This window comes from Macrosteles quadrilineatus, unplaced genomic scaffold (genome assembly GCF_028750875.1).
Source record: "Macrosteles quadrilineatus isolate MER2022 unplaced genomic scaffold, UCM_ALF_1.0 Scaffold_1__1_contigs__length_201487025, whole genome shotgun sequence".
In the NCBI taxonomy this organism is placed as follows: domain Eukaryota; kingdom Metazoa; phylum Arthropoda; class Insecta; order Hemiptera; family Cicadellidae; genus Macrosteles; species Macrosteles quadrilineatus.
Window position 1 is genome coordinate 148,870,012 of NW_026542594.1, and position 132,467 is coordinate 149,002,478.

The 132,467-nt window shown below is 32.7% G+C and overlaps 2 protein-coding genes and 13 long non-coding RNA genes across 15 annotated transcripts; 8 read left to right on the forward strand and 7 right to left on the reverse strand.

Moving 5' to 3' along the window:
* Window positions 1-11,124: 11,124 nt before the first annotated feature.
* LOC128987172 (uncharacterized) lies at window positions 11,125-12,624 on the reverse strand. Its single transcript, XR_008490200.1, has 2 exons — window positions 12,523-12,624; window positions 11,125-11,216 (listed from the first exon to the last, which is right to left on the reverse strand). It is a non-coding gene; the product is annotated as an uncharacterized LOC128987172 (long non-coding RNA).
* A 3,220-nt stretch (window positions 12,625-15,844) lies between these two features.
* LOC128987184 (uncharacterized) lies at window positions 15,845-17,582 on the reverse strand. Its single transcript, XR_008490205.1, has 2 exons — window positions 17,440-17,582; window positions 15,845-15,994 (listed from the first exon to the last, which is right to left on the reverse strand). It is a non-coding gene; the product is annotated as an uncharacterized LOC128987184 (long non-coding RNA).
* Window positions 17,583-19,051: 1,469 nt separating this feature from the next.
* LOC128987150 (uncharacterized) lies at window positions 19,052-22,092 on the forward strand. Its single transcript, XM_054407888.1, has 2 exons — window positions 19,052-19,140; window positions 21,625-22,092. The coding sequence occupies exons 1-2, from the start codon at window positions 19,090-19,092 to the stop codon at window positions 21,892-21,894; spliced, it is 321 nt and encodes a 106-aa protein (XP_054263863.1). The 5' UTR covers window positions 19,052-19,089; the 3' UTR covers window positions 21,895-22,092.
* Window positions 22,093-26,869: 4,777 nt separating this feature from the next.
* On the reverse strand, window positions 26,870-28,498 carry LOC128987189 (uncharacterized). Its single transcript, XR_008490206.1, has 2 exons — window positions 28,386-28,498; window positions 26,870-26,961 (listed from the first exon to the last, which is right to left on the reverse strand). It is a non-coding gene; the product is annotated as an uncharacterized LOC128987189 (long non-coding RNA).
* A 3,695-nt stretch (window positions 28,499-32,193) lies between these two features.
* Window positions 32,194-34,166, reverse strand: LOC128987166 (uncharacterized). Its single transcript, XR_008490199.1, has 2 exons — window positions 34,030-34,166; window positions 32,194-32,349 (listed from the first exon to the last, which is right to left on the reverse strand). It is a non-coding gene; the product is annotated as an uncharacterized LOC128987166 (long non-coding RNA).
* A 4,910-nt stretch (window positions 34,167-39,076) lies between these two features.
* LOC128987159 (uncharacterized) lies at window positions 39,077-40,280 on the forward strand. Its single transcript, XR_008490197.1, has 2 exons — window positions 39,077-39,218; window positions 40,188-40,280. It is a non-coding gene; the product is annotated as an uncharacterized LOC128987159 (long non-coding RNA).
* A 4,892-nt stretch (window positions 40,281-45,172) lies between these two features.
* LOC128983261 (uncharacterized) lies at window positions 45,173-47,038 on the reverse strand. Its single transcript, XR_008489826.1, has 2 exons — window positions 46,951-47,038; window positions 45,173-45,329 (listed from the first exon to the last, which is right to left on the reverse strand). It is a non-coding gene; the product is annotated as an uncharacterized LOC128983261 (long non-coding RNA).
* Window positions 47,039-53,884: 6,846 nt separating this feature from the next.
* Window positions 53,885-55,887, forward strand: LOC128982986 (uncharacterized). Its single transcript, XR_008489767.1, has 2 exons — window positions 53,885-54,020; window positions 55,796-55,887. It is a non-coding gene; the product is annotated as an uncharacterized LOC128982986 (long non-coding RNA).
* Window positions 55,888-58,089: 2,202 nt separating this feature from the next.
* On the reverse strand, window positions 58,090-61,134 carry LOC129001490 (ETS homologous factor-like). Its single transcript, XM_054428805.1, has 5 exons — window positions 60,897-61,134; window positions 60,680-60,790; window positions 60,124-60,329; window positions 59,557-59,665; window positions 58,090-58,598 (listed from the first exon to the last, which is right to left on the reverse strand). Exons 1-5 carry the CDS (start codon window positions 61,132-61,134, stop codon window positions 58,090-58,092), a joined length of 1,173 nt encoding a protein of 390 aa, XP_054284780.1.
* Window positions 61,135-64,929: 3,795 nt separating this feature from the next.
* On the forward strand, window positions 64,930-66,316 carry LOC128982988 (uncharacterized). Its single transcript, XR_008489768.1, has 2 exons — window positions 64,930-65,027; window positions 66,158-66,316. It is a non-coding gene; the product is annotated as an uncharacterized LOC128982988 (long non-coding RNA).
* Window positions 66,317-74,404: 8,088 nt separating this feature from the next.
* On the forward strand, window positions 74,405-76,208 carry LOC128982985 (uncharacterized). The gene is made up of 2 exons (XR_008489766.1): window positions 74,405-74,528; window positions 76,053-76,208. It is a non-coding gene; the product is annotated as an uncharacterized LOC128982985 (long non-coding RNA).
* Window positions 76,209-94,727: 18,519 nt separating this feature from the next.
* Window positions 94,728-96,358, forward strand: LOC128982990 (uncharacterized). The gene is made up of 2 exons (XR_008489770.1): window positions 94,728-94,852; window positions 96,200-96,358. It is a non-coding gene; the product is annotated as an uncharacterized LOC128982990 (long non-coding RNA).
* A 13,745-nt stretch (window positions 96,359-110,103) lies between these two features.
* On the forward strand, window positions 110,104-112,607 carry LOC128982989 (uncharacterized). Its single transcript, XR_008489769.1, has 2 exons — window positions 110,104-110,242; window positions 112,447-112,607. It is a non-coding gene; the product is annotated as an uncharacterized LOC128982989 (long non-coding RNA).
* Window positions 112,608-118,372: 5,765 nt separating this feature from the next.
* LOC128983654 (uncharacterized) lies at window positions 118,373-119,839 on the reverse strand. Its single transcript, XR_008489884.1, has 2 exons — window positions 119,752-119,839; window positions 118,373-118,532 (listed from the first exon to the last, which is right to left on the reverse strand). It is a non-coding gene; the product is annotated as an uncharacterized LOC128983654 (long non-coding RNA).
* Window positions 119,840-128,400: 8,561 nt separating this feature from the next.
* LOC128984875 (uncharacterized) lies at window positions 128,401-129,604 on the forward strand. The gene is made up of 2 exons (XR_008490003.1): window positions 128,401-128,492; window positions 129,447-129,604. It is a non-coding gene; the product is annotated as an uncharacterized LOC128984875 (long non-coding RNA).
* The last annotated feature ends 2,863 nt before the right edge of the window (window positions 129,605-132,467 follow it).

The following is a 132,467-nucleotide window of genomic DNA, read 5'->3' on the forward strand; positions in this document are numbered from 1 at the left end:
AAGAGTAAAAGAGTGCGGAATAGTTAATTTAGACAGTTCATCTGGCACACATTGGACAGCATATCGTAAAAATAAAGATATTGTAATTTATTTTGACCCATTTGGAATCCAACCTCCAAAAGAAGTAATTAAATATTTTGAGGGATATAAAATATTCTATACAACTGATCAAATACAAGATTTAAATAGTTCTATTTGTGGAATTTTATGTTTATCATTCATAAAAAATATTTCTTTATAAAAATGGATTCATTTACCATAACATTTTCGGGTACAGAGCCAGAGCTAAAGTCAGTGTTCTTTCCTCCCATAGAATTAAATGATGATTATGTAATTGGATTGGTAGATTTTCAAAGTTATAATTCAATATTTAATGTTAAAAAACCACTAAATATTTTAACATATTACAAAGTAGAGAAAATAACATTACCAAAAGGAGATATCTCAGTTGATGATTTAAACCAGTTATTAAATGGCAAACTTAAAGTTATAATAGATAAAAATGGAGAAGCATTAATTAATACTAAATCCAAACTTTTATTCAAAGGGCTTATTCCAAAATTAAATCAACTTAAAGGCAACAAATTAACCATTGGAGAAGGTGATGATGTTTTCTTTTATGATCACAATGCTCCAGTTACGATAGAAATTTCTGAAGGAACATATGAGGTGGTTGAGCTTGCAAAGGAAATTCAAAAGCAAGTCCCAGACTTTTTCCTTACAGCTAATAATAAAACTATGAAAGCTACACTACTTTCTAGCCATGTGTTTGATTTTACAAAACCATGTTTAGGGTCTGTTTTATTGGGATTTAAAGGCGTTTCTACTCCTGGTATACAGTTTGAATCTACAAATAAAATAAACATTAATAATGTAAATGTGATTAGAGTAAAATGTAATATTGCAAATGGGTCCTATTTAAACGGCAACAAATCACACACCATACATAGCTTTTATCCAGAAGCTCCTCCTGGCTACAAAATTATTGAAGTTCCAAGAAATATTATATATTTTCCTGTAAATAAGAGAAGTTTAGATGTTGTCAGTATTACATTTGCCGATCAGCACGACAAGGCAATTGACTTCAATGGAGAAGAAACTACAATTACTTGTCATATAAAAAAGATATGAGAATTTATAAGAATTTATCTATAAGTGTACAAAATGCTAGGTTCCTAAAGTCAATAGGACTAAAGTTAAAATTTTCTATTAATAAAAATGGAAGATTTTCTAGACGTTACAGGGAAATCCCAATTCGACGATAGTGTGGTTAAAATTACAAATCACTCCTATGTTCCCCACAACACTTTAGCAATAAATAATTCTGATGAAATTCGAATATGTATTAATAATCAAGATTTGCTAACTCTCCCATGTAGAAGTTATCTGTATATTAAGGGAGAAATTGAAAATCATGAAAAAGGTCATTTTATAAATAATGCATTTGCGTTCTTATTTGATGAAATTAGATACGAAGTCGCAGGTAAAGAAATAGACATTGTAAGAAACCCAGGAATTTCTAGTCTTATGAAAATATTAAGCTCTTACAATAAAACAACTAAATTGTCAAATGTAGCATTTGATTCTGACACGAATTTAAAAGAGTTCCATAAAGGTGGCAAGTTTAGTACATGTTTGCCATTAGAGCTGTTAATGGGTGTATTCGAGGATTTTAATAAGGTATTAGTAAATGTCAAACAAGAATTGGTGTTGAAAAGATCGAAAAATGATTTGAATTGTATATTAACAACTGCTAGTGCTCCAGCCAGTGGCACTGCTGATACGATTCCTAAAATTACACTTAACTCAATTCAATGGGTGATGCCACATGTGATACCATCAGATGGAGAGAAGTTACAATTACAAAAGATGTTATTACAAAATAAAAATTTGCAAATTGCATTTAGAAGTTTAGAGCTGCACGAACTTCCTTCATATCCCAATACTACAAGACATACATGGTCAGTAAAGACATCTTCAAGTTTAGAGAAGCCTAGGTATATTATATTTGGTTTCCAAACAGCTAGGGATAATAGTGCACGAAAAAGAACTGATGAATTTGATCACTGTAAATTAAAAAATCTCAAAGTATTTCTAAACTCTGAATATTATCCTTATAGTGATTTAAATCTCGACTTTGAAAATGGAGATGTCTCTAAAGCTTATGAGATGTTTATGAGGTTTAGAGAGACTTACTATAATACTATCCCAGATCCTATGATTAGTAGGGCTGAGTTTATGAAGAAATATCCACTAATTGTAATAGACTGTTCTAGACAGAACGAAACAGTGAAGGAAGGAATTGTTGATATTAAATTAGAGATTGAAACTGCAGAAAATGTACCAGCAAATACATCTGCATATTGTTTGATAATACATGATAAAGTGTTTGAGTACAATCCTTTGTCAAATGAGATAAATAAAATGTAAATAAAAGATGAAAAACATTCAACAAGAATTGGTTGACTCTGCAAATCAAATACGAGAGAAATATAGAGCTTTAAAACGTGGCAAGTTTCTAGAGGCTGAAGAGAGGTTCCAAACATTCCAACCTTTACTAGAGCCATTACAAGAGTTAAAAAAAATCACATCAGAGAGGCCTCGAATGGAGATTCTTCCAATGACTCCATCTAGAATACCAATAATACCAAGATATCAACAACAACAACCATTACAACCATTACAGCAATCCACCCCACAGAAATTAGATTTTGGTCTTTTAGCATCAGACTATTTAGGAAATTACCTCAGTAAAAGTAGTATGACAGACACTACATATGGTATTAGACGAGAAGCAAATAAATTTTTTATTGGAAATAAGGAAGTTGATATTGCCAATGATGATGTTACAGTTGCAAATAAAACCTACAAGGGGACAAAAGGTTTATGGGAATTGTTAACGTTAAAAGAACCTGAGAACTATACTCAGACTGATTTGCAAAATTATAAAGAGATTTTGGAAGCTACAAATGGGCATTTAAAGAGTTACAAAGATGGTGCACCAATTTCAAGTAATAGACATACTAAATATCTTAATATAATTAAACCTCTTTTTAAATCTGTTGGTGAAGGTTTGAGACAAGTGACTGGTAATAAAATAGACTATATTTATTGGGATGATCCTAATGAGCTTGTAGATAGGTTAAGACTTCTTTGGCTAAGTCGCCAAGCTGGTAACTCAGGAGTGGATAATGAAATAGATTCCATTATTGAGGAATTGAGAGAAAGTGGAATTATTTATTAAATAAAAATATGTTTATAGATAAATTTTATCGTTTATATAATCCATATAATAAGCCTGCAGAACCCAGGGCGGCAACCATGAGTAGTGAACCTACTTTAAATTTACAAGACGATAGTTGGAATTGTTTAAACCATAAAATTGGTAATGTTAAAGATGGGGAGTTTGTAGATGATGTATCAACTTTGGGACAGACATTAACTAGAAAAGGTGATGTCTTTTTACAAGGTAAAACTAAATATGAGTTTTTAGAATCTAAGAATAAAAATTGGAATGCTAAAAAACAGAAAATTACTAATGTGAAAAAGGGTGAAAGTTTAGATGATGTGCCCACTTTACAACAGACTTTAATACGAACAGATGGTGGTACATTTGTACAAGACAATAATAATTATGAATTTTTAGAATCAGAGAATGGTGTTTGGAATGCTAAGAAACGGAAAATTACTAATGTAGAAAAGGGTGAGAGTTTAGATGATGTGCCCACTTTACAACAGACTTTAATACGAAAAGAAGATGGTAAATTTATACAAGATGATAATAATTATGAATTTTTAGAATCAGAGAATGGTGTTTGGAATGCTAAGAAACAGAAACTTAGCAATTTGATGGAAGGTACAGATAGTAAAGATGCTGTGAATGTTTCACAAGTTCCAAAAATGGAAGCAGGCTATTGGAGTTTTTATAATAAAAGGTTAGTACGTGTTAAACCTGCCATTGATGAAACTGACTGTGTTATAAAAGAACAGACTATAACTTTTGATAAAAAAGAAAAATGTTGGGATGCCAAAAAACAATTTATAAGGAATCTACCAGAGGGAGAACATTCGGATGATATTTGTCTAATGTCACAAGCTATGCATTACGATGGATCAAAATTTGTATATGGAGAAAAAATTTTTAATTTGATGGAATATAATCCTGATTTATTAGTTGCTGACCCCACATCTTTGAGTGGATTTAAGTATATAGATAATAGACCATATATACCAGAAAACTATGTATTTAAAAGAATGGAAGATAATCTATTGATTGGGGCTAATGGTGATGTATTTAGAGTTACAGGAAAGGATGATGTTATAAAAAATGAATGAAATTGCATACGAACTTCATAAGCCTGCAAGAAAGAATTTCATTAGAAGGTCTTTTAAAGTATTGGGTATAAACGAAACCATACAAATAGATTTAATTGATATGCAAAACTATGCTAGAGAGAATTCTGGCAATAAATATATTTTAACTTTAATAGATACATTTTCTAAAAAAGCTTATGCTGCTCCACTAAAGAATAAGACAGGGTTGGTGGTTACAGAAGCCATTAAAACCATTCTACCAAAGGGGGTTAAAAACATTCAATCCGACAATGGAAAAGAATTTTTTAATCAATATTTTAGCAAACTAATGAAAAAATTAAATATTAATCACTATCACACATTTTCTACAACTAAGGCTGCAATTGTGGAGAGGTTTCAGAGAACTTTAAAGAATTGGTTATATAGAGAATTTAGTGCTCAGGGGAGTTATAAATGGTTGGATTTACTTCCAAAGTTAATTCGAAAATATAATAATAAAGTGCATAGATCTATAGGTATGAAGCCTAACCAAGTGAATATTAAGAACAGTAAATATGTGCATGAGAGGTTGACTTCTAAAGTAGTGCAAGTTAAAAAGCCAAGATATAAGGTAGGTGATAGCGTGAGAATTTCCAAATATAAACATGTGTTTAGTAAAGGATATACCCCAAATTGGACAGGGGAACTATTTACAATAGTAGAAGTTAAGAATACAAAGCCTGTGACTTATATCTTGAAAGATGAAAATGGTAATATAATCAGAGGAGGCTTCTATACAGAGGAGTTGTTAAAGACCAAATATAAAGACATGTATTTAGTAGAAAAGGTAATTAGGAGAAAAGGTGATTTATTGTATGTCAAATGGCTTGGGTTCCCAAGTAGCCAGAATTCATGGATTTCCACTAAGGATACCATTTCACAGCCCCACCACTAGAGGCAAGAAGCAGGAGCCCGGAGCGTGCCCACGCCATGAGCCGAGTTCGTGTGCAAACCACGCACATACATGATTTTGAAATAGAAATATAATATATCAACTGGAAAGGGGAATGATAGATGTACTAGCAATTGTGCATGGGGCAGAGGGGAGTGGTGAGGGGGTGAGGGGTGAGGGGGGGGGGAGTTGGCCCAAAAACCTCGCACCTCAAAAAACGGCGGCGACAACCTATACTACTATACATATACACATACATGGGTCAATAAATGATTTTTTTTTTATTTTTGCTTAATATCGAATATATTTATGGGGAATAACTAAGAAATAAGGTTTGACAATTTTTATAGGGATTTGCAGGCAAAGATCAGGATTTTAGATTTGGTGGCCAAAAATAATCCCCATAAGAATAACATGGGAAAAACATGTCTAAAGTGGGGTAAAACCGGTAGTTCTCCACTACTGGAGGTTATTGTTTGTAGGACCATGTTTGCGCCTAAACAGCCGGCGGGTGGAACCCTCTTAAAGGTTTTATCATAGGTTGTATTATACATTAGATTGACACAGGGGTCTTAAGCCTTGGTATTAGTGATATTCTATTTTAAAACTACATTATAATTTAAATTTATAAAACTCAAAATATAAATAGATGAATTTTAATTTAATTTAAATTTGTTCCAATAACCAACAGAGGCGTTAAACTGATTGTTTACATCTAATCATAAGGCTGTTGCAATTTTCATATTTTAGTATAGGCCTTTTGGTCATAACCACGTTAAGCTTAATATAAGATGAGTACTTAACTGATTAGTTTCAGTAACGCCAGAAAAAAATATATGGTTAAAATCACACTGAATTATATAGCTTTCTTATTTGGGGAATAGAAACAGTGTCTTGTGTTCTTAGTGGTCTTCCCGTTTCGAAAAACTGTGGTTAACAGCTAGTCATATTTAATTCTCATTTCATGGCAGAAATATATATCATAGTTAACTACTTAAATGGATGTTTGGCCGTTGGTTGAGATTCTACGTATAGTTAAGTTAGAAGTTAAACTTATCATTAAGTTTTTTTAGTTATATAGCCATAATTCATTGTTATTTAAATTTTAGAGCAAAATATTACACGAGTGTTAACCATCGATTTATATATGTCTGTGAAACTATCTATATATATAATTCTGTAAGACCAAATTTTTACCAGAAAATTGTGGACGTCTGGTAAGTCGCAGAAAGGTGGGAGGGGTCTTAAATTAAAGGTCTTGACCCCAGGGACTCGGGAAAAATAACAGAATTCCCATAAAGTTACCAGAAAACGAGATATAACGTAAAATATCCACCATAAGAAATGCATGGGGACTAAAAAACGTCTGCATTCTATCATCTGTTACTTATTTATTTGCAATGTTTACATTTATTCTGAAAGTCAATGTTGGTAAATAATGTTTCAAAATGAATTGTGTTTAATTTTTTGGTTTTTCCGTTTTTATAATGAGTGAAGTAACTAGACAGGGTAGGGGAAGACCTGCAAGACGTGGAAGAGTGTCCAGGAATTCAACAGACTTAAGAAATGCAAAAGAGAACGTCATGTAGGGCCTAACTGTGAAAGAAATCCAGAAACTGTTTTACAACCTATCTTTAGAAGAACGCTGGAAAATGGGTTGAGTGTTGTTTCTCACAATCTAGGTCCTCTTAAAGCACTTGCATGCATTGTGGCGCATTTCACTTCGCAGAGGAGGCCACAAATGGAAATTTCAACGCATGGGCAATGCCACAACCACAAGTAAAAAATGACGAACTAAAAAAACTGTTTTTACATGATTCAAACTTCATAAAAAACATTATAAGGCAATACAACAGTGCAATGGTTTTTGCGTCGCTTTCCACTACACAAAAAGAGAGTTCCGGGAAATGGGTCTTACCGTCTTAAAATTCAGGGACAAATTCGGGGAGTTGCCCTCATAATAATTAATAATAATTTTAACCTTTACATTTGGTTCTCAAAATTGAAACTATAACAGAATTCGTAAGATTACAAAACAAATCTTAAATTTTTTTTAAACTAGAAAAGATGTGCAATGTTTGGCTGTATGATTCCAGCTCTGATTCGTCGTTCTCCGGGCTAAGGCCAAACCGTGTGCACGTTTCCATTTGTTAATATGTTGTGTTATTGATTTAATCATTATTTTACAATTGTATTTCATTGACACATCAGAAGTAACTAATATACGACTCCAAAACGGAAGGAAAACCAAGATATAAAACAAGAAACACTGTTAATTTTAAGTAACATAAAATTGATAATTAATTTAAAAAACATATTTAGAATATTTGTCTTTTTATATATGGTTTTTTATTGTAGTATAAATTAGGGGCTATGGCCCCTACAGGCCACTAGTACCATAATAAGTACGGAAATATATTATGTTACACAGTATTTAATGAACTTTACAGTAAAGAAAAAAATATAACCTGTTAAGTGTTAAGAAATAAATTAACATTTGACACATTAACATTTGTTTGATTTAACATTAACAATTGACATCATTGACGCCTTCGCCTGAAGATGACTTTGTAGAAAGTCGAAACAAGTTGCGACACTAGCAACAATAGGATTACCACGAAGCAGGTATTTACACCAATTTAATATATTCAACGTAATCCGGAGCTTAGCTTCTAAAATGCAATAAATTAGATGTGCTGAATACTGTCGTATGATCTCAAATAAGCCAGAATAAGTGTACATTGCCCGCTGAAAATCTCTAATTATTTTCTCTGTGTTTGTGGGATTGTAGTTAGATTTAAATTGCCCCAATGACTTCAACCGTTTACCGTTCAAATTGTTTTTGTTATTATATTATTATTTTATTTAAAAATATATATCGTAGAACATTTGCCGTTTTGACTTTATAAATGTGATAGCCACTCAATTTATCTGTGTTTGAGGAAAGGGGCTGCTGTAATCGTTTCAATAGATTGCTACTGATACAAGTACCTTATAGAAATAACTAAATGCTTATTAATAATCTCCAACAATTAATTGGTTTTACCATAGATAAAAACTCCTTTTATCTATGGTTTTACCCTGCAGCCTGATTGATAACTTAAACACTACAAATGTGTATACGTGTTGTCTACTCAAAACTGAAGGAACTAGACAATTCCTAACAACGCTCCGGCACAGCAATTAATTAGTTTGTAGGAAACACAGCTAGCTGGCAGAGTGACTCACTTGAGTAAGTGGATGAATGGTCTAGGATTATCCTGTAAGCTGGTCATTAGTGTATTGCGGGGTTAAAGTTAATACTTTTGTCCAATCATGGAAGAACTGCAGCATACTTTACACTTTCAGCACTCTTGACATTTCTAAATGATTTGTGCGTTGTTTTGTGTTTGTACCTAGACCTGAATCTGCATCTGAATGCTGCTACGAATTTACCATTGGTTTTGTTTTATCAAATACATCGGAGGAGTAATTTTCATAAAACTGTTTGCTCACCCTGAACAAAGTGACCTTGTCGGTGGACGCGGCCAAACAAGTAAAATGGGATTTTTACATCCAGTGATACAAATTTCATCATATGTTGGTTATAGTGATTGGAATTCAACATAAGTTTCCAAGTGGTATTCGTTTTAGCTGGTGGCTATCAATGTGTCATCGCAACTTGTTAGAGTAGCCTTACTCGCCTGTAAAACGCTAGGCCTTTGTAAATTATTTTTCTAGATATTCTTGTGGGGCTATCCATATAAATCTAAGACTAACTTATATCATTGACTTTGGACTGAACCAGATAGACCATTCCCATGATAAAGTTACAGACATATAAGTTTTATAATTATATACACTTGAGTCGCCATTAGAGTGTGCAAATTCTGTTAAATACGAAAATCATTTACCGAGACATGCCGAAATGATAATTAATTTAAAACTGTATAATATTTTATGCCACGTAAACTATAACAGGAACAAAAACTTAGGAAGAACATAGAATACAGTATTAGACTGTAGCCAACTCTGTGAGTGGCATATTAAACCATGTTCTTTTTTAATAAAAAAAAAATGCTGCATCTAGTCCATATAGATGGGATTTCTACTTCAGTATCAAATATTCCCACCGCAGCAAACCTGCAGAATAAGCGAATTTCCATATGTCTTATTTGATTTTCAATTAAATCTATCTCAATAACATAAGGTTTAACGAGTACCTAGGTTTGCTGCTACAGAGGGGGTAACAAACTGTGTTTCTTTAGTAAAATATTAATAGCTTAGCGTAAAATAAATACATTTGCCAAGTTTGATTAAAATATATCCATAAAAGAGCAAACTACAACAGTTAACTTATTCTCCATAAATTCTCAAAAAATAAAATGGGAATTTCTCCGTGGACTTTCTCCACAACCAATAACTGTACAAAAACACTTCAATATACAAAATTATTTGTTTATTAAGCCCTTCAAAATATTTTGGAAATAAATTGGTAAATTTTATGTTTTGAGGGTCAAAAGTGAGAAAACCGAATTTTTTCCCATAAATCCCCATGGTTCGATCACGCTGGTTCTCGACCTCGTTTGAATAAATTTAGGTTTACACGTTTCTACCAATTTTCATAAAAATCTGATGACTTTCGCTCGTGTTATGACTTTCGCTCGATATATATGAATTTGAACGGATGGTGTTTTGGCCTCTGGGGACATCAAAACGAAAAAGAAAAACGGTCCCAAGTCCAGGCCTTACCATGAGACCTACGATAATGATAATAGCTTATTAATATGAGACATTCGCTAAAGGTCAATAGTCATATCTTAAAATTCCTTAGACGTTTTTAGGATTTCATCAAACAAATATTTTTATTGCTATCAAGTTGACGTATACCTAATGCCAATAACAAGAAATAACATATTAACCTGAAAAATTGTCTTAAAAAATTGTATATCCATATTTTGATATAGTGTTTTGAACGCTGGATAAAAGTTTTAATTACAATACACTCAGATTACTAAGTTTCTTCCTGTAGAGTGTGACCTTCGTTGAAACCTTTTTGTTGGTCGTGTATATTATAAAATTGAATAAACAAATATATATAGGCCTGGATAAAAATTAAATAGCTGAGTATAAGGACCACAAACATTTATTAGTATTTTGATCACTTGGAATGTCCAGGTTTAATATATTAACTGTTGGCATAATACGGATCATACCGGAATTTAAATGGTCATGAGGTATTATTTTAGCCTTTGAAGGAGTTTAAAGAATATATAAAGATATTTTTAAAATCCTAATTTATTAAACATTTACTATGTGGGGTGTTAATGTTCCTTTTTATATAGACCTATCAAAGCACCATATAATTACACATTGACAAAAAGTATAAACAACAAAAGATATTCTCCTTTTAAACGAAAGGAAAAAAATTACCTAAGATCTTTTTTGTACTATCCTTTTTCTACCTTCCACACTACCTTTTTAATTAATTTTTTTGAATCGAAAAGGTTCTTTGTGCCAAAACCTTTTTTTGACCATCCTTCACTGATAGTAATAATTTAACAGATGCTTTGATTTGGCTTGGTTAAATTTTTTAAATTCAACTTCTTTAATGCACTCAGTAAGAAGGTCTGAAGTAAAAAAAGTACTCCCTAATAGCAAACCGTAACACCGAATAATAAAGCTGTGTATTAAATGTTGATAAGATTATAAGTAATTCATTAGTAAAGCATACACAGTTCCGCATTTAAAATACCACATTTATTGGGAATTAATTTTGGCTATCTTGCTTGGTTTCTAAGTAATAAAAATGAGACTGGGTTTTGTATTGATTAATAACTTAAATGTATGACAGAAAACTTTATTTATTGATAAAAAAATTAATTAGTAGGGTAGTACGGGGGTTATTCTCGTAGCATCGTGTTGTCCGTGTCCAAGTCGTGTCCGTGTACAGAAGCCGAGACGTGTCCGTGTTGTACTAGCCCTCCATCATCTGGAACAAAAAAGGACCGTTTTAAGAACGCTAGCAACAACTACGCTAGCAGCTATGCTAGCTATAACATTTTTAGTTATATAATACGATCTATAAAAAAAAATACGAACATTCAATATGAATGAAATAAAATATTTGATTAACTCCGACGAAAGAATTTCTTAAATTAAACTTTTAAAATTTAAGAATTACAACTGACAACTTGTTGTTATGATTACAATTTTGGAATTAAGACTGAAATGTCTTAAATTTTACATGGGGAAATTTTCACCATGAGAGCAAATATTTTTTCACCTTCAAGCTTTAACTTTTTGTAGCACATAAACTCTTGTTAGATGTCCATAGTTCAAAACAATTGCTTTCTAATATCTTAGGCTAAGAATAATGAAGATTGAGTGATTTCGTTAACACACCTTTATACTAAGCAATATTTTCAATTATAGGATCGTGTGTTCCTAAATCACCTCAATAAAATAGTAAATTTAAAATCATCAACTGCCTTTAGTTGTAGTATTAGTATAAATTAATTTTAAACATTGTAATATCTAAACTTTTTTCTACATTTTAAAAATAAATAGAAAATTAAGCTTAAAAATAACACGCTAGACAAAATCTAACTATTACATGTCGGTTATTAGCCTAGTAGTATACCGTATATTCCATGGCTCAAAATGATTCTATTGTGTGTATTTTGTGTACTAAAAAAGTTTTAAAAATATAAGAAATAAATAAATGAGAATAAATAAATAAATAAGAAATAAATAAATAAATATAAGAAAACTCTTGTACAGTAGAATGGTTACGAATGTGTTAAAACAACTTAACTAACACTACGTGTACATTGCAACATGAATATGTCTTCAACGTGAAAAGAAAATATGGAGATTGTTTTAAAAGTAAACTATGCTTAGAGTTTGTTGCTCTTATTTAAAGATGGATCAAGATGATTTAATTGACGTTTTACGACTTCTTTGATTTTAGGACTAATAAATGAAACTAAGTAGAATAAAAATAAATAGTAAGGCATAATTACATTAGTTCTTAATACTGTATGTTTATTAATGTGAATCGCTACAAAACCCTCAAACTATATCAAACGTTCGTTACATATTTACAATACTTTCAAAATTAACTTTTAATATTTTAAAATACTGTTTACATTTAACCATGCATAACTAATTTCAAATAGTTAAATTTTTCATGTTTATAACATTGATTAACTTTGTAAGATACTATTGCATTATTATTATTACAAGTATTTTTATACAAGTATGTGTATAACATAACTTTACTATGAAACGTTTACCTGATGTGAGAGTCTAGTAGTAGCCGACGACGGCCATGTTGACGTTGGTCCTCTCCTTGCCCATGATAATAGTAGTCTGATGTTTCGTTGAAGGAAATATCTAATACAGACGACAGTCAGCTGAGCCTTATATACACATTGGTGTATCCACTGACCAATCAGAGCGTTGCGTATGTATCAGCTGATATCTTTGTCCAACTGGTCTGTGTTAGACGCATTATGTAATCTATCGCAGAAACCTTTAGTTCAACAAAGCATATTTTAGTTACGATTTTATAGATTAATGGATTTAGGGAATATGGTTTACATAATAAAAAAAATATTAAAGCATACATTAAAACAACACTAAATCATGGCTTATATTAAAACTAACGTAAACTAATTTTCACTGTTAATGGAACGACTTAGCCTTAAATAGTATTAATTAAAGTAATAACAAATCTGCTGGCTACTCAACTCAAACTATAGTACTATAAACTAAAATATGTAGTATAATAAAAAAAACATATACGCAATAGAAAAAATTATGTACCTCGACACACATATAAACAAATTGGGGAAGGCTGGATGTTTTAACACATTTCTTACTTAGGCTTTAAACCTACGTTTATTCGAACGAGTACGCGAATCAACATCATGGGAACGGACCTAATATGGGAACGGAGATTTATAGGTCAATAATTGCCTTGCTATATTTGACTCACAAAACATATAATTTCATAATCTCTCCCAAAAAAATAAGCCTAGGAAAATAAATAGTTTTGCATATTAAAGCGTTGGTTTATATTAAAGAGTTACGAAGAACATAAAAACATGTAATTTAAGTCCTATGTAAGCCTTACGGAGAGTACCGGTACGTAAGCCGTTGTTCTTCGCTTGTTTATTTAATATACAAGGGAGGTGGCGTGCGAATTTTGCACATTTTAAAATGGTTCTCATTGCATATCACATTTTGTTGTTGCTGCTGAGTTAAAATTAGCTGTTTTCATAAATGCAAAAACATAGTGCTACACCCTGCTGGTAAATCTTATAACTTTTAATGCTTTTGCATATCATAGAACCAAATTTGTTAGTTGAAACAGCTGACTAAATTCTTTAATTCCCTTTAAATATGAGCGAGCTGTTGGCCCGTCCTAAGTGCGGGAATCGAGTAGTCAATTAAAACTGAATATGATTCAGAACAGCTAGTTTATACCTTGGTGGCCGATTCACACACACACCCTGGCCCACTGCATACTATCACTTACCATACCTTATTTTACCTTGGCCACTGAAAACACTAAAATGATCCTGGCCTCCCGTTCTCTTCTATCCCCTGCCATTTCTAAGGAAGATACCAGTCTGAGGATGTCTTTCATTACTTGGTCTTCCAAGTGGTCGTCTACCTTGTAGTACTCCTAGGAATACACTTTTAAAAGTTGAAGTATCTTCTCTCCGCCATGCAAAGCCTGCCCAGACCATCTGAGATCCGAGCCTTTTGGTCTACTTTTGGAATATACCCCTTTATAAAGTTTCTGAATCATACAGTACTACTGTACTGGGATAGTTATGATATGGTATGAATCGATTTTGGTTTCCACTGACACCCTGCAGCTTACTGGTCAGTTTTCTGGAGACCTACTGCACCGGTTGACATTTTCATTACGAATAACATTTCAATGACAGTTAGAAACCAGCTGTTAGTTAAACCACCATTAAAACGACTAAAACTCGCCCGTCGTCTGCTAGACTTTTTGAAAATTTAAACTTAATTTCTAAAAAACTAAAACCCTAAACTAAAATTATGGCTTCGACATTCCTTAGTTCTCAAAATGATCTTTCGTTCAACACAAAAATCATGAAAATCCGTCAAGTGGTTGATTCAGAATCGTGAAATAAAAAAACCCTGTCACGTTTTAATATATAGGATACTCATAAGGTTAACATGGGGAACAACAGAGCCACTGGGGCAGAGCCCGAAAGGATTTTTAAGAAAAGAATATGCCTATATGTTAATCGGGAATGTGAGCTATCATCATGCCAAATTTCAGCCCAATCCGCCCAGTAGTTTATGCGTGATTGAACTTCAAACAAATAAACAAACAAACAAACACACAAACTTTCACATTTATAATATTAGTAAGATTTCCAAAAGACTTTAGATTTCATTAAAACAATAATGTTATAAAATACTGCCTGAAATAGATAATAAAACTAATTAAAAAAAAAAAAAACACATGATCATACTAAAGTATTTGCGAAATTTTTTAACAATATTATTCAAGGTTTTCTGATCTTAATTCATTTAAAACCATTGTAAATAAAACTCATATTATTTTCACAGAAAAAAATATGACAATAAAAATATCAGCTTTTGAAAAAGCACACCAATAGAAATAGTTTGCAAAATTTCTGACTCAAATTATTCTATCAATCAGTGTGTATCTACGTCGACGGCGTTAAAATTAAAAGCTATGTCAATATAGGGAAAATCGTTGATGCGATTATTTTTTTAATTGTGCGAGCAAACGTAGCTCATATGCAATTAAGGATGATATATTGTATAGGATAATTCGTCTGCTATAGTAAACAAAATATTTTCTTCGTAAAGATTACATTGTCACTTTAAAAAGCTGTTGGGAAAAGTCCGAAGACTACAGAGATTGGTGTAAGAGGGTTTTATGACACTATTACTACATTAAGTATCCCTGCCGACTGCCGTAGCAAACCTGCAGACTAATTTTCATTTGCCTGATTGTATTTTCACTAAAACATTGCCTTCAAAGGCCATATTTATTCTCTATTTAAATAAAGTAGGTCTAACTATTTCTTAGGTTTTCTGCCACAGGATGGGTAATAATGATTGTTTTTTCCTATCTAACGACTTAAGTTCAAAAGATCAAATAATAATACTGAAAGCTGAAAAATCACGATTTTTAGCTGTACATGCCAGGCAAAATTAAGATCACCCTTACACCTTGGTCACAGTTTGCTTACCCTTAAGAAGAAGTAAAAATCTTAATTTTTCAGCTTTTTTTCTAGTAATTTGCATTTTAGGACTATAAAAATAATTTTAGATGATTCATATAATCAAATTTTAAAACAGCCTTTAGCTATGTTGAGAAATAAATGTTTGTGTGTGATTAATAAAATGGATTAAATTTACTAATGTAGGAAATTTGTAGCTAGTCTTTAAGTAGACATGAAACCACAAAATATATTTTATGTACTCTCTTAAAATAAAAATACATATTGATTTAACTGTCGAAAAAAGAATGGTGTTCCTCAAGCATGATCTAAACTTATAGATAAGGGCAAATGGTATTCATATTAATTAAAAATGTTGTATATCAGAACAATTTAGTTTATTGAAAAAGCCAATCCGTTGCAGGGTAGTCCGGGGTTTATTCTCGTAGCATCGTGTTGTCCGTGTACAAGTCGTGTCCGTGTACAGAAGCCGAGACGTGTCCGTGTTGTACTAGCTCTCCATCATCTGGAACAGTTCAAGTTATTGTTTAATATACGTATGTAAAAGAAAATTCCCTCTGATGTAGCGATTTAAATTTGTTCATTAAATTTAACACAGCTTAGATTCTATAAAAACATTTATTGGAGGCTCCGGGGACGGCATAGTACGAGTACATTGATGTATTGAATGCATATGCATATAATAGATCGCCTGCAGTATTTCAAACTGTCAAAGTTCAAATGAGATATAGTCAATCTTGAACTCAAAGTTACAAGAGTTTTAAGGCTTTTATAGGTATTAATAGTTTAATCACAATTATAAACTTTTCACTTTTTACAAATAGAACTATAGAAGATGAGAAGGAAACCCCAATAATATACTATAATGTGTAAAACTTAAACTGTCTGCATACACTATACACGTTGTTGGCTTTAAATTGTTAATGAGTTACCAAAATAGTTGACAAGATCGTTTACCTAGCGTATACTAAAGTGCAAGAAGGATTCTATTTGAAGTTCATTAGCAAGAAAATGTGTTTTTTTACTATTAAAATTCCTTTATTATTATTATTATTATTATTATTATCTATACTATTGTTAAAAATGCCAAGTACGAATCTTAACACCAATAGTGATCAACAATTACTAAAAATTCAGTTTTAAATATTGGTATCATATTACATATACTACGCATTTCAGTCTGAAACTAAAACCTAAATAGCTACAATCTATTCTATTTTTAGAGTGAGCCGTTATGTCTTTCAACCACGCAAAGCCAACTAAACAATTTAACCTAATAATGTCTACTGCTGTACTAAGGAATGTTATAGGTATAGTATAGTTATTGTATTTTGTCTTTGAACAAAGCCCTCGACTAGACTTATATTTCTTGGCTTTAACTGCAATTATAAGAAACCCCACAATGTTTTTGACGATTTTTATAGTGTCTTTTTTAAGTTGCTACATGTTGAATGGAACCCATTAAAAATAAAGTTTAATTTTGTAAATACGTTTAGGTTTGGTTGGTGGTGCTATTAAATGATGAAATCACGTTGATAATTAAAGTCAAATATGCTGTCTCTTTGGTACAGTATATTTAAAAGAGCCTTTATTTATTCTGGATTCATGCCCCTTAGAACTTCACTGGCCAATCAGATCATCATCTATTCCAATTAACAACTATTTTAATAGTTTTTGATTGTGTAACAGAACTAATATTGTACTTGGAATAAATATTGTGTTTCAATTTTAAACGGTAGTCTTAGGCTGTAACTATGTTGTTTAAGTTTTTTTTTTAATTTCAATAGACGATTATAACGTTAATATTTGCATCTGACTGCAAAGTTGTTTAAATATGTTACAGAAAATATTCTCAACTGCGTAATAGTAATTTATTTTGCATATATATGATACATCTAGATGAACATTTATTTTATGCATTTACATTACAGTTGAAGAGTAAATTCTTACCTGATGTGAGAGTCTAGTAGTAGCCGACGACGGTCATGTTGACGTTGGTCCTCTCCTTGCCCATGATAATAGTAGTCTGATGTTTCGTTGAAGGAAATATCTGATACAGTGACAGTCAGCTGAGCCTTATATACCCACACTGGCGTCTCTACTGACCAATCAGAGCGCTGCGTTGATATGAGCTGATATCTTAAAACTTTGTCCACTATGGCTTAGCGTGTGCTCGACTCGATAAATATTTGAAAAAATTTGGTAAAAATAAAACACATACATTATTTATTAATGTAGACGTGACCGGTTTTAATAAATTGTAAGAGGTTAATGTACTTAGGTTTATGAATTAACGTAGCAGAAGATAATACAAATTATAATCAGCATTGTTTACGTATTTTTGCTGTAAGATTAATTTAGGTTGATTTTTAATGCATTACAAATCAATATTATTTGTTTATTATATTCGTATTTTAGATGATTAATATATATCTGCGTACCAATACACACTTTATGTTTTTTCCTAAGCCTTTTTAAAACTCGCGTTTAAGCTCGAGATTTTAGTTTTTCTCTATGATTGAGTGTAGGCTTGACCATTAGCTTGAGTTTTAAGCTTAGTTATTAGATTTAGGACGAGATTTTTTGCGAGGGTGGTGTTCCTTATCACCTATGCTATCTTTTTGAAGAATTTAAAATCTGCTGACAATCCATATGTTTTTGCGTAAAATATAGTGAAATGTCATATTTCATTGGAATATATAAATGTTTAAGTGCTTTAATGCTTAGATACATTTTAAATTTATAACTTTTTTTGTCATGTTTCACAGCTAAGAAAAAACGTTTGATAAGAAATAATTTTGGTTTTCATTGACAGCTTTGTTTAATTAATTTAAACTTTGATTTCTACAAGAGGTTTGTTGGATTAGAAACAACATACATGCACAGAACATGTATATATCGTTACATTTCAATACGGATACAAATTAATACTTTATATTTTGTAAGTTAAAAAAAGGTTTCAACAAATCATAAACTTATTTTTTATCCATTACCATTGACTATTGGATACTGAAGTAGACTTTCTATCTATATGGACAAGCTCTAGCCAATTTTTTATAAAAAACGAACGTAGTTGTGGGGGTCAGTCACAGAATGCGCTAGTGTCTTAAATTCTATTTTATTCCTTATTTTTTGTTGCTGTCCAGGTTGGTGGATCAAAAGCAGTTGCTATAACTCATCATGATTCATTCCCTAAGTTTGACTTGGTAAAAAGCAACCAAACTTATTTAGTTATTTTAGGTTTTATGTTTTAGTTTATTTAGCTATTTTAGTGTGTTATTATAATCTGTTTCTGTTTGTGTATTTGACAGAATTTTGTAATTTAGATCTGTACAATCTGTATGTGGCTCACATCGACCGCGACGATTTTGACAAAAAATCTGGCTACAAATTTAACATGGGGATGGAATGTCTAGTTGTATTTATAGTCTAAGCTACCTGCTAAAACTGAAGCTTTAGAATCAAATATTGCATGATGTCATGATCTATGTTACCTCGCACAATAGAGTGGCATTTCCTCGTCAGCTGATAAGATGTTTCAACGTTCTAACTGATAAGGGAAGTCAGCCATTCGAGAAGGTGTAACGATGTTAATATACCATGTTATTGTTAGCGAATTTATTAACTTTATGCTTTATACTTCCCATTCTGGTAAGTAAAGATGATTCTATTGTTGCTTTGAAACATATTAATAGTGCTTGAACTTTTTTCTTTCTGAACATTGTCCTAATTGTATACATGTTGATTTGTTGTTTAAGGCTACATGGAGTTCTGTTTACCACATATATCGGCTACGTGGATGGTCCGGTTAATGGCCTTCGGAAGACCTTACGTTTTTAGTGAACACCACTACACAATATTTCCCTTTGACGAAATCAGCATAAATATATAACATTTGGGGAATGTCAGTTTACTCTCTGTGCATTTCGATTGTATTTGAGAAACATAATCTTACCCACCTAGCATTTCAAACAGTGTACTCATTTACATCAACCAGTGACAATTAAGTCCAAGTATACTTACATAGGGTTTAACTTTTTTAACCCGTACAGTGTATAGTTTTATTCTATGGACACTTAGTCATTCTGTTATATTATTTTAGTCAACTCAGACCATTCACCAAAAATAAAAGAGATATAATTTTGTTTTAAAGCCAACCAAGGTATTAACAAATTTGGCTGCAATTGTATAAACAAGTTACAATACACTTTTGGAGCAAGTCAAGCCCAAAATTATATATTTTCTAGTCATAGCTATTTTATGATAATTATATTTAAAGTATCTTTCCGTTGGTCCTTATGCGTTTAGTTTTGTTACGTTGGCATTTTTTAAACGATAATCATCTTTACTTCTTAACAGTGTTATCTAAACATATACAATTCAAAGTAATCACTTACTCACTCACTGGTTCATTCATCACTAATCCTACTTCCCGACTAACTTGAAGGCCTAAGTGTCCAGGCAACAAGTAATCAAAAAAGGAATAGAGAGAAATTTTAGAACACAATTTCTAGCTTCATAACACTTGGTGTAGTTAAGAGGTGACCACATCAAAGTCCCCACCTGTAGCCTTTTAGCATTGACTATATACCTCTACATTGTAGAATGTAGAGGTGTATAGTCAATGCTTTTAGTCTTGGGGGAAGGGGGCTTTAAGGTAACTTTTTTCGTTTTCCTTTGCTTGAAAATCGAAAGCTATGCGTCCTAACAAAATGACTGTCCTATACCAATAGCAAGTTTATCACATTTTTGTTCTTTAACATTTTTGATGTCGTGTATGGTTTTGCATTATTCACTATAAAAAAATTGTATATTTAAGAAGCACTGATACGTTAAAAATGCAACGATAAGAGTAATTTATATTTAATGGTTCCTATTGCGATGATGGTCCCCAAATATTTAAGCTATATTTCGTTTATGATGAAATTATGAAAAGAAAATACCCTAGAGAATAATGAGCAAAACAGCTAGTAGACTACTATATGGATACTTTAATGTACATTCGATTATAAATAAATATATAAGTTGTTATTGTTAACACCGAATACCCTGCAAACATCATATCGAAGAAGTCAGCTTATTGTTTAAGATGGTGGCGCACACAAAACAAACACATGTGCATGCTGGCAATTGTTAGAATGAATAAGTAAACATGATAAAGTGGTGCTACGTCATAAAGTAGTTATCGTATGTTGGCTGTAGACTACACTAAACATCCAATGTAATTTCTAGACAACAAATTAACCTTTTTCTTCTGTGTATCTTATTTTAAAAAGAGTAATCATTCGATTCTCTATTTTCTAACTACTTTCTCATTATCATAGTCTACGGTTTACAGATTTCACCTGCACTGTTTTACATAAACCTAATCAAACATAACTGTAAACGTTCCATTATTTTAATCCTGTTCATTAGATGCGCAACAAACTGCAGCACGAGTCTAGATGTACGTGATTCAACCAAGGATGTGTTAAGCAATCTTGAATGAACTGTATAATATTATCATTAGAAATAGTAGGGTTGCTGACAATGTACAAGCTTAGGGTATTACCTATATGTAATTGTTTGTTTGAAATAGAATTATGAGTTTAGCACACACTCTAAGCTGAGTTCAATTTGGTAAATCTGTTATCAATAATCAATAGGGTGTGATCATCACTTAATATGGTGATGTTTACGTGGAGAGCCTAGTGTCTTTGACTATTAATACAACAACTATAGTTCGGCCGCTTAGAAAACGACCAGCGCGCTAATGCTAAACCAATGCTAGAGGAGGTCGCTTTCTAAGCGGCCGAACTAGACATTCCATCCCCATGTTAAAGTTGTAGCCAGGTTTTTAATAAAATTTGTCTTAGTTGATGTGAGCCACCTACAGATTGCGCTGATCTGAATTACTGATTTCTGCCGATTACATGATGGTTTTTAACAAGTCAAACTGATGGAATGACTTATTATGAGCTATAGCAACTGTTGTGACCCAGCAACTATGTCAGTAACAAAAAATAAGGCTTTAGACACTAGCGCAATCTGTGACTGGCTCACACAAGTCCAGTGTAGAGCTGCTGCTGAAAATCATTATCAGGATTAGCTTGAGTCTGAGTTACAAAGAATATTTAGCTTGATCTGTTTTTGCAGGTTCCCGGTGCCGAAGCTGACGAGGTCGGCGGTGGCTTTGGGGACGACTACGTGGAGGGGTTAGTGCCTAGTGTAGAACTGCTACTGGAAGGCATAGTAACATCCCTGCTAGGCACTCCTCTGTCTCTTCTCACATCCCTGGTCAGCGGTGATGGCAACGTACCTTCACTCTTAGACCTCGTAAAAAGTATAATTTCGGGCATCATCGAGTCTCTGTCCAACAGTCTTTATGGTATCACTGACACTTTGTCCGAACCTCTAGAACTCTAGGGGGATACTAAAATGCAACTCCTATTGATCAAACTGGGGGGATTACTAATAAATGTGTGAAGTTATTGTAAATACTCTTAGTCTTAGTTATATTTGTTGGATTGTATATAACTGCTTATCAGGTAACGTAGTGGTTAGTGATAATATATTTTGGAAAATCCGGACTTTATAGAATAAAAAGATATTACTCAAGAAAAATTGGATCAAATCTTTTTTAAGCTCCTTTACTAACAAGAATGTAAATAATAAGTTTTCTTATGATAATCAAATGCACGGCATTCGTCCAATGAATACATTATTTGAAGAATATCCTTTCTACAAAACGTATTGGCAAGAAAATTACTAATGATGAAAATTCTACTCAGTTTAAGTACTTATTAAGACAAGTTTAGAGATCTGTCCGACGACAGGAGGACAAGAGGTATGGTATTTATTTAAAGAACCAAGACTACTTACCCCTTGAGTGAGGAAAGCTTTCAAACGTCTGAAAAAAAATTTAGTTATGATATAATAATATTAATATCGTGTATAAAATATCAACAATTAATTATTACCAGAGGTCGTCCCGTGGTCGAAAACTCGACCAAAAATATGTTATTTACAGTCTTCTTTATTTTCACGCCACACTGAAAATAAAACATGTGATTGGAATTTCTTACATTTGTTTTGATATTCTGTTTATGATTCGTTGTTATTTCGTCACCAGCATGGCAACCCATAAAACCCATGTTAAATTTTTAAAATTTCAAATTCATTTTTTGTGCTTATTTTTTAGCCTATTTGAATTTTAAAAGGGATTCTGCACACCAACAGGAAAATATCTCTCTAACAGTATTAGTAGATTTTGCATGCGATGCACACGAGCTGAGAAAAAAGGTTTTAAAGAAACATGCTTGCCTATTAATATATAGATGATAATTGTATATAATAACAACTATCATGGAACAATTATTTTTTTTATTCACACCAAATTGTGTACGACCTTCCTAATTTTAGTTCAAATATATGTTACAATGTATACCAATCTCTTCGTACAATTTCTTGCCATTATTTCTTACAATTTCTTTACTTACAAATAAAATGTTAAAGGTTTACGTTTCCAAATTACGAAGTCACTAAACCTAATTTAATTCTTTCAGGAGGTTTTAAAAGTTATTAGAACTATCGGGTTGATATGCACGAATTTCTATCAACGAAATTTGGTGTAATAATGTTCTTCATTAGATAAAGGCCCAATAGGCAGGACTTGTGTACACTATAACTATAACTATAACTATGACAACTCGAATCAATGTAAAAGCCCTAAAAGTAGCACAACCGAGGCATATCTTTGAATAAGACAGTAGACGTTAGATAAAGATCTATCTCTACTCGTGCTTCAAGCTATTTGAAATTTTAACTGATTTTATGGAAATAATTATTTCCATAGATTTTTATGGGCAACATCGACAAAAACCAAACTCGAACTCTAAAAATAATACCCATTTAAATATATTTTTAGAATTTTTCAAAGGGAAAATCAGTGGTCAATATTTATACTATTTTGTGTCCTACATAGTTTATTTTACAGTAGTAACTGTGATTTTAAGTTGAGTAGCGTCAGTTCCTAATACTTATTTAATAAGAAGGGTTGGTTTTGTTTATATAGAGTGGTTGTTAGAATGAATACAAAAATAGTTTAATTTTTTGTTGTAATGTTTCCGGACTACAATTGATTTGGATAAATAAACAGGTTAAAATACCTGATTGTTGCCTTGTGGTAGTTAGAGTTCTTATACCAGAAATGCGCATAATCAAGTAGGACAAACCTTGGACTATAAGGCGAGAATCATGTATTTTAACCTTTTTATTTATTGATTAAGATTGTGTAAGGAATTGTTACCTGTGACTGTTATAGTCAACTAGAAATATTTACAAGATGTATGTTTTATTTATAAAAACAATACAATTTGCTAGGATATTTATGGGATTTATCTAGTGATAAGAGTCAGACGATGTTCCAAAGTAGCGTTGGTTAAAGGTCGAAGGCTATCTACTAATTGTAGTGTTAATGATTTTGTAGCTTGTTTAAAATAAGTCAAATCTATAAATAATTCTGTCCAACCAAAATAGTTTTTTTTTCTACCGTAGAGTAATACTTATGTAATGCTTACTTACTTTTATTGTCGACAAGTGAATTTTTCTAAGTAAACTGTAATATGATCAAGCCGAATTACGGTTTACTTCGACGTTCTTTAAAACAAACCTGTATTATTACTACAAAACTTTCATATCAATTACTGTAAAATTCAGAAGAGAAGAATAATGACTTTAACTAAGTTAAAATAAGTATAAAAGAGCTTAAATAAATAATATGTTATGTTATAGCATTATAATATAATTGAATTAAATAAAAACTAGGTGAAACCTGTTGAAATCGACGGTTACTTTCAAGGCTTACTTAATTCATCCAACTGCGACAAATAGAGTGAAATTGTCAAATTTAACATTTAGCTTTGTTTACTGAGAAATAAATAAGCGTACAAATAATAATGACTATTACGCAAGATACAAAATATGGTTTCATTATTAAATGAATAAAATATTTCCACTACGTCATCGGAGTTATTATTACTACTGTATGTTAACTGGTTTCATCTCCTTGTTGAAGAACATGTAGATAGTATTAAAATCATGTCGATGGATATTTTGTGGTAAACACTTCCGCGATTTCATCAGTGCAAGGCCGATTAAATCTACGTTTTTATTTAAGAACAGAATTTCAAGGCTTTTAAATTTTAGTTTTTGATTTTTTCAATATAGATTTGCCATCTCTCAATGCATTATAGTTTATAAAAATCCTTATATCATTAAACGAATCACTGAAACAAACTTAATTTATATTAAATATAAATTAATAATACTCATATTTAATATGACAAAAATTAGGTTTGATGTTTCTGTTTTGTTTCAAGATGTATTTTAAATATAATAAAAAGATTCCAAATGTATATAATCAAGCTACATTACCAGTAAAGGCACTTTTGCTCTATACTATAATAGTATAAGTGCTATTTTAAAATCACAAACTGGTAGTTAATAGAAGATTCAATGAATTTATTTTTATTGGTGTTTGTTAGCCAACAGATCAGGCTAGTACATCAGTATATAAGGTGGTAGTGTGATCTATTATAGTTAATTGAAAAAAAAAACTCTTTAAAAGTAAAAATATACATTTTTTTGTATAGTTTAAATATTACTAACCAGATACAAGATATAACCTCAGTATTCATATTATACCTAGGATTATATTGTCTACGCACCTATTGCTTGAACAAATTAATTAACGCGTAAATAGGATTAAAATTAAATGTTATGTAGTAATAATTTGTAACGAAATTAGCTATGTATAATTTACATAATGCAATTAATATAGAATTTATAAATTAAATCCTATATTAACTCCCGCCAAAGCAAACCAGCAGACTAAGCGAATTTCCATTTGCCTGATTGGATTTACACTAAAATGTCTTGTTAAATATATAACATTTATTCCCTATTTAAATAGAAATAGATTAAAGAGTTCTTAGGTTTGCTACAACAGGAAGGGTAAAAGTATCTTTTTAATGTTAATAGTTTAGTTAGAAACAAATGCATTTTCCAAATTTTTATCAAATATGTTCATAAACGAGCAGACTACAACGGTAAACGTATTCTCCATTAGAATAGCATGGGTGTTTTAAATTTCCAACTTTTTGGAATTTTCTCCGTAACAATTAGGCGCATAATACGCTTCAATATAGTAAATTATTTGTTTCTTTAAGTTTTAAGTGGTTTGGAAAGAAAATGCGAAATCTTATGTTTTTTTGGTCTAAAATGGGAAAAGTATTTTTACCCCATAACACCCCCCTTCCCATAGTCCGATTATGCTGATTCGCGAACTCGTTCGAATAAATGTAGATTCACAAGTTTGTACCAAATTTCATCAAAATTGTATCACTTTTGTTAGGGTTATCGTGCTATCGGACACACACAAACATATATGAATTTGAACGGATGGTGTTTGAGGCCTCTAGGGACCTCAAAATGAAAAAGCAAATCGGTCCCGGGTCCAGGTCTTACCATGAGTACTGCAGTAATAGCTTATTCCCTAAATGGGAAATTCGCTAAAAGGAATAGGTATATTTTTAGTATGTTTCGGTCGATGAAAATTACAAAATCTGCAAAAATCTCAAATTTTGAAATAACTATGATCGGAAATCCTCATACAAAATAAATCGCGTGCTATTTACTCTGACAAACAGTCTTACTTACTTTATTAAATCATTTAGATCATAATAATATTATTGTTACCCCTCTACTGAGTAAAATACGCTGTTAACAAGCAAAGAGCCAAAAATTGGTATTATTATATCTAAAGGATTTGTTTTACCATAGACAAAATGAATAAAAATATAGACTGTCAGCCGTGCTGCGGTTACTATGGTTACCATAGGTTCTGGCGCGCACTGCTGGGAGTGCCGTGTAGTTCCGTAGCGCATACGTCGTAACTACATGGCACTCCCAGCGGTGTAAGCCAAAACCTATAGTAACCACAGCACAGCTGACGGTCTGTATTTAATTCTTTTTGTCTATGGTTTTTCTGATGGAGAAAACCTGAGTAAGTGTTGGATGCCTTGAGGTTCCTATAATTTGCTTAGCACCATGAAAAACATTTATATATTTAAGAACTACTAGGCTCATTAAAGTGGTTCAGTCCATTTTAGAGTAAAATTAATTGTTATTTGTATTTTATATAAAACGTCTGTGTTTTGCATGCATTTGTACATGGTCATACATACGTTGGTCTTTTTAGTCAGTTGTTTTTATGGAAATGATCAGCAATGAATAGGAAATATGTGACAAGAAAAAAATATATATTATGTTGACAACAAATTGTATTTATTTACTTATAATTATTTATATAAAAACGCCAATCAGGTGTAGGGTAGTCCGGGGGTTATTCTCGTAGCATTGTGTTGTCCGTGTCCAAGTCGTGTCCGTGTACAGAAGCCGAGACGTGTCCGTGTTGCACTAGCCCTCCATCATCTGAAAAGGTTTGTACGAAAAAAATATTTCAATCTCGAAAGTAAATCAGTTTATAATGCCTAAAAGATAAGAAAATGCTGGCCACTTAGTTAGAATAACTAGTCAGTAACAAAGCTACACAGGTCATCACATACCATTATACACTAATCCTTCACTCAGATTTGGGTTAAAATACGCACCTAGGTGGCGTCCCCATCTCAATGATTGATAATTAATAATTGAAGTTTCACACAGATAAATATTTACACATTGAAATAAAATGTATACTTTTTATTCTAAACAAAACGCCAATTGGCCCAATTTATCAATTTTGGTGGTAACAAATTAAAATAGTCTTGAGTCTCATGATTATTTAAAATAAATATATTGCATTTTTCAAGTTTTACTAACTAATAGCCCCATAGTTCAAATTATTGTATTTTATTTTGCTCGTAAAATTGGTGCGTTACAAAATATTTACAAATAAAAATGCGTTATACAAAGAATAAACATTTATCTTGTCATCAAATAATAAGTTAACTGTTTGTAGTAAATTACTAATCTATTACAGAGTTTAGTAAATGAAACCAATACCTACTAACTCTATTATAAAAAAATAAACCAGTTTGACTCAAATTGTTTTGACAAATATCAATACATACATAGAAGTTCGTGGTTTACAAATCTGGCAGCACCTCATTTATCATGTTGTGGAAAAATATTATGTCATAGTTTTTAACTTATAAAAGTGAAAAGAATGTCATCTTAGAAGTATTGACAGAAAACTATTTTTCTTAAATACGTAAAACATATTTTTACAGAAGAACTAAAACGGACTTTCTCGTGTGATTTATTTACAAATATTAGCTATTATTTCATCAGCTGAATTATTACGATATTTGCAGGGCCTAATTTTGTAATAACTTTCATCCAGAAGTTTAAATAATAACAAACTCTTTCTGTTGGAAGAGATTTTTCCCAAATGTTGTAAGATATTTGATCTTTTATATGAACTGTTTTTTTTTTTTTTTTTTTTTTTTTTTTTTAGTGATCCACTGCCATTAGGGTTTCACAAATTTTTCAAATGTTAAAAGTAAATATAACTCTCATTCAGGTTGATGTCCAGTTATTTTAAGCTCCAATGACTGAAAAGTGTTTATTAAACCAAAAATAAAATAATCAATATTATTTATCTTTTAAAAAATTATTACCAAGTTTTTTATCAGGAGTTTTACTCATTTAATATTTGAGTTTCCTGTAAAATGAAAAGATGTTTAATTGCTTCAATTAAGTTAGTGTTTGCTTTTACATACACTTGAAGTTGTAACCTCGATGTTACAGTTGCGGATTTACTATGATAGTTTTATAAATAAAACTAATAGTATCGTTGAAGAGAGAGAACTTAGAAATATTTAGACTATTCAATATATATTTTGGAAGTTTACCTGATGAGAGAGTCTAGTAGTAGCCGACGACGGCCATGTTGACGTTGGTCCTCTCCTTGCCCATGATAATAGTAGTCTGATGTTTCGTTGAAGGAAATATCTGATACATTGACAGTCAGCTGGGCCTTATATACCCACACTGACGTCATAACATTCTTATCCTCGCGAAACTTGACCCTTGTCGTACGATCAATCGGAATCGGTTATCTCTCGTGGGGTCAAATTATTCAATCTACTCATAGCAAGTTCTTGGGCAGAGTGATTGAGGAATAATAGCCTTATTTTTTTAAGGTGTTTCACTGTGTGTCCAAAGTGTTATGCTATACTTGCAGATTAAATTCACTGATTTAACTGGCTAGGCCTACATAACCAACGAATAAACTGCATTAGAATAAAATACTATTTATTATTCTGATTAAATGAAGAAAAAGTATGTTGATGTGCGGTGCAGGATTTTTTTATGATTTTCATTTGTTTATTGTGCTATTATTTTACCAATTTCATGCCTATTTAAAAAAAATGGTCGATTTAGATGAAATTCGGCTTGAAGGAGCAAGGTGGGATAAACTTAAATGAGTTCGCGAACCAACATGATCGACCATGGGAACGGGGTTTTACGGTGTCTTAGGGGGGTAAAAATAGATTTTCTCATTTTTGACCCTCAAAACACAAGTCTCGCTTGACATTTTAAAGAGCAAACTAACAATTTAGTAGTTTTGTGCTCTTATTGGTAACTGAAAAAAAAATTAAACTCCCGTGTTATTCTTATGAACATGATTGTAAAATGTTGTAGTTTTCTTGTTTATGGGTTTTAATTAAACTTAGAAAATGTATTTATTTTATATTAAGCTATTGAAATTTTACCAAATAACACACTTTATTAGTTTCCCTGTAGCAGCAAACCTAAGTACTCGTTAAACCTATTGTTATTTAAATATAGATTTAATTGAAAATCAATTCAGGCAGATGGAAATTCGCTTAGTCGGTAGGTTTGCTGCTTTGGGGGTATTGTACTCTGCCATCAGAATACCTTCATGTGTCTGTTATAACTAAGGACCGACATTCCGAGTGAAAACTAAAATGTACTTGACATGTCTTTGTCTTATTACGAACATAAATTGGGTTTTAACAATACAATAGAACTTTTAAAAATGTGTTCCTAATGGGCTACCGTTTTGGTTAAGAAATAGCTACAAAATGTTTAACAAAATAATCATAGCATATGTACGTTTAAATTACAGTATGAAAATTAAGTATGGAGACAAATCTTTATTTTTTAAACCAATATAGACAGAAATAGTGTTCGTGGGATTGATTGTTAACAAAGGTTCCACTATCTTTTACATTAAAAATATAGTTTAACCACCCTTACATTGTAGGTGGTAGGGGGTGACTTATTTTTTTTTTATAGCAATCCTTTTTGATTAACCCCTCATTTTAAGGGGTTTAAAAAGAAATACAATTATGCAAATCCGAGGTAGATATCTCACCCCTAGCCAAAATGGCAGGTAATCCAAAATTTGATTTATTTGAAAAAGCACCAATTTCACAAATAAGAAAACATGTCTGTTTTTTTTTTACCGAAAGAGATAGAAATATTCGGTTTCCTGCATTGATTGTTAACTAAGGTTCCAGGAATTTTACATGAAACATATTTGTCAACCCCCCTAACTGGGTTGGGGATGGTAGGGGGGGACTTATTTTTCAAATAGCAACCCCTATTGGTTGAGTGACATCTCATTTTAAAAGTTTTAAAAAGAAATGCAATGATGCAAATCCGAGGTAGATATCTCGCCCCTATCAAAAATGTCAGGTATATTGAATGGGTGCTTTTTCACATAAATCAAATATTGGAATACCTGTAATTTTGGCTAGGGGTGAGGTATCTACCTCGAGTTTGCGTCATTGTATTTTTCTTGAAAAACCCCATCAAAATGAGAGGTCACTCAGTAGGGGTTGTTAGTGGAAAAATAGGACACCCCTACCATCACCACCCTATCCTGTTAGGGGGATTAAACAAATTTAGAAACATAATTTGATGTAAAAGATGCGGAACCCTTTTAAACAATTAATGCCATAAACCGAATGTTTCTACCTATTTCGGTTTTTTAAATACAGATTCGTTTCCATACTCAATTTATACAGGTATGTAAGCTATTATACTAGCACCTTTAAAATACAGTACAAAAGAAAATATGCATTTTGGATGTTTACCATAACAAATACTTCGTTGAGGTAAAGACTACAAAAAAGGTATATTACTGAGCATTGGATAAATACCACTTGTCAAATACGTAAGGTATAATATTGATTTTCGCCAGGATAAATTTTGAGTGCCAATAGATGTTCTCTTTATTGATATTTGCTTTAGTGAAACTAATATATGAAAATGTAACACTATCCTTTTGAAAAACAAACAGTTGCAATCAGCTATTTTAAGTTAACCGTCGCCTTTTCAAATCAATGATAATCCCAAGATATCATTATTAAAAGGGTTTATAGACTTGAAAGTTTATACAAGTACTAAAATAAAGATATTTACTATGTAAATAGTACTTTTCACAAAATCACACTGTAACTATTTTCTTCCAACCTTCTCACTAACTGATTTGTAGCACGCTGCGCATCACTCTTTAAGTATCGGTATAACTCACCATTGCATGTAACTGAAGCTTGACACACTTAATTTGATGTCGCATACAAGATAAAATACAAGGTAATTGGTTGATGTGCCAGTAAAGAGACCATCATTTTGTCAAATCGTATTTCTAGAATCTCCTGGAAACTCCAAACGAATGTGGGATAAAGAATGTAAGGATCGTGAAAACTGTTTAAAAAGACATTTGCTAGATTCTTTAACAAATCAACTACATACTATTTTCTAAGAATATTTAGCCAACTGTCTAAATGACTATGCCTTGTCACAAAATACTTAATACTATTAATACTGTTAAGATGGTACTAAAGTGTTTTTTATGTCTAATTAGATACGATGAACAGGGATTTTTATTGTAAGATTCAAAATTCATAAAACGTAAAATAAGAATATGAAAAAATGAAAATAATTCATTTAGAGAGGTAGCTAGGCCCTTTCTTCCATGTAATCTGTGAGACAGTAGTAAACATACACATGTTAACAACACATAATCAATTTACAAGATAAAAGGTGACGATAATGTGTGATAGTTATTCGGGTAAGTTTAGCATAAGACGTCATTGTAAGTTTTGTTCTGATGACAAAATGAACTGTTTGGCCCGAGCTGAAGACACAGAGGATAATAACGTAGTCCACAAAATCACTTTATTTTATAACAGTCTCATTATATTAGTGTTACGTAAATAAATTTGTCTTGAAGTTAATTTATATCATGATATTGGTAAATTAATATCATGATTTTTCAATATATCAAAATTTATGAAAAAGCAAACGGTATGAACATTACTTCTCTTGAATTGGCAAAAATATAAAATTAACCATCTCTTTGTAAAAAAAACCTTTTATAATTTTTAAGGGGTGTGCCCTATATGAAACACATGTTAAGTATATTAAAATTGTTTAGACCAATAATTAATGAACCATCAAAAAACTGTATAAGAACATGAATTGACTTGACATGGGAATAAAAAACATGTAATCTTAGCCAAAAGCAAGACGAAGACAAAAATTACAATTGTCTGCACGTCAACTAATTAAATGATTTGTATGTTTTACAAAATAACGTATTAATTTGCTAATTAACATATAGATTTAGTTATCAAATGAGCCTACATCAAATGAGAAGTACCTGGAATGGAAAGAAACCAATAATTTTCGAAAAATGTATTTATTTATTTGTGATAATAAAAAGCCAATCAGGTGTAGGGTAGTCCGGGGGTTCTTCTCGTAGCATCGTGTTGTCCGTGTCCAAGTCGTGTCCGTGTACAGAAGCCGAGACGTGTCCGTGTTGTACTAGCCCTCCATCATCTGGATTGAATAACACATAAATAATAGAATCTTGAAAGCAAATGAGTTCATAATGCAAGGATGGTAAGAAGCATGTAAGCTACGTATCCTTACTTTCAGATTATACAAAAGCCCACGAAGTCCAAGTTACATTGTTAAAAATATAACTGAATAAATCATACATAGATAACATAATATCAAAAATAGCAAAAGATAAACCTTTTTGTGTAATTAAATTCTGTTTACAAATGTGATGCTTGTTTTGTTAGTTTTACAGCGTGGTTAAATTTGCCCGATTTGGTTACATATAACAACACATTTTCAGGTGCCAAATGTAGTTGAACCAACAGGTAAAAAACTCCAAATCATAAATTTCTTTGATTAAATCCACATTAATTTACATAGAGTACCATTGTTCATAACAGTTCTAAGTAGGTTACAGCACTTAAGGACTTCTGAGATAAGTTTACCAACCATGCATTTACAACAAAATTCATACCTTACGAGTATCCTCTTTTCACTACAAAATATTAATAATAAATACCTTTTGACGTCATAAATCCTAGTCGTTTTTCGAACAATAGTTTCGAGTCATGCTGAACCATTGTCAAACCTTCTGTCTTTATTAAACTGTTAAAACACTAGTCATTGAAGTTCCATTGTTTAAACATTCTAATGAAAAACAAATTTTGACAATGGGACAGCATACATCAAAGCTATAGTCGTCCCGAAAGACGATTAGAATTGATGACGTGGAAAGGTATTTAACCTATTTAAATTAATAATTTATATAAATCAAGGTGGCAAAAATATGGATTGATCAAATATTAATTTTACTTCCATTTAAGTTATACTTTATTACGATTAAATTTGACATCTTAACATAAGAGTTTACAGCTTAACCTTATTACACACAAAACCTAAATATAATGGTTAATTAATTTAATATAACTTTTTATTTTTGTTTTGTTTTTAATCTTCTGCAAAAATGTCATAATTCAATCATGTTCCTTCATTTCTTTTGATAATAACAAGCTACTTTCACAAATTACGTTTATTGAATTAAAATTTTATGTTATCTTGTAAATGATTTTGTAACCATTATAATTTTAAAAATTACTCAAATTACCTTTAAAATTATTATGAATTTCGGGACCAATAAAACAATACTAATCATTTGTTTGTTTATAGGTTTTGACCTCCTACTATTAAACTTTGATTAATAACATATCAACCTTAATAATAGTATGTTATACTTGTTACTTGCAAAGTTATTCTTTAATGTTTTAGAATGTTAAACAAACATTTTTGAGACAAAGTCTAAATAGTTTTATAAACAAAACTATTTAGACTTTGTCGAGAAAAACTCCGGAATGACTGTTGGCATGCATTTGTAACTGTTAGGTTAAATATAATGGAGAATTTAATTTGCATATCACATGTAATACATTAGCATGCACCTGGAAGTGTTAAAGCTAAAAAACCTGTCTTGGTATAAAGTATATTTTCTCAATTTCTTATAATATACATTTGACCACAACGTAATATGTCGTTTTTAACAACTCTACAAACATACATTTTTACATGATCACTCCGGAGATTTTTTAAACAAGATTTTGTCAAAAATCTAAATTTCTAAATTCAATAACCGATACAGAATGTAAGGGAATTTTAGTATTTAACTGGAAATTGATTAATTACCTGATCTGAGAGTCTAGTAGTAGCCGACGACGGTCATGTTGACGTTGGTCCTCTCCTTGCCCATGATAATAGTAGTCTGATGTTTCGTTGAAGGAAATATCTGATACAGTGACAGTCAGCTGAGCCTTATATACCCACACTGGCGTCTCTACTGACCAATCAAAACAGCCATATCAGTGCAAAGCTTGACCCTTGTCTTTCGATAGAATGAAACGTGCCATCTCAAAGGGGTCAAATAATTCAAACTCGTCATACTATAGAGTGTGAAATACCTACCCTTTTATCTTAAAGACATTACCATTCAATTGGAAAAATTAACATTCAGAAAAACATTATCATATAAAAGTAACATGTATGATAAATACAGTTAATAGATAAATAAAATCGTAAATTTACGATGTTTAGAGTATATCCATCATAGATCCATACCATAAAGAGTGTTTTAGCGGAATAAATCAGGTTTCAATGATCAATAAAAGAAGCATATTTAAAATAAATGTGTATCAACCATTTCTACTCTTGTTTACAATCTAATCATACTTCATACTATCTATATATATAAAAGGCAAAGCCCTCACTGACTGACTGACTGACTCACTCACTCACTCACTCATCACTAATTCTCCCACTTCCCACTTACCTAGGAGACTGAAATTCGGTACACTGATTCTTTAGGCATTAAATAGGAAAACTAAGTTGTTTTTATTCTGATCAGACTTTCACAGGCTCCGCCCCAGTGGCTCTGGAGTTTCCCATGTTAACCTTATGAGTACTCATATTTAAATGGAATTAATGGATCTTAACAGCTGTTTCAATTAAACAAGTTGGTTATGTTCTATCATATTCAATAGCATTAAAGTTACAAGGATTACCAACAGAGTGCAGCACTATTATTTTTTTTTAATATTTGACAACAGCTAATTTGAAACCAAAAGGTGAGTGAGCGTAGCGAACTAACTTCAACCCGGAGGCGAGGTAGCGTAGCGAACAAGCTAACCTGAAGGCAAGTGAGCACAGCGAACGAGCTCCAACCGTAAAGGTGAGTGAGCGTAGCGAACGAACTTCAACCAGGACGTGTGAGCGCAGCGAACGAGCTTCAACCTTAAGGTGAGTGAGCGTAGCGAACGAACTTCAACCAGGACGTGATTGAGCCATGCAAACGAGCTCACATATGAAGATAAACGGGACGGGTACAGCTAGTAATATTATAAATGTTAAAGTTTGTGTGTTTGTTTGAAGTTCAATCACGCAATGGTCGGATTGCGTTGAAATTTGGCATAATGATAGCTCACATTCCTGATTAACATATAGACATATTGTTACATCAAAAATCCTTTCGGGCTCCGCCCCAGCGGCTCTAGAGTTTCCCATGTTAACCTTATGAGTATTCATATTTAAAAAGGAATTAAATAATTTTACCAGCTGTTTCAACTACACAATTTTTTTCTATGATATTCAATAGCATTAAAAGGTTATACGGTTTACCAACAGGGTGCAGCACCATTAGTTCTTTAAACATTAACAGCTAATTTGAAGTAAGCAGCAACAAAAAAGCTGTTACATTTTTCTATTGGTTAGGTGCAGTGGTATAGCTTGGCTATTTTAAATGTGATATATTATAGTATACAGTAGTAAATCATAGTAAACCAAATTTTCTTAAAACGTGTCCTCTTCCATTGAAAACGCAAAGCACGAGTATTTAACTACAATAAGCATTGTATACCAACCCCGTACGAAGGACAGGTACTCAGATAGTAATCAATCTGGTTGAAATTCAACTGAATGTAATCCGATATAAAATTTCATTTCTTACAATGGTTTAAAGGCCTGGTGGCGAACGGGCGAAGCCCTAAAAGAAACTTCATTTTTGCTTAGCCTCCGCGCTAGATCATGAGCTGTAAAACTAACACCTGAACTATAAATATCGATTAAGTATGATGTCTTAAAAAGGTATGTTACCGGGGGAAAATATATAGTTTTTGAATACTGTATATAATCAAGTTGGTTCTATAAGGCTATTAAATAATAAGAAACTGTACCAACACACATCAATACATGTATGTACATAAGTATTGTTTTATATATTTCTTATCGCCAAGGTTTTGTCCTAGTTTTAATGTTTTTGTTATATGGGGCACACTGATTAGTGCTTAAATTTAAAGCAAATTTCATTACAAATCTGGCCGTTTCCAAATATTATGTAAACAACAACAAATATTATGAAACGCAATCACATGGTTAAGAATTCATTAGAAACGTAACAGAAGTGGGTTTTTAATGTCTATTTTTAAAACATTAAAATGGTATTATCTAATGCATCAGAATACTCAACATAGTCCTAACTTGCAGCATATTATAGACTTGTATATTTTTTACTATCAGGCCTGCATACGATGATAGAAGCATCTAAAGCTAAGGTAAATAAAAACCCACATGAAAAACAAACTAACTATTGGGTACTATATTTTCACAACAAGTTATCGTTTGCAACTATGGTTTGCAGTATGTTAAGATAGAAAGGTCTGTTTTGCATTCTTTTAAAACTATTTCAACGAAGAGAACTATTTCAAGACTATGGGATTATAGTTCTAATTTTTACTATTTCCGTATGGTTTCTTCAGAGATTGGCATTTACATACTACTTCTCTTGTAACTAATAAATTCGACATTCTCACTACAGTGTTTTCCTTAATAATGGCTTATATCACAATATATGTAGATTGTTTCATTGAAAGTATTTAATTTGAGCATTTGTGTCATGTGTCAGGGACGAGTGTTATAGACCAACATAAATAATTCTACTTAACTAAAAAAATTATAACTGGGAACCAGATAACATGAAATAGCAGTACATATATCGTTAATAAATTTAGTTTAATATTTTGTGACAATACTGATACAACAGATCAACATGTGTATTTTCTTACGAGTGAAAACGAAATGATCTTTACACTGATTGACACATGATTTGCCAAAAATATATTTTTGATATCCCTATAAATTTTCTTTACTAATCTCAAGAGTATTGATATACGGGGTGTCCATAAAAAACGTTCAAGGGCTTTGGAATATAAATAAAAATAAAAAAAAGTTTATGTGAAGTTACATCCGAAATGCATATTTACCCAGATACCCGACATTTAGTTTTTTATACATACACTGTTTTTCTTTAAAGTTTTTCAACCAACGATTATGAAACTTGGAATGCATAATAAAGTAAAAGTGCCAAAACAATTGGTCCAATTAGAAATTTCAAAATTGTGGCACATTTAATTTTCATAACCTAAATCACTCAAAAGTAGCTAAATCTATGAAAATGGACAATTCAACATTTATTTAGCATTTAAAATTTCCTATAAAACGACACCAAGATCAAAAAGTTCGGACGGAAAATAACTAAAATAAAACTTTTTAGTGGATTTATTTTTCAACGTTTATATTCCTACATTGGTTTGAATTTTTGAATGTAACCATTCAATTTGTTACTCTTTGTCATTCAAACTTTTCAATTTTCTTAAATCTATAACCTTGCAAAGAAACTTTTAGAACTTTTAAAAGTTCTTAATTCATTATTTTATCCATATTCAGTATGATTTTTTTATATTTAGGTTGGGTTCTTAACAGTTTAAATTAGAAGTTTCAAATTGTTCGCCTCTTCCAGCTTGAATAATTCTAGCTGGAAGCTAGGTGTAGAATTAATAATATAATTATTAGGAGTAAAATTATGATTTAGTAATTATTACGAAAAAAATAGTTATATCCACAGTATTTTATGTTAAAATACCTCTCGTAAATCGTCTCTGCCTAGTAACGTTTGTATATTTAGGAGTCTTTGAAATGAAATACGGTTTCTACGCCACAAATTATTTGATGACCTACTTTTATGGTAAAGAAATTAGTGGATAATAACTTGAAACTATTGTGTGACACATAATTTGGCGACAACACTCGATTCCATCATTCAAGTCCGGCAGCTGATATAGATTGTGAATCTAGCCATTACTTCCAGTTTTCTAAATTACTTATTCATTCCATGAGCTCCATCAACCACTGACATTAACACTGAGGATTTTTTTGCTTAACGTGATGGGTGATCCTTAACTCAGTATCGATGACTTAGATCCCCTTACTCTTACTAGTTATTACCATCGTTAATGTATGACCTATGTATATCTAAGATGCTTTCTTCAATTATCATAAGTAATACTAAGCCACGACAACGCAATAAACACACATGAAGTAACAATACGGAAAGATAATTGAGATAAGAACATTTTTTTCATAATAAAAACAACACTGTGATTATTAGACAACACGTTTATATTTTAAATTTGTATTTTTTCAGAAATATTTCGCCATCCGTACAGTAATGCAGTCTGAAACAGGCCACTTCAAGTTTTATTTATGGAGATAGGTACCTAAGACTGTAAATTTAATAACATGACGTTTAAACTCTTCTTTTCATGTTTCTGTTAAAATGATTGTGTTACATTTATATACAAATACAAAATAAATTATTTTTGAATACGATGAAATCAGTTATTTGTAAAGATTTTGTAGTAATAACTTAATTCTACAAAGAGTAAAGATATAAAAATAAATATTCTAATGAGTATTTATTTTAAGGTCGTAATCTCTCCCTGGTTAAAGAAACTCGTACAAAAGGTGTATAGTGTTTACCTAAATGGGTGTTGTTTATTTTTATTTAACACAATATCTTTATTATTTTAGTCTTTTAACCGACATTTGAAAGTATTAGGAAATTTATAATTGTCAATCCAGTATGATGCAGAGATGTGTGTGTATATTTCAGGAAGATATCCATATAGCACCAACCAATTCAATTCAAACAACCATCGTGCACAGTTCTAGAAAGCTCCCTTAAAGGCTATGCATGTAGTAATTTCAATTATTCAATTACTTAAGAAACGTGTATAACAGTTCATATCACTACGTTCAACAAGTTACACGTTATGTATCTGCAGAGGAGGAGTATGACCAGATCAGCTGTTGCAGACGCAGCGCTCTGATTGGTCAGTGGAGACGCCAGTGTGTGTATATAAGGCTCAGCTGACTGTCACTGTATCAGATATTTCCTTCAACGAAACATCAGACTACTATTATCATGGGCAAGGAGAGGACCAACGTCAACATGGCCGTCGTCGGCTACTACTAGACTCTCTCATCAGGTAAATTATATCCAATCGATTAACTAATGAAACTAATAAGCATAGTCTAACAACTAATGACTAGGCCTACCTGGTCTCCATGGATTTTTTTAAGTAATGGTGGTAGTAATAGTTATTAGTATGTTTTTAAACCTAAGCCTTTTAATATAATAATGTTATTGAACTTAACTACAAGAGCAATTGATTTTAAAATAGTCAATAATGTACAATAATCCACCAACATAGCTGCTACTATCTTTAGTGAAGCAGTAGTTAAAATTTCCTGAGGCCACATTACCCGTGAGTTTTATAAATAGCTTGCAATGCATTCTTTGTTTAAAACTAAGGCTTTGCCTTTACCAGAGTAAGAATTGTTTCTCAAGAAACAATAGGTTTTTTAGCTTTCATTTTTAAGTGTGAAGATTAGGTGTACAACTTTCATATTTTTTAACAAAGAAGAAAAGACCATAATCTATAAGTCATCAACAACTGTAGGATATGGCTTATTTCAATGTGGTATATCTAATATAATTTGAAATGTAATATGTAAAAATATAAAATTTATATGTTTTACTTATTTTATGAATCTTTGTATGAATTTGTATTGTATTAGGCACGTGAATCAATGGTACAGTTATTGATAATAACCAAATTTAATTTAGCCTAATTTCCGGCTAACTTGTAACCGTTGTAAGCTTGGTTTTCCTATTGGCTCAAACGACATATCTTGTGACAAAAAATAAATAACATTGTTAAACCTTTGCTGAGAGCTTACAATACATGTATCTACAATTCATTCAATAAGTTACTAATGTTTGGGATATTTTTACATAATGTGCTGAATTTAAGCATAAAGGACATTTAAACGCTGTGAATTGTAATCCCTCACTAATTATTCAATCTCAATAAAATATTTTGTAATATTTGAATTTATTAATTTTGAAGCAAGATATTTGATTATAAACTAATGTTTTATGGTTTTTATTCCAGATGATGGAGGGCTAGTACAACACGGACACGTCTCGGCTTCTGTACACGGACACGACTTGGACACGGACAACACGATGCTACGAGAATAACCCCCGGACTACCCTACAACGGATTGGCTTTTTGATAACATATTTAATAAATTCCAAATTTTACAGTATGGATTGCTTTTAATATCATCCTCCCTGAAACATAACTTATTGCATATATATTTAAATTGCTTTTGCTGTTTTTACTACGTTAGACATCATGCAAAATGATATCAATCTTAAATTCAGAAACCACCTGAGTGATGAATCAAACTTAGTAATAAACTAAATTGTACAGTTATTTACACTTTATTTACGCTGCGTATCTATTTAACTACAGTAATTTATTGAAACACAGAACCTAATTTATGTGGGTAAAATCACAATGCTTAATTTATTTAAATATATTATTAAAATATCTAAGGATAACAGACAAAGAGCATTGGATTTTATATGTTTGTGATTTTAATGATATTTATTCAACGAAAGTGAATAATTTTTTAACCAGTCATTTTAAGTTCTTATAACACAATTTGGAGGATCTAATACTGGATCCTAATTAGTTATTCCAAAACCATCAAATTATGAATTCTATAAAAGATTAGTTGGAGACTTTGGTTGAATTACACAATTTACTTAGAATGTTACATAGTGATGGTAAATAGTACAAACTGTTTTATGACCTATCCATGTGATTAATACTTTATTGACAGGGGAAATCTTACCGTTCCTCCATTCTTTAAAAATTATTCAAATACTGATTGTGAATAAACCAATAACACCACACATAGTTAAGTATTAGTTAAATATAATAATGAGGAAAAACATTGTAACATAACATACACTACTTTAGAGCATATAATTAAATAAAGTAAGTACTGTAAGTATTATTATGAGTAAATCTTTATCCATAACCTACTTGACATCGCTTTTTTACAAAATTACTTATTTTTTAACCCTTATATAATAACATTTATTACGTGGCTAATCTATTACGTGACGGGAAATTATTTTACCCAGTCGTAAATGATTGTGTAGGTGGTAACTGTCGAAACACAAAAGAATAATTGAATAATGAGTAATAATTATTATTATAACTCATTATCTTTTAATTGAAATTAGCAAAATTAGTTTTGCACATCAAGCTATTGCCATACAAACTTATTTGTATGAAAAAAAAGTTGTTAATAACAAGACTAATAATAAATACCCCCGTAACAGCAAACCTGCAGACTAAGCGTATTTCCATTTACCAGTATTGGATTTTCATTTAAATCTATTCTAATAACATCAGGTTTAACAAGTACCTAGGTTTGCTGCTACAGGAAGGTTAATAAAGTGTGTGTGTTTTTTTTTTTATATGAATAGCTTAGTATTAAATACATATTTTTACCAAGTTTGATCAAGATATAATCATAAACAAGCAACCTACAACAATTTAGCTATTCCCCGTAAGGATAACATGAGAATTTTAAATTTACAATTTATTAAATTTTATCCGTAACTAATAACCACACACAAACACTCCAATATACTGTACTAAATTATTTATTTTTAAGTTCTTTGAAATGGTGTAAAGAGAAATTGGGAAATTTTATGTTTTGAGGGTCAAAAATGAGAAACCCCTTTTTTAGCGAATTTCCCATATTAATAAGCTATTACCGTAGTACTCATGGTAAGACCTGGACCCGAGACCGATCTAATTTTTCATTTTGAGGTCCCTAGAGGCCAAAACACCATCCGTTCAAATTCATATATATATATATATATATATATTTATTTATATATATATATATATGTCCGTTAGCGCGATAACTCGAGCAAAAATGATCCGATTTTGATGAAATTTGGTACAAACGTGTAAACCTACGTTTATTCGAACGAGTTCGCGATCCAGCATAATCGGACCATGGGAACGGGGGATTATGGGGGGTTTTATGGGGTAAAAATGGGTTTTTCCCATTTTTGAACCTAAAAACAAAAAATTTTGTGATTTCTTTCTATAACGTTTTGTAGAGCTTAAAAAATAAATAATTTAGTATATTGAAGCGCTGTTGTATGCCTAACGGTCACGGAGAAAATTCAAAAATAGTGTAATTAAAAATTCCCATGTTATTCTTATGGAGAAAATGAAAATTGTTGTAGTTTACTTGTTTATGGGTATATATTGATACAATTTGGCAAATTTATTTATTTCATCCTATACTATTGATGTATGGTCAAAAAACACTTTTTACCTTCCCCGTAGCAGCAAACCTAAGCACTTGTTAAATCTAATGTTATTTAAATAGGGAATACTATGTCTTATTTATGGAAATATTTTAGTATAAATGTAATCAGACAAGTTGAAATTCGCTTAGTCTGCAGGTTTGCTGCGGTGGGGGTATTTATCCCATAAAACCAATTATGCTGGTTTGCGAACTCATTCAAGTTCACGCAATTAATATATATGAATTTGAATGGATGGTGTTTTTCGCCTCTAGGGACATCAAAATGAAAAAAGTATATCGGTCCCGGGCCTAGGTCTTACCGTGCCACCTACGGTTATAGCTACCTCCGTATAGGGAAATTAGCTAAAACTAGGCTTTGCTCAAGAATTTTGTAACCCATAGTTTACAAAAACCTTATAATATCCTTATATTACCTCTCTTATATCCCAAAACATTTTTTAGGCTCTAGCTTTAAATCGCTTTCAATTCAAATTACTTCAGGATAGACCAAGAGGGGATCACCGAGAGCAGCATTATGTAAGTTGGTTCTGAATTGTCCTCTGTTCTGTAAACACCGGGTTTCTGTTTGTTGAGATTATAATGAATCCAAGCTAGTACTTAAGACACAATTTTGTATTTGTAGTCATTCGCTTTTTTAAACGTTTTAAAGCATAAAGTAATGGGATGGATAGCTTAGGATAAAATGAATTAATCCACCTTCTGGAAGAAAATACAGAAAAAACTGTTAGTATGTACTCCTTTTGTTAAGGGTCAACAAAATGAGTGTAAGGTTAAGGCATCCCATTGACCAAACTTAACCCTAGATTTTTTTCTGATCAACATAAAAAACTACAAATAGTATAATTTTATGTTTTCTATCAAAATAGGCGTAATCATCGACTGATTCCTAACTCTTTTGCGACTGGTTAGGGTTCAATTGCCCAGTTATTGAAACCAATGACGAAATTACTTTTCATCAACATTGAAATGCAAACCAATTGAATTTTTTGTTTGTTTAGGAAAAATAGACACGGAAACTACCTCTAGGTTTTACTGTTGCATGTGGATGCTCCCTTAATTATTATATACTACCATGAATTCTGGGCTATATTATTTTAACCTTTTTTGCTTAGAGCAACAGACAGTACCTGTTAAAAAAAACTCCAAACAATATTGTTTTTTACTCATTGGAGTTGTCATAGTACTTACCTGATTTCCTGTACGAACCTATCCCATCTTTATTCACAGGTTATTTTCTAAGAGTAGACATTGAGGTTTTTCCACTTCATACAAAATGTTGTTTAAATACTACAAATAAATCTCAAATTTAAAATGTTAGTAAATTTACAAATTAAGTGTAGAATAAATCTTGAACATTATGTTTTGCACTAAGACAAAGCAGAAGATTTCAATTTAATCTTGAATCGTTAATGTTAAACGTTAAAAATACACAAATTTGAAAAGTTTCACAGTAAAATAATTTGTTTCGACATTCTTTAACGTAACTAAAAAGTCTTAATTATTAATAGGTAACGCTAACCCTGGTTTTATATAGTATACAGTACATTGCAGAATTGACTGGCAACTCAGCAATCCAAATGTAATATATCTTACTGGCTTAATAATAAATCACTATCAGCTGTATTGAAGTAAACAAAAATCAGCAGTAAATGGCTGCTAATGCTATTCTTATGGAGAACATTTTATGTTATATAATGGTTATATCTATTTTTGTGTAAACATTTGGGGAATTTCACTATTTTTCCCGCCGTCACGCAAGGCCACACTAAAAAAACGGGATCGATGCCTTTAATTTGAGCCCTCTCCTGTCGTTCTACGACTTCCCAGTCGCCCACAATTTTGACACAATTATAGGCTATAGATAGATAGATAGTTCACCCACAAAAATATGTTATCTTTAGGCCAGCCAACTCTTCTAACTTTAGTAGGACGTTGCAAACCTTGCTTTGGGAAACAATCTAAGGCTAAATAAAACTGATACTTCAAGGACATTTATTATGTGTTTCCATAAAGGTCAAGCTGGTTTAAAAGAATAAGACGACCCTCAAGAAAACTTTTATTAAACTTCATTAAAGGAGTCAATTATTCACAGTTCAGGGAAACAAAAACCACTTAAGCGACACCAGGTGCTCCAACTCGACGTTTTATCAGGTAAATATATTTTATTACAGAACCAACCAAATGATTGTGGATTGAAGCAGGAAATTGGGTAGTACTTCAGTAATATGAACAATTTTAATAACTAAACATTGTTAACATACTGGCGAGAAAGATGTTGCCATATTGAATAAATTATAGATGACGAAGATACATATGAACAACTTTATGCCACTATGGGCATGTCGGGAAATATTTGTGAAAAAAACTAATAGAACAAGGTAAGCTTCTTAAAAACGAATTATTCAATATAATCTTGGTTAGCCTACATCGAACGTTTTATGAACAAGGTGATTATTTCCATTGCTCATGAGTTATAAACTCAGTGAAAATTATGACTGTTAGTAGTTTTGAAATAACTCCTGTAATACTTGACAATTGCTCGATTTTAAGGAACAGGTGCACTAGTTTATTCAAATAGAAGTGTCTAAAAATATTCAGTTTGTATTCATGTATGTATAAGGTAGACAATATAATTTCATTACTTTACCAAAAACCAAGTTAAAGATTGTGTGAATTAGTTCTAAAGGAATGTCTGTTTCAGGGGGTTGGTGGAATTAAAAGCAAGCCATACTGTACAATTTTGAATTTATTAAATACGTATTTCAAAATCCAATCAGTTGTAGGGTATCCCTGGGGTTATTCTCGTAGCATCTTGTTGTCCGTGTCCAAGTCGTGTCCGTGTACAGAAGCCGAGACGTGTCCGTGTTGTACTAGCCCTCCATCATCTGGAACAAGCAATTCCCAGAATAAAATAAAGTATTTTAAATCAATGAAAATCATTTAGATTTACAAAATTGAGGTTATAAGTTATAAACTACAGTTGTTTAGTTACTTTTTAACGTTCGTGCTTTAAAAAAGTAAGACATTAGTCCAACATACATTTAGTCCAGAGAAATGGCAATTATTATCGCCCCAAAATATTAAATATTGAATTTTATGTTTTTACAAGTTAAGACATACAGTAACTGTGGTTTATTTAGAATTAAGTATTCAACATGATTCACGTATTCATGTTTGTTTCTTACATATAATAATTTGTTCTATCAGTGTTAAATACGTAAAAAAATATTTTTTTTATAACTACTGACAATTTTTATATTGTAAATTAAAATATTGTATGTTACTCATAAACAGATCAAAATAGCTCACCTTGCCCAAAGCCTATTTGTGGATGAGTCAATTTGTCTAATCATAATTGAGGTTAATGCGCAGTGTAATGGTTTTTTTTTCTAAGGCCAGATTGTTTAAAACATATAATACTTAATGTATCACAATTTGGTTAATTTTGTATCATAAATGTTTACACAAAACATCTTATTTAACAATACTTAATTACCTTGTGTCTTTGACAGGTTCGTTAAAATATTACATGATTTAATTTTTAACGAGCCGGTGGCCCGTCCTATGTATGGGAATTGAGTAAACAACTAAAACTGAAGTTATGTCAATATTTCCATTTCTAATCCAAGCAAAGTTTAAACGGTTAAACATGTATTGTAAACAAAAAGCTGTCAAGATGCATTAAAATATGTAAACATTGTTATTTTCCTGTTCTGTCCATAAAAAGTCGAACAGAAAAATAATTTGCATAACCTTTCCTTTGAAGACTCGGGGGCAGAGCCTCAATTTGTATATATGATTGGTTATAGAATCTCACTTATTTTCTATAATCAATGGCAAAATAACAGAATAATAAACTAACCTGATAGTTCTGTAGGATATTTTTATATTCAACAAGCTGAATTATATTGCACTAAAACAAACTTAAAAATTTAAAGACTGCTATAAAAAATAAATAAGAACATCTAACATTTTACCACGTATATTTACATATACAGACAGATGCTATCTGTCATCCTCTTACCGAACAAATGAACGTAACAATGAGTATAGCATTACACATAGTATAAATAAGTCAACCCTATGCATGTCATTATTATCCAAATGCTGAATTTCTGTCACCTACGCTGAATGTTTACAGCGGTTACGTTAAGCAAATGATATCATACCAAAAGCTAGTGTAGAATGTTAGCGTCGGCTGCTAGACTTTTTAAAATTATAGACTTATTTTCTAAAAAACTGAAACCCTAAACTAAAATTATGGCTTCGACATTCCCTAGTTCTCAAAATTATCTTTATTTCAACACAAAACTCATGAAAATCCGTCAAGTGGTTGATTCAGAATCGTGAAATAAAAAATCCCTGTCACGATTTAATATATTTGATGATGCCGGAATTGAATTTATCTTTGATTGTTTGGAGGCTAATGCTTGTCCGAAAACAACCGTAGGTGTTCAAATCAGTGAATAACTTTGGTAGTTTTGGTATTTTTGCTGGGCTTCTTACCTGACGTGAGAGTCTAGTAGTAGCCGACGACGGCCATGTTGACGTTGTTCCTCTCCTTGCCCATGATAATAGTAGTCTGATGTTTCGTTGAAGGAAATATCTGATACAGTGACAGTCAGCTGAGCCTTATATACCCACACTGAGGTCATAACATTCTTATCAATGCGAAACTTGACCCTTGTCGTACGATCAAACGGAATAGGTCATCTTCAGTCTGTTCAAATAATACAACGTTATTAATATACATTTTTGAACATTATGATTTTAGTCCCAAAATTCAATTTTACGGCTAAGTTGTTTTACGTCTATGTTAGGAAAATGGTGGAAACTTATTCGCCAACTTAGTACGAAATAGCTAATAGACGTTTGAATAAACTTTGACGTCACGACTAAAAGACGTGATTTACCATCTAAAATAATAGACTGACTTAAAGTGAATCAATTCGGAAGAATGGCCGATAATTGAAGTAATTCGGTAAGGAATTATCTTACAATAGGCTACAGAAAAATAACACAAAACCTTCACTACCTTACACTAATAAAACATATTGTTAACCAATTCATCAATGTAAATCAAACATCAACCAACATCATAATATTTGTTATGGAACATGTGAGGTTTACACTGCACTTTTCACTTTTGACTTTTTGATGCTGAAGTAGATACCCTATCCAAATGGACCATAGTGGGTTTATTTACTAATTTAGTTATGTTTTAAGTACTTTGTCACCTGAGGGCAGGATCTTATTTTAGATCCTGTAACGTCATAAAAATTGGGTTTTACAAATGGTGATCAAAAATGTCCGCAATAATCTCTCTAACACCATGGCCCAGCATCTTGAAAAATGTACTGCAAAGAATATATATGGACCAGCTATACCATATTTTGTATTTAAAAAGATGAGCATACAAGCCACTCACAGATTGTCTATATTATATTTCCTCAATTAGTTTTTTTTTGTTACAATAATTCGTTCTTATCAATTTAGTTTGGTTAAAAGGTAGGCATATTGGTTAGGGAATTTATTTTATTTTTATTCTTTTATACGTTCTTATAAAACAATGTTGCGAAGTCAACTATGTCTAGAAGACTTAGTTAGGTAAATAACCATGACGTCACTACTGGGGCTTAACGATGGAATCGTCAGTCTACGTAATGCAACAGGTTAGTAAAGCCGCAGCTTTTCCTTGTATGTTTCTGATCTACTATAATGGCGACGAGGCCAATTTAACCGAACATGAGTTGATTCTATCTGAAGTGCGCGTACATTTAAAAGTTTCTTTAATTTATTGGTGAGGAGTTACCGGTAAGAAGTTTCTTTTCGTTTTCAGAGTATAGATATTTTATTTTCCGTGTTCACTGGAGAATATTGCACAATTTTGGTTGAACTTAAGAGAGGACTGGATATACTAGAATATGATTATGGAAGATGTTGTGGAAACATTTGTGATATAAATATTTGTAAAATATTGAAGATGTACCTACATTGGCAGATTAGGTACATTGTCATCCTAGGCCTATGCTGGCCTACCGTGGGCGTCTACTAGATTTAGAAACCGTAAGTTGTATATGGTGAGTAGTATATATGGAGAGTATGGTAAGTTTTAGAAGTTCTTATTGAGTGGCTTACTGTCAACGATGGCTGCATGATATCACAGATTACCCCCAAAATTTAACCAAACCCGAAAGAATAAAATTTATTTCCTGGGTGACTCACTGAGTAATAATAAACCTAACTGAGATGTTTCATTATCCCACAGTTTAACCATTCTAAGCCACTATCGTTTGTCTCTATCGGTATTTTTTTAAGTCGTTGAAAGGATTACTCCTCTCCTTGCTTGAAACCTAACTTCATTTTATGTACAGTTCTTCTGTCAATGGTAGGATGTCCGTTCATATATTACGCTATTTTATGTTTATGAGTAAGAACTTTTTGACATGACAAAAAATACAAAAAAAATATTTGACTTACTACATTGCATGGATATTGGATCATATAGGTTACTTAAATGCCACTATAGGAAACCAATGCTTGGACAATGTTATACATTTTGTTTGTTTAAGATTGACATCGTAAAATAGTGAATCCAGCCTTGACTTTTTGAAATTTCAAAATTTTGAAATATCCAAGATGATCGATCCCAGTGGATAGCGACGCAGGAATTTCGGTTTTCTGGCTGATGTGAATGAACATTTCAATGTTGATTCAGCATTTGGCACATACACACTTCTTCCTTGTCTTGTAGCAGCATCTAGGGTTTCCTTATTATAAAAAAATTTTGTTATTGTATTATAGTATGTAACATGGCTTTTTGTATAGCTTATATTCATTGATTAGAATTTGATTTTTTAATTGAATCTGGTTGTGGAATGTTAAGAAATAAAAGTTGTTTCTAGCCGTGTATATATTTTCCAGAGTTCAGGCCAAATCTTTTGAATCGACTTGGCTGAAATTATACACTAAGAAGGATCATGAAGCCGGCTAAGAAATTTGTGTTGCCATGGTCCTAAACTCCTCTTGGGTCTAGTTCTGTGAATTTTTAAAAAAACCGTCTAGACCTACATGCTTAATTTTAGACGAACAAATATTCAATTGGTTAGTGCATTTAGATAGTTAATTTTAACATCATTCATCCAACATACAAAAGAAGACGACAGAAAGAAGAGAAAAACAAAAAAGGCTGATCATTTTCGTTCCTAATGTTTAATTTGAATATTATTTTGAAAGTGAATAAAAATGTTCGATATAAATATAGTTTGATATTATTTTTATTTTATTTACGTTCATTGATTGCATATTCTTCGTTACGAGTATGGTAGTTTCATTGTTTAAATAAAATAATCGCCCGTAATTAACTCAGCCTGTAAACTCATGAATGGAAGGGATAAATCGCTTAGTGATGCAACAAGCTGGTAAGCTTTTAATGTCAAAGTATTACTTTTATTCCACAAAAACAAAATAAATTAATATAAGCAAAACAGTGTGTGTTTGACTTATCCATGCTTATATTTAACTGTATCTATCGTATAGTATATGTAGTACGTATTGCGCCTAATTATTAGGCCCAACATGGTCTAATTAATATAAAACAGCTAGCCACTTAAGTTAAAATCGGTGTCGGTTTTAAGATATGAAAAGATTTCAACATAAAATAAAAGCAACATAGTTATAAATAGAATTAGTTATTACTCAAAAATTGCTAAAATCTTACATGGGCAATTAAATTAAATGCAACTAGAACGTTTCATAAAATCTGATATTACATTAAATGTGAGTGTAGTTTGAATATCAAAAAAAATGATTTTTGAAGTACATAGATAATATTTTTGTAGTTGTAGATAATATTGTTTTAAACTAGACTAGCATAAACCCTTTTAATAAATACGAGTATTATAAACAAACAAATAAATAACCATCTAAATGTGATTCAAATTAACAACTCGATGTGATAGCGTTTGACCTCTAACTTTGAAACATCTCCTGACTATATAATCTTTCCGTAACGTTTTGCAAAACGATAAAACAATAATGCATTATATAATCTAGATATCTAATATGCCTGTGTGATTACTCTTTCAGAGTTACTTTTTTGTTAACTATCCTAAATTTTGTAACGTTTCTGATTTGCAGAATTTTACAAACTCCCAAAATTGGCCGGATTGGATTTTTACTGAAATGTATTCTTAAACATGAGAGATTTATATAGAATCTCCAATTAAATCAAATTATGTTTAACGAGTACTTAGGTTTGCCACTACATAAAAAGAAAAGCTGCAAAAATGCTGCTACGTGACGGATTTAATTCAAATTGCAGATGCCTACGTTTTAAGGGTAACAAATTTAAAAGTGAAATTTTTACAAATGTCAAAACCCCATAACACCCAGGTCTTCATGACCCCATTCTGAACTCATTCAATTTGATGCCAACTTTACGTGTATGCCAAATTTCATCATAATCGAACCAACCCGAATCGTCAAGTTGACGGACATGAAAAGACTGGGCCCAATCTGCCTTCTTTTCTGTATGCATTGGGGATGAGAGTCGCCCTATCTATATATAAACATACCCAAGGTTGACCTCTTAAGTTGTCCCTATTGGTTAAAAAAAAGTTGGTCCTACAATGATGAAATTAAACAATTTCTTAATCAACTCTAATAAATAACGTAAATCTATTTTAACTATTTTTTATGTGAAAAATATTTTACTATTTGTAATAGCCTGTATTTTTTTAAACACAGATATCTGAGTTCCGATTTTAATTTCACATTCCCTGTGAGATAAGATTTATTCAAAACATAAACAAATAAAAAAACATATATGCGTATACATGCGATTGCTCATTATGGAAGTTTACAACCGATTTACAACAGACGACTTTTACTCCCTAGGGACTAAAAAGGCTCTTAACTAGTTCAGTATTAAAATATCTACTTTAGACCCATAACGCATGTTTAATAAAGATTTTTGATGCAGTATAACGGAAAATAATGTTTAAATTATTGAAAATAATAATCAACACATATTATTTATGCTTATTAACGCCGTAACCGTTTCCTGCCTACATTTTTTATTAAAACCCTTACATCACTATCAACTTTGACTAATATCCCAATAACAAATGAAAAGTGGGTATCAAAATCTCTTTTCGGGATCTGACGTTAACTCAGATTTGATGGCGAACCAATTTTTAATGGAATGTGCTGCAGTGATGATTTCTTCATGGATGGTTCAAAATTAGAAGATTAACTGTAATACATTTATTTGACAAAAGCTTAGGCCAAATAAAAACAGCTAAAATAGTTTTGTTTGTTCGACCTTTTAGTTGCAATATTTAATAAATGATTGTTTGAAATACCAAACATTATTATCTACATTATTTCACTAACAATGATATGATAGTGGTCATTAATTTTACACGTTTTTTACAAATTAATTAGTTTTTACAACTTTTTAAATTAATCACTTAAGCATTATTAGAGCTATTTTCGGTATGGTTTATTAAAATGTTGTATATGTAATGTTTATATTTAGCCACAATACAGTTACAAATTTACAATAATAGATTCATAAGATTTGTTGTTTGTCCTTTGGACAATTTCTTAACACATTTTTTTCTTTGGCAGTCATATGGTGCTGTATAATCAAACCTTATTATTCTCGAAACTGTCTAAGTAGCCCCAACAACACTCCTAAATTATGGGATTTGGCCAACATTAAAAAGCTGGTTGATGTATAGGTTGATAATTCAAGTTACAGAGATCACAATAAACTTCGTAATATTACAAGGCCATTGGTTCAACTAATATTATAACTAGAATTTATCTTTTCCATTTTTGAATTTTAACATCACTAAGTAATAGTATATTTTACTACTACATGCAATTTTGTATACAATCGAAATTTACCACTGAGTTGACAACAGCTAATTTTTACTCCATAAGGGTCTTTTACTCTCTAGAGAGTAAAAATTCTACTTTAGACCTGCAACGGCTGTTTTTTGCTGCAGTATGACGATTAGTCGTGTAAACGGCTAGAAACATTATGATGTTTCTAGCCGATGATTATACTAATTCATACCTTGGGTCGAAAATGAGGTTTTGCTGTCTCGAGATAGTTTTTAAGTTCCAGACGAAGTCAAGAACTTAAAACGATCGAGAACTGCAAAACAATTTTGGCCCGTGGTACAAACGCTATTTTTCACCACACTATGTCCTATTACCACACTAACAGTCAACACAACACAACTTTAAGGTTATGTGGAGAAATCATTTGAGGAATGAGCAAAAACAATAATAAATAGCTCCTAGGCAGCGGTGACAGTAAAACAAGTCTATTGCAATGCTATGGAGTCTGATCGTGTATTTAATTAACAGAGTACCCTTCCTTCGTACGGGGTTGGCGTATAAGTATAAAATTCTTATTGCTGTTTATACTCGTGCTTTGCGTTTGCCATGGGAGAGGACACGGTTTAAGAAAATAAGGTTTTTTTTAATTTACGGTTGTAGTAAAAAATAAGGTTTTTTACTCAATAAGGTTTTAAATCACAACTGTCACAGCTATTATTTTCTACCACTGCACCTAATCAATAGAAAAAGTAAATTTCTCTTTGTGTATCACAGCTTTTTGTTGCTGCTTGGTTCAAATTAGCTGTTGTCATAAATGCTAAAAAAATAATAGTGCTGCACCCTGTTGGTAATCCTTATAACTTTTTAATGCTATTAGATATCTTAGAACCAACTTGTTTAGTTAAACCAGCTGAAAAAATACTTTAATTTCTTTTAAATATACTCATCAGGTTAACATGGAAAACTCCAGGGCCTCTGGGATGGAGCCCTAAAGTATTTAGAGATAAGAAATAAGTCTATATGTTAATCGGGAATGTAAGCTAACATCATACCAAATTTCAACCCAATCCGACCAGTAGTGAGTGATTGAACTTTAAACAAAGAAACACACACACACACACACACACACACACACACACACACACAAACCTTCACGTTAAGAAAGTAAGTGAACAGCTGATATTCGACCATAGGGATGTAAAAACCTGCTCGGTCCCCAAATGTCGATGACAGCTACCATAGACAGCAATACAATGACAGTACGTAGCATTCGGCCTCTAAAAAACGTTTGTAAAACGGCTAAAAACATCGTATTGTGGTGAAAACATTATTTTGGACCTTCCTCGGAATTTATTACCACCATTATTTATTTTACAAGGAATCAAAGTAAATTAAATATATTCCTGAGATATATAAACTAAAAAACTAAATGTGTAGTGGTAATAGACATTGCAAACTGTTCATTGATAAAAAAGTACAGATGTATCTACAGCATTCATGAATGAAGCAAACAATGGAGTAAAGGTTTTACTGAATCAGCCCATATTGACGCAACGCTCTGATTGGTCAGTGGAGACGCCAGTGTGTGTATATAAGGCTCAGCTGACTGTCACTGTATCAGATATTTCCTTCAACGAAACATCAGACTACTATTATCATGGGCAAGGAGAGGACCAACGTCAACATGACCGTCGTCGGCTACTACTAGACTCTCACATCAGGTACCTAAAAATTGAGTTACATACTTTGGTTATCAACATGTTTCATTTTAATTGGTTTCATAATCATGTGTTTTAGCATTACTTATGGTTTTACTATGTTTGAAATAACGGGTACTGTGCAACTTAAATTTTATTGAAGTAATCCAAGTACATTTTTAATGAACTTTCAAAAAATTACCCAATAAAGATTTTTTGTTGTAGTTTTGTCCACTCTACTACCATGTAGTTTTGCAGAATGTACCACTTTTTCATAAATGACTTTATTTCATAAATTAAAATGAGAAACTCACATTGCAGAAGTTATAAAAAAGATAAATAAAGCATAATTCGCAATTCTTATTCCATCCACATTAGTCGATGTTTTCACTTTTATAACGGTACTAAGGATCTGTTTATCCTATTCGTAACTACGAAAGTTTATTTGGAGTAAATCTGTCAAAAGCTATGAAGTATTTAAATTGAAAAACTAATTATTTGGATTATTTATTCCTCCTAATTTAGAGATTCATGTGAAAATATATTAAAAATTAATAACATGCTTACCCTTCTTAGCCTGTGTACTTAAATACAAACATTTTATAATACTTATGAAACAAAATATTTATAAATATTTTTTAGTTCAAACAACATTATGACAAAGTTAGTTGCAAAACTGTCTTAAACCCCAAACAAAAATCGTCTTATTTCATTTTTTTGCCCGACTACACTGTGGTAGTTTTAATGTTTGGCTCATTCTATTGAATCTGCATCTTCTCTCAAATAATTTAAAATAGTAACAATATTTTAGTTTTTTATGAAACAAACTTTGTTAGGCTAATAATATTTCCGCTGATTATTGCACAGTTACTATAAGTAGTTGTGTGTGTTATACTTAGTATTATTTACACTATTTATGTATATTCAGGGAGTACACAATGAATAAAGGATGCTTTGATTTGATTTTTTTTTTTATTTTAAGTGTTCTTATCGAAACAGTTTAGTATTTATTTAAAGTTAGTTCTTTCAGTTAAATCTTATTCACGTGATTGTTTTGCCCGAAATTTTAGGAAAATTGATAAAGAGTTAAATTATAACTTTTTTGGATTTTTTACTGGGATACATATAATGTCAACGTTTTAACTTTTAACCGCATGTTTAATGTCCTGTCAATTTTCATTTTTTAATCACCGGGGTAAAAATATTGCTCAACAACATTATATAATACTGATAAAACCATTACTCTAAACATTTAAGCCATTACTGATTGAACCTCCTTTTTAAAAGAATGAGTGTTGTTACAGAGAACTATTAAAATTTGTGTTTATCTTCAAAAACGTTCTGTCAAAAACAAGATGTTTACTGCATTGATATAATATTAAAACATTATTAAAAATATAAATTATAACATAACTAAATTGAAAAGCCAACCTAACTATTTACATAAAAATATGTAGTGAAAGCCAAACTATACTTTTTGAGTGGGAGGAGGGTACTTCTATGAAATACAGTTTTGTAGTCTTTGATACCTGTAATCTCTGATTGGCCTAAAGCTTAAGGTTGGCTCCAATTCACGGGGCTACGACATTAGTATGTATCAAATAACCTTGTTGAATGGTAGAATTCGAACTCGGAGATGTGCTACGATCTAATTACTTGACTACTGTAATTAGGTTGTCATTCCACAGTTTAGATGAGATCAACCAATTGACCCTTACAAGCTGTCAGTAATAAGTCTAGGTAGGTAACAATACACAGCAAAATGTGTCCTCTTCAACTAACTTTTAAACGTGTTCCAGATGATGGAGGGCTAGTACAACACGGATACGTCTCGGCTTTTGTACACGGACACGACTTGGACACGGACAACACGATGCTACGAGAATAACCCCTGGACTACCCTACAACAGATTGGCTTTTTTATTACATATTTAATAAATTCAAAATTTTAAAGTATGGATTGCTTTTAATATCATAAATCCACACCTTCCTCCTTGAAACCTATATTAATGCATATATTATATTTAAATTACTTTTGCTGTTTTTACTATGTTAGACACCATGTAAAATATCAATCTCAAATTCAGCAACCTCTGAATGATGAATACATGAATAGTTAGCACTCGCCTAGTTATTATGGTTGGAAAGTGTATTTTACATCCATTCGTGCAATATCGATTTATGTGTACTATAAGTTTGGATTAACAATAGGATGCATTTTTTATCTTGAGCATCACACAGTATGTTTATATACAAAGGCATACTAATTTTAAAACTCAACACCAAATAAAGTCCGAATGTTTCCTTTTTCATGTTTATAAATTTGAAGAACAATAGTAAGCCTACTCTTATTTAAAATTTCGTTTTGTGACTATCATCATTTAAGGCACTTGTAAAATAAAATAATAAGACCCTGCTCTATTAACTATTTTAAATTATAATTACTAAAAACATTTAATTACTAACATTTCAAGCAAAAGCTCAATGATATCAGTAATACATGGATCCAAATACTAGGATTCATGATAAGGCATTTGTATCTTAACAGACAAGGTGATACTGGCATATTTAAGTGTAACGTAAAATGATTCAATCTACTAAGTAGAACAAGCACGTATCCACACGTATTATCAATACTGACTCAAATGAAGAAAGGTAAGTCTTAACCGTGTTTTTCAAAGGGAGCCAAGTACGTCAATAATTTAAAATAAACGGTATCAGCATTCTGACACATACTTTCTCCCATTAGCTTGTCAACAACCTTTATGATGAGTAAGCGATGTCAGTAACTAACTATGATATTTAACACGTAAAATCACAAAAGTTGCATTAACTTTTGAACCTTAATTTGTTACAGAGTTGCACTATTTTGTTTAGAATTGTCAGGACAATAACAGAACATTTTCAATCAGAGTAGGTTTTTTTTTCAAAAAAAATTTCCGTTTTTTCATGGGTTTTTATGGGAAAATGACATTATTTACAATTACTTTGAACCGTAATTTTTTACAGGAATAATTGGAGTTCTACCATTTTATTCATAATTTAAAGGGCTACAACCGCTACAAACATGCTAAATGTTTATCAAAATCTTTCGGGTCATTTTCGAGAAAATCTGAGTTTTCTGTTATTTTTGGGTTTTTTATAGGAAAATCACCGTTAAAATCAAGCACATACACATAGACATCACTTCGAAAACCACTTTTTTGGAACGGATATATCCACTCAAAACTCAAACTTAAAAATTTTTACGAAAACAATACTTCCTCCATATACAATGTATAGGGGGAGAAAGTAAAAGGTTACTTACAAGAAAGTAAAAAGACAACTTTATCAAACACGGTGCATAACAAACAAGTTAACCTCCACAATGTTTTGGTAAGGTTTTATTGTAGTGATTAACACTTCAAAGCTGTTGTTACGGATTCACTGATTTTAAAATAAAAACTGTTTCGGTTCTTTACTAACAGAATAAAAAATGTTTCACGCCGGAGTTTAGTAGGGTGAACAACATAATCCCAACGACTAACTAATCTAGCTTATGCTACATGTACTCAATTTTAAAATAAGTCCTCAATTGTATCGTTAATTGAATCTTTAACTCCTACTTTGACTCTAGTGATAGGTAATCGTTTCAAACCTTAAAAAAATATTTAGGATCTCAAAAATGTACATAAAACATGTGTTTATCAATAGAAATTAGCACTGAGTTAGTCTTATCTAGAAATTTGTTTATTAAAAAACTTGATAGACCATTTGGATAACAAGAAATTTTTTCATGGGACTCCAAGATTTGGAAACTCATCCCATATGTTACGTTTAACATTTCCTAAAACATAACACGATCGAATACACCATAGAAAATTCGATAAAACATACTTTTGTTGGATAGTATAATAAAACCCATTAGTTTTACGAGAAAAACCAGACCATCTAAGCGCACAAAACAATGAAAGAACTAAATAAAACTGATACTTTAGGCAATCGAGTTGTTCAATAAAGCAAGAATAACGAATAAAAGAATTTTAATTTAGTTACACTTTACAAGGATAAAATATAAACATGTATTACGATGAATGTACAAGACAGACGGGATTCAACAAACACAACTGCCGACGCTGAGACATTGGTAGGTGGAGGAGTTATCGAGAAGGGAGGTCTCTGAGGGTCTGGGTCTGGAGGACTCTTGTATCAAGGTTTTGTTCCTGTACACCGCGCCTCCCCTGTCCTCGGACGGTGACTGGAGGTTCCTGTACCCAGTCCCGCCCCTGTCGTCTGTCGGAGACTGCAGGGTCCTCCTGTGCTGGGTGTCGAGGGTGTCGGTGGTGAAGCTCTGTAGCATCTGCAGGTGGCTGGTGCCGGAGCCTTGGTCAGGGTACTGCTGGTGGCTCAGGCGTCTTCCTCCCTGGCCATTCTCCGTTGTCCCCAGGTACTGCTGCAGGTGGGCGTAGCCCCCAGATGCTCCGTAGAGAGTGAACATGTCGGTATAGGTCCTCTCCTGTCCCGAGTCTGCCCCCTTGGACCGGTTGGATTGTGAGTATTCCCCGTAAGCCATGTTGAACAGCGCCTCCGGATCACACACAAACTTGTACACGTATCGTTCCCCTGGAACAAACTGTAAGGTTAGATGCACTGTATGTACGGAACATCGTTTTACGACAAACAAATACCGTAATTGAGACAATTCAGTTATTTTAAAAGTTATAATGCTTACTCAAACTACTTGAAAATAAATTATTTTCATACGTTTTAGTATTCACTCTGTGCACGACAGACATAAAATTTAATATTATGTGTTTACAATATTATTGTTACAACTGTCCCTACTATTGTATTGTTTTCTGATTTAAACTAGACTATTGTGTAACACCGAGTTTTAAAACTTTAACTACAACGAATGATGGTACTTATCACACTCACTATTTGCATTTAATCTACATTACAAAATATATATAATGTGGTATAATTCATCAAAACTCTTATTACTTGTGGTGATCTCACGTTTTCATGGCGTGACACTCTGATTAGGTTGGTACTAATAATTGTCATCAGAATAGTGTTATAATAGACCTACTTCCCAAATAACCAACTAGCTTTTAGCATTTAAGCGTTTGTTTGCGAAAATTCCTATTTCTTATCGAAGAGTTTATATATTGCACTAGGGAACCCAAAAACATAACGTTGAAGTAAACTTTGTGCTTAAATTAGAGCATCTGTAGTAACATTCTTATAGTTATTATACAACTTGTTAAAAATTGATTTTTAATACCTCTAATTGCGAAGTGAAGGTTTACATACAGTTCTGCTCTCATTTTTTTTAAACTGATTACTTCTTATAAATGCTAAACGCTTCAATTCCAGTGAATATATCTAAAATATGTTGCATCAAAGTTTTGCAACATGGAGAACTGAAGAAATTGTTGCCTCACTGATAATCTCTGTGAAGTAAATCCAAGTTGGGTCATTTTATTATGCCTCTTTAAGATTTATGACTTATTTAGTTTTTCACATTAATCGTAATGAGATGATATAGTTTTATGTCACTAATAAAACTTCAACTCACCTGCTACCTTCTGCATGATGCCCTTCTCGTAGTAGTACCTCAACGACCTGCTCAATTTATCGTAGTTCATTGCTGGCCGGTTCTTTTGAACACCCCATCTTCTGGCAACCTGTGAAAGATAATTTGGTAAGATTACGTTCTCTAACCATACATATTAACCTTAAAATAGATTCAAAAGAGCTATAAAATACAATGAGGGTATGTTTAAAATTTAAAAAAAATTAGCTTCAGAAAGCAATTGTCAAATATATACTTTAATTTGATAAAACATAGGGAGGATTTAAGTTATGAAATCAAAAAATAGAGTGGGAGAAACCTATTTCTCGATACTATTTAGGGAATATTATATTGGTCCTTATTATAATTTTTAACACGGGAAAAGACAATACAATATTACAATATAATCTTGGGCGTCAGGGAAGTAAACTCTTTGACCACAAACAATCCTTCATGTTTGAAACCTCTATACTACTAAGCAAATACAAAATCATCATTCACGTGCTATTAGTATTAACCCCACTTAAGCATTATGTTTAATATTCTAAAAATAACCACTAAATGCAATACCTCTTCAGGTTCTACTAATTTAAACTCCATGCCTCGGCCGGTCCAGACAATACAGGAGGCGTTGTTGGGGTCGTCTAGTAGCGCCACCAGGAACTGCCAAAGCTGTAGAGAACCTCGCTGTTGTCTATGACTGATGATAGGGTCAGACCATCCACTACAGTCCCGCTTGTACTCTGGCAATATACACACACATGACTTGTGAACAACTATGTTCAATACAGCAGTTACATGTGTGGTCATCTAGTAGCGCCACCAGGAACTACCAAAGCTGTAGAGAACCTCGCTGTTGTCTATGACTGATGATAGGGTCAGACCATCCACTACAGTCCCGCTTGTACTCTGGCAACATACACATGACTTGTGAACAACTATGTTCAATGCAGCAGTTACATGTGTGGTCGTCTAGTAGCACCACCAGGAACTACCAAAGCTGTAGAGAACCTCGCTGTTGTCTATGACTGATGATAGGGTCAGACCATCCACTACAGTCCCGCTTGTACTCTGGCAATATACACACACATGACTTGTGAACAACTATGTTCAATACAGCAGTTACATGTATGGTCTTCTAGTAGCGCCACCAGGAACTGCCAAAGCTGTAGAGAACCTCGCTGTTGTCTATGACTGATGATAGGGTCAGACCATCCACTACAGTCCCGCTTGTACTCTGGCAATATACACACACATGACTTGTGAACAACTATGTTCAATACAGCAGTTACATGTATGGTCGTCTAGTAGCACCACCAGGAACTACCAAAGCTGTAGAGAACCTCGCTGTTGTCTATGACTGATGATAGGGTCAGACCATCCACTACAGTCCCGCTTGTACTCTGGCAACATACACATGACTTGTGAACAACTATGTTCAATACAGCAGTTACATGTGTGGTCATCTAGTAGCGCCACCAAGAACTGCCAAAGCTGTAGAGAACCTCGCTGTTGTCTATGACTGATGATAGGGTCAGACCATCCACTACAGTCCCGCTTGTACTCTGGCAACATACACATGACTTGTGAACAACTATGTTCAATTCAGCAGTTACATGTGTGGTCATCTAGTAGCGCCACCAGGAACTGCCAAAGCTGTAGTGAACCTCGCTGTTGTCTATGACTGATGATAGGGTCAGACCATCCACTACAGTCCCGCTTGTACTCTGGCAACATACACATGACTTGTGAACATCTATGTTCAATACAGCAGTTACATGTATGGTCGTCTAGTAGCGCCACCAGGAACTGCCAAAGCTGTAGAGAACCTCGCTGTTGTCTATGACTGATGATAGGGTCAGACCATCCACTACAGTCCCGCTTGTACTCTGGCAACATACACATGACTTGTGAACATCTATGTTCAATACAGCAGTTACATGTGTGGTCATCTAGTAGCGCCACCCGGAACTGCTAAAGCTGTAGAGAACCTCGCTGTTGTCTATGACTGATGATAGGGTCAGACCATCCACTACAGTCCCGCTTGTACTCTGGCAACATACTCATGACTTGTGAACAACTATGTTCAATACAGCAGTTACATGTGTGGTCATCTAGTAGCGCCACCCGGAACTGCTAAAGCTGTAGAGAACCTCGCTTGATAGGGTCAGACCATCCACTACAGTCCCGCTTGTACTCTGGCAACATACACATTTTGTAATTCTGTAGTATTTCCTACAATTAAAACATCTGTAAAGATCCATGCTTTAGTTAGACTGATAAAAGAATCAGTTTGCATTAGATTTCTTGTAAAATTAGTACAAACAAATATTGCTTCGTAATTGAAACCACTTATTGTATGGTAAACGCAGTATCAAAGAATGAGCGCAATTCGCACTATTCTATAGCGTTTGTAATATATAAGATTTAAGATCCTAGAATTTCCTAAGAGGTTACTTTACACTTTTCTTTTCATGAAAAAGGCTGTTTAAGTTTTTTTTAGTGTGCAATAACGAAAACATTTACCTTCAAATCCCGGTTTCTCTCTTGGCGGTTGTGCACAGAGACTGGAAGTTGAATGTTGGTAACCTAAACATACGATCGATCAGTTAATATTAGTACCCAGTAAATCAATAATTTTATAGTCATTTAAGAAGTGAGTGAAAAGATGTATATGTGTATTGTTGTCCTTTGAGGAAACACGTCTTTTGAACACTTGCAACGTTTAACGTTTCAACCATCTTAATGGCTATTTTAATTGAAATAAAATAAACTTCTATATTAGTCATAAACAATTAAAGCTTGGTTTCAAAACCACCATTAATGGTCCGTAGCAATTACTGTAGAGAAATGCCAGACGGTTTGTATTTTCGTGAGCCCTTTTATTCCAAGAGAAAAAAATAAATTTTATTTCTAACAAATCATTTTTATAGCTATTATCAGTATCGGAATGTAATCGTTGTTTAAAGAATATCTCATAAATATAAACATAATTTTCTTCAGTTACCCATTTTTAGCTTTTTTCAGTTAAAACAATGTTTATAAATTTAAGCATGAAAGAGTGCTCGAACTGAGAGCGTAAAAAATGGACAAGATTTTTGACCAAAATGGCAGGTAGGGATCGATGGAAAAAGGGGAAAGAAGAACTCTAATTCAGACAAACCCGCAAATAAAAAATTAAAGCTTCATACGAGATAAAAATCCAAACGTGAGAGAGGGAATGGAGCAAAAAAATGCACTTTTACTAAATGTGGACTTTCTGCTTTTCCCTGGGGAAACATACAAAATACAGGGTCCTCTGAAAAACAGTGGCCAGATTACGAATATCGTGCACTTAGACCGGCGGGCGTCCTCATCAAACATGCAAGCCTACCCTTCCCCATCGCCAGACCGAGGCAACTCTGCAAGGTTTATTTAAATAATTTCTTTGTCTGCTGGTAAATTCACAAATTATTATTTCATTATAAATGTGACTCATCTTCCTTGGAGCTCTGCGAACATCTCACTGGTAAAATTATTTAATGTTTCCCATTAGATACACAGTATACAACAGTATTTAATCCAGAATAAACTGACCGAGTGTCAAGTTGAGTAACCAGTATGGAAACAAAATAAATAACAAATACACTAGTATAGACTGTACTCTAACCATTGCAATAGTGAGATAGCATCTGCCAAGTATTTACTAAGCTATATACTACATACAATAACGAAACTGACAAGAATATTAATGTTAAAACGTGTGCTAATTAATACACCTTATTATGAATTTTATTAAGAGGCCACAGAACAATGTAGCTCCAGTTAGCTGTTGATTGTGTGATCAATAAAAAGTTTTTCTAATCACATTAATGATTCCTCCGTTGGAGGAACACCTGAATTTGTTAAATTAAAAATTTATACAAACAATCAACTTTGATATATCTCATTTTTTTAGATCTTTATCGGACTAATAAATTACCAATTTTACTGAAATACTGAAAAGAAATATACGTTTTCCTACAGTTACCTAACAATGTACATGTTCTCTCACTGATTTGAGAAAGCAAAGTGGCCAATTCGCTCATCAGTGAGACAATGTTAACATTGTCTCACTCTAATTACTTTGTCTCACTCCAGATTTGCAACGTGAAGGCACGAAATAGTGAGCGCGTAACATACAGTCAACGTCGTATGCGCGCGAAATACGTTGGCAGCACTGGCTGTAAATCAGCTGGTCAGCTGTTGTACTGTTGTATTTGTCACTTCACATTAAATTTGATATTAAAAGTTCACTTCTGTGCAAAAATAGGTTATGTTTCTTCACAAATTATGGTAACAAATTATGGTTTTATGGTAACTGTAGGAAAAGTATGTATCGAGTTAAAAGTACAATCGCCTCACTCGAGAAACAATTCCTCACTCGCCTACGGCTCGTGAGTAAGGATTTCTCTCGAGTGAGTCAATTGCTCACTTTTCTCACTAGTTGCACAAATAACTATTGCAGGCTATCTGGTATTTAATATTTTACCTTAAACACAAAATACACTTCTACAGACTACTGTTTTACAGGGAATAGTATGTTCCCTCCTGTTTAAGGAAATGTGTTGTCCATAACATAACATAACATTTATATATTGTTGGAATAATAACCTTTATGAACATTCAAGATATTTTACACTTATTAAACTACCTTATATGAAATTTGGGCTGAGATTGTAATAATAATACTAGTGGCAACAAAGAATATGGAATAATACAAATTTGTTGATATACGTTTGTTTATGCATAAATATATTTGATGGGGACGGTTTTTTTTTACTTAAAATGGTGAATTATATCATTACGCATATTAAACATAAATGGCATATGAAATATTAATTATACTTCTTGTTTCAGAGCAAATGATGAATATACTATTTGCAAATAGCCTACATGGTTAAAACAATGATAAACTAAACTATTAAGATCAAGACCTTTATGGACAATAATGTATCAATTCGTTTACTACAATATATAACCTATTTCGATCAATCAGAACAAGAAGATTTAAATATGACATTACATCATATAGACAATAAACTCATACTTTATAATTGAAGAATTTTATAGAAGAGACAACAATGTGAGTAACATTTAAACACAATTTTATTCATAGAATCGAGCACCTCCTCTTGAAAACTAGTCAATTCCCAGCTAAAAGCCTTTCATGGACAACTTAAAGTTCCAAAAGTTGTTGGAGTGTGTTTTATCTGTGGTTAAACTCTAAGTTAAACCACAGATAAAACCTCAAAGTATCAAGTACTGTATCAGCTGATGCAGACGCTGCTATCTCATTGGTCAGTAGATACGTCAGTGTGGGTATATAAGGCTCAGCTGACTGTCACTGTATCAGATATTTCCTTCAACGAAACATCAGACTACTATTATCATGGGCAAGGAGAGGACTAACGTCAACATGACCGTCGTCGGCTACTACTAGACTCTCACATCAGGTAATTATTTTACATTAACTTTTAAAAACGTATGATTTTTTCGTGAATATTTTTTATTTCATTGCCTTTCGTTACAGTTTATTTTAATTTGACTACGACTTTCAAAGGTTTAAATCAAGAGTCTGTGCCATTAATATTAGTTAACTTTTTTATTTCATGTTTTAATTCAAAGCAGATTTGAAGGTCGGCACTATAGCCACTTGGCTACCCAGACAATTTGTTTTAAACGATTTTTCATGCTGCAGTAACAAGCTTTACTCGATTTCTTTAGTTTTACTCTATCTCTATTTTCACATTAACTAAGGTTGTAAAGTCAGTCATATTTCCAGGATTTTGTGTCTTATAATTATTGGGACATAAGAACAAATATATTTCGTACGTACAGCTGTTCTAGCTTTAATTTCGCTAAAATTCCTATTTTCAAGAGTGGCGGTAAAATATTAGTACTGTCTAAAGTAAAAAATAAACTTCATCCATTCCTAGGACATTTTATTTAATACATTTAATTAGTATACGATATTTAGTTTTTGAACCAATTTTTTCTGGTGAACTATAAATTTAATAATAAAGTCTAAAACAAAATTATTATTGCTAAGTTTTATTAGTAAATACAGTAGGCTATAATTATTGTAGTGTGGGTGAATATGTTATGCAATATTCATTCATATTACATGTGAACTATCATGGTTTTCAAAAAGAATAATTAATTTCCAGAATTTTTGGTTTTAAAACACTTTTACGTCGTCAAGATATTATTTTAGTTCAGCCTGTAAATATTAATCCAACAGTTTTATACGAGAAAGTAAGTAATTCCATGCACTAATTTTAATCGACAAAATATGAAAGTATGAGTGACTCAATAGGTAACCACAAATTTGAAGGAAGTAAACTGAAAACAAAATTTTATGTAAATTTTTATTTTTTACTAAGACAATTATTTAACTGTGTCTAATGTATTACCAGCACATGCTAATTTGAAGGACTAGAAAAACTATAAATGTGAAATATCTACAAATGCTAATATTACAGTCTAGTTAAATTTAAAAAAAATTAACAGTAACCACAGAGAAGTAAGTTAACTTTATTAAGATGAATTTAAACAAGCTGGTTAAATTTCAAATGTGTTCCAGATGATGGAGAGCTAGTACAACACGGACACGTCTCGGCTTCTGTACACGGACACGACTTGGACACGGACAACACGATGCTACGAGAATAACCCCAGGATTACCCTACAACTGATTGGCTTTCCACCTTAAAACAAAATAAAATAACTATTTTTCCTTAAACTTTATGTTTTCTTGATTCTTCCCACTATTTATTATGCTTAGAAATTAATTCCATAGCGTCAACCCTACCATTGACTTTAAAATTATATATTAGTAAATTATTTGCCAAAGTCCTTTGCTGGCAAAAGTATGGTTAATTGGTCGACTTTTAAGATCAATTTGTTAATTACTAATGAGGAACTCTTACGACGTATAAGACTAATACTTTAATACTTTTAATATTTTTCAATGAAATGGCGACCATACAAAGTAGGTATTTTAAGCCATGTGAGTGTAGGATGAGTGGCGCGATCTTGTAGTCTTGTTAGTGACTAAGGTCGACTTATTCCTTAGACACAGCTTTAAATTTATAGTCCATACAGCTAATGGCAACTAAGGGACCTACAGTTTATAGTGGAATCCGAACCACATTTTTGCCTTGGTATATACGAATTGGTCTAATTTTCTAATTTTCTGGTTTAATTTTTTTGGATAGTACTGCAGATAATCGTAGTACTCACTCGTGCGGACGTTAATCCGCACCAGGGAGTATCGCATCCACAGTGCATGCCTAAAAATATCTACAATTCGTAACCTCCTAGTAGCTGGATTACAGGACGACGCCACCCGTCCCAGTTAGAAAGTTAAAGGTTAATGTTAGAAAGTGTCTTAAAATTATTTCTTAAAATTATTATTTCTCGCGACAGTTTATCTAGTTGGACACTCACTTGTATAAATATTGCAACTATATGCAGTGTTACTCTGAGTTGTAAGCTGATTTATTATACTTATGTATTAGTTGAAACAAGTTTAACAACACGACAGAATTGTAACAGATGTTTATAAACATGTAGCCTACATTCATCGAGATCGATGCCTACATTATAGTGGGATTAAAAAATGCATTTAACACATATGATTTCATAATTGGTTTTTATTTATCATGTTGGCAGGCCAGACTAACTTGGTAAATTTGGACAATATTTGCCTAAAACATATTATTACCATTGTTATTTTCAAACGAACCTTGCTTCTCCAATATTGGATGTTGCGGTATCTCATTACAGTTTATCAAAACGTTTATAAATGTTATATGCCAAATATAAGCTAATAATTGATCAGTTAAAACAGTTTTCACTCGCAGCTTTGGTCATTTGTACACTAACAATTATTTGTACACTTGACCCTTGGGTTCAACATAATGAATTAAATATACCTAATATTAAAATTATTGAATAGTTGATCACAAACCACAATTTTTACATCAACTATCAGAATCTAGTTCCAACTTTTGCTAATGTATGTTGTGTACTCGGTTCAAGTTTAACAGTATAATTAATTGCAAAAGCATACACATTTTTTACTTTCTCCCCTTATGCAGAAAGTATTTTTTTCGTCACAGTTTTTGACATCACGTCCTATGGTCCAATTTTGATTAAATTTGGTATGTGGATGTAAACCCATGGTATATTTAGGAGCTTTTTGAAATTTAAATTTTTGATTTTTGATACTGATTTCTCTTACCCATAAAATTTTGGAAAGATTTGATTTTTATAAAACACCTCGAATGATTTTGAAAAAAATTTGGATGATAAATTGTAGAACCCCAAATATGTAAAAATTACGCCTCGAAAGTGTATGTAGGGGCTTTTCTTTATCTACCCATAAAACTTTATAGTTTCTCCCAATATTTACCCATTGTAAGGGGCTGTTGACAATCTAGGAAGAAATTATGTTTCAGTTGACTGATAACATTTATTTAATTTAAATTTACTGTTTAGATGTCCTCAAAAATTACTGTTTGATTTTAAAGTCAGCGTAATAACATTTTTTCAACTTTAGCATTTTAAAATACGTTTAACTCTGTCGATTAAAGCGTAAAATGCGAGCAGAGTGTGGTTAACATAATTCAGTCTCAGGTGAACCACTTAATGAATAATAATAGCTGACAACAAACAGTAATTAATCTCAATCTCTGCCTCTGTTTTGCTTTCGTCTCTAAAAGCCGATGTTATTGTATTTTTAATTAACGCACGTTGCTAATCCTAATTGACAAGAGAAGGAGGGTGCGCTAGGGGATGGCGGGGGGGGGGAGGTAAGGCCTTCGGTAAATAATGCAGCGAAAGCTTTTAACTGAGCTCCTGTTTTTGTACATACCTCTACCTCTCCACCTGGCAGATTCTGCTGATACATAATGCACTTCTGCTTTTACTTGACTCTAACATGTTGTCCCGTTGTAAAGCATGGGAAATAAATAAATAAGAGGTGTGCATTATCAAGGAACAGATTTGACCAATTCACTCTATTTTAAATTATAAATATTAAAAAATATCTTAGATTATAATTTTTCTAGCAATCCATCTTATGGCTCTAGTCACAAATGTAAATCTTGGAATTACTTTTTTGAATAATCCGTGCCTTTTGGCCATTTTTCTACCTTTAGTTAATTTTTAAATTGTTACTACTATGATAGTTTTATTCATCTCCTGGTCTGATTAGAGCGCAGAACGGTTATTCACCTTTCCGCTATCGTTTCAGTCACCCGACTTCGATCAATGTTTTTTTATATACATACTTTAAAGTAATTTCTCAGATTGTATAATTATATTTAAGCCACGTAGATTCAAATATAGACACAATATAAAATCAAACCTACGAAAAATTTTTCTTAAATGTTAGGGGAGGGGTATTTTTAATATGACAAAACGGTCAAATATAGGCATAGAAGAGATTCGGCAATGGTGGTCACATTGGAAAAATGTATCAATATCACAGTGAATAATCTTTAAGTATTGTGATTCATTAAAGTTGACCAATTACGTCCAAACAAAATGAAAGAGTTATAACAACGAAAGAACAGCTAAATAATGTCAAAAACGTGTTGTAAATAAAGGTTTGACTGTTGGCAGAAGGAGATGGTATTGGACATATTCAAAATATACTGATTGCACAGTGAATCTTCAGTTAATTTTAATCGTGTATTTATTTCAACTGGTCGTCTAAACACAAAACACGAGAAATAACTGCAATTTAACCACAAAACAGTTTCTAAAAATGTGTAGTAAATAAAAGTTTGACTGTTGGCAGAAGGGGAGGGTGTGGCTGTTAATTAGTGTAAGTGTGGTGAGTTTCTTTGACGTCAAACAGAACTCCCCTACAACAAACAAACAAACAATAACAATAGTGTCACCCACGACGACAATGGCTTTGTCTAGAACACCTTACGATCGCTGATCGCTCCCCCACAAGTGAGGTTAGGTGACCACTGACTCACTAACTGCACTTCTGTGGTGATAGCATGCTGCTAAGTACAGGTAAGCTACTCGTTAGTTTTAAGTTAGGATTATTTTGTAAATTGAAACGACGAATCCGCTTCGCCATCCATTTTCTCTCCAAAGAGTTGGAAAACTAACAACGTCAAAATGTGCTCTGCAGAAAATTCGGTTCAAAATATCAAACAGCCTTATTTTAGGAGAATGAGATTATGATTTTGTAAGAAAGCGAATAAATTACTTACAAAGCATTATGAGTTTTTAATTTAAGAATGCGTATAAATAGTATGTGTAGTAAAGTGCTACCTAAAAAGCCTACCTGTTTTGTATACTAATCGAAACTTCAATACATATAGCCTACTGTGAAGCAACTCCTGTCATAATGTGAAAGAAAGCGTATACAATTCCAATACACATTTTATACGTGATTAGTGTTAACTATTCAATGTGTGGAAAAGGTGGCGTACTGAATTTTAACTTCTCATCTCCTGCTGAAAATAATCCTAGCAAGAAAGTCAATTTTAAATCTCAAGCAAAGCAAGGATTAAATTAAGAAGGCTGGCAGAGAGGGGAATGCCAATGTGGCAACATTCAATATCGCCCCGTTCTTATTGAAAATTAAGAAAATATTTGTAAACCTATGCGGGGGTGGGGGAGGTGCCGCGGGGCTGCATATACATGGGCGGCACGTCGCGGCGCGAGGAAGCAGGGTAATGTGATCAGCCGGTGATCGGCATATCTTGTCTGGCTCAACGTTCAGCGCTCAGCGTTCAACTAAATCTAGTATAAAGCTATGAACAAACTAAAGAAACTAACTGGGGTTCATTTAAATTTTCGTGGAAATAATTTCCAGAATCTAAACTCGCTATTTGTAATTAGGAGATGACCTTTTTGCATTTAAGTGTAATGATAACAAGAGGTCATCGCGCAAACCAATCAATTATAGGCCTATTTCCACACTTAGAAAAAGCTATACTCTAAGTTTCTTTGTTACTTCTATTTTGCTAGACGAAAATAAAACAAAGAGTTTGTAAGTTAGTTTCAGGGAGCTCACGCGTAATGTGAGGCCTTACGTAACAAAAGTTACGTGTACTTTAGGTCACCAAAAAGACGTAGTTAATAAATTCGGAAGGTACAGAATCCCATTATGGATTAAATTACACCAATCGTATGCAAAATGTTATAGTCTATGGTGGATGTTTACATACCCTTTCAAACAGCCTACTCCTCCATTATTATTCTATATCCATTTTCTAAGTAATTTAATGAACAAATGATTGTCAGATTTTATAATACACCTCAAGGTTAATTACTTCTATTTTTATGCTGTAAATAATAACACAAAATATATAAGTTTTATATCGTTTGGTGGACTAAACGCTTGACGTATTTAATAGACTTAATTCTACTCACAACTAGTAGTTTTGACAGTTAAAATTTATTACCTTAAATTTACAGAAATGTATCACGGTATTAATTTGTCACAATGTATTATATTTCTGAATCCCTCCTCTAACCTTCTGCAACTCTTATAACTTGTAATAACGTCATGTATTTTGTATTTATTTAAATTTGTCTGAAACTGAAATTTGGTAAGTATTGCGGTAATATCAAGTTGGTACCGCACAAACAAAATAAATCGCGACTCGATGTGGCTACACACACAAAAACTTGAGTGTATAAAACACATACGTTTATACAGGGTGTTTTTTTAAAAACTTGCATCTTTATTTATGTAAAAACCGCAATAGATAGAAATATGCAGTTTTCGGGAATCATCTATTGACGTAGGGGGACCAATTGTTTTGAATTCAACGTTACATTCACATTCCCCCCCTTCCCCCCAGCCCCCAACTTAATTTTTTTTAAATAGCAAGGTACCCCTTGTGACATATCAAATAAAAGAGCATGAAAAAAGAAAATGTTTGATGAAAAAAAAATTAAAAATCGGTTCATAAATTTGTGAGATATTCCCCCCTCACCCCCCCGGAACTTAATTTTTTTTTATAGCAAAGTACCCCTTGTGACATATCAAATGAAAGAGCATGAAAAAAGAAAAATTTTGGTGAAATTTGTTTTTCATTTGATATGTCACAAGGGCGGGTACCTTGCTATTAAAAAACAAGTTATGGGTAGGGGAAAAGGGGGGTGATTATCTCACGAATTCATGAGCCGATTTTAAATTTTTTTTCACCAAAAATTTTTTTTTTCATGCTCTTTCATTTGATATGTCTCAAGGGGTACTTTGCTATTAAAAAAAAATTAAGTTCCGGGGGGGTGAGGGGGGAATATCTCACAAATTTATGAACCGATTTTCAATTTTTTTTCATCAAACATTTTCTTTTTTTATGCTCTTTTATTTAATATGTCACAAGGGGTACCTTGCTATTTAAAAAAAATAAGTTGGGGGCAGGGGGGGAAAGGGGGGGAATGTGAATGTAACGTTGAATTCAAAACAATTGGTCCCCCTACGTCAATAGATGATTCCCGCAAACTTCATATTTCTATCTATTGCGGTTTTTACATAAATAAAGATGCAAGTTTTTAAAAAAACACCCTGTATACACATACATGGACTCTGCAAGTTAACATTTTAATACCGTCAAACTGTTTGACTATTATCGGTTGTAAAGCGGTGTAGTTGCGGGGCGACGGGTCAAAGCAATTCTCAATCGTTGATTACCCACTAAATAATTGATAGTGGCCAGCTAAAAACCAATCACTAGGAAAAAGCTGTGAATAAATAAAACGGTCAAATTAAAATATGATTGAAGCTGTGAACGGCCAAATGAGATGTAGGCGGCGCGCATGCGCTTTGAATAATGTAGCCGCAATAATAATGTGGCGCGGGCTGGAAGCGCGGATCAGCGCGTTTTCATTACAATTTCAATGTTTTCGTCGGTGCCCATCCCCGGCTAATCCCCCCTCGGCTTCCACTCGTTCTACATAATCACATTTCGGCTTCAATCAATTATACGCCTTAATTATCAACTTCTACACGATTTAATACCATGTTATTATTACAACAGTCATTTACATTAATGATAAGCTGTTTATGGCACGATGGCTTGATGTACATTGGCATTGCCGTAATTTTTTATGAATGATTAATTGTTTGTTTACTTAGTTACAGATGAATCTGTACAACTAATTGCTAAACCTCCCTTTTTATGTTATTAATTTTCAGTAACATAAAAATACTTCTTTAGTATGAGAGATCTACGTAAACGTTAACTGAGATTTAAAAATATATCAATTCAATTACATAAATTAATGAAAATCTAAAAACAAAATTGATATCAATCATCTAATTATTTTGGTTTTGACAAATCACTGTAAATTATTATCAGTATTATACCATAATATTGACAACGTTGTACAATTTAGGGTACTCCAGTTTAATTTTAGCAATTGATTTACAAAAATGTATATTTTATCAGCTAATTTGTGATCATTGTGTGTATATTTACAACTTCGATAAATACACTAACATGCCTACTATAATTCAAGTTTTCTATTCGGTAACACTCACCAAGAATTACTATATATTTTTTCCGTAGAGGAAATAAGAGAGGAGTATTCCCTTATTTTATGTTCACAAAGAAATACAATCAATTGAGGTACAGTATTTTTGAGTCTAGATCTTTTTATTTAAACTAAAAACCTCTTTTTTGAACTTCAGCAGGTTTGTTATTCAACTCATGCAATAAAAACTAAATGTACAGATTTTAATGATACATACAACTTAGCCAATAAGCTACTAAAAACGGATATAATGGTTCATAAAAACTACACAAAAGACCTCAAAAAATATGTTTAATTCATTAAAGGTAGTGACAGTAATATAAAAATGAATGATAAATTGATTGAATTTTCGCATACCTTCTTCAATGGTTCAATACATTTAAAATTGGAAGATTCGTAGGATAATACTACAGGATTAATATGAAAATTACAGCGTAATTAATTGTTATTTGACTCTATGTTATTGTTATGAAAATAAAAAAAATGAAAGTACTACATTGAAATCCGTCAAGATACTGAATTAAAATGTGGTTTGAAGCCTTTTATTTGACAAGTTAGATGTAGGCTTAAATGAAAATAGTGCTTTATTCAAAAAACTATTATGAGTTCCAAAAATAGCTTTTAGATTTTTCTAAATAGTGTTAAGTTAAAGAATTTCCACATAGTTCCAACGCTATAAACAAAATACCCACGAACTATTTTGACTTTTCTGGGCTTTTCTGGCTGGGTAAAGAGAAAGTTGATAGTTTCCTTAGACTAAGCTATACTATAAAGTTGTGAAGATATACAATTTCCATTAATTACCTATATCATTCTTGGATGTCTATTTTACAAGTAATAGAATTATTATACTATTATACATGATTTTGGACCTTTTTGAGGTTTTAAACGTCCCTTTTTTTAAGTAAAAAGGTTCAATTAAATTAAAATCATATTTACTCTGGTTTTATTTTGTAGGAGTATTTATTTGATAATAGTGCAAACTATTGAATAACTTTATAAAATACCTATACCTATACTTATAAATTGAGCAAAAATGTTTGAAAAATATCGTTTCGCTAAGTACACCTATACTCATGCAGTGCTTTAATAAGTATGCACTAAATACATTTTTTATTGCAACTTACACAGTTATATCTAATAACATAAATCAATAATGTAGGCATTTGATCTTTTAACGAAATTTTCCAAATAATATATTTTTTGAGTTGAGCACACGCTAGGACACTGTAGGACAAAGGTTAACGATATCAGCTGATGCATACGCAGCGCTCTGATTGGCCAGTGGAGACGCCAGTGTGGGTATATAAGGCTCAGCTGATTGTCACTGTATCAGATATTTCCTTCAACGAAACATCAGACTACTATTATCATGGGCAAGGAGAGGACCAACGTCAACATGGCCGTCGTCGGCTACTACTAGACTCTCTCATCAGGTAAATTTTATTTTAGACAATGCTCATAACGGTCTATAAATCAATTGTTTCAATTTAAAAGTATATATAACCTTTCCCTAAGTATCGTTCTAAATTACATAAAATGCGTTTTTAAATATTAATAATAACCTTAAGTTTTTAATTTTTCGATCATAAAATGGAAATATTAATTTACTACAATGATTGTTTAAGTTTATAGAATATTCTTATAAATCATTTCAATTTCATCATCTTTTTAACAGTGATATACAAATGTATAAAATAATGAATTGATTACATTTGCTTTAGTATTCATACGACAATAACTTTTTTTAGGCATCATTAAAGTTATAGTGCTGAAATTAAGGTCCTGGATCAACTACTTTCAAATAAACTTAAAAAAATTTTGGGTTTAAGTAACTTCTTGATTATTTTAAACAACTACTATTAGGTCTAAAATATTTGCAATAAGAGGTATTTTGACTGTTTATAAATGTTATAAATGTTTATAAACGCTAGTTATAGCCCGGAACTGTTTTACACTTTACTTCAGGCTAGTCCTAGTGGGTTGCGATATTATCACATGGATAACATCCATTGGTGATTGGCGGGATTTAAACCCGGGACCTCAGGCACCGAAGCCCTGCGTTCTACCACCAAACCAGTTCGCTCCCTCATTTATTATATTTGTTCAAAATCAAATTACAAAGCTTCAAAACACTACGATTATAATAGCTTCTTGTGATATACAAATATATGGGTTTAAATTGTTGTATGTAGCTGTATGCAAAAATATTAATTTCAAATATGTTTCCAATCCATTCTTTTACTGGTGTCAAAATAATAATTTGTCAATATGTTGATTATAATGCGAAAAAAAAATTTAAATGGTAATTTAACATTTCATAACGAAGTAATATCAGTAATAAGAAGTAATATCAGAAGTCATATCAAACTACTCTTCATAATAACACTTATTTAATTTGTGTCGTTTGATTAGAAACCAAAGTGTCCGAAAAGGAAACGTAAAGGTTTTGCTGTCTTCCACTGTTCCGCTGTTACATGGTTAACTAATACAATTTTAATATTTGAACTTTTATCGTTATATGCCTGTTTAAGTATTATGTGTATCCTGTTTAACACTGCTCTTTTTTAAGCGCGATCGATTTTAGTAAGTAGCATATTAACACATTGTGATTAGGTAAGTTCGATTGTTCCTCCTGTTACACCAACACACATTAGAGTGTGATGCGGATGTAGAATAAATTTAACAATTAGCTTGGTAAAAAAGATTTGTATATAGCGTTTCATGTAAATATCTCTGACAGAGGGATAATTCCCCATGAATGTGAGACTGTTTTCTTGGTGGACCAAAAGCATAAGGTAGTCGGTAGTCCACCGACTATCGACTATGTTGATGGCATAAAAATTACTATTGGTGATAAGCTGACCACAGACACCTTTTTTGTTAACATAATGTATATAACCCAACCAAAATGTTGTGACAACAATTTAACATTAATAATTATAAACGTATATTTTCAGATGATGGAGGGCTAGTACAACACGGACACGTCTCGGCTTCTGTACACGGACACGACTTGGACACGGACAACACGATGCTACGAGAATAACCTCCGGACTACCCTACAACTGATTGGCATTTTCTACCATAATTAATAAAAACAAAATTTTACAGTATTATATTGTTTTTAATTTTACAAATATTCTTAGTTACCTTTTTGCCAATGTTTGATAACAAATGTTTTGTGTCAATACTCAATGGGATACAACTTCAGTGTTATTTATAACTTTAGACATCTACGTAATAGCACTTTCTGCTGGATTGGTACTTTTATGAAATCATTGTTGTCATAAAAGGTGCATGACAAGATTTACCGATCCGTTTTTTGTCACAATTGTCACCGCTGAAGCAATGGAAGCGCTACATTAAATTATGAAATTTTATACATTAAATTTTATGAGGTAGAAATATATATTTGTTACTCCCAAAGACAAACGTTTGGGCTCACTGTGGGTTTGGGCCATGTCATCTGTCTGAGGAGTTAAGTTTAGATTGCCAGTGCATTTAAAATATTTACAAAAGTTTTACAGCAGTTCTTTTAGTTCAAATATAAATGCTGTTCAAAAATGTAATAAAGAGCCTAGGCATGGTTACCAGTTTTAAATTCTAAGAATTAATTTAATTAAATATACATTTATGAATTCATATAAGCTATGTGCAAGTATTCTACAGAACAAACAACCATAATCTAGGAGAGCTAGCGTGGTTTATCCTATGTTGATCATACAAACATACAGGTGTGGTATTGTTGCTTAGACTGCCCCAATCTAGAATCATCAGTTGGGAAATAAGGGATGCAGTTATTGTGGAGGGGGGCGGAAGTAGTGACTCACTGATGATTGATGACTCTCGTACACCTCCATTCTTCATCAGCTAGCTGTTGTTGTGTTGCTCGTACTCGTACTGTTGTTGTTGACGCTAATGTAATGCGACTCGGTCGATCGTTGATGCTTCATTCAATTGGTAATCGTTCCCGACCCGTGGACGAGTCATGTCCAAAATGTTGTATGGTTATACCAAGAGCTAAATGCTTTGTAGTGTTACGTTTTATACGTTTTATAAGATGAGAAAATAGTTGCAATTGCCATTGATTGATATCAACATGTTATTGCTCATGTAGTTAGTATCCCGCAGTTCCATTAATGTTGAACATAAATTATTAAATAGTATAATGTGAGCTTTGAAATGATTCTACTCTGTTATGAAATTACATTAGCATAAATTAGTGGAAATATAAAACTACATACCATCGTAACAGGAAGTGGTCGAGGTAAGAACATCCGAAGGTTCCTTCTTGACAGACACTGGTGGGTATTGATCTACACTCCTGAAATATTATTAATCAGATTAGACACAGAGAGGTCTCTGTTGATTACAATTTTTATTGTAGTGTTATAGTACAGTAGTAAAATTAGGATAATTATTAATTTTGCCATATTCCTGACAACTTTAGGAAGTTTGCTGTATTTGGTGTATACTGTAGTATACAATGTGTTAAGTGAGTTTTACTTTAATTACTATGAGATTTCCATTTACAATAATAAATATAGGGGCTAAAGTACACGTGTAGCTTATGCACACCATTATTACAGGATAGTATTTAAGGACAATCACCGTTCTAATGTAAACCTTTCATGTTTAACACTTGAATAGGTTTTTATTTAATACACATTTGGTTTCCTGAAAGGTGGTACAATTCCAACCTGTACATAAGTACTTTATTGTCGGCAGGGGGGGGGGTCCAATTCAGGGCTGTACATCTCCTGCCTATTTTTAATATTCGCCAATCACTTTCCTACATAAAATAAATTTGATCGCGTTATAATTCAAGTGTATGGACAGGAATCGTACCTATCTGTGACGTCAAAATGACATCGATGATCAGCAGCCGGTACAATTATGTCAACCCGGGTACCGTATGCTTGGTTGTTAACTTATAGTGTACTAGCTACAGAGCCCGTTGTGGTTAAATACAACGGTCTCTAGTAAAATAGTGGTTGTGAAATCCATACATCACTTTACTCACTAATATTAATGGTACAGATTAAGCACATAACATTAGATCGCATACTTAACATAAGGAACTCACTTTAAACACAAATGCAAATTCTTAACAACAACATTTAATCAAAGAAAAATCAATTAAATAACAGTTTAACAATAAGCTGTTAAATTATTAACACATGTTTCGTATGTTTAGATTATACATACCGGTAAACCAATTATTGCCATCTATAAAAAATTATTGGTTTTCTTCTCTGAGTCGGGTTAAAGGTCTTCTACCCGACCAATTTTCATCATTTTGGCCTTAAACTAAAGGTATGGAAGCACCACAAATTTGCCATCATTAATCGGCAATCATTTTGACGTATATTTCGAGTTATGCACAAAATGCGTCCCTGTACATTTCTTATGGGAGTTAATTCAGTTTTTTCAAGTTTTTTTTCGAGTTTGTTTGGCGCTTCTACCAGCCTGATTTTCATTATTTTGGTCTTAAAAAATTAAGCTATGCAAGCATATATTTGTCATCAAGCATCATTATTAATTTATCTAATGTACTACTCAACAAAAAAAATATATATTTGATTTTTTACTTCAATTAAAGATGTATTCCAGCAGTTCTTATTACATAACCCTATATGTTTTGGTCTAAAAGCCTTTAGTTAAATACCATAGCTTTCATTTGAGCTATTGATTATTAAGATTCCAATCTTAATAATCCTACCTAAAGCACACTGCTGAATCACGAATCAACAATAATTATAATCGTTTAGATAGGTACTTATCTGCAATCTAAGATACGTAACTCAAATTTTTAAGTTATTTTACGTCTTGGTCTTAAAATACTTCAAAGGCTTTCACTTGAGATATTGATAGTTTTAATCAGTTAAGTTAAAGATATCCTGAATCGCTCAATCAGAAAACATGAATTTAATTATATCTTGGATATGGAATTTAGGTTTAGATATATTTACTCAATTCTAATTACGTTATTCTATTTGTTTTTACCTAAGAACCTTCAGTGAAATACCAGATTCAATTTTTATTATTGATTATTAAACCGGGCGTACCTAAAGCACACTGCTAAATCACGAACAACCCAATTTAAAAAAAAAGAATGGAGTTCTTTATCATCGATTTATAGTCAAACGGCCTTTCTTGCAACCTCAACAGCAACTGTCAGACTTTAACGGGTTTCACCATAGATAAAAGGATTTAATCTATGGTTTCACCTATTAAATAAAAAAAAATCAAACTTTCATAATTATTTGAAAGTCTACACGAATTAGGCTTTCCAATGACCTATTAATTAATAAAATCGGTTCAGTAGAACTGTAGATTTAATTGTACAAAATCTTTAGTTAAATATTTTCTCACCATTAAAAATTGGGAGGTTGCTTAACATTTTTGCAAATAACTTTGAAATGGTGAGGAAATCGACCAAAGTGGGAGGTAATATTCTGATAAATAATAATATTTCCTACAAAACTATTATTGGGTATTTTTGGAAAATACTTAATAAAGGCAGCCTAAAGATGGCTACAAATATAAACTTGGAAATATAAACTTAGAAAAAAAGGCATTTTAAATGTAATATTGTTTATTTTCATTGTTTTACCTCAAATATGTACTAAAATCAAACTTTCATAATTATTTGCAAATCTACACGAATTAGGCTTTCCAACGACCCATTAAGTAACAAAATCGGTCCGGTAGAAGTCTAGATTTAGTTGTACAAAGTTTAACATAAATATAACTAATTCAGTATTTTCTCACTACTATAAATTTAGAGATCACTTAGATTGTTGCCAATAACTTTTAAATGAATGGGAAATCGACCAAAGTGAATGTTATATTCTGAAAGAGAATAAAATTTACTACAATTAACTGCTATGCATTTCTTGAAAACTCTTAATAAAGACAGCCAAAAGCTGGCTACAAATAGAAACTTGAAAACAGAAACTTGAAAAACGCAGTTTTTAATGTATTTTTGTTATTTTTATTTTTTTATTACAAAATGTAAATAAAATCACACTTTCATAATTATTTGCAAATCTACATGAGTTGGGCTTTCCAATTACCCATTAATTAACAAAATCGGTCCGGTAGAAGTCTAGATTTAGTTGTACAAAGTTTAACAAAAATATCCCTAACTCAGTATTTTCTCATTACTATAAATTCGGAGGTTGCTTAGTTTTTTTCAAATAACTTTTAAATGGTGAGGAAATCGACCAAAGTGGAAGGTGATGTTCTGAAAGACAATAAAATTTCCTACAAATTGATACCATACACTTCTTGGAAACACTCAAAAAAGGCAGCCAAAAGTCTCAACCAAATAAAAAGTTTAAAAAACACCATTTTCAATGTATTTCTTATGGAAAACATGTTTTTTTGAAATATTTCACCATAAATCATGAAAAAAGCAAACTTTCATAATTATTTGCAAATCTACACGAATTAAGCTTTCCAACGACCCATTAATTAATAAAATCGGTCCAGTAGAACTCTAGATTTAGTTGTACAAAGATTTTTAAAACTGAATTATATATAGAATAGATGTTAAATGCTAATAGCCAATGTTTTTATGGATGGGTTCTGTTGTGTATTGTAAGTTTATACTGTATATTGAAATAAATAGTTAAATAAATGTAAGTTGAAAAATGAGCCTTATTTTGTCACTATAGGTTGGCCGCTTAGAAAACGACCTCCTCCAGCATTGGTTTAGCATTAGCGCGCAGGTCGTTTTCTAAGCGGCCGAACTATAGTTTATTTGCATTAATTGAATCACATTTTTGAACTAACAGATGATTAAATTACTAAATGCATAGCATTTGAAACATAGAGATACAACAGGTTCAATAATCGTATAGGTTAAATAATTCAATCTTTAATTTAATAATCACTAGTGTAACATAACGCTAGGTTAGTTCTTGAACATTAATATTTTCGAAGGTCCTTGGCCAAGATTAGGTAAATTTAATAAAATGATAGAATGGAATATGAATTAAAAAAAAAAAATTATGCAGTTGATGTAATCTTATTAAACAATAAATTGGTTTTCGGGAAAATCATGAAGGAGATTTTGTTACTCATCCTTGCCATGGCTCCCTCCAATCGGACTACACAATCAGTAAACAATCATCATGTATGGCGGTTTTAAGCTAGATAGATGAGAGAAAATGCTTAGAAAGTTTGAATAAACGTAGCAAGAGAATCTTTAGTAGAACTTCACTTTCTTTAGTGAAAAACAAAAATGCACTACCCTAGTGTCTAAAATGTATCATCACCGCGCGTTTGACCCTACACACAAATAAGCCGAATCGAATCCCCCAGTGTCCTGCTGAACAGGCCGAGTCGAGTGTCTCAATCAATTAGCATGGATCCTCGGTTGTCGTGGGGTGTCAAACAGGGGGTCCGGGGTCATCCCCTCACTCTACGCTCCCTCCAGTTACAGTCAATTATTCAAAAGCATCGTCCACAGAAGGGTAAAGCAGTCCTCGCTAAGGCGCTTACGCAAATCTTTTTGCCGAGTAATAGAGCCGACCGTTTAACTTTAGGTCTCTGGTTGTTAACCCCTTTTAAAATTTCATCGCCCTCGTGCCTGGCCTACCCCTCGCCTGCCAGCAACTCGGTCGCTGAAATTGCCTTGGTAAATTAAAATGACCTGTTGTACAGGGACGGTTGAAATACAAAATCTATGAGAAAAGTCACCATGATGTCAACCCTTATGGTTTCTATAACTAATTGTACATCCGGTTCATTTTACTATAGTATTAATAACTTATATTTACTATCCAAAAATGGCTATAGTTATAATTAATGTAGGCTACTACAATATTAGCCTGTTTACTATGTACGTAAATGGTATGTCTGAAATATTTATTTAAAATTTGTTTTAAAAATGTTATTTGAATAATAGTTATCTGAAAAAAGTTTAATTAAGGGAGCCACACTCTAATCCAATATCAACCTCCCATTTTCTCATGATTTACTTATGAATAAGACCTTCATCTGTTAGTGATATTTTAAAATTAGGTTCAAAGCTTAGCTCTGACATTATTTCAAAATATGAGAACAAAACTACTGCTGTTGAGAAACTAAATTGATTTTTCGATAACAATGTGTTCAGTTAATATATTACCTTAGACTGTTGTTTTGAGGTAGATTGAAAATACTTCTGTGAGCTAAACCCGTGTCTTCAGCGCATCGTCCTTCGGCCGGTGAAAATCTGCAACAGATTAAATGTATGCAATTCTTTGTTTGGAAATAAACCAATAATCTCGAAAGCTTTAAACTGAAGAAAAGAGAGAGGATCTTACTTAAATAAAACAAATCTGATTAACGTTTAAAATAATTAAGTTTAAAAATACGTTCAACTACTAACGATCCAGAGGCTATACATCCAAATCAAAGTAAGTAACTGACCAAAAAAGTATTTAAGTAAACATCCTAACACATAAACAGGGAATATATAAATAAATATACAATGCTAAGCGATCCAAAATTATGTATGATAGAAAGGTTTTATAAAAGCTTAATAACAACCGTAATGTTCCTTCGTCCTCCCCATGGTTTATTGGACATCATATCATATAACCAATTATAACAAATATCCTCCGGTCAATAGTTTCAATGGGACAGCTACTAACTGTTATTTCCCTGCAGTGTGAGAACTGTGCTGAGTACTGAGGAGCGGTGGTATACGTTGGTAAGTAGGACCCGAGGTGGGCACAACATTCTGGTCTAGCCTCTGACAACTACTAACTGTTGACTAGCGCTATTTACCTGCAGTGTGAGAACTGTGCTGAGTACTGAGGAGCTGTAGTATACGTTGGTAAGTAGGACCCGAGGTGGGCACAACATTCTGGTCTAGCCTCTGACAACTACTAACTGTTGACTAGTGTTATTTACCTGCAGTGTGAGAACTGTGCTGAGTACTGAGGAGCTGTGGTATACGTTGGTAAGTAGGACCCAAGGTGGGCACAACATTCTGGTCTAGCCTCTGATAAAACTACTAACTGTTGACTAGTGTTATTTACCTGCAGTGGAGAACTGTGCTGAGTACTGAGGAGCTACGGTATACGTTGTTAAGTAGGACCCAAGGTGGGCACAACATTCTGGTCTAGCCTCTGACAACTACTAACTGATGACTAGTGTTATTTACCTGCAGTGTGAGAACTGTGCTGAGTACTGAGGAGCTGTGGTATACGTTGGTAAGTAGGACCCAAGGTGGGCACAACATTCTGGTCTAGCCTCTGATAAAACTACTAACTGTTGACTAGTGTTATTTACCTGCAGTGGAGAACTGTGCTGAGTACTGAGGAGCTACGGTATACGTTGTTAAGTAGGACCCAAGGTGGGCACAACATTCTGGTCTAGCCTCTGATAAAACTACTAACTGTTGACTAGTGTTATTTACCTGCAGTGGAGAACTGTGCTGAGTACTGAGGAGCTGTGGTATACGTTGTTAAGTAGGACCCAAGGTGGGCACAACATTCTGGTCTAGCCTCTGATAAAACTACTAACTGTTGACTAGTGTTATTTACCTGCAGTGGAGAACTGTGCTGAGTACTGAGGAGCTGTGGTATACGTTGTTAAGTAGGACCCAAGGTGGGCACAACATTCTGGTCTAGCCTCTGATAAAACTACTAACTGTTGACTAGTGTTATTTACCTGCAGTGTGAGAACTGTGCTGAGTACTGAGGAGCTGTGGTATACGTTGTTAAGTAGGACCCAAGGTGGGCACAACATTCTGGTCTAGCCTCTGATAAAACTACTAACTGTTGACTAGTGTTATTTACCTGCAGTGTGAGAACTGTGCTGAGTACTGAGGAGGTTGGTATACGTTGGTAGGTAGGACCCAAGGTGGGCGCAACATTCTGGTCTACCTCTGACAACTACTAACTGTTGACTAGTGTTATTTACCTGCAGTGTGAGAACTGTGCTGGGTACTGAGGAGCTGTAGTATACGTTGGTAAGTAGGACCCAAGGTGAGCGCAACATTCTGGTCTAGCCTCTGACAACTACTAACAGTTGACTAGTGTTATTTACCTGCAGTGTGAGAACTGTGCTGAGTACTGAGGAGCTGAGGTATACGTTGGTAAGTAGGACCCAAGGTGAGCGCAACATTCTGGTCTAGCCTCTGACAACTACTAACAGTTGACTAGTGTTATTTACCTGCATTGTGAGAACTGTGCTGAGTACTGAGGAGCTGTGGTATACGTTGGTAAGTAGGACCCAAGGTGGGCGCAACATTCTGGTTTAGCCTCTGACACTGTTGACTAGTGTTATTTACCTGCAGTGTGAGAACTGTGCTGAGTACTGAGGAGCTGCGGTATACGTTGGTAAGTAGGACCCAAGGTGGGTGCAACATTCTGGTCCAGCCTCTGACTTGATGGGACAACTACTAACTGTTGACTAGTGCTATTTACCTGCAGTGTGAGAACTGTGCTGAGTACTGAGGAGCTGTGGTATACGTTGGTAAGTAGGACCCGAGGTAGGCGCAACATTCTGGTCTAGCCTCTGACTTGATGGGACAACTATTAACTGTTGACTAGTGCTATTTACCTGCAGTGTGAGAACTGTGCTGAGTACTGAGGAGCTGTGGTATACGTTGGTAAGTAGGACCCGAGGTAGGCGCAACATTCTGGTCTAGCCTCTGACAACTACTAACTGTTGACTAGTGCTATTTACCTGCAGTGTGAGAACTGTGCTGAGTACTGAGGAGCTGTAGTATACGTTGGTAAGTAGGACCCGAGGTGGGCACAACATTCTGGTTTAGCCTCTGACACTGTTGACTAGTGTTATTTACCTGCAGTGTGAGAACTGTGCTGAGTACTGAGGAGCTGCGGTATACGTTGGTAAGTAGGACCCAAGGTGGGCACAACATTCTGGTCTAGCCTCTGATAAAACTACTAACTGTTGACTAGTGTTATTTACCTGCAGTGTGAGAACTGTGCTGAGTACTGAGGAGCTGTGGTATACGTTGTTAAGTAAGACCCAAGGTGGGCACAACATTCTGGTCTAGCCTCTGATAAAACTACTAACTGTTGACTAGTGTTATTTACCTGCAGTGGAGAACTGTGCTGAGTACTGAGGAGCTGTGGTATACGTTGTTAAGTAGGACCCAAGGTGGGCACAACATTCTGGTCTAGCCTCTGATAAAACTACTAACTGTTGACTAGTGTTATTTACCTGCAGTGGAGAACTGTGCTGAGTACTGAGGAGCTGTGGTATACGTTGTTAAGTAGGACCCAAGGTGGGCACAACATTCTGGTCTAGCCTCTGATAAAACTACTAACTGTTGACTAGTGTTATTTACCTGCAGTGTGAGAACTGTGCTGAGTACTGAGGAGCTGTGGTATACGTTGTTAAGTAGGACCCAAGGTGGGCACAACATTCTGGTCTAGCCTCTGATAAAACTACTAACTGTTGACTAGTGTTATTTACCTGCAGTGTGAGAACTGTGCTGAGTACTGAGGAGGTTGGTATACGTTGGTAAGTAGGACCCGAGGTGGGCACAACATTCTGGTTTAGCCTCTGACACTGTTGACTAGTGTTATTTACCTGCAGTGTGAGAACTGTGCTGAGTACTGAGGAGCTGCGGTATACGTTGGTAAGTAGGACCCAAGGTGGGCACAACATTCTGGTCTAGCCTCTGATAAAACTACTAACTGTTGACTAGTGTTATTTACCTGCAGTGTGAGAACTGTGCTGAGTACTGAGGAGCTGTGGTATACGTTGTTAAGTAGGACCCAAGGTGGGCACAACATTCTGGTCTAGCCTCTGATAAAACTACTAACTGTTGACTAGTGTTATTTACCTGCAGTGGAGAACTGTGCTGAGTACTGAGGAGCTGTGGTATACGTTGTTAAGTAGGACCCAAGGTGGGCACAACATTCTGGTCTAGCCTCTGATAAAACTACTAACTGTTGACTAGTGTTATTTACCTGCAGTGGAGAACTGTGCTGAGTACTGAGGAGCTGTGGTATACGTTGGTAGGTAGGACCCAAGGTGGGCACAACATTCTGGTCTAGCCTCTGATAAAACTACTAACTGTTGACTAGTGTTATTTACCTGCAGTGTGAGAACTGTGCTGAGTACTGAGGAGGTTGGTATACGTTGGTAAGTAGGACCCGAGGTAGGCGCAACATTCTGGTCTAGCCTCTGACTTGATGGGACAACTACTAACTGTTGACTAGTGCTATTTACCTGCAGTGTGAGAACTGTGCTGAGTACTGAGGAGCTGTGGTATACGTTGGTAAGTAGGACCCGAGGTAGGCGCAACATTCTGGTCTAGCCTCTGACAACTACTAACTGTTGACTAGTGCTATTTACCTGCAGTGTGAGAACTGTGCTGAGTACTGAGGAGCTGTAGTATACGTTGGTAAGTAGGACCCGAGGTGGGCACAACATTCTGGTTTAGCCTCTGACACTGTTGACTAGTGTTATTTACCTGCAGTGTGAGAACTGTGCTGAGTACTGAGGAGCTGCGGTATACGTTGGTAAGTAGGACCCAAGGTGAGAGCAACATTCTGGTCTAGCCTCTGACTTGATGGGACAACTGCTACCTGTTAAAAATATTGAACAATTAGTTTATTTATTAGTTTAGTCTCATATGTGCATTTTATTGACAACCATTGGTCCTACAACGATGAAATAAAATATCACTAGTTCAAATATTGGAAATATCAAATACAAACATATATAATAATTATACATCATTTTAAACCAATATTATAATGAAACATTTTGGTGAAAACAGAACCAAACTTTTTTTAACCATTTCAAAATGGCGGTCACTTTTTTTAGTTCAGACAAGTTTGAACTTTACGAAATAACCTGTAGTTTTCTTGAAATAGCAGATATATTTACCCTGATTCAAATATTGCATTCTTTTTTAGCTAATATGTATTCTGGTATCCGATATTATAATGGACAAGAGTTTTCAAATAATTATTTTTGAAAATATTTACATAGCCAAAACTCAAAAAAATTCAAAACAGCATCTTTTGACAATCAGCACATCATTTTATAGGTCTTGCTATTCCAAGCAAATTTCAAATTTAAACTATGCCCATAAATCTTTTAGTTTTTGAGTTGTCAACAAAAAACATACTTTCCCTATATAAAACTCATGTTAAGTTAATTAATTGTAAACACAGAACAAAGTTAGACGACTCTATTTGGAACAATCGGACAGCCGATTTAAAAAATCAAGTGATATCTAAACCTGAATTTTTACCACAATGTGGAGGCATGTTAACATTGAGGAATTTATAATTATTTTGAATCATTAGCTTATTAAGATCATTTATTGCATTATTTATTATTTATATTAAATTTTATTATTCATATGTACATAAAGAAATAGTAGGCTCCTATTTACATAAACTGATTATATCGCTTACATAAACGTTAGATCTCAAATGAGGTGCTCAAATAGTCCACCATTAACAGACATCCAAACATCGTTGAAGGCTGTGTGGAAATTATTCAAGAGCACTCTACACACTTCTTCTCATTTATTTTTTGGCGTGCCTCTAATTATAACTTTCATATCCTGTCATATTGTCTTTCGTACACAGTATCCTTTATTTTGCCCCAAAAGGTAAGTCCATGCATGCGTTTGGAGATCTTGCAGACCACGGATTTGGATACCCTCTAGTAATACACTGCTCGTCGAACATAGAATTTAGATATAGACTAAATCTGACATCGATGTGGTAATGTGCTGGAGAGCCGTCGTGCATAAACCACATTTCCTGCTGCCTTTCATTTGGGATGACCTCCAATAAATGTAAGAATTCATTATTAAGAAAGGTATTATTGTCTTCTCTTCTTAAATTACCTTAAAAAAGTGAGGTCCAATGATAATGCCATCAAAGATCCCATACCTGGTATTTAAAGACCATTGTCTCTGGTTGTTTACTTCTCTGGCCCATTGAGGATTTTCAACACTCCAGGAGTGCATGTTGTGTCAATTTGTATGTTGTTTTAAAAGTGGCCTTATCACACCAAAATACTCGTACGTTGCAGTCAATATTTGGATTGGTCGTCATCATGCCTTGTGCCCACAATGCAAAATTTATTCTCTCCAAATTTTCCAAAGCTTCTAGCTTTTGATGTAATGATATAATGGTATGGGTAGAAGTCCTCTTTTTTAAGATCCTGATTATGCTAGATCTGCTTACTCCAGAATCTCTCTCCAATTGTCGGATAGATATTAAGGATCTATTATAACGGCAGCCAACATTTCTGTGCTGACCTCTCAACTACTACTTCAGAAGCCCGTTGCTTGTGTTTTTATGGCTGCACTTCACCATTTGTTCTCACCCTTGTAGCTAACTGCTCAAAAGATTTATAATTTTGATTGTCTCTTTCATGGTATCTATAAGAACATAATCTTTCACGTCCCGGAAATTCATTAAACAGAACGCTTCTTCTGGTATACGAAATTTCAGTGATATTAATCTTTATTCCGAAGTACAAACAAATCAAAGTAAAATTATTAATTACTTAAACTAGTGTTAAACTTAATTACAATAACTAACTTAAGTCCTTGATTTATATTTCATTACTTTAAAACGCAGAACGTAACAAATCACAAATTCATAAAGAAATCACCTTATAACAAGATACATCCACATTGTGGTGAAATTGCAGTTTTAGATATCACCTGATTTATTTTATTTAGCTGTCCGATTGTTGCGAAATAGAGTCCTATTTACTGTGGTCTGTGTTAACAATTATCGTGCACAGTTGTATATAGGACAAGCATGTTATTTATTGATAGTTAAAAAACTAAAATGGTATGGTTAAATTTTAAAGTTGTTTGGAATAGCAAGACCTATAAAATTATGTGCTGGTTGAATTTTTTGAGTTTAGGCTACGTAAATATATATTTTTTTAACAAATTTGTTTGAACATTTTTTTAAAGATTATATTATAATATTGGATACCAGAATAAAGGTTAGCTCTAAAGGAATGCGATATTTAAATCACGGTAAAGATGCCTGCAATTTTAAGAAAAATACAGGTTATTCCGTAAAAATTTTACGTTTTCAACTAAGTGGTCGCCATTTTAAAACAGCAAAAGATAATTTAGTTCTGTTTTCATATTTTTTTTTTTTTTTTTTTTGATAGGTCATTAAAATTGTGTACAATATTGTAAATGGGTATTTGATATTTCTGACATTTTAAGTAGTGATCCTCTGGTTTTGAACACTCTGTACTTGAAAATGCATTAAATATATTTGTATGTTATTCCGTGGAGTGGGAAATAATTTTATTTCATCATTGAAGAACCAACGGTTCGTCTGAAATCAATTTGAGACACTCTTACGTGAGCCACCCTGTATATATATATATTTAAGTACGTAAAGAGGATTAACTGAAGTTTATCTCTGCACAGCGATAACCTAAAGACCGAATTTGATTTCTCAGGCAAGCTTGTTTGAGTCATGTCTGTTTTGTCAGTGTCTTATTTATGAATCGGGCAAAGAAAATGTCAAACAAAATGTTAAGACGAGGTTGCAGGGGGGCGCATCTCACCCCCCGTCGTGAGCTCATCAGGCCCCATCAGTCAACCTTTGTGGCGGACCCGTGCACATGACAAGTGTGTTAATGTCGCACACTCGCACAAAATAACTCCGTCGCCCATGCAAAATAACCGATGTGCTTTTTGCTCCACAACCAATATCGAAGTAATAAGTGTTCGACTGAGTCGACAGAGAGTTTCCCACAAAGTGGAATGAAAATTCAATTCTTGTTCAATTAATCTTATATAAGCTTACTTTGAGCTAAAATAATATTTTGATGTTGAAAAATCAAGATAGTCCCAAGAAAATTTTGCCAGTGTTTACAACATTTCATTTTTTATTAAGCTGTAGAGATAATTATTAGTTTCATCGGACGTCGCATAGTAAATCGTCCTAGTGCAATAATTAGTCCTAAGATTTATTCTGTCAGTTTGTTGATGGCTTATGACATTTGGAAGTTTATTTAAAAACATTGCTGTTATGAAACGTTTTTGAAGATGGTAATCATTACATCTCCTTTTAAAAATCTGTTAAGCAATTTTGACATGCATTTTATGTTAAACCAGAATTGAGATAAAACTAAAATCTTCATCTACTCACCTATTTTCAAAATCAAAGTTTGTCTAAACAAATTTACGTACTGGTTGTTAAAAATATAAACTAACACTAGGTGAAACCCATCGAAATCGACGGTTACTTTCAAGGCTTACATTAATTAATTAAACTGCGATAAATATAGTAAAATTTAGCTATTTTTAATGAGTAATAAATAAGTTTTAAAATAATAATCACTGTTGCGCAAATTACAGAATATGGTTTGATTATTCAACGAATACAATGTTTCCAGTACGTCATCGGAGTTATTATTACTATGACTTCATATCCTTTTTGCAGAAATTTTTCAATCTTAAATATTGAAAACAAATTTATTTATTTTTATTTATGAGTTTATTGAACACGCACTCTATTTTTCATACATATATATATATATATATATAAATATATATATTTATACATATGTTTTTAAATTTAGATCGCTACATTACACTACTTAGACGAGTGACAATGTTGATATACGGCTCTACGGCTGCACGCATGACCTAGACGCAACATCTGACCTCGTTGTTAGCAGATCATAAAACATAGCTAATGATCCCCCCTCCCCTCTGTGTCCGGGTGAGCTGTTAAGCGGTCGGGACGAATCAAATATCGCGGAGGGAGAAAGATTGTTACAGTATTGGCGAATGTAGCTATAAACAACGTACAGACAGCCAGTGTTGTGGACCGGGTAAATACCTAGTGGGTAGGGTATTTATAAATGGGGATTTATAAATACTTTTTATATGTACTTTTTTTAATGTTGGGAAACTGAAATTGTCTAGTCTAGGAATATATTCAAAAACTACTCTGTAAATGGTTGTGCCAGAATGAAATGCCTGAACAGTTAAAGGGCACATCGATGAAGCCGCCTGTAGCGTGTGTGTTCTCAAACTTGATCCGTGTTATTAGTTTAATAACAGTTCTTGAGTATATTGACAGAGAAGGCAAACACTAACCTCTCTCGTTCTATATCTCCTTCCACCCCCTCCCCCCACCTAGAGCCATCACAATTAATCAGCTGGTGAACTCTTGCTAAACAACGCGCTCAAGACTTGGGACTAATATAACAGGCAAACAATACCCCCCTGACTCCCCCACTTTTGCGATTGGATAATGTAGCTCCAATGTTAAATTACTGAGACCACTAAATTGAATATTAAAATGTTGACTACCATTATAATTGATTTGTTTTGTTACAGAGTGAGTAGTTGTAACTCATTTTATGTTTACGATTTATTAGAAAAGTGTAAACTTTTTTATTCATTCTCATTTTCGAAAAAGCCCTTTTTTACTGATAAACATGTAAAGTATGACGAGTGTCATACTTCACTAATATTTAGGGTTAAAATATGCACCAACGGCGTCCAAATAGTATAATTATAAGTGTGTCATTATACTCTGTAACATGAAACCTGTTTCTTGCCCATTCGTCTACCGGGGGACTGGCCAATGGTTCAAGGTCCGGGAAAGTCCAGGGTAGACGGAGACCAATAATCAGGTTCCATCAGAGAGATTATAATAATTCAGTTTAAGCAATGCTAAACTATAGTCAATCTCCAAAGTATCAGCAGTTACACAGTATTGTATTTTGTAATATATTTTTCCTACAGTCACCCGACAAAGTTGGCTTCCCTGTACTGTTTATAGTACAGAAAGCTGCTAATTGCTGCATATTTATACTTTGCCGTACGGTTTATACTTTGCCGTACGGTTTATACTTTGCCGCACATCAGGATTCCAACCAAACAACACAAAACAGCGTGGTTTTATTATGCACGTAATCCGTGTACGCTTGGAAATAGGTTGGCAACACTTAAAGATAATAATTCTGTGAGCAGCTGATTGACTAATTATAACTACGATTTAACCTGTCATTTCGTGTTTATAGTTTCGGTATTCCTGAACTTTCTGGACTTTTCTTTTAAACGTTTTTAAAATATTCCTACGATCTTAATAAACAAAAAAATACCTTTTAAGCATTTTTTAAGGCGCGGAAACCACTTCAAATTACTAAAACATACGGAACTATATTCTCAAAACGCGTAGCAAATTTCTTGCCGAGGAAAAATAGCGGAGTGATACGAACCGCGGGTACTACTTTCTCTAGGGCACCATTTTTGTTGCCAGCTGAACCTAAAAAAGCTTTGTATAGTGTTTGAAAGACTAATTATTTATATGCTTTATAGTGACTGTAGGAAAAATATAATGTGTAACACGAGTGAAAAAGGCCTTTGCTGCACTCGAGATCATTCCACACTCGCCTGCGGCTCGTGCGTAAACATTGCTCTCGTGTGCAGCAAAGTGCCACTTTCACCACTAGTTACACAAATAACTATTATGTTAGTTAATACCATAGATAGAACAATACCAAAGTGTACATAATAAAATTCCCAACCAATGCAGATTGCAGCTGTTCTTACCAGGGGTTGAGACGGGTTGAAAGTCTGGGACATACTGCTCACTGTCGTCCGTCTCGCAACTGCTACCTGCAAAATGTCACAACAATGCTGCAATGCAAGGAACGTGACAAAACTAAAGTCTACTCAAAAGAGGAATTGGTGTATCTGTCTGCATTAATTTCTATTAATTATAAACTCATGAACAAATTATTTTGACACCAGATCCCTATAATCAATAATCGATGTATTATATTATGGTAATGCATTGCTGGTAGTTAAACACAACTCTAATAGTAATAGCACATCGCACATCAACTCAATTGAGTTATGACTGGTGTTTGTTGAAAAAGGCTAATATTCATACGGCAAATGTTTTTTTTCAATTACCTGTACCACGTATCAGTTAATACTGTATTGTTATTTCAGATGGGACAGTTACTTACCTTCCTGAAGCCATGTTTCTTGGGAGGGTCTTAGATCGTAAAAACTATTCTCTCCTGCAAAAAAAGTTACCAAATTAATTTTACAAACCAAACCAAAAACACAAGAAAATGTATTACGTAAGCACGTTATGTTCGTTTATTATGCGGGGCGCTTTTAATTCTCAACTTACCCAAGTCAATTAAAATTCTTTAAAGATGAGAATATCTAGAAATATGGCATCATGTCAGATTTTTGAGTGATCGTTATCCCATGCGTGTACAGTTAGGACAGCTTATTGTTGTATAGTAGGAAATCGTGAATAAAGAATCCGAATTTTCTTTTTAACAAAAGTTAGGGATTGTTCTAAGAAAAACTCATTTAAACAAATGCATTCCATTTGTATACTGGTATCTTCAGACTAAAAAGCTGGAGGCCTGATACTGCAAAACAAACTAATGAGTATCTAGTATTGCAGATCTTCAGTGCAGTTTTATATCAATTCCAAATGTAGTATAATCCTTTTAAAAACTCACTATGTTCACTAACATGAATGTGCGTAATGACAAGAACATTGGTCACATCTTATTTTTCTAATTTTATCATTTTTACTTTTTTTTGCATTAACAGAACGGCCACTACACAACAATTAACTTGTAGTGTGTAGTTTGATGTTGATTTTATTTTTGAAGGGCACAAATGGAACTTTATATATACTTATTACTTGTAAATAATCGTCTCTGTTCATTTGTAAATAATTTTTTCGATGCACTACATAATTTTAGCATGTTCATTTGGGGTTTTTTTTACTTCCTAACATTTCCATAACTAATGTCATTTACTGGGTAGAGTTATCAGTGTTAAATATGGCAATATTTTGAAAAAAACTGCAAACATGAAGCGCATCGTAGCATTAATAAACCAATATCGGTGGTAGAAGTATGCAGAATAAGAGTTATTTCAATTTTTTTAGGTCCAGACATTAGGATTCCTCTCAATCAATCATAGAACATTATATGGCCTATTTTCACCTTATTTTTAGATTAACACACAACATTTTTTATGTTGCTTATGGACAGTAGCTTGAATCCAAATTTTTTACAACACCTCCAATGTGAATTCTTATTCTTCAATTTTGATTATTCAACCACAGTCATATTTTCAAGATTAACAAGTGACGAACAAGTTTATAAAATTAATTTTAAATAGGCTACCATTAAGATTATTAATCCTATCCTTATTGTGGTTGGCAAATCGCATGTTATGGTGTTGACCCAAAATCGACAATGTAGCTACATTTTTATAAACTAGTGAATATGTTTCAGCCCTTTTGAAATGCGCAGATTTTGCACAGGTGGAGACCTGAGAATTGAATAATTGACTAATATATTATCAAACATCAACAACTATTATTGTATTGTAATTAAATTCTACACGAGTTGATTAACACTTACTAGTACGTGAGCTTTGAAAGTTTTATCTATTTATTTCATTCAATTATAGGTGTACTAAACAGATATTTTTTTCTTTATTCAAATCATTCACTAGCCTTGGAAAGGCTGTATCAACATTTTTCATTGTTCGTTCTCGCGAGACTGTTCAAAGTACAGTTTGAACAGCTGATGCAGTCGCAGCGCTCTGATTGGTCAGTAGATAGTCAGTGTGGGTATATAAGGCTCAGCTGACTGTCACTGTATCAGATATTTCCTTCAACGAAACATCAGACTACTATTATCATGGGCAAGGAGAGGACCAACGTCAACATGACCGTCGTCGGCTACTACTAGACTCTCACATCAGGTTAACTTCCAAAATATATATTGAATAGTCTAAATATCTCAAGTTCCATCTCTTCAACGATCCTTATGGTTTTATTTATAAAACTATCATCATAAATCCGCTACAGTACCATTGGGTTACAACTTCAAGTGTATGTAAAAGCAAACACTAACTTAAATTGAAGCAATTAAACATCTTTTTATTTTACAGGAATCTTAAATATTAAATGAGTAAAACTCCTGATAAAAAGTGTGGTATTAATGTTTTTAAATACAATACAATTACAAGTCTGAATGCAAATAATCCTTGATTTTTAATCGGTTAAAAGTGTTTTTTAAATATCGATATTTATAAGAATAATTGGAGTAGTATAGCGAATATTTGTTTGCCTTACTCGTATGGTAATTTAAACACACTTGTCAGGTAAAGGCTTTCCAGACTAGTTCCTAACATACTGTACGTCCTGTGATAGAGTAACTTATGTTGCTAAAAGTGGTTCAGTTAACACCCATTACAATATTCCGGGTCCTTTGAAAGGAAGACTTTTATCGCAGTTGATTAAATATTGATAACAAAATAAACGATTAGATATCCTGTAATATTATGTTTTAGCGAATTTCCCATATAGGGAGGGAATAAGCTATTACCGTGATACTAATCGTAAGACCTTGATCTGGGACTGATTTACTTTTTCATTTTGAGGTCCCTTTAGGCCAAAAACACCAACCGTTCGAATTCATATAATATATATAAAAATGTCCGTTAGCACGATAACTCGAGCAAAAGTTATTCGATTTTGATGAAATGTGTTATAAACGTGTAAACCTATATTTATTCCAACGAGTTCGCGAACTAGCATGATCGGACTATGGGAACGGGGGTTTATGGGGGGTTTTATGGGGTAATAATGGGATTTCCCCCATTTTTGACCCTAAAAACATTTTTGCAATTTCTTTTAAAACTATTTTGTTGAGCTTAAAAAACAAATAATTTAGTATATTGAAGCGTTATTGTGTGCCTAATGGTTACGGAGAAAATTAAAAAAAAAATTAAATTTAAAATTCCCGCATGTTATTCTTATGAAGAATAAGTAAACTGTTGTAGTTTACTCTTGTTTATGAACATATATTGATCAAATTTGGAAAACGGGTGTTTTTCTTTTTTATCTTTTTTTGTTGGTTCATGAACAGATATTTTTTTTATTTTAATTATTTTGATAACACACAGCCCTAATATCGATTCTGGGGTACACATACAATTTTAAATACAAGTTCTAAGTATTTAAAATCTTTATGTTATATTAATGTGGACATCATATAGTAACACGAGTTTTTAAATATCTAAAATAATATTCGTGTGATGTTTCAGATGATGGAGGGCTAGTACAAAACGGACACGTCTCGGCTTCTGTACACGGACACGACTTGGACACGGACAACACGATGCAACGAGAATAACCACCGGACTACCCTACACCTTATTGACTTTTTTACACATCTTAATAAAAACCAAATTTTCAGAATTAAATTGTTTTTAATTTATAAGCTACCCCCTTTCTTGTAGTCGGTCATAATCCTAGTACTGTATTAGTATTGCTATTACTTTAAGTTTTTTATTATACATAGCAAAAATGTTAATTATAAGAACAGAAAACTAACACTGGATTGATTAATAGTTGAGCTTTAAATTACACTGAATCGTCTTACAGATAGGCGACTTATTTCTCCTATATTTCAGTTAAAAGTGGGGCATACTAGTCCAATTTTATTTTAACTGTACAACTTTATATTAATTTTTCCTATTGTTACTCCTATGAAGTATTAATAATATAATGGGGCTGGATCGCCAAAGGTTGAAACCAAAGCATTGTAAAATACGACGAAAGGTGAAAGATAACATAAATTTAAGTATTTGGGGTTTTCACCCACTGAGTAGGTAATATAAGTCATATTTATTAATTTTCAATTTGTAGACATACATGGATGAGAATAGGAACAAAATTATGAATGAAGATCTTGTATGAAAATAATGACCATAACGAAATAATTTTGCCTATTTCTCAAATTGTTAGCATACAAGATACGTATAATCACACATGTGTTTTAAATCCTGTTATTTACAATCAATGCAATAATATACCCTACTGATCATCACTGATCACAAAATCTATACAAAAATAGAGAAAAGAAATATCACTTAATTTTCTTTTTATTAAATTAAATTAGGTGACTTACCGCTACACAGAGGACTTTTGCCAGGAGTGAACGTCAGATTGGTGGGGGAAGGGGTGGTAACTTCTGAAGGATATTCTGCTCCCGCCTGTAACATGCAAAACAATACATCAACACAAACTGTACATAATGTATATAATGGATTTTATCATAGACAAAGATAATTAATTATATACATTATAGCAAGTATAAGTATATAATTCAGTTACCTAATGTTTTAATTCCAAAATTAATTGCCCTAGTGCAGCAAACCAGCAGTCTAAGTGATTTTCCATTTATATGAATGTATTTCGACTCAAATATTTCCTTAAACTTGGCAGATTTATTCCCTATTTAAATAGCATTAGATTTAATGACTACTTGGGTTTGATGCTTCTGTATAGGGAGGTAAGCCTTTTTTTATGTTAATAGTATGGTATAAAATATAAAAAAAAACAACAGTTTACTTTTTACATGGGAATTTTAAATATACAAGTTGTACTCTCCGTAACTTCTAATCCTACGACAATGGTTCCATATTCAAAATTATTGGTTTTCAAAGCTCTACACGGTGGATGTAATAAAAGTTTGGCATTTTTATATTTTAAAGGTAAACGTAAAAAAAACACATAGGTATTTTGTAAATAAAAATAAAACCATATGATACTCCGTTAAATGACAATTGTTGGTTCGCGAACTCAATCAAGTGTACCACGGACATATATTTTCAATAAATAGGCTAGCCTTTTGGTCTCTGAGGACATCAAAAAGTTAATAGTAAATAAATAAATACAGGGGCTAGGTCTTGCCATGCCACTTATGGCAATAGTTTCTTCGTGTTTAACAATATTTAAGAAAACAATCAAATCTCTAATACACGCCTACTTAAAACTAATAGGAATATTTTTAATATACATGGTGTCCATTTTGTCTAAGCCACCATAATAGGATAAGGTGTAAGGTGTAAGGAAAACTTCTAGAAAGAAAGTAGTCAGTTCAACTCAAAGTCCAGAGCTCCAAATTAAATGTTTTAAAAGCGACTCTTTATACGAAGACACGTATGACAAGATCATAAAAATACAAAAGGTTAAGTAAGTAAATAAGTACAACAATTAAGAATATGTTTTAAAAGTCAAAATACATATAACGAGAATCAACAAGTGTAACATAAAAAAAGTTCTTTATTGGTGAGATATCCACCATATTTTTGTGTATTTAACTATATCTCAAAAACTATTTAAGATTTGTTTTTGAAGTCTAGTGTACAGTTATATAAATAAAGTTTGTGAAAAAATATCTCTGAAAAATGTGTATTCGTTTCAAAATGGTGGTCATTTTATAACTCAAGTTACATAAAATTCCAGATTTATGAAATGATATCAGCAACTGTATTTAGCATTTCGAGTTTTCTAGCGATCAAAACTAAGTAAAAAAAACCGATTGATAAATAGCTTAAATCTCCCACTTTTTAGTTGTACGCGCCAAGCAAAATAAGGCCAATCTATAGAGTGCGCCTCATTTTGCGCCTAAAAATCGTGATTTGCCATTTGAATGGGCCAAATTGGTTAAGACCTCCGAATAAAGAAGTGCCACATAAAATAATGAGCCTAGTTTTGTTTGCCACAATATATACTTTTCAATTTTTGCATTTATTAACTTCAGTTGGATAATGTACTGATTATAATAGTTAAGTGTAAAATCTGATAAAAATTAGAATTTAAATATAATTAATATTATTTTTTTTCGTTTTTATATCCAATTTATATTTACTAAAAACAGCTATCGATTGATTTCTCATATCTTGCGTCCTTACCAAGTATTCCTTGTGAAGTCGCTGGAACGACTGAAAGAAAAGGTGCTTACTATTTTGAAACCCGTAAAATAGTAGGCCTATAACATGTTGAATCAACTCGTACATAATTTTGGTAAATTTTCTTCTGCCTTTAGTAGTGAACCTTAAACTTGTCCCTCTGTAATGTTAATGTTTATGGTTGGGGAGGAGCTATCTGTAGGTCTGTAGTATCTGTAGTCAACGTATTGGCTTTAGACTGGGATCGATCACTCCTGTGACGGTGACAGTGTTACTGGGACTAAGGGATGAAGGAATCGACACAAACAAGCTATTTCCTTCCCACCCCTCACCCCTGCCGGGCACATCTTACTTGATACAACACTGACAGAGCAAGAACCTAAATATCCAGAAATATGTTTTTCCTACAGTCACCCGACAAAGTTGGCTTCCTTGTACTGTTTATAGTACAGAGAGCTGCTAATTGCTGCATATTTATACTTTGCCGTACGGTTTATACTTTGTCGTACGGTTTATACTTTGCCGCACATCAGGATTCCAACGAAACAACACAAAACAGCGTGGTTCTATTGTGAACGTAATCCGTGTACGCTTGGAAATAGGTTGGCAACACTTAAAGATAATAATACTATGAGCAGCTGATTGACTATTATAACTACGATTTCACCTGTCATTTCGTATTTATAGTTTCGGTATTTCTGAACTTTCTGGACTTTTCTTTTAAACGTTTTTAAAACATTCCTACGATCTTAATATACAAGAAAATACCGTTAAAGCATATTTTTTAGGCGCGGAAACCACTTCAAATTAAAAAAAAAACATACGGAACTATATTCTCAAAACGCGAAGCACATTTCTTGCCGAGGAAAAATAGCGGAGTGATACGGACCGCGGGTACTACTTTCTCTAGGGCACCTATTTGTGTTGCCAGCTGAACCTAAAAACGTGTTGTATAGTGTTTGAAAGACTAATTATTTATATGCTTTATAGTGACTGTAGGAAAAATATTATGTGTAACACGAGTGAAAAAGGCCTTTGCTGCACTCGAGATCATTCCACACTCGCCTGCGGCTCGTGCGTAAACATTGCTCTCGTGTGCAGCAAAGTGCCACTTTCACCACTAGTTACACAAATAACTATTACGTTATGAAGTAGTGAAAAGAGCTGTTTTCAATATATGTTGAAAGGCTATATTGTTTTACAAAATGCACAAAAGAATCAGCTAGAATCGTGGACATCAACTGTAGGACACTTTCTGACGTCGAAATTCCTCCACCGATTTTGACGAAGAAAATATTCTCCTTTATTTCTTTTTCGCAGGTAGTAAAACATTTGTGTTGTTATTTTCGTGTCAGGTTTCATTAATGGTGTTGTTCATTGTTTTTTATTTCACAAAAATTATATACATTCTTTTATTAATATTTAGAGAAATTAAAATTTATTTATTAATATTTTATTAGGTAATTTATAACAGTTTTTTATATTGTGTGGTGGAGTAATAGCTTCTGCATCTAAAGAACTAACATCCGTCTGTATAAGAAGCAAAAAAAGATTTAACTATTTTGGGACATAATTTATGAAGTTTAATTTATACTTAAGTTTGATATTATAATGAGGCCACCTTTATACAGCGCGCTGCGGCGGTAATGTTAGGTTGGGTTACCATAATAAATAAATAAACAGAATATATATAGAAAGTATGTCTCATCTGGTATCGTTTGATTCATAACGAAAAGAGGAAAGTCCTACAAACATATTTATGATAATCCAACCCAACATAACCGTCACAACGTGCTGTAAAATATGTGACCTTCGTATAATACCAAAGTACCGTAAATTTGTGTTTTGTAAAACAAACTAGCTAAGACTAAAAAACTAAAAAGACTAGCTTTGAAAATGATGCAGTCAGATGGGAAAATATTGTTCATTGCAATGGCTTTAATTTAGTCTTAAGCATTAGTTTTGATTGATTGACACTATTCATGTACAACAATGTATACTTAAATTATGAATAATGATTCTTGACTATGACTATGAACTGAAGTTATTGTCGAACCGCGCTTTATTTTCAGTTAAACTATACTAGGGCTCATGTCGACAACCACTATAGGCCCTAAATATGAATATACTATAACGCATGAATATTAGAACAGAAATGGTATAGCTAATAAACATAAATAAATTACGTAACTGGCCCAAATCATATACTAATAACATTACCATACGGTTTGGACAGTACCAACAAGTTAAATAATGTTTACTATGGGGCCAGTGACATAATTGGTTTATGTTTATGAACCATACTGGTTCTGTTTTAATATTCTTGCTATAACGTATTTTAGCCATGAAATGTCCGAATTCACCTACAGTTTTCTCAATATTTTACATTTTGCAGCACAACAAGTTTTAAAACTAGCAAAACAGTTCGCGATTCTTCTCGGTACCCTCTGTGATATTGAAACTTTAAATGTTTCACTCCTTTCCACAGTACCAATATAATTTTATTTTCAAATAAAATTCTATGAATTCAGTCCTATGAGGAGAATTGTTTCCTATTTATTCTCAAAGATTGCAAATCTGATGCAAAAAATGGTCTTGAAATCTCAAAAGAAAACCAAAAACAATTTCCGAACCAGTGATTTCTGGATGAATCGTAAAGAGATTAACACCTGATTAGCAGTCACACGTCTTTACAGTGACGTAATCGAGTTGTGCGGGCAGATGAGTTCCGCCGCTGATTTCATCTCGCGGTTGCTAATAGTTCACTAATTGTTGAAACGACCGGATATTTCGCAATCTTACATCGGAAGCCGCGACATTTCACTCAGAAGGAAATATCCTGGAGAACTCGAGGTTTGGGCGACAGATTCAATGTGTTTTGATTTTAGACAATTCGTCTGGAAGGCGAAGGAGGGTGTTTGGACTGAAAAATATTTTATATCTTTCCATACCTATCCTACATACATTAAAACGGACATAAAAACTGTTGCGTGCAGTTTGAAATTTTCTAGTAAAGTAAATCTGGCATTAGTGAAATTAATACAGCACTGCTACTACTGTAGTTTTTTGGAAAAAAAGCAATTTTGTAATCTATTTTGAATGTGCAATTTAGGACACACAATTATTGTTTACAACTTAAGCCCACACTATTTTTATATTTTAGTGTTTTAAAAACGTCATCGTCAGCGTGTCTATATTTTAAACTTGCTTACAACGTTCTTATACAATTCTTATACTTGTACAATGCTTCTTAATATTTCGTAAACACTTTAATTTTGAAGGTCTGGATGAACGGGCACAAATCACCTTGGAGGTATCAACAGGATGAAACGTTTACCATAGTACACTCCTTTTCACAAAAGTATTTGATAGGTACTGTATCTCAAAAAATAATCAAAACATAGTTGTAACTGTAAGGCACACATTCCATAAAAATCTCAAAGGAATAAACTTTTTTGGCATAAACGGCTTCTCCTTTCAGAGTTTTAAGGAATGTGTAAAAACTGTGAAATACCTAAAGATTTAGGTAGCTTCTTTGGGAAAATGATTTTACAACTATTCAAACTGACTAAGCATCCTCCCCGTTAAACAGGTTTCCGGCATTCAGTCACAGACAATATAGTTGTAGACAGTATAGTAATAGTTCCTCTGTTGTCTGTGATTCAGTGGTCCTGGTTAATCACCTTTCTTCCTGGACGTATGTGCAGTGCATGAATTAAATGTTTGCCTAAAAGATATTTTCGTCAATTTTCGCGTAGCCTACTGGAGTATCTGGACACAGAGGGTCACAGCAGGCTCCTCGCCTTAATTTTGTTTTGACCAGTCTCAACAGATTTGGACTTGAGTACCGTCGCTCAGGGTGGTGTAAACTAGTTAGTCGACCTTCCTCTCCAGTGTCGATGGTCAGATCGATTTCCAAGGCTGTAGAGTCATTGGTAAAAATTTATATATATTAGTACTAGTAAGATTATGTTTTTAGTATGTAAATATTAGACTAATAAAATAAGGCCGCACACGCACAAAACCTGCAGACTAAGCGAATTCCAATTTGTCTGATTGGATGTTATCTAAATCATTTCCATAAACAATAAATATTTATTCCCCATCTTCATAACTATAGATCTAATGAGTGCTTAGGTTCGCTGCTACGGGGGAGGTAAAAAATTGTTTGGATTAATAGTTAATAGTATAGGAGTAATGAATGAATTCGCCAATTTGTATTAACAAAATAATAGACAAGTAACCTACAACGTTCTCCTTTTTCTCCTCAAGAATAACATTGGAATTAAAATATAGAGTTTTTTTTTCACTGTTACCTTTAAGTTGTACAAAATTAATTCATTATGAAAGATGATTTGTTTTTATCTCAACACAATGTATGTAGGCTAATAAAAAATTAAGATTTTCCATGTTTTATAAAAAAAGTTTCAAAAACCTATTTTTTGAAGTAGTTTTTTAGGTACTTTCCTGTTAAAGGGAACATTCATTATTATCGATGATTTTTTCGATATATCGATATTTTTGTTTACCGATCCATTACATTGACAACTGATCATGTTTTGGCTAAAATAGTCTATTATATTGATTAAGAAATGAAACCGTTCTAAGCTTACCTAACATAACCAACCAAACTTGCTGTACTATTTGAAAATTCCTTTTGATAACAGAAAAGGCAAGTTAAACATACAGCAAGTTTGGTTAGTTATGTTAGGTTATTTTTTTTAACAGTTTCATTTCATTATTGTTTGTTGATACTAAACAATATTTATCGTAGTTGTCAGATGATATGTTTCAATTTGTTAATATCGATATATCGAGAAAAAAATCATCGATAATAATGAATGTTCCCTTTAACAGGAAAGTACCGTTTTTTACCACTTTTCATTACTCTATAAAACATCTCAAATACTCAGCAGCTTTAAAATGTACTTAAGAACATTGGTTTTAAAACAGATGCAAATTTTCCTTATTCTTCTTGTTTACAAACAAAATAATAACCAGATAATTAATTACAGCCAGATAACTCTTGCCCTCCACCTCTGAAGTTGCGGCTGATGCCCCTTGACCCCGGCTGCAAGTGTTTTGACTTTGAAACATCGCCTGATTTTTGTCCAAACCTTTACCCTCAGATTTTAGTCATTCGCATTTTTTGTTTGTTGTTGATAAAATTACTTGAAGAATTGTTATCTTTGCATTGTTTTTGTATGAAAACCTTGTTCTTGGTAGATTAAAAATACTTTGGTTGTGTATTATTTGCAAATTTCGTGGATAAAACAAACTTCATGTTATTTTCATAGTGTTGTTTATTTTTAAGTACTGTAATAGCCCTTGTAGATAATGAATGATCATAGCTAAGCCTCAAATTTAGAACGTTTCATGAATTTAATAGCAATAACTTATCTTTTTAGGGAATACAATTCTTTTAATTAAAATATAATTGTTTGATTAGTTACATGACAGTGTAAAATTTAAAAAATATACAAAGTAAATGATTGAAGATAAACATTTGTTGATCATTTCTGGACCCAGATGCTGTTTGTCATTTGGCTGTCAATGCTATCTTTACAAAGGGTTGACGTTAGATAGTGGCAAGATCAGGGTTTCGACAGTTCTCTTACAAAACGTAAAAGATGTTGATAGTGTAGAAACATAAACACAAATAACACATTATAGGGTTTCTTAATGCTGTCGTGAACTCTAATTAATTGAGTGATACTCTCATAACCTTTGCCTTTTTATAATTTCTGAATATTCCTAATTTTATTCAATTTCGTTAAACGAGTTAAGCGGTATGTTCAATCCTATACCGGGATTTCAGGATTTGTCTAAGGCGATCCCGGCACAAATTACAAGATTATATTATTTTACGATTTAGATTTTTTACCAATTTTTAATGAGGGTGGAGTCCCCTTGTAGATTCGTCTAATGTTTTAAACTGGCCCTTCACATGCGTAATCTAGCTGTCTTTCTAAATAATTATAAAATATAACTAAGCAGAACTTTCATCAACGTATTTATTTTTTTACAGTGTTTGAATTTTGATAAGTTATTCTAGGATTTATGAAATGCATACACAAGAAAGTATGAGCAACCGCACTCGCATGTAACCAGGTTCGTCCCGCTTCACTCACCACTATGCACAGCTGAATACTTCGACTACTAGGGAAACTAAAATGTCAATTTTGGAGCATAATGTAAAATTACTTAATAAATATTTTCGAATTACTTTAGTACAGAACTTGACCTCCGAAGCCCATTTTCTGTAGTTTTGGTTAGACTTAATCTTGCATTTAGATCATAACTAGAGATCATTGATAACTCCGAAACCCAACGCAAACATTGTTTCTCAGTTCAATAAACAAACTTCTGCATCAGCCATTTCAAATATTTAGCTTTAAATGCAACTATTTTAGTAGGTAAACACTATCAAATTCAAGAGGAATCAACAATTATTTCAAAGGAGTCTGGACGACTATCAGAAATCGTCCAAACTGACATTGATATTGATTGATGTTGAGGTTTGATTTTCAAGTGCTAAATTCATCCCTCCATCCGATCGGCGTTATAGGGGTAAGCTCCTGGGGTTGATCCCTGAAACCGGTCTATTTATTTTTACGTTGAGCATTATAAATTTTCATTTGGTTCTTTTAACAAGGACTTAGTTTTGAAACAGTTTGTATAGTTTTTATTTATTTTTTTATTTTTCATTATGGTAATTTACTTTCAATTCCATAACATCATTCAAGACCCAACACATTATGTTTCTTCAATATTATCTTTATTGTAACTAATTATTATTTCAACTTCATTAATGATATTATAAAATTACGTAAAGCCTTAAAATAGTGTAATCCTATCCTATCATACCCAATACTCTAATACGAGCTATATCTGTTTGCCTGTACTTAAGTTCAGCCGATAATATCTTTTATGTATGCAGATGTTTCATCTCAGTGAATTCGTACTATTAATATTAGAAATTTAACGAGGATTCTAAAAATGACAATGGATTTGGAATAAAAACAATTTTTAGTGCACTTAGGGCCATTTTATGTAAGCAAATACAAATATTTTGAAAAAATCTTAAATTGTCTGTTATTCCCTACCTGTGAGGGTATGGAAACTTAAATTGGTGCCATTTGTCACCAATACCTAGTAGTTAAACACATAAAATTTTGTAACACTAACTTCGTTCCACACTGTATATCTCGAAATCCAGCTGAATGATGTTTACTTATTTTGGGAATTAGGGACTTATAGTTATAAAAACGTGGTTGACGGCAGCCACTTCCTCAGGAAAATTCTGATTTCTCTCTGAAGTACATTGGCCTTATGGGTTGCCAAGCTGCTATGTCGGTTGAACAAAATAACAAGGAAAAAGTAAACAAAAGACTTGTTATATGTGTTTATAACATGCCATCCACAGTATACTTTTTTGTCATAGGACGCTAGGCACGAGCCTGGGATTGTTTTTCACATTACTTCAGGCTAGACCTAGGGGTTGCGGCATTATCACTTAAAATCCATTGGTGACTTGGCGGGATCGAACCCGGAACCTCAGGGACTGAAGTCCCGCGCTCTAACCACTACGCCAGCTTGCTCCTCACTAGTATCCACAGTATACTAGCAAATTAAAAAATACAGTACAAACTCGATATAGGGTAAAGTAGTGTCGATCAAATTGTAATGATTTTACTTAGCCCTCTCCCTCCAAAACTTCCCTGAAGTACTGAGGCATTCAAAGTAAACTAATTACATCTGGGGGTTTTAATTGGCATAAAATTATTACCGTATGCTAAATTCCAATGAAAAACAGACAGAATCTCAATTTCTGTAGAAGTAGTTGCGAAAAATCGTTGTCACGAGCCATTTTGAAACTTACATGATTTTGTTTGTATCATATTGTTATCTGCTGTCATTGGTGAGCTTAAAAGTCGAACAACGAATTTCAATTATATTATTATTACCAGAGGGGATCATAGCAAGATCATAAATATTTGTTTTTTATATTATTTTTAAAGTATATTATTTTTGTCTGATTGCATACTTTTATATTAGAGTTGTTATTATTTCAGAGATTAAATGGCTATGGTTTGTTATAAAAATGTTTTCGTAAATAATAAAATGTCTGTTTACGTCAAGGTTTTAACGATTAGACCCAATCAACCATAACCGAGCAAGGCTCGGTCCCCCGGTAATATGCTGCACAGCTTTTGGCACTACTACATTTTTATGTGTAAACCATAATACTGAATGATTTGAGTAGACTTTGCAGAGCTAAATGGTGTTGTGAAAACAACACTCTAAACTAGATTTCGTAGCATCTTTAGATTTAATTGCATTTTAAATAACGTCTTAAAATAGCTTAACAAACGTTACACTTAAATCCTTCGAAATGTAATAATCGTTTTATATTAATTGAGCGTAGCAAAGCGAACATCTTTAGGGTCAGCTTCAATGCAAACCTTCTTACATTATCACTCAATTAGAAATATTTTAGCCAAACTTATCGAGGTTAATAATAATATCTTTATTGCCGTGAAACAAATTTAACAATTGCATTGCAACCGTCAACATTATACAAGCATAAGAAATAAACAACAATAAATACAACAGCATAAACAATTCAAAATCCTCATGATTAAAAAATTACGCAAAATTGATAATTTGTTGTTTCGACAACTGGAAAAGGTTTGAGAAGAAACAATTTCAATTTGATAATGCCTAAGTAACTTAAAACTTTAACATTAGGCTTATGGGTTGCCACGATGTTTACCAAATACTGATGTGAATATAAACAAAGAAAAATAGTGTGTGTTAATAATAAAGCCAATATTACACACTGTACAGAGGAAAAACATTTGGCTGGTGACCACTAATCAAATAATACAAAGAAAGTATTACAGGAGGTTTGGAGACTAGCACTGTTCGAATGAGTACAGTATTTTACAGTATGTATTTATGTATTCTATATTAGGGCATGACAAATAATATTAATCATATGTGAATGGGAACAAAAACAGTTATATGAATCACCAGTTTTTACTAACTAGGTATTCTCAAATCTATATTTACCCAAATAAGATATTATGAAAATGCGGTGTTATTATTTACTTTAAACAGTGCAAGTAAATTCATCATCCCTAATTATTGATGTGTTTTTCATATGGAAAAATTTTAGTGTTGATTTAGTGTCGACTAGCTTAACTACCTGTTTTTGATTGAAAAAAAAATATTGAGCTTATGTAAATTAGAGTTGAACAAACTATTTAAATCAGCTATTTCTAACTAATAAATCATATTGTTAACTTTATATTTTTATCTAAGTTGGCTATTACCAACAAAAACACTCGGGTTGTACCTGAGTTTAAACAACACGTTCTGTACCTCCCATGCCCATCCTATTGTACAATTGGATATCTTGTTGATGATAGTATCATTAACTATATATCCGTAGGGTAGATAATTGCCCAATTAAGTAAGCCTAAAACAGTTTTTTTTTCGTTTTAGTTTTACAACAAAGTACCTAATTCACAGTGCCATAATAAGGACAATTTCAGGATACATGCTCAAAAACCTCCTGATATTAGTAGAAAATTATGACGAGCAATACACGCCGGAAACGCTCAAACATCTACTTCTGGCAATGTTTTTAAATAATTGAATGTAGAAAAGACGTAGTCCTGTTCATAGAAAATATAAGAAAACAAAACATATAAGGTATGTTAAAAACTATTTTTGCAACTCTTTCAAATCAGGCTTTAAAAACTACATCTGCTAAATTTACTACTACAGTACTAATTATCATATGGATTCAGGCAGGCTTAGTTTTGGCTGAAAACAGCCAAATCTAGCCAAGATTGAGAACATTTTGAATGTTTGAATGTTCGGGCTTAACCAGAACTGTGGGATCTCCAGATTACATTTACAAGCAAACATTGAAAAAATACAGATCCAAAGGATATTGTATGTAATGTCCACATCTTTACTTATGAAACTTGTTATAGATGTTAATAGTTCTGAGATTACCTGATAATAATTTTAATTGATGAAATAGATTTATTTAAATTATAAACATTGTTTTTATTTATTGCTTTATTGGAATCCATTAGATGTGTTCGCCCTGCTAAACTTGTGTTCTCTGTTCTCAATCCAATCTTAGTATGCTTGCAATTCTACATTCCAATAATAGAATAATATAATTATAATGTGTTTGGAAAGCATTGTGTATACAATCATATATAATCAATATATATGTATCATAAACTATCAGTATGCTTAATTATCCTTTTCTGGTTGAATCCGACCATTCAAAGTTTTCTCAATTTTGGCTAGATTTGGCGGTTTTCAGCCAAAACTAAGACTGTCTGCTTCCATATGATAATTAGTAGTAGAAAGCCATAAGTCATAAGTCATTTATTTAATCAGATTTACATACGTTACAAGCATTGGTTACGTCAATTACAGTTATACGTAAAATATATACAAAGTTCCTTATCCTACATGCCATAAGCTATTCATATTTGGTTTACATTTTACATTTTGTTTGGAAATGCACTCATTAGGCCCATGACTGCCCGTCAGCAGTAAACTCAGGGACACAGTAGTAGCATTTAGATATTGTTAATTTCCCGGAATTTATTTAATTACAGAGTTTGACTCAATTTTTAGATGATTTGGCAAAGCATTGAAGAGCAGGATTCCGTTATAATTTAGATGATTTTTAAAAAAAGTGGTAGAATGCTTAGGTATATGGAGATTGAGGCTGTTTCGCAGAGAATATGGGCAAGATCTGGGGGTTACAAAGATAGAAAAGTTGTTTTTCAAAAAAGAAAAATTGTAGATGTTATTTTTAAATCCAGCTTTGGAAGAATTGCCAAAAATTGTTTTTATCATACTTTATAATATGTTCTTCCTTGAAGTTAGTTTATTTAAATTTCAACTGATCGTATCAATGTGGGATTTAAAGGACGATGTTGATTTGTCATGCCTTGTGGTGTATACTAAAACTGTGTTTCACGTTATGTAGATGAATAATGAAGTTAACGATGCGACTGTGTGAACTATTCCTCAAGCAAAAACAAAATCATCATATAAAATAACAGTTATCAAATCGCCACTCCTACACAAGAATGTGATGCACAAACAAGAATGCAATACCATTTAATACCAACATTGATAACACCATTAACAGACTCTTGGACCTTGATCGGCTAAAGCAAAGTCCTCCGATTGGTCAATGGAGACGTCAGTGTGGGTATATAAGGCTCAGCTGACTGTCACTGTATCAGATATTTCCCTCAACGAAACATCAGACTACTATTATCATGGGCAAGGAGAGGACCAACGTCATCATGAGCGTCGTCGGCTACTACTAGACTCTTACATCAGGTAAGTATTTACTCTTCAACTGTAATGTAAATGCATAAAATAAAATAGTGTCCATCTAGATGTGTCATATTTCAATTTTGATGGCAAATACTATTTAGATTTTTATCTATGTTCTAGAGTTAAGTACAGTTAAAATAAAGTTAAGCAAGTTAAAGCCAAATAATAAACTTTACAACAGATAAACATCGGTTCTAATACTGAGTAATAAGGTTAAGGAAACAAATATAAAATAAATTGGCAGTTAATAATGGTTTGCTAGCAATTATGTAGTTTCTTTATAAATAATATATTACTTGTCGGGATTTATAAGCTTTATCGACATTATCATTATATGCCTAGTTTACATTACAGTATTTAGACACGGGTTAAATTTCCAGATAACATTTTCCCATAACGAGACGGAAAGAATTTTTAAACTATAATATTACTAAAACCAAACCTATGCGCGGGAGACAAAAGTTTTGTTCATATTATTAACTTAATAAATTAAATGAAATATTTAATTTAGTTAATAATAATTTAGTTTTATTTGTTTTCAAGAAAGGTTTCGTTAGCAGCCAATATGTTTCGGTTTGATATTTTAGGGCGATTGTTAGACATTTCCCGTAGTCATACATCACAGACTCGACAAATCATTCAAAGATCTATAACCGTGACAAAGATAACTGCCTGTAACAAGACATGTTAACTGACTTTATTTGATAGATTATTTCTAACGACAAAAAGTGTGTTAGTGGTTTTTTATATAATTTTTTGCTCCTAACGATTCAATACTTCTCACAAAACTCGGTTACTTATAGCAAAACCTAGCATTTCAGTACTTTTTCCCCATGATATTTTTTCAAAAGGCAGGGTGATTTACTGATGTGAAATATTTACATTTAAATGAATTTTGTGATTATTAAGATTCTTATTTTCAAAAGAATTACCATACAAGTTTAAAGAAATGGGTTGGTTTAAATTAAATCTTAATGTTAACTAGCTAGGTAAATATTATGGTAACCTAGTTGTTACTTTTAAAATAAAATTATATTAAAATTGTTTAATGTCTCAATCTTAGGATATGTATAGATACGGAATGTTTTTGTTTTCAAAAAAATTATGTATTGTGATATACTGTATATTTCTAGAATATACATTGCAAATGTAAAATATAAGTCTTGTTGGAATGTAAATAAGTATTCAAGTATTTTCTATTCCATTGAAGTTTAAAATATAATATATATATATATACTACACGCCATTGTACTATTCTAGACAATCTTGATGGGGATATAACTCTCAAAAAATCAATCATAAAACAATACTTTATAGTTAAATTGACTTTGCAGCTTTTTATATTTTAAAGTTCTTATCATTCAATAACGTCAAATAGCCATGAAAAACGTATCAAAGATAACAGTTGTATGGAATTAATATTGAAGTGTACACACCATACGTTATGTTCTTTTCATTTATATTAGACACAAGACAAGTAAAGCAGAGACTGTAAGTTTTATCCCCTTCACTACCACGTCTCACAACAATCCTCATACAGCTGAGTGTGACGGCCGGTAGGCAAAGTGTTAAAAATGGAATACAAAATTAAAAGTATAATGGTTAAATGATCGAATTCGTATATAAATTGCAAAGTACCTATGAACGTTTGAGAAAACTACAAGTCACACCCCCATAAACCATATACTTAAAATGTTCGTCATGACGAGAAACCTTGTGCAAAACTAACACTTATATCATAAATTGCCCTTAAAGGTCGTACTTCCTTTCTAAACGGAACTTTCCTTATACTTGATGTTAAAAATACCTCAGCTATACTTATTTGTATGTTATTCTTTCAATTTACCTTATTGAAATCAGGTTTGATTATTTGTTTGTATTACTATACTCTATTTTGTTAATTTTAGCTTAACTTAACGAATCAATAGTTTTATTAATACTTATGAAGTCAAACGGGGTGAAGCAAGGCCCCACTAGAAAAACGTCTATCTAGTGGGTCCTTAGGCGAAGCCCGGGTAACAGCTAGTCCATCCTTAAATTTGAGTCGTCATTTTAATAGGTAAAATATCGTTTAGTTGTCATATATGCAGGAGTTACATTCCCTACGGAAAACAAACCTTTTTTAAGAGATAAGTACACAATGTCATCAAATAATGTTTTTGGATAATTTACCATAACTTTTAACTAAGAAATCTGTTACTTTCCAGATGATGGAGGGCTAGTTCAACACGGACACGTCTCGGCTTCTGTACACGGACACGACTTGGACACGGACAACACGATGTTATGCGAATAACCCTAGGACTACAATACTACTAATTATTTTGTATACACTCCAATAAATGAATCTAAATTTACAGCAATACAACCATGGTTAGTTTTGTTCCTTCCTTTCTTTTCCTATTCACTATTTTTTTCACATGATTGAAAATTAAGAGTATGTTGTACCTTCCTCATCGTGTTGTTTGGGGTTTGTTAATGTGTACGAGGAGGATTTAATGTTACAGCCCAAGGTAGAGTTTTATATTGAATCTTTGTGCCTTACTGTATGCCACTAAAAATCTTAAAAAAAGGAAAACAAAAAAATATGATCATACTATATCAGTTTCTTTTATTAATTCATTCATTTCTGAACTATCATAGAGAATGGTATGAATTAAATCATGTTCTGATCAATGTCAATTTGACTCTTACAAAATGTTAAACCTATATTTTTATGTACATAATTCGTAAACGGTAATACAAATAAAATAGCAATTCGTATTAACTTGGTTTTGTTGGTTAGTTTTAATGATGGTTAGCATGTTGAGCCGGATCAATTAAACCTAGTTTTAAAGCATATTATCCAGTATTTGAAAATTATAACTAAACCTATTACACTCAAATAGAAACTTAAATCAAATTACATTAATTTAGGTAATTTTTTATTCTAGATTTTTGTTGTAAGTAAATTCACATGTTTGTTTCCTAAATATGATATACTAATTATAAATGTGTCATTAAAAATAAACAAACCACTTGAATAGCAACATAACAGTTACTCACGGCTCTCCTATGAGTGGGGTGCGGTAGATCGACGGCGTGCATTCCGATTCAACACACCGACGCTAGTGAGACGACGGCGGCGGCGGCAGACGTGGAGGCGGTACAGGGGCGGCACCCGGGGGCGGGGCCTCGCCACCCCCAAGACACACATTACTGTTTCATTAAAGTAAATAGACGTTTGATTTTACTTCGGAGATTTTTAAGCTAAAGGTAATAAGCTGCCGACACAAAGAAGCTAGTTTGTAAAACTGTTTAAGCCAAACTCTGAGACGTTTCAACCCAGGAACGTTCTGGGTTTGAGAAACTAATCAAAATCTAGGTCACTGTTTGACTAGAATAAAATCCACACGGGTCTGTTTAAACAATTGTGTAGCTAATGATTACTGCGAATATACCAAAATATGTTTTATTCCTTAAGTATAATTGGTTATTTTGATTCTCCAAGGAATGTAACAAGTTAAGTGTAATTTTTACCTTACATTTTTCAGATGATGTCGATCATTTACATGTCTTGGATGGAGTTTAATGAAAATCTTACACAATTTTGCTCTCTTAAACAATCTTACCTACCTTACAACTTTGTGTTTATCGATAGGTTTTAAAAATCAGTAGTACAGTAGTAGAAAGTCATAGTAGAAAGGTGGTGTTGGCACCCTTTAGTGTCAAGTAAACACGCAGAAACCTTTTATGAAAATTATTGAGTTCTTGCACTGAAAAGCTCGATTTCAAGAAACAAGACTACTGTACTAAAGGATATATTATGTATTTTTACGTTAGTCCTTAATTTAATTATATTATTATTTAAGCTTGAAGTGACGATTTTCTTTCTTTTAGATTCAATACGATTTAAGTATACATTATTCAGAAAGATACAAGACAGAAATACATCATTACCTACATTACAGAGTAACAAGAAAAAAACTAAAATATATGTATATATTTTTTTATTAATTTACTTTCTATATTAATGTGATATTTCCATTGCCTGTAAGACATAGTAGACTAATAAGTTTGTAATGATAATTTTAATAAGAACTATATCTTAAATTATATGTAAATAACTTAGCATCTCTACTGTCCATTTATGTCGAAATAGGAGGGGCGTCTTTTTACCACATTTATAATTAAATATGTGTGTTATATATTTATGCCTGTTTATATCCTACCACTAAAACTACAGAACGTTTTTACTATACTGAATTGTATTTTCCAACAACAAAAAAGCTGTTATGAATTTTGATTCTACACTAAACAGTTTTACATAAAATATTCTCTTACATTTCATATGGATAAATCAACATATAGATCATCGTATGGATTGAGTTTTAAAACGCATGATATGCAGTGTTTGAGATTCTATTTAGAATTTCGACAATATATCGTTATTAGCTGGAATATTTGTGTGTTTAAAGTTATTGGCCTCATTCTATAAAAAAGGATTCAGTTTTTATAGTAAAGGTTCTGTTTACATCCTGTTGGTGTTAGTATCTAAAGTCGATAGTGAGTTATTATTAATTGATAGCCAAAAGACAAGCGGTATCTGGGTTAAGAAAAGAACAGTATTAGCATGGTATATATTATTACGTTATTATATGTTAAAGGTTCCTTGACACTCTCAAGAAACAAGAAGCGTATAAGAAGGTATAAGAAGTTTTTATTTTATTTTACATAACGATCGCATAACTTGCAAAACTAAATTATTTGTTCCTGAATGTCAAACGGACATTTATAAGCTTAACTACAATCATTGACTATTGGATACAATATAGTATAGGTTCGAGACAGGGATTTGACTGAAGTGTTCGACATTAGTTGGTGGGAGAAAAAATATTAAAAAGGGTACCGCTTTTTAAATTTTAGATCAATTTTATTTTGCTGAAGTTCTCGTTGCTTTCAAGTATAAAAGGTGTCCCAATATATTAATCGTCAGCTATTTTTAATCTTTACAACGGAAACATCCAAGTTAAAAAAATTAAACCTAAAACATTTGAAAACAGTTTATATTGACGTTGAAAGTCATCAGTTATCCCTTGCTTATTAATTTAAAATGAAATGTAGTCTCATACAGAGTAACAATTATTTTTAATACGAGTGAGAATGATAACAAGTAATTCCATATGTCTTAACCTCGGTAAACATAGTTTACATTTTTTGTGGAAGTTTGAATTTAAATAGTGGCATTTCCGCCTACACCTGCAACGAGCAACGCATCCTCCAATGTTCCAACATGCTTCATTAATGTAAAGTAGTTCCAATTAAGTGATCTTGATAAGAACGTTCAGTCTTACTCCTACGTTATCTAGGCCACATGACTTGGTCACGCCTGTGGTATTCGTAAATTATATACTTAGTATATATATACTATAGTATACTTATTCTATATATTTAAATGATGCTGTGATGTCAGGATAAGGTTAGAGGTCTGCAGTCCAATCTCAATCGATATCGATCAATACAAATTAAGGGTTAATAACTTCGAGATCAAGAGTAACATTCCCTCTATTTGGTAACTGTTTAGATTCCGTTTGAACATAAAAAAGTCAAAACTAAATAAAGTACTAATGCCGTATAACACAGAGGAAATTACAGATCCTTATTAACTCAGTGATTAGTAATCAACGAAGAATCCAAAGCCAACCTTAAAATATAAAACACTCAAGCAGTTGCACAAAACACAATTATGATTAAGTTATTCATAAACTTGTTGCTACCTAAAGACGATAGAACGCTTAATCTTAATGGGACATTCACCCTTTCAACCCATTGAAACCTATGAAAGATTTTCTTAAGAACGATGTGGTGCACACTGGATAACTCTTTAGCTACGTGATCAAAAACCTACCTGTGTTTTTTACACTTACAATTTTGTATACATACTTTTAACAAGTATGTAGGTTCCAATAGAGATATTTACGATATGTAAAATGTGTTATGCTAAGCTTTACTTTTTTACAAAATACATAATAAAGAATAAAAACTATAAATATGTAACAAATATCGATCCCACCAAACAGCCCAAACATGTAATACAAAAAATGCAATGTTAAAGATTTGATATACCGGTATTCGTTAAATTTTTGTAATTTTTCCCACATGTTGTTAACTTTTTCACAGAAAATCAACAATACCGGTGCACCACATTGTTTGCAAAAGGGATTGTTATAAGGAGTTATATTTCCAGCTAATTTGTTGTATCGATAATTTTTTTGTGATATTGGTGTCGACAATTTATTGTGAATGATAAGTTTAATCTCAAAATAAAAGTTGTAAAAACTAAATTAATTTCGTTATCAGTTCAAAATGAAGTCCTAACAGCAAGTTGATGTGTTGTGATAGCGTGAGCTGGCCCAGATACAGTGACGGAGACACAGTACCAGGGGACGCCGCGGCGCTTCGTGCCGACGCGACGCTGAGCTCCCATTGGTCCTCTCCACCGCACCGACGCGAGACACACCAATCACGCCGCTCCGCCCTACCACTTCCCACATTAAAATCTCGGCCAAATATTTGTCATTGTTTGAGCTTTCAACCCCTTCGCCTCAGCTTCCATTTTGCTTCTTAGCCTTCTTTCTATATCTTCAGCAAAAACATTATTTTATGAAATTTTTATTTAAACCCTGATTGCCTTAGAAGCTTTTTATTGTTCATTATCCGTGAAAGGTCATATCAGACAGTCTACTTCTGCAGAAAGAGAAACGCGGATTATTTATGTCTCGAGTAGTTCGAACATTACACTAATTAACAATCCAGCTTGAACGGAAATTGTTTCTTTCTATTATTTGAGGTAATAACATTTCTCTTAGTTTATTATTTCTACGGAATTACAGTTTATCCATAAACAATTTGTATAATACAACTGATATTTATCGACAATTTTTATATCACTGAATTGAGATATTTACTAAAACGCCTAGATTTAAATAATAATTCCATTCCAAGACCTACCTTAAAAGGACAGCCACTTTGGCAGTTTATTTCGATGAAAGGTTGTATGAATTTTATTTCAATGGAGTATGTAATGAATACTAATCTGACAAAGTAGTGTAAAAAGAGTACTTTGAATATTTGTAACACCTAGTTTTTGTATAATGTTTAACTCAACAGATCGTGTTATACATGTGGAAAACAATATATAGAAACTGAATATACCAGTAAGATGGCACATTTTAAGCTAAAGGTTTAATGTTTTCTATATTTTCATTCAGGTTTTAATTAAGGTAGAAAACTATACATTACTGATGAACTTTATGTATTTGGATTATGAAATCCGTTGAGCACTGTAAGTGAACTTATCCGAATAAGATTATACCTTGGATTGCATACTAGGCGAGAGTTAGGTGTAGTACAGTATGTGATTGATTAAAAGAATCACTGTTACAAACAAATGATTAGGTACACTGTACTACTCTTCTTGCTAATTAAAGTGTTTTAAACCATACAAAGTGCATTGACTCATTTGTCCAGTTAGTTAGCTGCTATTTGTTATTACTTTGATAAATGTAACAGTTGAGTAACAAAAGAGAAACCCCTATACATATATTAAACTAAATCTATTTTTTAACATTTCAGTCTTCCTTTTTTAGTGTACTGAAGCACTTTTAACTGCTTCCAACATACTGAGGAAAGTTATAATATGAACACATTGCTGTTTTTAAGATCCAAATATACGGATACACTCTGTTTGAAATTCAAGGTGGGAAAGTAAAAAAATATAGTTATGTGGAATGCAAATATATTTTCAGCATGGAAATTTTACTTTATATTTAAGTTTTGGGAAGGCCTACCCATTATTTTAACATTATTTTTTTAGAGATTATTGCAAAATATGGTTGACATGGCATATTATTTTAAAAAGAAAAAAACTGTATAATCTGTAAATTACAGTTATCAACTTTCTTCATTGTGGCTTCTTATTTAAATTGTGGATCTGTGAATAATAAAGATATACGATAGGGATACACTATATTACAATGAGCAATGACTTTAAACTATGATCATTAATTTATAAATCATTTGATAAATAACAGACTATATTAAAAAGGTTAATTCGGTTAGCTAATAGTTTCTTAAATAAAAAAATCAAAGAAATAATACGGTAAATTTTTATTTATTTGAAAGTTGCGAACATTAATTAAACTGTTGAGGTGTATTTTTTGGGGTTGTTCTCGTTGCATCGTGTTGTCCGTGTCCAAGTCGTGTCCGTGTACAGAAGCCGAGACGTGTCCGTGTTGCACTAGCCCTCCATCATCTGGAACAGGAGAGTATTACTAAATTAATCGTTTGACTCAAGTAAGCAATAACCAACACAGTTCAAATACTAAAAATAAGAAGTGAGCTTGAGAGTTTGAATTCATTGGTCTCTTTAATGAAATGAATGTGCTCAACCCGCTCAACCGATGAATGCTTTACTTGTTGTATTTTTGTAAAGCACTAACAGCCTAATTTTAATATAAGGGTTCAAAACCACAATGTGTTCATTGCTGTTCGTTTGGTATCAAATAACTATTCGAGATACAAACAAATACACAAACAGTTTTTGTTTAATTTTTTGATGTGTGCTAACTTAGTTTAACACTTAAGAAAGCAAGAACTTTAAGCACATGGTAAATGAAACAAACTATAAAATTATATTAATGGTTAAGCATTTGTTCTGAACCCCATGCATTTACCAACGCTTTCGTTATTCACCCTAGAGTTATGAATGTTATTATTTTATCGCTATTATTACGTATTTGACTAAAACAATTAATTATGAGCTAATGTAAGTAAAATCTATATTAATAGGCAAGCATTTTTCTTGAAAACATTTTTTCTCAGCTCCTGTGCATCACAGGGGAAATCTAAGCATATTCTTAGAAAGATATTTCCTGTATATGAGCGGAATCCCTTTAAAATTTAAAATAAGTTCAAAAATAAGCACAAAAATTAATTTAAAATAAAAAAAAATAAAATGAGCCTAATTGGTTGGAAATTAGGTCTTTTTTAGCCTTGACTTGACACCAGCATGAAATACAAAACAGAAAATCAAAACAAATGTAAGAAATTCCAATCACATGTGTTATTTACAGCATGGGGTTAAAAGAGAGAAGTCTGCACATTACATATTTTTGGTCGAGTTTTCGACCAATGGACGACCTCTAGTAAAAATAATTATGTAGATTATCCTTAGGTTTTAAATTACAGTAAACATGATTTTTGTATTTTCATAAAATTGTATGTGTACTGTTATTTTAAATTTGAGTGTTCCACTGCTGGTTGTTTATTAATTACTAGATGCTGTACCCGTGCTTCGCAACGGAGAGGACACTGAAGAGAAAATTTTAATATTTAAATCTGCTGTATAAAATATAATACATACGCCTTTGGTTTCAGGAAAAAAATTTTATCGGACCTCTTAGTTTGAAAAAAAATCTTTAAAGCTAGGCTAACGTATAATTATTGAAACTGTTCAAAGTAAAAATAACTACCTGATGAGAGAGTCTAGTAGTAGCCGACGACGGTCATGTTGACGTTGGTCCTCTCCTTGCCCATGATAATAGTAGTCTGATGTTTCGTTGAAGGAAATATCTGATACAGTGGCAGTCAGCTGAGAGCTGAGCCTTATAGGGAATGTTGCTGAAAGTCAACAGTCCCGGAAGATCAAATAATTTATACCTGTGCCGCTAGGTCAAAAACTACAATGTTTGCAGTGTCTGTAGATCAAAAGTCCCAGTAAGTCAAATAGTACAGTCCGAGCTAAAAACGTGGTCTATGTTAAAGCAATTGACTTATTGGGAATTTGACCTAATGCAACAGCAGTTTTAATATAACGAAATACGGTAAAATACAAGTTCAGTTTCGCTGAGTCAACAGTGCCGGAAGATCAAAAGCAATAAAAGTGAACGTCGATTCAGTGTAAAGTAGACCTCCTGCAACGCTTACTACACCAACAAAACTCGCTTTTAGTTACTTCGTGTTTTGTCATAATTAGAATAGAGCTAAAATTATCATATTTGGTACATAGCTTATCTATTAATGCTTCTTGCCAACTGTTTGGTCAACACTGTAAATAGGGATAGTTTATGTAAAAAGCCTTTCGTCAAAATTTGTGGCATGAAATACACGCAAGGACGATCTGAAAATTTCTGGTTATTATATACGTTTGTAAAAGAAGATCCATTTAATTTTAGAAATATTTTATGAGTTATTATGTAGTCTAAACATAAACTGTGTAAATGTATTACGCCTCGGAAGGTTTGAAACCTGTCCAAACTATCATATATATTATTAAAACTAAATGGGGTTTTTTCACATTCTGAATCAAACCAGTCGACGGACTTTCATTATTTTTGTGTTGAAAGAAAGATAATTTTGAGAACTAGGGAATGTCAAAGCCATAATTATAATTAAGGGTCCCAGTTTTTTAGGAATTAAGTTTTAATTTTTAAAAAGTCTAGCAGCCGACGCTAACCTTCTAAGCCAGCTTTTAGTACAATATAATTTGCTTAAAATAACAGCTGTAAACATTCAGCATTTGTGACACAAATTCAGCATTTGGAAACAAATTTAAAGACATATTTAGAGTTGACTTATTTATACTATGTGTAATGCTGACCATTGATGCATTCAATTCTTAGGTATGATGATGGCAGATTAATTAAATTTGCATAGTAAAATAGTAGGATGTTCAAATTATTTTTTAAAGTAATCTTTGTAATCATCGATTTGTTTTAGTCCCATATAATTTGTTTTAACTAACAGCTGGTTGAATGTAATATTGTTCCATATAACTATTAGGTTTTTGGCGAATTTCCCATATAGGGAATAAGCTATTACCGTAGTACTTATGGTAACACCTGGACCCGGGACAGATTTAATTTTTCGTTTTGAGGTCCCAAGAGGCCAAAAACACCATCCGTTCTAATTCATATATACAAGGTGATCAGCTCAAGGAGGCCCACGATTGGGAAATTGGAAACGGTAAGAATTAGAGAAACCATTAAATGGGGGACATTCCTTTATTTTTTATGGCAGTTAAAAATATGATTTTAGTTTTTTTATCATGTTATCGGATAGAATATGCAATTTAACAACTTTTTTAGCCTTGACACTTTTTCGATAAACCCACTCGTTTAGGAGTACAGCCTATGGAAAAATTACTTCCGGTGTACATTTTACATCATGTAGCTCCTAAACGAGTAAGTTTAGAGCAAAATTGCAAAAAGTAAATTAGTCATAGAATTGCATCTACATTCCATAAAGACTATAAAATAAACAGTTTTCCACTTTTCAAGTTTGCCGCCATTTTTTAATAATATAATTCATATTTTTAATGAATTTTATGGTCTTTTTGGAATGTGGATGCAATTGTAAGACTTTTTTACTCTTCACATTTTGCTATAAACTTACTTGTTTAGGAGCTACATGATGTAATATGTACACCGGAAGTCATTTTTCCATAGGCTGTAACTCCTAAACGAGTGGGTTTATCGAAAAAGTGTCAAGGATAAAAAAGTTTTAAAATTGCCTATTATGTCCGAAAATATGATAAAATATAGGGTGTTCGATAAGAAATTTCAAATTTGGCCACCATTTTGGAAAATGGCGGCTGAATTTCAAAAAACTAAAAGCATTTTTTTAACTGCCACAAAAAGTAAAGGTATGTCTTCCATTTTAAGTTTTCTCTAATTCTTACCGTTTCCGATATCCCAATGGTGGCCTCCTTGAGTTGATCACCCTGTATAGCCTATATTTATTTATTTATATATTTTTCCCGGGGGGAACCCCAGGACCCCGCTCCTTTTTGGGGGGTATTCCATACCCCCCAGGCCCCCGGTGACCCCCCCAAAATATATGTCTAGGACCGCCCTTGTCTTCTTTACCTATAAAACACATGGGATACAGCCTTTCTTCACTGATCACGTAATGCGTGATTTTCTATAAAGTCTTGGAAAAATAAAAGGTAAAATACATAAAGGTGTACTGTATGTGGTTTACACACAAATATTCATCAAACTGTGTGATATTTTGTTATTGCAATGAACAATTTGGGAGTATCGTATTGTTTAAGTCGATGGAAAATCTCTGTTGATTCTGTTTTACAAGCAAACCAAAAAGATACAGTAGTCACCACTCTATGCGACATATTCTAACCAGAAAATTGTAATTGTATGATTATATAAGCATTGGTAGGATTGCAAAGTACTACACACACATTATTTCAAGGGTAATAACAGTCACAATTTCCGCCGACTTAAAGAGTCAACTAAAATATTATACTAATGGACACAACTAAATGGAACAACTAATGGAACAACTCACGATGTACATATAACAGTTCGATATAAGCATTGAGTATACACGTCAGTGGATACGTGTATACCCAATGATATAAGCAACGGTTCTTGCAATTTATTGCTTATTGTTTTTTAGAGTTGTTTTCGGACTTACTCACACTCGTATAAGGTTGTCCACGTTTGTCATTGAATGTAGCCATGTTACATGGTTACACCCGTTGTCAAGAATATGTTTACAAGTTTTTCGTCTGTTTTTGAATAGCGATACATTTTTTCACATACTTAAGAACCACCTGATTTCGTGCATTACATGTTTGTCTCATTGTTTGGTAAAATGGATTAAATTATCCAGCAAACCCAAATTGAAATAGTAAATATAGTATTTCAAACAAATCAGTAACATGTTAATAATGTAATCTACATTATTTCCTTGAACTGCATAACAGCAATTAATTGGGCTGATCATAATATAAAAAAATCAATATGTTCTTCATAGGCATAACATGGGTTCATAACATGAGCCGCTGGGGCTGAGCCCAAGGGATTTAAAAATGTAAGGTTGGTTTGCTAATGTACGTGACACGCCCTTTCTTTGAGACATGAATGGTCAAAATCGCCTAAGAAATGCGGAGGAGTTCAACGGAAAAATTTCGTGTTGGCGTTATACAGTATAGTTGAAAAGTCCTGGATTTGCTATATTTTTTTAACAATATAGATAAAGTAGTGAGACTTGGTATATCAATAATAGCCATAAACATCTACTGTCTTGAGCTATTATCACTTTTTTATCCCTTAAGGGGGATGGATCACAAAGGCTAAGACAAAATTCTTATATAATTTTAATACTATTTTACCTGTTTTTGAAATGGCGACCATACAAATGTATGCATTTTAAGCCAAGTATAAATGGAGTTGAGTGTGTGATGAATGGAGCGATCTTGTTGTCCTGTTAGTGACTAAGGCCGACGTAATCCTTAGACACAGCTTTTAATTAATAGTCCATACAGTCAATTAATAGCAGCAGAGGTCAAGTTTGGTAGGTATCAAATTAAAGGTTTTATTTATAAAAATACACGAGCTGTTGGCCCGTCCTACGTACGGAAAACGAGTAGTAAATTAAAACTGAATATGATTCAGAACAGCTAGTTTACAACTTGGTGGCCGATTCACACACACTGGCTTTGAGTATAGTAGCTACATACCACCTTCCACTGCATAGGCCTACTATCACTTACCGTACCTTATTTTACCACCTTGGCCACTGAAACCTCTAAAATGATCCTGGCCTCCAGTTCTCTTTAATCCCCTGCCATTTCTGGATGACAGGAAGATACCAGTCTGAAGATATATCTTTCATTACTTGGTCTTCCAAGTGGTCGTCTACCTTGTAGTACTCCTTGGAATGCACTTTTAAAAGTTGAAGTATCTTCTCTCCGCCACGCAAAGCCTGCCCAGCCCATCCGAGACCGAGCCTTTTGGTCTACTTTTGGAATGTACCCCTTTATCAAGTTTCAGAATCATACAGTACTACTGGGATAGTTATGATATGGTATGAATCGATTTTGGTTTCTACTGACACCCTGCAGCTTACTGGTCGGTTTTCTGGAGACCTACTACAACGGTTGATATTTTCATTACGAATAAAATGTGTACTGTATGCAGTCATACTTATATACAAACATCTAGAAAAAAATGTATCAACACGTAAACCACTTATATCCTAAAGGATTAAGCACTTATACTTAGACGGATTGCATTATTTATGACAAAACTTGATTATACGTTTAAAATGTTTAGTTCAAAATTACACAATCTCCTGATAACATAGATCTTTTACGGTAGAAAATAAACTGCATTTTAAAGTAAAATAGTGTGTAGGCAAACTCTGACGATCAATATTTTTGTATACAAACAACTTGTAACATAAGCATTTCAATGACAGTTAGAAACCAGCTGTTAGTTAAACCACCACTAAATTAAACGACTTTAACTCGTCCGTCGGCTGCTAGACTTTTTGAAAATTAAAACTTAATTTCTAAAAAACTGAAACCCTAAACTAAAATTATGGCTTCGACATTCCCTAGTTCTCAAAATGATCTTCCTTTCAACACAAAAATCATAAAAATCCGTCAAGTGGTTGATTCAGAATCGTGAAATAAAAAAACCCTGTTTCGTTTTAATATATAAGGATTGCCGCAAACCCAAACTCAAACGATGATGATGATAATAATGTTAATGATCTAGCTAAAACGTATCGTTTGAAATTTAACAGCTGAAAATAAGTGAAATAGAAAAGGTTTTGGTTAAATCCATCAAATTTTAATTTGACACTAGTAATTACTAGTGCACTTGTTGCTATCTCCCCCCTTCGGTTTCATATATTCCACTCAATTAGTTCAAACTTAGGAGGATTAAACATTAATGTTAATTAGTGTTAAATCCTCCTAGGTTCAAACTTGAAACACCAGATCGAAACTCGCCTGTCGTTATTTTAACATCGCCTTATTTTTTGTACTATATTTTTCTAAAAAGAAAGATTATATTGATTTACTTTGGATTTTAAAAATGTGAACGTCTTATTTTATTAAAGATTTATGGTGATACGTAAATATTGTGGTGTAGTAAACTATATTATATTGTAGTTAAGTGTTAAATTTTGAAATTTTAGGGTGAATCGTTTGAGATGAATCTTTTTTTATAACATGGGTCTCTCACCTTAACATACATACCAAGTTTCATAAACATCGGTTGGAAACGTGTAAAGATAGGCTAAATATTTGTATGTAAAAAATACAAAATGGCGGATATCTGGTTAACGAAACGATTTTGGAAAATGTTATCCTTCATTTTCTGTTTATTTTGACCCAAGGAATTACTAGGTTAAGTATCTCTCCGCTTATTTTTAACACCCTGTTTATGATGTATTCTTATTAATATAAGTGAAAAATGTAAGCTGGTAATACAGAAAGATGTTTTATAAATAATATGAATGTACTGGTAATCTGTATATTCATCTTTTTCTTGTCCTTAGAACTGTAAATTAAAAGTCCACTAAGCAGTCGCATCGTACGATGTAGTTCTTTCCATGCGTTGCGAAATGCTAAATTTGCCGTCTTCTTCAACCCAAGTTATCTACTGAACCACTGATTGTAAAAAATTCAAAAAAATATATTTTACGCATCACACTTTTGGCTACAACTTTGCCACAGACAAAACCTCTCTAACCCAAAAACAAAAAAAATCTCGCATGCTAACTTTTTCATGTTAGAAATCACGATTTAAAACTATTTCACCATACAAATCATTTTTTATTAATTAGATCGGTAAATAGTTTAAAGTTCCAACAAAATAGTCATCGAGTAGGACTAACCAAGAAGCTCTGTGCCAAATTTCAAAATTTTAGCACAACTTTAAGTACACCAAAACACGAAATTATTGAAGTCATGCGTCGAGAGGACTATCGTTGTTTTTAACAGATTATACTTTTGACCTTCCGGCACTGTTGACTCAGCGAAACTGAACTTATATTTTATCTTATTTCGTTATATTAAAACTGCTGTTGCATTAGGTCAAATTCCCAATAAGTCAATTGCTTTAACATAGACTAAGCTTTTAGCCCGGACTGTACTATTTGACTTTCTGGGATTTTTGATCTAAAGACACTGCAAACATTGTAGTTTTTGACCTAGCGGCACAGGTATAAATTATTTGACCTTCCGGGACTGTTGACTTTCTGCAACGCGTCCGCCTTATATACCCACGCTGGCGTTTCCACTGACCAATCAGAGCGCTGCGTATGCATCAGCTGATATCTTTAACCTTCGCCCTACTGGCGTGTGCCAAACTAAATACTTGGAAACCACAGCAGATTTTGATCTTGAGATTTTGAAATCTGTAGCTTTGTATATGCTGTATACTTTTTAAAATTCTTGTCACTTAGAAATAACGTAGCATATGATATACAATGTTTCAGTATTGTTTTAGATATTTTACCTAAAGTATCGTATATTTATTAAAAAACAGTTTTCAGAATTATATATATTTAAAAACCATTGAGTATAGAGCGTAAAATGTTTACAAATATGAGTAATTTAACAACCAAAAACTAAAAATACGGATTTCCATAACACTGTTTACGAATAATCAATACTTTATACTATAGCTATGTCATACTATCTAACGTGATACTGATTTGCTAACGCCTTTTTATTTAGTTTAATGTGATATATTGTGTTCAATCAAATATTCCACTGCCATGCAAAGAGTGTTCCAGAGTATCAACAGCATTGTCATCAATAGTATCATCAGAGTTGCTAAAGAATCATAAAGAAAGAATGTACATACTGTAGTCATTCGGAAATTCTTCGTTACGGTACTGGTTTGCAACTGAAGAAAATTTTTTACAAAATTTCAAATTGTCATTACGATGTACTAACTGACACTTAATTGCTCTTAAAAGCTCATTTTGTATGTTTACATAGCCAGCGAATCAAATTCAACCCGGTTTAAATTTAAGTAAGTTGTTCGATTAAAAGGCTAAATTTGCAGTGCAATTATGCAATTTTATTTTATATAAATTAAAAGTCACAGTTAAAAATTAAATAACAGTTTAAAATTAGTATAACCATACCGCTTGATTCAGGGATGGGTTCTCAAGCCGAGTAACCCTTTCGGAAAAATCAAGTTATGGCTGCTTATGGGCAAGGTGTACGCTTTAACAATGTACATCTTAGGTACAAGCCTTAACTTAATTGATCAATCACTAAGTGCTGTCGAAATAAAAATGCTGTAAAAATGCTAAAATGCTGTCGAATTTTAATATAATCCGTTGAGCTAACATATAAGCAATTGCCTGTATTTTTAAAGCTCCCATTACCAGAAAATATCCTTATTAATGTATGCATGACTTGAAATAAAATGGAAACATGTTTGTCAATAAAACATACAAGAAAACAAAACTGCCAAAACATGATTCATATTTATAATATTAGAATCTGCTTGTGACATCAAACGTCAATGGTAAAACTTGTAGCAGACAATGTGTGACAAAATGTTTCTAAGTTAATTATTTTAATTAATTTTGTTGATTTTAGAGCCAGGTAACATGTTGTGACATAAACTCGTACTTAAACTGTAAAACACGGCCAAAGAATTGTATAATAAGTATTAACTTTTTGGATTAAGTATTGATTTTGATCCAAATGCCGGAAGTGTGAACTGTAGATTTTAGCGAATTTCCCTAGTAGCTATTACCGTAGTAGTCATGGTAAGACCTGGACCCGGGACCGATTTAATTTTTCATTTTGACGTCCCTAGAGGCCAAAAACACCATCCATTCAAATTCATATATAGGCCTATATATATTTATTTATATATACAGGGTGTTTATAAAAAACCTGATCAATTTTAACTTTGTCTCACTCATTCCGTGTTAGAGGTAGAAACCTCTAGTTTTCATTATTTGTTAGGGGAACTCAAAAAGTTTTATAATCAGCTGTTTTTATTAGCAGTACCTTCTTATTTTCTTAAGTTTACGATGACACATTCACACTATCTTATTTCTACATGTTTTCCATTATTAGCTCTTAAATAATCAAGTCTGTGTTCTTAGTAAAACAGTCATATTATAAATATTGGGTATCATATTATTTTTATTGATACATCAACACAGTTGTACAACATACACTACCTAAAATTATTTGCGAGATATGATACATCCCCACAATTAGTTATCAAAGTTCAATTTGATCAGCTCATATAACGCAGCGCTCTGATTGGTCAGTGGAGACGCCAGTGTGTGTATATAAGGCTCAGCTGACTGTCACTGTATCAGATATTTCCGTCAACGAAACATCAGACTACTATTATCATGGGCAAGGAGAGGACCAACGTCAACATGACCGTCGTCGGCTACTACTAGACTCTCACATCAGGTAAACGAGTTAACTTTGTATTAATTGGTAACTGATATAAATATATCAATTGGTTTTCAATATATTTATTGGCTCGTGATTATACATGCCCATACCGTGAATCTTACATTACTTCTGATCATATACATTCATTTACACTGCACCTAGTAAAACCAATTATACATTTTACTACCACAATTTCAATTTTTTTTTTCAATTGACATTTTACATAGGCTACATAATTATTTAAATATTATTTTTCACTTTAGTTCATTTGTTTTCCTTATGAAAAATCGTGTGCATTTTTAAAATACTTCAGTAGTCATGAGGTCAAGGCTAAGATAGTCATGATATATCGTGAGATAAGCTGTTAACTTAATTTCATAACATTATAACTAGGCCTACATGTTATAATAACAGATTCTCATCTATACGTCTAAATACAGTCATGTATTATCCAGGCATATTCTGCTGATCATTATTTTATTGTCTTAAAGAGAACTAACGGTTTTTACAGTTATAAGGTATCCTGTTGTTTTAAAATATAGCCTTTTTTGGAATGTTTAACGGCAAATCTAGCTTTCTAGGCTTGCTTCGTGTCCCTAAATACTTTTATATGGAAATAAACTAAATACTACATAGCCAACATACTATACATAAACACATTTAGGTTAAAAGGACTTATTTTTATGAATTAAAATAAACTCGTAGTTTAATAGCGCGGATGCTGCTATATCTGTGGTAAAAAAAAACACGGTGTTATACATATATATGATATCAAAATTGATAAATGGTATTTTAATTTTGTTTTAAATTTGTACATTGTATGGACTAATACATTTAATAATTTTATACATTATATTTAATTTAAAAAATATATCAATATTACTTTGTATATCTAGATAAATTGTATCTTTATAGATTGTAAGTCTTGTTATTTTCTTGTTTATTTAACTGCATCGTGTGATGTTTCAGATTATGGAGGGCTAGTACAACACGGACACGTCTCGGCTTCTGTACACTGACACGACTTGGACACGGACAACACGATTCTACGAGAATAACCCCCGGACTACCCTACACCTGATTGGCTCTTTTGTTTACCATATTTAAATAAATTAAAATTATCCGTGGTTTTTGATTTATCATTTACATTACCTATACCCTATAAGTTTGCTTCTCCAATAAGAGATGATAGTTTTAAGGATTTGCATATTTATTTATTTTTTATGAGTAATATTAATTTTAATATTGACAAAATTTTCCAATGGAGTAAAATATATGTTGTTCATGGCCTGTTCCTTTTACAGTCATTGTTTTGAGTTTTCAGCTAGTCCAACTTCGTTTATGTATTTTTTTAAGAATTTTGTCAAAGTTTATAACCAGCCAATTTCAGTCAAATATTTATGGATATGGAAGTATTGATTTTAACTTTGACCACTAAAGGCTATATAAATATAACAGGCGTTCAGGGTAAGAAAACATGACATAATCTCTGATTGGAAGTAATCAAGAAGGTTTATAAGTGATCCCGGCCACTTTAAGATATACAGGGTGATTGATATAAGTGTGCCAGCCGTTTTATTCGAAAACTATAAGAGTTATCAAAAAAAGTTAAATGGTAAGTGCCTTGGATTTTTTGTTTAAAAAATTGTAGTCAAGTCGAAAACATTATTTTAGCCGCCATTTTTCCAATGTGGCCACCAACTTTGATTTTTCTTATAGAACACCCTGTATTTTATTAGGTATTCCGGTAGAAAATGTAATTTTAAGACGATTTTATTCTTGTAATTTTTTTCATAAACCTAACCGTTTCAAAGATAATAATGGTTAAAGTTTTGAAATTTCGGCATGAGAAAGAGTTTCGATAAAGGCCCAAGCAAGCATGCCAGCGGTTTTATTCGAAAACTATTCAAAATTTCACAACTTAAACCATTATTATCTTTGAAATGGTTAGGTTTATGAAAAAAGTCACAATTATAAAATCGTCTTAAAATTACATTTTCTACTGGAATACATCATAAAATACAGGGTGTTCCATAAGAAAAATCAAAGTTAGCGGCCATATTGGAAAAATGGCGGCTAAAATAATTTTTTCGACTCAACTGCAATTTTTAAATAAAAATCCAAGGGACTTTCCATTTAACTTTGTTTGATATATCTTATAGTTTTCGAATAAAACGGCTGGCACACTTATATCAATCACCCTGTATACGGATGTATATAGGTATTCAAACTCTTTATACAATTCTTTGTATTCCGTAAGTTGTACAGTAACGGTGAAGACAATAATTTAAATCTTGTTCGTGAGGACTTTTCGCAATGGATCCGTTCAAAACGTATTGTACAGTACAACAACAATCGTGAACCAACGGTTAGTGTTAATAGGAGCTTAAGTAGCATCCTAATCTATCTTTTCGTATATAAAATGTACAACTCTATTGGTGTACAGATTGCCGTTCAGACATTAAACAAATCGTAATACTTAAAAATAATTAACTTGGAGAACACGTCAATTTTCTCATATTTTAATACTTACATCACGGGATTGTTTTTCAAGGTCGGAATTGTTTCTTAAACAAACCAATTTCAAAAGTAGATTGAACCATGGATCGAACCGTTCTCAGATGGAGTGAATTTTACACAATCGTTTTTGGGATAGTTGTGGTTGCAGTAGGTTTCATAGTTGGTTACACATGTTCCTGAGAATTTTTCAAATCTTGCCAAGCTATCGGTTATCGGCTAAGCTATTTTAATTATTCTTTATACTCCGTTCAGTCAGCCGTGGCACCTGACGGATTAGGACACCCCATGGAAACTCTTGGGGCCTCCTAATCCCTCAGGTGCCACGGCTGACTGAACGGAGTATAAGTCCGGTAAAGACCAGCGAATAAGGGTACTACGTGTGGCACTTTGAAGACCTCGGCAACTAATAGGCGAAAGAAACACAGAAACGAAACGGACTAAATTTGTGTATCCGTTTTTTTCTAAATTCGTAAACCTTCCTTATATTTAACCCGGTAGGCCATGGGCTGTCGGTAGTGGTCTTGGGCCACCTCTCCAGACCGCGGCCTGGTAGAATAATTATTGGCAACGTCGCAAGTATTTGGCTGTTTGGCGCCAGAGGTCCCGTATGCTAACGTGGCAGACAGGTTACATCCGTTCATTTAATCGCGTATCGATCATTAAAATTTATGAACATAAATTTATTAAAGATTGAAAATAAAACAAAACAATATAAATGGAAAATCTATTTATACGTAAAAAATGGAATCAATCTTTTAGCCCAGTTACCAAGTAGTATTCTTATTCTTCTTTTTCGTATTCTTAAACAAATACACAAATAAATATGCATTAGCTTCCTCCAAACAAATCAGCTGTAACAGCACTACTGACAGTGTAGCCACTTCAAACGCTTTGATACTTCACGTGGTTAGGCCCTAGTTCGGCCGCGGGCTGGGCGCACACTGATCCAGCATTTCACCTGAAGCAAAATAAAATGTTGCACAAAGATTTGCTTGAAGCGTTTTGTTTATTTGCTTCTCCAGTGTGCGGGAGGTTCAAGCATGATTCAGCATTTGGTTTCAAGCAAACTTAAGAAAAATAAATATTATAATTACATATTATGTCTACTCGTCTTATACTACAGTATTGTTTTAACGTATGTGACGAGGAAGTCGACTATTGCTGTAAATAGAAAGACAACATTGGGTTCACCCAATCAATCTGTTGATAGACAGCTTTCCTCTCAGAAATTAAATCAGATCCAGGGAAATTTTACAATCATTGTCGAATAAATGCTATTCTATTTTATAGAAAGGGTTTTAAATACCGTAAGAAATTGTTATTAGATAGTGTCGTGATGGTTATATAAATAGGTAATGATTAATGAACTGAATAATCTTGGTAATTTCTTAATTATTTTACTACTTTGCATGACAACCAAAATGGTAGCAAGAAAAATTAAACAACAGTATTGTTCAATATTAATTCAAA

What these genes read in the sequence shown, in the direction of transcription:
- LOC128987150 (XM_054407888.1), top strand. Translation starts at nt 19,090, where the DNA reads ATGTTATTGTTAGCGAATTTATTAACTTTATGCTTTATACTTCCCATT. An exon ending in GCTTTATACTTCCCATTCTG is followed by an intron (nt 19,141 to 21,624) that starts GTAAGTAAAGAT and finishes CTGTTTTTGCAG; the next exon opens with GTTCCCGGTGCCGAAGCTGA.
- LOC129001490 (XM_054428805.1), bottom strand. Translation starts at nt 61,134, where the DNA reads ATGTGTATGTTGCCAGAGTACAAGCGGGACTGTAGTGGATGGTCTGAC. An exon ending in GCTACTAGAAGACCATACAT is followed by an intron (nt 60,330 to 60,679) that starts GTAACTGCTGTA and finishes TATTGAACATAG; the next exon opens with TTGTTCACAAGTCATGTGTG. An exon ending in CATCATGCAGAAGGTAGCAG is followed by an intron (nt 58,599 to 59,556) that starts GTGAGTTGAAGT and finishes AGTTTGTTCCAG; the next exon opens with GGGAACGATACGTGTACAAG.